Source organism: Perognathus longimembris, chromosome 18 (genome assembly GCF_023159225.1).
Source record: "Perognathus longimembris pacificus isolate PPM17 chromosome 18, ASM2315922v1, whole genome shotgun sequence".
Taxonomy (NCBI): domain Eukaryota; kingdom Metazoa; phylum Chordata; class Mammalia; order Rodentia; family Heteromyidae; genus Perognathus; species Perognathus longimembris.
Genome location: NC_063178.1, coordinates 15,223,315 through 15,367,493, shown reverse-complemented (window position 1 = coordinate 15,367,493; position 144,179 = coordinate 15,223,315). Strand labels below are relative to the sequence as shown.

Below are 144,179 nucleotides of genomic sequence, written 5' to 3'. Positions count from 1 at the left end.
TATCTTCATTGATTGTGTATAACAAACTAAATCAATCCAAGGTTTGTTAAGAAAACTGCTTTGTAAACTCTCAGAAAGAAATTCATGGGGTTGGAGGTATAGCTCAGTTGGTAGAATGCTATCCAATTAACAAAAGTGTCAGGTATTGAGTTTGAATCCCAGTCGGACCTAAAAGAAATTCATATGAGAGAATAAAAAAGAAATTATGTCTCAAAGAAGTGGGGATAAAGACAGAAATAAAATCTGTTTACCATAACTTTATAGTCACAAACAAATAATAGTTTTTATTGCCTTTGCATGCTTTGATTATATGGACTTTTCTAATAATCTATTATGTCTTTCTAAAATTATTATTATTATTATTTGTTTGGCCAGTCCTGGGGCTTGGACTCAGGGCCCGAGTACTGTCCCTGGCTTCTTCTTGCTCAAGGCTAGCGCTCTGCCACTTGAGCCACAGCGCCACTTCTGGCCATTTTCTGTATATGTGGTGCTGGGGAATTGAACCCAGGGCCTCATGTATACGAGGCAAGCACTCTTGCCACTAGGCCATATCCCCAGCCCCTCTAAAATTATTTTTGATAGGGAGGAATTAAGAGAGGATTTGTGTGTGTGTGTGTGCGCGCGCACGTGTGCACATGCTAGGGCTTGAAGTCAGAGCCTGGGTTTTGTCCCTGAGATATTTGTTCAAGGCTGCTGTTCTACCATTTAAGCCACAGTTCCAATTCTGGCTTTTTTGTTGGTTAAATGGAGATAAGAGACTCACAGACTTTCCTGTCCAGGTTGGCTTAGAACCATGATCCCCCAGATCTCAGCCTCCTGAATAGCTAGGATTACAGGTATGAGCCAACTGGCACCCAGTTCTTGGGAGCATTTTTTACAGCACATTTTCTCCTAGGGAGAGGGAACAGGAAGATAGCAAGTCTGAGACTAGCAATGGACAACATACATACACCCTGTCTAACAAAACAAAACTATTTTCCATCATCTCATTCAGAGCAAAAGATAATAAGGCAAAACCATATGGTAAAATTGTGGCTTACGGTTAAGCTTCTCCAGTGATCTGATGGTCTGTTGCAAAACCTACTTTGCTTAAATCTATTTAATTATTTGGGGGCAGTAAGAACTGAGTGTTACATTGTCCATTATTACAATTCTAGTGAAAAGATAATTACATTACAAGAAGTTTATTCCTAAGCCCAACAAGGATCTTTATTTGCATCCAGGCATTGTGATGCAGTCCTGTACTCCCAGCATGTGGAAGCTAAGATGTGAGAGTCACATGTTCAAGGCCAGCCTGGCTACATATTTGTTCAAAAGCAAACAAAAAATGTGTATGTGTGTTTTTCTGTAAGTAGTCTCTCCATTTCTTAATGAGCCCTATTTATAATTTTCAAGACATAGTCTACTATGTTAGCATGTTTGTATACATAATATCTTTAAATGATCTTAAATATCCCCAAAATGATCTTTAAAGTACAAATTGTCCCTATTCATGCTTTCTAGTATGGAAAGCTAAGGGATTTGCTCAAGACCACATGTCCAATAAGTAGAAGATTCCAGGACATCTTGTAAGCAATACAAATGATTTGCTAATGTGCAGAGCTGGTACAATGCATGAACATAACGCTGACCAGTTGTTATTTGATTTATGAATCTCATAGAACACTAGAAAAGTATACTTAGTGTGGCTGGGGATGTGGCTTAGTGATAGAATGCATGCCTAGCATGAGGCCCTAGGTTTGATTCCTTGGTACTACATAAACAAAAATAAATTAATTAATTAATTAAATTAAAAGAAACCATTAAAAATTAGTTTTTAGGGCTAAGAATGTGGCTTAGCAGTAGAGTGCTTGCCTAGCATTCATGATGCCCTGGGTTTGATTCCTCAGCACCACATAAACAGAAAAAGCCTAAAGTGGCACTGTGATTCAAGTAGTCGAGTGCCAGCCTTGAGCAAAAGAAGCCAGGAACAGTGCTCAGGGCCTGAGTCCAAGCCCCAGGACAGGCCAAAAAAATATTAGTTTTTAATAAAATGATATTTATACCTTCCACATGACTGAAATTTTATAGACTTGATTTGAAAATCTGCCTAAATTTAGACAATACTGCATGTATGTTATTTGATTAAATAATTTGAGATAGCAAAATTAACCTCAGAATAGAAAAACTACATTTAGATCTGTCTCTAATAACATGCAATCTGTTTTCTAACCTTGTTCTACCTTGGGACAGCTAAATTACGTAAGGGACTGGTGTCTGCCACAAAATACTAAGGATAATCTTTCCAATTTTCAGTACCCAATAATTTAAGAGTTAAATAGCTCTAACCTTGAATTTGCTCACAGATTCTGGTTATGCCCCGAACATAACATTTATGTTGTAATTTCCTATCATTTTGGTTCAAAGAAAAGAAATTTGTAAGGGCCATGGCTTACTGGAGCTACCATGGTCAAATATTTATTTAAAAGAACATATTGATTTACAGATTAAAACTGACTGCATATGAACTCTTCTTTCTAGTGACATTCTTATTTAAGATATTGATTAAAGACTTTTCATGCAGAAAGCATTTTTCTTGTCAGTTCACTTATGCTGGCTTTTGTAATAAGCTAATTTGATTTCCTTTTTTAACCTTTGTTTGATTAGGGGAACCGACATTTGCATTAAAATTCAGGAGAGATGAAGTCTATCATCGATCTTGACTTCCTTGTGGACCTCTTGTACTCGGCAAAAGATGATTTAGAGAATGTCAAGAGTCTTGGAAGAACCATAATGAGATTGGGGGGAAAAAATCACTTCAGACTTATAAACCAGTGAGGGCTTATTTGACAGAAAGGGCAATTGCGTTTGGTAAGATACATTTTAGAGAAATCAAATTCAGGAAGTTTAATTTTGTTCTTAGGCCAAGTCATTAAAAGATCTATTAGATAAGGTACCATTAATAAAAACACTTGCTAGTTAAACCCAAACTTTTCAAAACAGTTGAAGAGATTCAACAAAATATGTGCATTATTATCCATCAGAAAGCCTATTATTATAACAGACTAAAAGGTAAATACTAGTGTTTTTCACAAATATATTTCTACCAAAATAGTAACCTCAGACAAGTTTGTGATTTAATCCTTTATTGCTGTCTCTGAGAACTATGGGGGATAAGATCCATAGTGGCTCAAGTATTCCCCAAGGTGAAAAGAATTAATCATCATTTACAATAGAACTCAAAGCTATTTGCAAATCCTTATACTTGTCTTGACCTCGGTGCCCTTTTCTGAGAAAGAAACCACTGTCTCTTATGACCTCAATCACTTCAATCCCTTGCTCATTTTTATAATCATTCTCGAAGATCTTTATTTGTAGCCAGGCATTGTGGCACAAGACTGTAATCTCACCAGTGGCTAGGTTAAGACATGGAGATCATGTGTTTGAGGCCAGCCTGGCCTACACAGTGAGAACGTGTCTCAAAAGATGCCACAGAAAAACATCTGCAGCTGTATTTAAAACATAAACATGCCTAGGGAAAACATACATATATGTGTATGGATATATATTATATATATTATATATTATAGATATATATATAATTGTGGGCATTCTAGATATTCACCTTGTACATGCTAAGCAAGTACTCTGCCACTGAGCTTCATCTGGGATATTGCGGCGGGCGGCAACCCCGTCCAGTGAGGAAAGGCGACCACCACACGAGGATCCTTCCCAATCACACTTTATTGAGGAGCTGCTTGGTTGAGGGAGAGCTGAAGCGAGGGGCGCCAAAAGGCCAAAAACGCCTGCTTATATACCGTTGGGTGAGCATGGGTCGTTCCCTGATTGGTCTGTGACCGGTTGCTACTAGCAGCCGCCACGGGATTGGCTGGGACTAGAACTCACTTGCGCATGCGCGGGGTTCAGGCCGGTAAGTCCGTTAGGCTTTGCCGTTATTTACCAGTAAGGCTGCAAGGAAGTAGGCGCCATCTTGTAATGGCGTTGTTGCCGGCTTCCCGCAGGATATCATAAATAAATGAAATTATATATGTATGTAACCAGACACTGGTTGCGCATGCCTGTTACCCTATCTATTCAGGAGGCTGAGACCTGAGAATCTCAGTTCAAAGCCAGCTCTAGGTAGGACAGTCTGTGATACGCTTACCTCAAATTAACTACCAAGAAGCCAGAATTGAAGCTATGACTCAAGTGGTAGAATGCTAGCCTTGAGCAACAAAAGCATTCAGGGATAGTGCCTAGACCCTGAGTTCAAGCACCAAGACTGGCACAACGAAAAAGAATTATGTGTATTAACACATACCCACATACACACAAGCATACAGTGTGGTCAAAATCACACTGCAACTTGTTAAATAGACTTAAGACCTAGACGTAAAGATGAGCCATCTCTCTCAGAACAATGAATAATGGAAAGGTTACTTTTAGTAAAGATATTCCATGATATATCCAGAAAAAGAAAGACATTTGCAATGGCCTGCTGCTGCTTAGAATTCTTCCAAGTGACCTAGAACCATGAGAATTTATTCATTTGAGTTGAGAGAAATTGATCAATCGTCTTGGGAACCAGAAATTTCACAAACAATTATTTGGGAACATTTTACCAATGTTTCTTTTTGTCATCTTTTTTTTGTTTCTTACTACCACATGGTTCACCTGGAAAATATGCAGATAATTTTAACTAGAGGAATGCCTGGTTCCTCTGACATGTTGCCGATGTGTTCTGAACATTTAATGCATTGTGAGGTTGTTCATTTTAGGTGGCCAGGTCCTCTCGAATCAAAAATGGCCTTTCCAATGAGACTCCTTAGAAAATGGAAGAAGACACTACTTGAAGAAAAGATACAAAAATCATTTTGAGTTAAATACTCTGTTTATGTCAGCAGGTCTCCAGATAGAGCAATGTAAGTACAACAGCCAGGAGGTGTGGCTGAAGAATTTAAGAGAAGTATTTTCATGTGTCCCATATGGGAAAACCATTAGGTGTACTTTCACATCATGAGTCAGAAGTATCTGCAGTATATAAATCTACATAAAATACATCCAGAGAATAATAATGTATTTATGTATTTTTAATTGTTATTTTATTTAATTAATTTATTTATTTATTTTTTGCCAGTCCTGGGGCTTGGACTCAGGGCCTGAGCACTGTCCCTGGCTTCTTCCCGCTCAAGGCTAGCACTCTGCCACTTGAGCCACAGCACCCCTTCTGGCCATTTTCTGTATATGTGGTGCTGGGGAATCAAACCCAGGGCCTCATGTATATGAGGCAAGCACTCTTGCCACTAGGCTATATCCCCAGCCCCTATTTATGTATTTCTAAAGCAATTTTATCAGTTGAAACATTTATTTGATTTGTAATTTAACTTAGGAAATAATCTGCTAAGCTTCTCCTAGCATTGTTGCTCCAGTCTGGTGGCGAAATGAGCAGAGCAGGTCTATACCTGGGAAGTCCACCAGGTCTGCATCGCAGGCTTAGAAGTTAGACATGATTTCTTGTCTTCAATTGCCCTTCATAAACAGAATTCCTTATTGCACAGCATAAAGATTTAGCTAGACTATTTTATGAACACGTGGAAATGGAGCTGTTAAAGTGGTAGAATGCTAGCTTTGAGTTTAAAAAAGCTCAGGAACAACACTCGGGGCCTGAGATCAAGCCCCTCCCCAGCCCCAGACACACAAACCAGAAACTTTATGGCAGATAGACTTGAGGTTTAAAGACCCAGTTTTCCATGGTCTGCATTTTCCCCATGGATTCCAAAGTTCTGATTGGTAAGTACCTCGTGGCTGTTCCTGTCTCTACCACCTCTTCATTACTCAAAGCCAATAATAATTGCCAAATATGACTAATATCATGTGGAAGGTCACAAAATTCACTGTGAACCTTCATTCCAGCTCCAAATGTTTTCAAGGTTAATAGATTGATTTTGAGCCTAGATATGATGCATTTATAAAATGGAAGAAAAGAAAAAAATTGGCATCACCATTTTGTGGATAGTCTTAAATGATTTATTTGTTACATTTGGACTGGAGCCATGAAATTCATTAGCTATATATCACATAGTTATATTCTAACTCAGACCCTGGAAAATAAATTAATGGTACATTTTAACATTACACAATCCCTCCCTCTCCCTACCAGCCCCCTCCCCCCCACTTTCTCTCTGTGTCTCTCTCTGTCACTCTCTCTTTCTCTCTTCCTCTCCCTCCTCTTCCTCTTCCCCACTTCCTCCCCTCCCACCACCAAAATGAGGATTATGACCTTGTCACTTGTTGGCTCTTACAATTAATGAGTATCACCTTTGTAAAATGAGGCCTAGCTACTTCCAAACACTGAGGCATCACTAAAGTTCAGTTCAAACTACAGTCCTGGGAGACTTGGCTGCAGATCAAGCCCCCTGTCTTCATGCCTAAAGCCAGGGACAAATGAAATTCCTAGCCCAGGCCTCTTTGTTCCTTTCTTTCATTCTTACTTTCTTTTTTCTTGTTTTGTTGTTGCTATCATTGCTCATCCTAGGGCTTGGCTTGAACTCTGCACCTGGGTGCTAACCCTGAGCTTTTTGTGCACAAGGCTACTGCTCTACCACTTGTGCCACAGCTCTAATTCCAACCAGTTTTGGTGGCTAACTGAGTATCTCCAATTTAAAAAGTCTCATGGACTTTTCTGCCTGGGCTTCTGGCTTCAAACTGCCATCCTTAGGTCTCAGTCTCCTGAGTAGCTAGGATCACGGGCATAAGCCACTTGTGCGCAGCTTCTAGTCCCCTTGCAATAGACGTTTGATGTTCTGCTCTCCAGGTTTCAGACATTCCCCGTGCTCCACAGACCCTCAATTAGATATGAAGACGATTCTGGGGGTTGCAGAGAGCTGTACTCTTAGCATGTAGTCAGACCTTGCCCAATGCCTATTTGGGGTTTGGTGTCTCACTTTCAATTCCAGTTTGATAAGATTGGGACCTTAGACTTCTGAGGGCTTAATTAGAACTTAATCTATGGGTCTAATGAATCTGTCTTTAATTACAGCTTGGGCCAGATTTGCCAGAACCCGGTGTGCCAAATAGAAAAGTAGTATTTGCTGCATGAGTTCTCTAAGCCTCTCAAGGCTGGGGGCCTCTTAATAAGCAAGTCACCAGTACAACCCTCTTTATTACACATAACCTAGGTTGCTAACATTTCCCTGTCTACATTACCTTTATTTTCCTGCTCTTGTCATCTAACTTCCTAATTGATTAACCCAACCTGCATTATATGTCTTCTCCTGAGTTTCCCCAGAAACTTCCCCTGATATATAGATTTCTCTTTAAGACTGCTGCCTGTTTTTTGAGGTTTTCTATCTTTTGTACATTTTTTTGCATCATTAGTGACTTTACTGGAACATTTCCATAAAGCTTTCTTTGTTTTATTGCACATCATAAAAAACCAACTGCACTGTGTTTAAGATGAAGAGGTCATTTGCAGGCTGTGGAGGCCCAACCTTCCCTGTGTATTCCACACTGCTGCTGGTTGAGGCAGCTTTATCATATGTGAATGGAACCAGCTACCACATACCACATAGGGGCTTCAGACTTGAGCCCTGCCCCCTGTTGTACTTTCTGCCTGCCTGACCCTCCTCTTGTTCTTTCTCTCACAATTATCTAAGATAGTCCAAGGTACACAGCAAGGACTTGGGGTGTTGGGGATTCAGTTTCGGCCATGAAGGGGGAAGGGCACAGAGCTCCCAAGACACTGCCCTTCCCCGCCAGCTCTGGGGTAGGGTGGGAGGAAGTCCCTCCCACCTTCTGGTCTCAACCAGAAAAGAAAGCCTCCGCCCCTGGGAGGTGAACACGTGCGTGCCACCATGATGGGGTTGTCCCGCCCACAAAGGAAGTTTCGTGATATCACTTGATGGACATGGTCCTTAGCCTAAGACTGGCCCTTTGGCCAGCCCCCTTTCTTTCCCGCCATTACTTCTATATAAGTGCCTTTCCCTATTAAAGTTTTTGAGACGCATCCCACCATAGCAGTGTGTCCCTGATGCCTTCCTTTACTCTACTCAAATTCTACCAATACATTGTCTATTTCCAACTCCTCAAAGTTTGATTTGAGGGCTAGAGGCATGGCTTACATGGTAGAGTGCTTAAGCTAGCAAACACAAGGACCTAACTTCAAACACCAGTACACCAACAAAGACCACTGTAGTAGAGATGAATAGAAGCATAAAAAGTGGCCCACCCTTGATCATGTTCTACCTGATATTGTCTTCCAGTTTTTCAGCTGTGAAAGACTTGTTTCCCCAGCAATTACAAGTCCCAGGAGTATAAACTAGATTCTTACCCTTTGGTACAAATATTTGGCTATTTCTTAACCTCTCCTGCTTTTTAGGTTTAGTCCCTCTTGCCCTGAATACTTCAAGACGCATCCCCAGAGTTCTTTCACATGTCCTTTTCACTACCCAACATCTTCCAAGCTCTGCAATGCTTGGCAAAGATCTGGGCCACAGCTTCCTGCTGCCTGCACTGCGTATTTCTGCAGACACTGCTGCCAGGCTGCCAGGCTTGTCACCTCTGACACATCTGCTAAGCCTACTTGCTGCTTACCCTACAGGCTGCCATGCCCAGTAACAATCACTGCACTGGATAGGGATTCTAAGTCAAGTCTTGTTCCTTGTGTCCCTGGCCTCTTCTGAGAGCTTTAAAAAAAATCGGTCCTAAGGAGGAATACAGTTTTCCTGGGATACAAAAAAGGCAGTCAGGACCCCTCCCCAAAAAAGTGGGGTACTGGTGGCTTATGACTATAGTCATAACTACTCAGGAGGCTGGGATCTGAGGGTCCCAGTTTGAAACCCGCCCAGACAGACAAATCTCCAATTAACCAGCAAAAAGCCAGAAGTGCGGGTATGGTTCAAGTGGTAGTACACCAGCCTCGAGAAAGAAAAAAGGTAAAAACTAAGCAAGAGTGTAAGGTCCTGAATTAAGCTCTAGTTCTAGCATATGTTTGCACACATACCACTAAGAATGACAAATTCAAAATCTACAAAGTAAGGCTTTCTTGTCTTTACTGTTGGATTAAAATTGTAGGCTTAACCACTTCTTTCTTTGATCTGAGGTTGCTCTCAGAAGTTTCAAATTTCTCCAGCAAGCAGACATGGACTAAGCTTTCGATGAGGTCATCAGCCATGTTGTCTGTCCAGAACTGGCCTTAGCTCAGCAGTGAGCTATACCTCTGCCTCATGTCCTTTCACTTGTTGTAACATCTAGCACTCTTCTGAAGACACACAAAGAAATCAATTCAAGCCAATGGACCAGTGAGCAGCAGCTGCACCTATAATCCTAGCTACTCAAGAGGCTGAGAGTTCTGAGGATATCAGTTCGAAGCCAGCCCTGGCAGAAAAGTCAATAAGACTCTTATCTCCAAATAACCACCAAAAACAGCAAAGTAAAGCAGTGGCTCAAGTAGTAGAGAGAAAACCTTAAAAAGAAAGAGGTTAGGGACAGACACACACAGAGTAAAAATGACTAATAGTTATAAATAGTAGTATAAATCATTGCATCAAATTGAATCTGTATCATAAGCCTTGTTGTTGTTCTGGTCCTGGGACTTAAGCTCAACACCCTGGGTGCTTTCCTTGAACTTTTGTGCTCAAGGCTAGCACTCTACCACTTGAGCTACAGCTCAGTTTTTTGGTGATTAATTGGAGATAAGAGTCTCGGGGACTTTCCAGTATGGGCTGGACTAGGATTGCAATCCTCAGATCTCAACCCCCTGAGTAGCTAAGATTACAGACCACCAGTACTCAGCTGCAGGCCTGAGCACTGTCCCTGGCTTCTTCCCGCTCAAGGCTAGCACTCTGCCACTTGAGCCACAGCGCCGCTTCTGGCCGTTTTCTGTATATGTGGTGCTGGGGAATCGAACCTAGGGCCTCGTGTATCCGAGGCAGGCACTCTTGCCACTAGGCTATATCCCCAGCCCCCTGTCATCATGGAATTTTTGAACCCTGTTCTAACATTGTTTCTCTATTATTTGTCTCTCTACTACAAAACAGAACTGAGTGAAAATATCTATTACTTAAAATCCACATATAGAAGAATTAAGAGACCATATAAGTTTAAATGGCCAGCCTGGAGAAGATTATACTTTGTTAAACTGTAAGAAAAACAAGCAAACAAAAAGAATCTTGCATGTTGCAATTTAAACTACAAATATTGAAATGCTTCCAAACTCTAGATGGAGGAGGCAGCAGGAAAGAATCTAGCTCACAGTGGGTGTGGAGCTGCACACCTGTAATGCAGATATACAGGGGGCATAGGTAGGAGGACCATGGTCTGAAGCTAGCCTAAGGCAAATAGCAAGGTTTTATTTGGGAGAAGAAAAAAAGTCTGGAGGTGTGGCAGAAATGGTAGAGTGCCCACCTAGTCCTGAGTTAAATCCCCCACCCCCCCCAAAAAAAAAATCTAGCTCCTAATAAAGTCTGAAGGCCACAAGAAGTTTGGTGGCCTAAGAATCCACTGTTTCTGTGACTCCCTGCTGGGGATCCATCCTCCCCAAACTGTCCTGACCTGACCTGAGAAGATCCAACATCCTGGCAGCAGGACAAATCTGAACATGAAATGGAAGCAGAGATTGTGAAGGTCAAGTTGAAGGAGGAGAGGTTAGAGGAGGAGGAGAGGGTAGAGAAAAGTAAAAATAAAGGAAAAAGAGAAGACCACTGTGTTTTCAGACTTATCCTGTGGCTTGGTTTCCTCATGCATAATAACTTGAATTAGTTAAAGAGTTTGTATTTTTTTTAATCATAACACCTTACACAAACACACCCCCCATACAAAGGCTCCACACAGGTTCACACAGAGCTTCAAAATTGAAAATGTTACGACAAATCAAGAAGGCGTCCATTTCCCACGATTGCTATCTTCCAGTGGTATTGTGGGAGCCAGAACTCCACAGAACTCATTTCCCAGATCATGTGAGATATAGACTGCATAGACTGGAAGGCCAGCATTAGAACTGGCTGGGAAGATCAATTCTATTTCCTTACTTCACAGATGAAAAAACTGAAGCTGCAACACATGAAATCACTTGTCAAAGTCAAAGCGTTGCTTGGTGGTAAGCCTGGAATTAGACACCAGTCTCTAATGTAACTCGTCTTTCTACCCTGAGGAGCCCTCATTTGGCCACTGTGGGGACTTGAAGCTGAAATTGTCTTCTGACCTTGATGTGTTTAGCAGGTGACTAGCAAACAACCCACTTACTCAAGTGGAAGAATCACTTTTTGTGTAATATATTACTGCACAGTTGAATGATTTGAAAGGAAGTTAATTCATACTTTCCTTATTAACCAGAGCTCCACACACTTGCATTTTAGGTTCTCTATCTGACTGTACATCCCGACACACACACACCCATCCTTTGCTCTCAGTTTTTATCAAAGGATCATTTCAGCAGCTTAATGGTTTTGTAGCTTTAAGCTATCATCAGAAAGCACATGAAAAGCATTGGGGGAAAACCCCATTACCAGAATTCAAGTAAAAGTACAGCTTTGTGTCACTGTGGGCTAGTCCTGTTAAATTACATACCTGTTGCTTTCTGCTGTTTAATTTCATAAGATCATGCTTCTGTCACTCACCTTGGGCAGAAACTTATGGAGACAATGCAGAATCTTAGCAGAAACTGTTGCCAAGGGCTGGGGGGAAAATGGATGTAGCTGACAAATTACAGGGTTGCCTATTCAGTCATGAGAATGGAAACAAGTCCGTGAATCAATGTAGGAAAGGATATTTAATGGGATGGGAGAAGTCACTTTAACACATTTCTGCCACAGCCAAATGCATAGGTGCCAATCACTCACCGTCTTGATCCACTATCCAGGCAGAAAATGATCTCATCTCTTATTCTTTAAGGGTTAGAGCTGTAGAGCAGGGTCTATTTTTAACAGTCCTGGGAGCAATCACCATGACATTGACTGCTAGGAACATTTGTCTTAGAAGATCCCGCCCAAGGCACTGGGGAAATCAGAGCCAGGAGAGAGGGACCCAGAGTGATTGTGAGCTTGTATAACACAAACACCTGAAATAAAGAGGGCATACATTTTTTTTAAGTCTGTTAAAAAAAAAAAAAAGGTGAACTCTTTTCACTCTGAAAGCTACTAAGCTTAGAGTCATAAATGCCAAGCTATGAGGGAGAGACTCTGCCAATGATTTTTATTGCAATCCATTATGGGAATGGAAACACTTTCTTTTAAACTGTTAGCTGTCTGTGTTGACTTTGGGAAGGTGGAAACTCAGGCTCATTTATTGGGAAAGAAGTGCTCAGAGCTTAGAGCTCAGCACATTCCTGTGGAAAGACACTCTTTGTACATGGAAATGAAATGTTAACGATGTTTCTTTCTTCCTCCAACATCCAAAACCTTACAGTTCTTCAAAACAAATTGGTAAGGATTGAATTGGACCTCATTGTGCTCTGTTTTATCTTTTCCCATCCACTAAGTCTAGAAGGCATGGAGGAGAGGGCTCAGATAATACATTGTCATGACACTCATGGCCTCCTGGAAGGTGTTGCTTATACTTTCTTTTAACATTGACCTTTCTCCACTGAACCAACAAAAAAACCCGAAGTGGTCCTGAGACTCAATGGCAGAAAGTCAGCCTTGAGCAAAAAAGCTAAGGGAAGTACCCAGGCCATGAGGTCAAGCCCAAGTACCAGCACTAATTATAATAATTATTATATTGCATATAGTTACATAATATCTTATATTTTTACAATTTATATAATTATATAAATATAACAATTTTCTTGTAATAGTAAATGATAAATATAATTTTGAATAAAATATAAAACACGTAAAAATATATAGTATTTTATTTATAAAATTATAAATATATTTAGTTATATAATATTAAATATTTTAATTATAATTCTTATAGTTATAAAATACATAAAAATATTAAAATGTAATAATTTTATGAAATAAATATATGTTTATAAAACGTTTTAATATATTACAATATAATATATAATAATATATTATAATAATTATTCTATACTACAATCATTATATTATATAATTATTATTGTATTAGATAATCATTACTATATAATGATTATATAATCTGGTATTATTATAGCACCCTTAAGGACTCCTAAGTATCTATCTCAATCATCTCCCTCTTCCTTCCACTACCAGCATTTTACAGAACAAGGAAAGAGACATCTAGGAAAACTTCATAAAGAAAATGAGGAAAAGGAAAACAAATGAAAAAGATACACCACAGTGTTAGGGAAAAGGAAAGATTGGAAAGGAGAATGGAAGCAGACAGAAACACCAACCTCAACAGGTCAGATCAGCTTTAAAGGAAGTTGAACAAAGAGGCCAAGGTGACCTGAGGAGAGTCAGGAAACTCCAGTAATGGGGACAGGGGTTGAGGGACTAAGAAAGGTCATGAGTGGGGTCAGGGTTGCAGGCAGCTGGAGGGTTCAAGGGTTTCAGCAGTAGGATGGCCAGTCCAGCTCCAGGAAACTAGAACTTGTTTGAGCAAGTCTATTACTTCAAGGAACTCAGGTGCCTATCACCTGGGGGTTGGGGGTGGAAGAGGAGTGGTCTTTCCTATTTAGATTAAAATTCTGGGCTGGAAATTTTCCAGAAGGTCCTGGGAGGGAGGGGGTAGTAGTAAGGGGGCCAGTGGAGCAATAGTGAACTCTGAGAACAAAGCATATTCCCATCAGTGAGGGTCTCAGGAGCATAAAGAAGGTGGTAATGCGCTGAGCCTGAGGAGGAAGTTCAGGCAAAACCACACAGAGCAGAGACCTCTGTACTTGACCCTGCAGTAGAAGGGAAGGTGGGCGGTCAGTCAGGAAATGACATTTGCAAAGGCCCAAAGCTGTGAACCTATGTGACACAGTCAAAGAATCCACAGGCCTTCAATACAAACAGTGTGAGGTGCATTGGGTAAGCAGGGGAGTGAGCAGCAAGAACAGAAACTAGAAAGGTAGGTCAAGGCTGAACTGCGAAGGGCTCTTTGCTACAGGCCAAGAGCAAAGCCTAGAGATACAGCTTTAATGACTGTACTCTCTACCACATGCAGACGTCCCCTGTTTCTTACTTACAGGGGTTTTTGCCCCCAAAGGCCTTCTTAGCATGCTTTTCATACTCAGTCATGCTATTCCTGGATACTCAGGAAAACTACATTACATGGTTTCCAATTATGTGGAGCTTTGTGATTGTATTCTGCTCAATGAAATGTGGACAGGACAATAGGCTTTCAAGCTATCCAAAGTGACAGATGCTTTCAAGGCCCCAAAGTGACGGAATCTCTAAATGAGAGGGTCACGAAAATCACCACATGGGAGGCTGGTCACTACTACATGAGACTAACATGAGTGAGAAAAACCTTTCTGTGCCATCAAGCTAAGAACTTGCAGTTTCTTGTTAGAGTAGCTAACTTGTCAATGTGAACTTACTGCACAGATGGCACACCCCAACGTATGATCAAAAGCAGGGCCACCTGCTTGCCTTCTCAGAATGCCCAGGATGACATCCAATACCCCAGGTTCTCCCTAACTCATTGTCAGCCTGTGGTCTGTGGTTCAGTCATCGTCCCAGCCCTGTCTCGCCCCCATTCAGGCAGTAAGAACCAGGGGTATAAAGCCAGGTCTCCAGATAGAGTTTCTATGTGTCAAAAAAAACCAGATGGAATCCTGGCAAGTCAGGAGACTGAGATCCGGAGGACTGAGATTTGAAGCCAGCCCAAACAGAAAAATTCGATGAGGCTCCAAAAATAACCAGCAAAATCAGCATGCATACATACATACATACACACATAGATACATACATACATACACACACACATACATACGTACATACACAATTGAAATTTTTCCATAAATGGCCTTGGAGATTTCCTTCCAATATTCAGAATGGGGGGACAGGGTGGATATCTAGAAAGTAAGCTCACCTTTAATCCTAGTTACTTGGGAGGAAAACACAGGAAGATGCAGTTCAAGGCTAGCCCCTGCAAAACTCTATGTCAAAGGCAAACAGCAGCCAGGTGCTAGCGGCTCCCTCATAATCTTATCTACTCAGGAGACAGAGAGCTGAAAATAATGGTTCAAAATCCCCTCAGGCAGGTCAGTGAGACTCTTATCTCCAATTAATCACCGAAACAAAGCCATAAGTGGGTATGTAACTCAAATAGAGACTTAGGACAAAAGCTCAAAGATAGTGCCTAAGCCCTAAGTTCAAGCCCCAGGACTAGCACAAAAAATTAAAGAAATCAGGCTGAGTGTAGTGATACTTGCCTGTGGTTCCAGCTACTTAGGAGGTGGAGGTAGGAGGATGGTTTCAGGCCAATCAGGGAAGTTAGCAAATGACTCTGTCTGACAAACAAAAGCAGAAGAGATGTGGCTCAAGTAGTAGTGCTTACCTAGCAGACACAGGTCACTGAGTTCCAACTCTAGTACCACAAAACAAAGAAAGGAGGAGGAGGAGGAGGAGGAGGAGGAGGAGGAGGAGGAGGAGGAGGAGGAGGAGGAGGAGGAGGAGGAGGAGAAGGAGGGAGAAGGAGGAGGGGGAGGAGAAGGAGGAGGAGGAGGAGGAGGAGAAGAAGAAGAAGAAGAGGAGGAGGAGGAGGAGAAGGAGGAGGAGGAGGAGGAGGAGGAGAAGGAGGAGGAGGAGGAGGAGGAGGAGGAGGAGGAGGAGGAGGAGGAGGAGGGGGAGGAGGAGGAGGAAGAAAAAGCATGCCTATGGAGGGTAGACTTCACCAGGGCTACTATTGGATTTTCGCCCCTGGTGTGATGAGGTCTGGACTGTGCCAGAGGGGAGAGCCCCTGCTGAGGACCGAGGTCCGAGTGCCCAGCTTGTGGCCCAGCTCCCCCTAGCTCCTCCATCCCACACACAGGATGCATGATTCAAAGTGTAAGCTATGTTGGGCTACACTTTCCTCAGAGGTATTCTTGACTTCAGTTAAAGCTGATTGAGTCTATATGTAAATGCATTCACTTAGGGAGTATTTGTAAGCTGTAATGTCTAGTAGGTCTAAGCACTGTGTCTCATTGGAGAAAAACCTGAAGGCAACAGACAGAAAATTCTCCCTTCTGGAAAATCATACCTAGTCTTGCACCAAATGAGAGTCATAAAAAATTAAACAAATAAAAAGTCAGGAGTGAAAAGGAGACCTGGTTTGGTTTCCACCTTTGCCTGTGCTGGGCACATGCCAAGGGACATCACTAGCTGTTTTCCTGACTGACGTCTAACAAGAGCTGAGATTCTAGTGATCCAGAGACTTGGGCTGATAATGAAAACCCTAGGAGAAAATCTTAAGAATTTCCTGATCTGATATGAAATTCAGGAATCTGACCCTTTTCACAATCTGCTACGTGGGCTGTGAGAGCCTCTGGATCAGAGTGTTGCACAGTGATTCAGAGAAAGCTGGTGCTCTTTCTGAAAGGACCCATTTACAAAACAAGCCCTGGCTGGAACCTCTTCTGTTGTCTCTACAGCATTTCTGCCTTAACTGTGTCACTTCACTGATAACAACTGGCATTGCTTAAAGAAACTCATCACTCTATTTTACAAAGTTTTACCATTGCCACATTTCAGTCTTTTCCTACAGTTGAACTTGTTGACACTTTAGATGGGAGGACGGGGTAAGTCTATACAAATGCTCTGGAGGAATTACCTGAGAAATGACTCAATATTAAAGAGGCAGGCTCCTCACTTATGTAAGGTGACTGAAATAGAGACTAAGGAACTTCTTCAATCTTCTTTAGCCCTAGTATGACATCTTGGAAACTGCAAGGGCTATGTGTGTTTGGTATATATTTGAAATAACTGGACTGAAGAAGCACCGACTGAAGGGAATATTTTTGCCCAATAATAATGCTCTGCTAAAACAGGAGAGGTGTTACCTCACATGACAGAGTGTGAAAACCATGAGGAATTCTTTTTTTCTTTTTTGTCAACATGATGTACAGAGGGGTCACAGTTACATATGTAAGGTTATGAGTACATTTCTTGTCCAACTTGTTATCCCCTCCCTCATTTTTCTCCCACCTTCCAACCTCCCCCCCCCGAGGTGTACAGTTAGTTTACAACATATTGTCTTGTAAGTATTACTGTTGCATTGGTTCAACTTCTACCCTTTGTCTCACCATTTTAATGTTCCCCTTACCTTCCCCAATTCAGACAAACATATATAAAATATCCAGGGTACTATAGTCAAATACAGTGACAACAGGGGATAAATCATAGGGAAGATAAACAAAAGAAAAAAGAACTAATTTCACAGAGTACATTAAAAATAACACCAATGACAAACCACTTATTTCTATATTTTGGAGCTCACGAGTGACTTTTATTTAGCAGCATATACTCAGCAAAACTGAATCAGATTTAATTTCTAACCAAGGGACTAGTTGCTGGTGTACTTCAAGCTAACTAATTTTCTTTCTCTCTTTCTTCCTTTCTTCCTTTCTTTCTTTCCAGGAGATTTAACCCAGATCTTCATGTACAATAGGCAAGTACTTTGCGACTGAGTTACATCTCCAGCTCTATTGTTTTGTCTAATTTTGAATGTTTTTTAAGATAATTTGCTAATTTAATCACTGGCTCTGCCTATACAACACATGTATTATACACCATATATTCTACTAATATTTCCCAAATAAAACCCCCACTAGATTCACTTTTTTAAAAAAGATAATTTGCTTAAAAGGGCCTTAAAAGGAACTTAAAAGGGCCTTAGAAATAGCAGAAAGCTTATTTTAAGCTTTGGTAATGAGAAAAAGAGGGTAACAGGCAACAGTGACTCATGCCTGTAATCCTAGCGAAATCAGGAGGCCAACCTCTGAGGTTCATGGGTCTTCAAAGAAAGACTAGAAGTAAAAACCAAGACTCTTATTAGTATACAATTAACCAGGAAAAATGCCATAACCAGAGATGTGGCTAAAGTATAGAGACCCAGCTGTGACCAAAAATAGCCAAGGAGGAGCAGGAGGCCTTGAGTTCAAACACCAGTACTGGAACAACAAAAATGGATAATATAAATTGTGCAGAATTTATTTCAAGGTACGTTAAAAAGTGAAAATGAATCCTTGAAATATCCCCTTGAAAACAATGGGGTTACTAGAATGAGTAAGACTATTTCATAAGCTCTTATTCTGAAGCAAACTAAGATGGCATTAAGAACTAATGGAAGGATGGACATTGGCATTTGGGCTCAGAGAACAGAGGGCACCATCAAGGACATGGGGAGAGAGAGAAAAGCAGCAAGCTGTGATGGAAATAAACGAGAGTTGGAAAGGAACAGATAAATTTAGGTGCATATTAATGAGATACAGAATCAACTGAGGACTTGAATCTAAATTTGAAATGTCCCATCTTATTCTAAGGAAAAGCATTACATCAAGTCATGAGCACTGGGTCACATCCTGAGAAATCTGCCCCTGGGTATCAAAGTAAAGCAAGGGTTCTAAAGAATCCTTACAGAAACAACGCGATTCATAGCTGAGCATTGGTGGTTCATGCTTGGAATCCTAACTACTTGGGAGACTGAGAACAGAAGATCTCAGTTCAAAGCCTGCCTTAGAAAGAAAGTCGGGAGAGGGAAGATGGTGCCGTCATGATAGGGAGGCACCCCAACTCGCTCCAACGGAATAGTGGTCTGGGAACTCCAGCACCCAACACCCCATCAAGAATCCAGCAAACCCAACAACCAGAAGCAACAGAGAAACACAGGAAACGAAAAAGAACAACAACAACAAAAAGAGCCTATAAACTGCACGGAGCCGGAAAATCTCCAGGGTACCCCCCCAACCCGCCAACCCTGGCCCAAACAGGGCCAGGCTGGGATAGGGGACCCAGCGCCGGCAAACCAAGAGCCGAAAAGTCACACCAGGAGCGCAGAGGCCAGTCAGCAGGATTCCACGGACCCCAGGGGGAGCACAGACCGACCGAGACAGACGGTGGTGAGGGACCAGAGCTGCGGGACCGAACAGTGGGGATCAGATGTAAGCAGCTGGGGGACCCACGGTGCAGATGGGGAGAACCAGGGCCGCCACCACCAAACGACTGATCGCCAAACCCCAGCACCCCACCCCTGAAAAGCCCACAGCAGCATGGGACACACACACAACCCAGGACTAGTAAGTTCCCCATTACCCTCCCCAATGGGAGACCAGCTCTAGCAGAGACCCAAAACCTACAAAGAAGCTAGAGCTCCCTCCCTCCCCCTCCCTACTCCGAGGGAATAAACCAGCCCCATATCGGGCGGCTAAGACCTCTGGGAGGACACGGGAACTAACAGAGGTGGAGCAGTGCCAAGGCATCCCCCCAAAAGCCCCAGCTGGGGAGCCTGAACCTGGCTGCACCAGCCCTGCCCCCTCCCCAGCAGGGGCCCGGGGACTGGTAGGCATTGGAAGCCCCACCTGAGGCGCCTGGTCCTCCCACAGTCACAGGCTCACTGGTGTGCAACACGAGCACAGCAGGGACACCTGGGCCGAACACACACCCCCTTCACAGCGGAGGCACAGAAATCTGTGGGCACCAACCTGCGCCTGGACACTTGATCCTGCTGGGGTCCACGCATACCGCCCCCCACAGCAGACTCACGAGAGGGCACAAGCACCCTCCAACAACTCAGGGCAGCATGTCCCCAAAGGAAGCAATAGAGTGCACACGCACACGCCCCCAGAGGGCCAGTGTGGGCCAGCGTACTAGCCCCCCAGCAGGAGGATCTCCGGCCTAACCGGCGCGGAAGTGCACAAGCGGGCAAGCTGCAACACCCACTCTGACAGGCACTCCCTGCACAGGTGGGCGGCCTGCTCCTCAACAGCAACAACTGTTCCCACAGGAGCAATCCACACATGTGGGTGAGCCACCTCTCAGTGGCAAATCTCAATCTGAGAGGTGAGCTCCTCTGACCAAGATACCAAGTGGAAAAAAGAACCAGGAAGAGAAAAGCCTTCACGCCACGCTGAATCACCAACCCGCAAACCCCCACCAGGGACACGCTAGGGTCAGCACAACACAACGGTAGGACACAGTCCTGCAGAGAAAGACACAGAAACTACCCACCCCCAAGCGCAGAGAGGGTGATCACCCCGGCAACAACCAAGATGGTCACACACACCCATTGGGCAGTAAGGTTCAACAGCCAAACTCAAACCCAGAGCCAGGACACAAACAAATCTCCCAATGACGGACCAGCGGGAACCAGCACAAAACAAACCCAAGGAAGCAACCTACAGAGCTCCAGATGCGCAAATCACAAAGAAATATTACAAATTACATGAAAGGGCAAGCCAACTTGCCAGATCCAAAAAGCAGTACGACCAAAGAGGAGATGGAGAATAAAAAAGCAACTGAGGCTATGATAGCAGAAATGATGGAAAGCCTCAGGAACGAAATCAGAAAACAATTCCAGGAGTTTAGAATGGAAGTCTCAAAGGACCTCCAGGAAGCCAAGAAACAAATGGAAGCAAAAATGGATACAGTGCAAACCTCTGTTAAAGAAGACCTTAACATCCTGAGAAGTGAAATGCACAAAAAAAGAGATTTAAAATACAACTCTTTAAAGGAAGAAATTTTCATGATCAGAGCTGATTTGGCAACCATAAATAGCTACTTGACATCCATAAACTCCACACTTGAATCCACAGCACAAAGAATTGACCATATTGAATCCAGAATCTCTCTCTTGGATGATGATGCAGCTGAAAAGGACCAGAAAATTACCACACTCCGAGAAACTGTAAAGCTCCAGGGCAGACTAATCCAGGAACTAGTGGACAAAGACAAGAGATATAATCTGCGCATAATTGGAATAGAAGAAGGAGCCGAATACCAGAGCAGAGGGCTTCAACATATTTTCAATAAAGTGATTGCAGAAAACTTCCCCAATCTCACAAGGGACCTCACCCAGGTAACCAAAGCCTATAGGACGCCTGTCAGACCAGACCCTAGAAAATCCTCGCCCAGGCACATAATAATCAAGACTTCAGATCTCAAGAATAAAGAGCAAATTTTGAATGCAGCCAAAGCGAAGAAAGAAATTTATTACAACGGGAAAAGGATCTGAATAACAGTAGACCTCTACACACAAACCTATCACGCATGAAGAGAATGGAAGAACACCATCCAAGTCCTACAGGCCAACAATTGCCAACCCAGAATAAGATATCCAGCGAAGCTAGAATTCATATTCGAGGGGAAAACCAGATCTTTCCATAGCAAAGAGGATCTAAAGTAGTATGTAAATAAAAAACCAGCCCTACAGCGAATTCTAAGAAGGGAACCCCACCCAAGAGAAATCATACAGGACACACAGACAGAAACAGAAAGAAACTACAATAGCCAGAGCCCAACAGAAAGAACAGCTCACTAAAGACAAGAAAAAAAAAAGGAAAACAGCCTAGCAAGAAAATGGAAGGAGAATAAACACTCGTATCCTTGATCTCTTTGAATATAAACGGTATAAACTCTCCGATAAAGAGGAGCAGACTGGCAGGGTGGATCCGCAAACAAAAAGTTGCCATCTGTTGTCTACAAGAGACCCATCTTACAGCAAGGGATAAAAACAGGCTCCGAATGAAAGGATGGAGCAAGATCTACCAAGCAAATGCACCTACCAAAACGGCAGGAGTAGCCATTTTGATCTCAGACAAGCTGGACTTCTCATTAAAATCAACACAAAAAGACAAAGAAGGACACTACATTTTAATACAAGGAAAAATCCAGAATCAAGACATCACGGTGATAAATGTATACTCACCGAACAAAAGAGGCCCTACATATGTCAAGCAAATTCTCACAGAACTACAGAACAAGATAGACCCAAACACAATCATAGTGGGTGACTTTAATACCCCACTCTCTCCAAAAGACAGATTCAACACCCAGAGGATTAGCAAGGGAGCTGAGGACCTAAGTAACACCATATCCCAAATGGATCTGTCAGATCTATACAGAATCTTTCACCCTACAGAGACCCAATACACCTTCTTCTCAGCAGCCCATGGATCATACTCCAAAATAGACCATGTCATAGCCCACACAAAGAACCTCAGCAAATACAAAAGTATTGATGTCATCCCATGTATTATATCTGACCACAGTGGAATAAAAGTAACCCTCAATTACAACGGTTACCACAGAGGCTATACACATTCTTGGAGGCTAAGCCCCACACTGTTATCCAACACTTGGCCCACAGACCAAATTAAAGATGAAATCAACGAATTCATAAGCCACAATGACAATGAAAACACATCACAAAGAAACCTATGGGATACAGCTAAAGCAGTACTGAGGGGCAAGATCATTGCCCTCAGCACTCACATTGAAAGAATGGAAGCAGAGCAGGTAAATAACCTCACAATGAAACTAAAACAACTGGAGAAACAAGAAATGATCAAACCTAAAATGACTAGGAGGAGAGAGATCACAAAGACTAAAGAAGAGATAAATCTGATTGAAAATAGAAAGACCATTCAACAAATAAATAAGACTAAAAGCTTGTTCTATGAGAAAATAAATAAAATTGACAGACCCCTTGCATGACCTACAAAAAAAAGAAGAGAAGAGACTCATATACATAAAATCAGGGACTCTACAACAAGTACACACGATATTCAAACAATCATAAGGAGCTATTTCCAGAACCTCTACTCACTAAAAAACAATAATTTTACAGAACTGGATCAATTTTTAGAGAAGTATAAACTGCCCAAACTGAACCAAGAAGAAATAAATCAACTAAATAAACCAATAACATACAGCGAGATGCAGGGGGTAGTCAAGAGCCTCACAACAAAAAAAAAGCCGAGGCCCAGATGGATTCACCAATGAATTCTATAAAAGCTTTAGTGAGGAGCTAATACCAATACTCCTCAAACTCTTCCGCGAAATAGAAACACAGAGAGAAATCCCAAACTCATTCTACGAAGCTAATACTATACTCATCCCCAAACCAGGCAAAGACCCAACCAAAAAAGAGAACTACAGACCAATATCACTAATGAACACAGACGCAAAGCTCCTCAATAAAATATTAGCTAACAGGATCCAGAAACTGATCAAGAAAATGATACATCATGACCAAGTAGGCTTCATCCCACAGTCACAAGGATGGTTCAACATCCGTAAATCAATCAACGTAATCCACCACATCAACAGAACTAGAATCAAGAATCACATTGCTATCTCAGTCGATGCCCAAAAAGCCTTTGACAAAATACAACATCCATACTTATTAAAAGCTCTGGAGAGAACAGGAATAGATGGAACATTCCTCAAAACAATAAAAGCCATATACAACAGACCAATTGCTAACATCATATTAAATGGGGAGAAACTAAAATCATTCCCCCTAAACTCAGGAACAAGACAAGGATGCCCACTCTTCCCATTTCTTTTCAATATAGTGCTGGAATCCCTAGCCATAGCAATAAGACAAGAGGAGGACATCAAAGGGATCCACATCGGCAAGGAAGAAATCAAGCTATTCCTATTCGCAGATGACATGATCTTATACCTGAAGGACCCAAAAAACTCTGTACCCAAACTCCTACACCTAATAAACCATTTTGGCAAAGTAGCAGAATACAAAATCAATCCACAAAAGTCAGCAGCTTTTCTGTACACCAGCAATATACAAACAGAAAAGGAAATTATGGAAATAATTCCTTTTACAGTAGCCAAAAAAAAAGAATAAAGTACCTAGGGATCAACCTAACCAAAGACATGACGGACCTATTTAATGAGAACTATAAAAATCTAATAAGGGAAATCAAAGAAGACATAAGGAGATGGAAAGACCTCCCATGGTCATGGGTAAGCAGAATCAATATAGTGAAAATGGCCATATTGCCCAAATTGTTATACAAATTCAATGCAATCCCCATCAAATCCCAGCTACATTCTTCACTGAAATAGAGAAAGCAACCCATAAATTTATATGGAACAGCAAAAGACCTAGAATAGCCAAAGCAATTCTAGGCAAAAAAAAGCAGTGCAGGAGGTATCACAATACCAGACTTCAAGCTCTACTATAGAGCCATCATAACAAAAAAAAGCCTGGTATTGGTATAAAAACAGACCTGAAGACCAATGGATTAGAACTGAAGATCCAGAAATAAAACCACACTCTTACAGTCAGCTGATATTCGACAAAGGAGCTAAAGACATACAATGGAATAAACAGAGCATCTTCAACTACTGGTGCTGGGAGAACTGGGCAGCCATATGCAGAAAACTCAAGGTGGACCCTAGCCTATCACCATGCACCAAGATCAACTCAAAATGGATCAAGGACCCCAATATCAGACCTGAATCCTTGAAACTACTGAAGGACAGAGTAGGAAAGACGCTAGAACTTATAAGCACAGGAAGAAACTTCCTGAATAGAGTCTCAGGGGCACAACAGTTAGGGGAGATACTCAACAAATATGACTACTACAAATTAAAAAGTTTATGCACAGCTAAGGACATAGCCACCAAAATAGAAAGACAGCCAACCATATGGGAAAGGATCTTTACCAGCACAGCAACAGACAAAGGCCTGATATCGGTCATCTACAGAGAACTAAAAAAACTAAGCCCCTCCAAGCCCAATAAACCAATTATGAAATGGGCAAAGGAACTAAAGAGAGATTTCACAAGAGAAGAGATAAAAATGGCAAAGAAACATATGAGGAAATGTTCAACATCCCTGGCAGTAAAGGAAATGCAAATAAAAACAACCCTGAGATACCACCTCACTCCAGTCAGAATGGCCTATACTCTGAACTCAGGCAACAACAAATGCTGGAGGGGGTGCGGGGAAAGAGGAACCCTTCTCCATTGTTGGTGGGAGTGCAAATTAGTACAACCACTTTGGAGAACAGTATGGAGGTGTCTCAGAAAGCTCAACATAGACCTACCCTATGACCCAGCCATACCACTCCTAGGCATCTATCCTAAACAGCAAACCCCAAGATAACAAAAAGACATTTGTACTTCCATGTTTATCGCTGCAAAATTCACAATAGCCAAAATATGGAAACAACCCAGATGCCTCTCCACAGATGAATGGATCTAAAAATATGGTACCTATACACAATGGAATACTACATAGTAATTAGAAATGGTGAAATATTGGTATTCGCATGGAAATGGTCAGAACTTGAACAAATAATGTTGAGCGAGACAAGCCTAGAACACAGAAAACAAAGGGGCAAGATCTCCTTGATATATTACTGTTAAGGTGGGGGGAGGGGGAAACAGTAGAGACCAGGTCTGTGAAACCAAAACCTTCTTGTCAAATGGTATTTCCCACAGGTTTGGGTCAGCGACCCTACATTATGTAACTAAAACCAAACAACTACTCAACATATAAAGGTCAAAAATAGACCTCTCAGTGGATCACAATAGCTCAAAAGCTATGTATGTACATTCATATAAGAGTATTGTTCACATATTGTCTACTGTCGACATTACATTTAAAGCCCTAGGCGAATTTTCTTTGGCGTAGGCCACGTGGCTACTGTATATTTTCTTGGTACACTGGGTATTATATGTCTATCTGACCTAGGGAAGGGAAAGAAAAACAGGGTGTAAGATATCACAAGAAATGTACACACTGCCCTACTATGTAACTGTACCCCTTGTGCATAACACCTTGTCAAAAATTTTTGTTTGATTAATAAATAAATTAAAAAAAAAAAACAGAAGCGGGCTGGTGCTTAGCATGCACCAGGTCCTGGAAGGAAACAAAAAGGGATAGACAGACAGACAGAAACAAGGAAGAAGAGGGGAAGGAGAAGGAAAAGGAGCCACTAAACTTGCTATGTCCTTTTTCTAGCTAAGTCCATATGACAGAAGCATGAGCTCCCTTCTTCAGTGCATACAGTGCAATGCCATTTGAGTCATGGACGTTGGAGGCTTGTCCTACTTAGGCACTGATTCTGTATGATATTTTTAGTATTATCCATGTATTATACTTTCTTGTGTAGCGTTACAGAACAAAGAAGCATTCAGTGTTGGGGGCCAGTGGCTCACATCTGTAATCCTAGCTACTCAGGAGGCTGAGATCTGAGGATGGATTCTGAAGCCAGCTCAGGGAGGCAAAGTCTCTAGGAATGTCTACAAGACTCATATTGTCAATGACAGCAAAAAGCAGGAAGTGGTGTTGTAGCTCTAGTGGTAGAATGTCAGCCAAAGCGAAAAAGCTAAAGGACACAGCACCCAGACCCCAGTACCTGTACACACACCCACACCCCCCCCACATGCATGTGCACATACACACACGCATGCACGCATACACACATGCATGCACGCGTACACACATGCACGCTCGCATACACATGCACGCACACATACACATGCATGCACGCATACACACCCCCACACACATGCATGCGCACATACATACACATACACATACATACCCATGATCCTGCGAATGGGGTCCTCAGGACTGGCGACGGCTTGAATCTGGCCCTTGAGCACAGTCTCCTTGTCCGTGGATAAGGGGGAGAAGCTGCACAGGGACAGGCGGCTGCTCACCTCCAGGCACACCTTCTCCCCCATGGAGGAGAGGGCATCCTCCAGATGGAACGAGCTGGAGCAGAGAAGGAAAGCAGTCAGGGGTAGAAGATGCCATGTGTAAGTAACTTCAACCAGCTCCACCGGCCCTGCACTAAGGAGAGCCCCAGCTCCAAGTAGTGCATTGACTGCTTCAGGGGACCCCTGTCTCTCTTTCTTGCTCCCTGACCACTCAGCTGCACCACCTGACTGGGAAGGATTTCCACTCCACTCTCTACAGCAAGGACATGGGACGGGGCCCAGCCTGGACTAAGCCAGGGCTGCTGGCGCAAAGTGGAGCTCCTTCCAGTGCGTGTGTAATAAAGGAAAAGCTCTGGCATAAGAAAAAAGAAAGAAAGAAAGAAAGAAAGAAAGAAAGAAAGAAAGAAAGAAAGAAAGAAAGAAAGAAAGAAAGAAAGAAAGAAAGAAAGAAAGAAAGAAAGTCAATGAGACTCTTCTCTCCAATTATCCAGGAAAAAAAGAGCCAAGAATGAAGGTGTTACTCAAGTAGTAGAGCAATAGCTTTGAGTGAAAAGGCTGTATCAGAGCATAAGGCTCTTAGTTCAAGCCTCAGTATCAGTAAATTAAAGGAAGCGGGAGGAAGAAGAAAAAGAGAGAGAAGGAAGGAGGGAGGGAGAGAGGGAGGAGGAAAGGGAAAAGGAGGAAGGGAGGGAGGGGGGGGGAGGGAGGAAGGAAGGAAATGTAATAACAAGATTGAGAGGAAAGTGGGGTGGAAAGAGGAATGTCATAGAATCAGGAGATCTTAAAATCTAGATAACACTGCTGACTAATTTAATTAAATGTAAGAATTAAGACCAATGGTGAAGGTCAAACAAGATTGGGTAGTAGAAGGGAGTCTGAGAGTGTAAGGATAAATTACTCATTTCCACAATGATTACAGTAAGGAAGCAAGGAATGATAACCAAGGAGATAAAGATATTGTATAAAGCATACTACAGCCTGATGAAAAACTGACTTCTTTGTTAAGATCATTGTTACTTTGTAGCTTATTTTTCCTCCACTGTTTTTTATATAAGGTTTCTAGTACAAATTAACTGTTACATCATCATATTTGTTTATTTTTTTATTATCTTTAAGTGCATGTACAAAGGGGTTTCAAGTGAATACAATGCATCAGAAAAAGAAACCCCAGGTCATATACTAAAAGAGAATGCTCAGCCTTTGTGGTGCTCTGGTTAGACTATAGCAAGGTGTCTGAGAGCCAACAGCCCAGCCTGCGAGCACTTGTCACTATTCAACCCTTCCAACTGAATTCTGCTCCCTGTCAGAAGGAAGTCCTTCCAATGTCAGTGGAAATGAGAAGACATTTCTGCCTTTGTATGTAGTTGGTGAGACTTTCCAGCTTATCCCTTTCTGCTAACAGATGATAATATTTAGACTAGGCCTGGGGGAGGGTTCACACAAGACTATTTACTCACTGCGATCTTCTACAAAATGTTATTTCAAGCCCTAAGAACACAGTCACAACTGCCCAGAAAGAAAATGGAATTAGAAGGGCAGCCTCTCCCTTGAGAGTTGAATCTGGCCCTTAAATAACAGCAATTCAATCTTTTAAAAGGCACATCTCTGTTCTAATCAATCAAGTTTTCATTTCCAGTGGCGCTTGCCTTCCTGAGGCACTCAAGAAACTAGAAACTAAAGTTTTGTACATGAAAAGTCGATATAGTATTTTCTACCAAGATGACTTGTTCTTACAAAGCTACTCAAAATGTTTTCTCATCACGAAGTCAGAAGTTCATGATAGCAAAAGGTGGCAAAAATCTGTGTGTGTGTGTGTGTGTGTGTGTGTGTGTGTATGTATGTATGTATGTAAGAGAGAGAGAGAGAATGTATGTCTGTCCGAGGCTTGAACTCAGGGCCTTTTGCTTTATCTTGGCTTTTTTCACTCTAAGCTGGCACTCTACATTTGAGCCACACCTTCACTTCTGGTTTCTTCTTGGTTAATTGGAGATAAGAATCTCACAGACTTTCTTGGCTGGCTGACCTTGCACCTTGATCATCAGATCTCAGCCTTCTAAGTATGAGCCATCAGTGCCTTCTATTCTAGTTCTTTATCCTTCCTTTTATATTTTAACTGCTCATCCATAGGATGCTTTCATCTTGCTACAAAGCCAAGGCTCGGGTTCTAGCCAGGCACTATTGAACAAGTGCATGGGGGCGAGGCTCCTTTGGTGCTGGGCTGGTACTCCAGGACTTGCTCCTGGTGAGCTCTGCTACGTGCTCTACCATTGGCTGCAGCCAGCCCCCAGGTGCAATATTTCAATATTGTCATTCTGTGCAAAGGCATGAAGCAAACAATGCCAGATGGAAAATGTACCTGGAGGAAAAACCATCTAGGAATATATCTGACTCCTGACATTCCTTAACAGCTACTGTTAAAGCAGTTAAATAGTAGTGCCCCCCCCTTTTTTTTAACCTGCTCCTCACTTTCCCTGAGTCCCAGTGCCTCCAGGATATATCTCTAGAAGGCCAAAAGGGTGGGAGGTGGTTACATCCAGACCTGGTTTAAGGAGTAAACCGCCCAGTTATTTAATCAGAGGTCTATATACAAGAATGTCATATCTGCCAGAGCAACAGTTTGTGGTTTTCAAAAGGGACAAATGGGTGTGGGCTGAACATGTGGCAAAACCACCCAGAAAGAACTGAAATTGCCAAGCAGGCACCTAACCACACGCCCTGATTAGAATCTACTGCCTGGCCGTTCCCTTCAATATGAGCCTGCACCAACAAGCCAGGGTAAAAAATAAAGAAGCATTTGAGTGTGTCCTGTAATCAGTGCCAGGCTGGTGGCAGCAGAGTCCTGGGAAGTGTGCCTGGGGGCAGGAGAATCCGGTGTGCTAGCTGGCTCTGTGGCTGACATGGGCTCTAAACCTGGATATCCTTACTTGTAAAATCGGAATAACAACAGCAGGTCTGGAGTGAAGAACTGTGGGGCACCAGAGGGGTAGAGAAAAGTGACCACTGGGCATCTTACAGCATTCATGATGTTCCCAGAACATCTCTAGGGGACCTGAGCTGGGGTAGGAAACAGTATCTGGCCTGGAACATTTTACAATAGATCTGGGGTGAAATGAGACCAAAGCCTGAGGAATAACAGCCAACCAGTTGGAGAACACAATCTACAGTTTTTCTGCAATTAATTTTATGTTGCTACAGGCAAGAGTGGAGTGACATAAGGTGCTGATCCTAAAAGGTGAGGAGGAAAAAGGAAGACAGGCATTCTTCATGAAGTCCGGAAAGTAGCAGTTTGCAGTAGGGTTATTCAGTAAGTCACTGGCATAGCTCTCAAGAAGAGAAGGGAAGTCACATAGCGCACACGGGATGAGTCTTGATTAAAACAACAGCCTAGGGCCAGGTGCCGATGGCTCACCCTTGTAATCCTAGTGGGTCAGGGGGCTGAGATTTGAGGATCATGGTTCAACGCCAGCCTGGGCAGGATAGTCCACGAGACTTTTATCTCCAATTAACTACCAAAAAGCTGAAATGGAGTTGTGGGTCAAGTGGTAGAGTGCTAGCCTTAAGCAAAGTAGGTCAAGAACAGCAAGGGGGACCTTAGTTCAAGCCACAGATTAGCACGGAAATGAATAAACTGATTAATAAATAAGTAAAGAAAGCAACAGCTCAGCCAGATGGAGATATTTGGGAAGGAAGAGATAGTGGAACCATTGCTCAACTGGTAGAGCACAAGCCGTGAGCAAAAACACCAAGGGGGGCTGGGAATATGGCCTAGTGGCAAGAGCGCTTGCCTCCTACACATGAAGCTCTCCGTTCGATTCCCCAGCACCACATATATGGAAAATGGCCAGAAGGGGCGCTGTGGCTCAGGTGGCAGAGTGCTAGCCTTGAGCGGGAAGAAGCCAGGGACAGTGCTCAGGCCGAGTCCAAGGCCCAGGACTGGCCAAAAAATAAATAAATAAATAAATAAAATAAAACCACCAAGGGACAGTACCTAGAACCTGCATTCAAGTCTTGGGCTGGACATGGTGCTAACCCACATTTATCATCTCAGCTATAGCCGGGCCTTGTAAGATCCCTACCCTAAAAGTAACTAATGCAAAAGACTAGGGGTGTGGCTCATGATAAGACACTTACCTGAAAAACATGAGGCCCTCAGTTCAAACCCACATACTAATGAAAAGAAGGAAAAGAGAAACAGAAATAGAAAAAGAAAGTATTGGAATCTACTGTTTGAAAGAAATGAATACTTTTTTTGTTTGGGGCTTTGGTTTTGGTTCTTTCTGGGGGTGGGGAAGGTTGTTTGTTTTTTACTTAATTCTGTCCTCATGTTTCGCAAAGTATTCTGAACAGAGTGACATTTGCCCCCAGCATACAGAGTTCCTTGCCTGGTTCTGCAACTGGTTTTCATGCTTGATTCTGCATCTTGATTTAACATGAAATCTCCTGATCTCTAGTTTTGCAATACATTAAATTCAGTGTTGCATCTCTTTTTAAACCTGTAGAGTTCTGGAGCACAGAATGTAGGTTCATTTGTAGAATCTGTCCAGCCTTTTACACACAACTTTTAAATTTTTAGCCCTGGATCACAAGGATGAGATGTAATTCTACCTTCCGTCCACTAGATGGCAGATAACAACTGCTTTCTCTTAGGCCCTCAACCTAAAGCCATAACAGAAAAATTAAGTACTATGGATCATAAGTTTCTCTCTGTATTCTTGCCTCATAGGAGGAAACAAAAACTGTCATTCAAACACCTGCCTCACACTGAGAAAAAAACATAGAAGAGTTTCAGACTACTGAGACAGATGTATGCATATTTTTGCAGAATAAATTAGGGAAAATGAGGCCTAGTGAAGGCAATACAGAAACAAAGAATTTAGAAACAGAAGCACTATCTTTGCTTCTAAGAGAAACAACAAGATGGCTCCCTTATCTCAAAAATAAGCATCTGTCTTATGTCAAGAATTCATTCTTACCTGGAAGGATGGCCCAAAATGCCCAGGGACTCAGAAGTATAATACCAGGAGTGATTACAGCAAAGATAAAAGACCTGTCTTTACATAACTTTGACATCAGACCCTACCTTATTCTTAGAATTACTTCTGATGTAAAAGAGCTCTCTCTCTCTCTCTCTCTCTCTCTCTCTCTCTCTCTCTCTCTCTCTCTGTTTTCTGTAAGAATGTGCCTCTGCCTTTCTGCTGTGAGTCTGTCTTTTGCCGGCTTGTCTGCTAGCCTGCTTACTTATTCAATAAAGTTTTGCCAAGTTTCCTTATCATTATGATTTGTCCAAAAATTCTTATTCTGTGATTAAAGTCAAATGCCCTCAATGGAGAGTCCGTACTTTCAGAAGGAAACTTCACAAACCCTCACCGGCCTCCAGTGACAGGTGGAGTTGGTGGTGGCTTTTTTTTGCTTTATTTGTCATTTTCTGTCTGTTTGATTGACTATTTTACATGTTTCCTAAGTAAGAGATGCTGGAAGCAACAGGTAGTAAATATGGTCATAATGGAGTTATGAAATGAGACTACCTTGAGTATAATGCATTAACCACATCTTTTATCTTTGCTGGTAAGGCAAAGCAAAGTGGGATATACAGAAGGAAAGAACAGATGGAATGGAGGATGAAGAGGAGGTTCCCACACCTCTCTCACAAGTGTGGACTGCCCTCCTCTGCCTCCTGCCCCCCCCTACACACACAGGGCTAAAAACATGGCCATTCACCATTGCTTTCAGGAGAATTCTAAATTATTATGCTTCTGGATGAAAGAGCACTGAGGCCAGCTTAGCACCAAGAAGCTGTCTGTGGACTTCAAGTTTGACTCTAAGATGGAATTATTTGAGAACGTAAAAGAACATTGTTTTAGATTCTCTCCCTTGTCTACTCTGTTGTACACTTCACAGAGCCTGTCCTCGTTGTCCTGCCATCTCAATTTGTGAAACCTCTTTGGCCTGTTTGAAAGTATTCGAGCCTCATCCAAGGTTTCCCTTACCACTGGCTGTACCTGCAAAGCAACCCTCATCTTGCTTGACTCTGAAATCTGGCTGTGAACTCTACACTTCCTTTGGCCCAGCCTCTCATGGTTTCGGGTAACTCGTTTGAAGATTTCTTTTCTAACCAAAATAATCAGGAAGAAACTGCTATGTAAGGCTAACGCAGCCACCAGTGTTCATTGGCCTTACATCATCCTCACTTCCACACATCTCCTTAAGTCTCTGTGCGTCTGAATGTGTGCGTGAGAGAGAGAGACAGACAGAGAGACAGAGAGAGAGATCAGTGTCACCAGGAAAAAAAATCAGGCAATTAAATGTCCACCTCCCAGGAATGGTCGCTGCTTTCCCTGCCCTTGGATGGCTCCCAAGCCCTCCCCACACCGAAGGCGCAGCCTGTCTGGAAAGGACGCCGGGCCCGCCGCCCGGGCCGCCGAAGCCCCGCCCTGGCCAGACCGCGCAGGCGCACTGCCTCCAGCGCCGCGGCTCTCCCACCCGCCCCCCCGCCCCTGGGGGCGTGACGTCACTCCAGGAATGCGCGGGGACCGCCGGGTCACCCAGGGCTGCGTGCGCATGACGTCACCAGCCTTCCCCGGCGGCTGGCGGCTCGGGCGTCCGGGTGGATGACCATATATAGAGTGGAAAGCGCCGGGAGGACCCGGGGGGGGGGGCGGGGCGGGGAGCCCGGGAAGCTGAGGGACGGCTCCGGGAGGCCGCTCGGGCCCCCGGGCCTTGGGCCTGGCTACCGCGGGACTGACTCAGTCCGCCCCGCACTCCGCGGGGCTTGCCACTTGCCAGGCCGGCGCGGGCGGGGGGCCTGGCCCAGAGGGGGCGCGCTGCTTCCGGCGCACACGGGGGGGAGGGGCAGAGGGGGGCGCGCTGCTTCCGGCGCACACGGGTGGGGGAGGGGGCAGAGGGGGGGCGCGCTGCTTCGCTGGGGGGAGGGGGCAGAGGGGGGCGCGCTGCTTCCGGCGCACACTGGGGGGAAGGGGGCAGAGGGGGGCGCGCTGCTTCCGGCGCACACTGGGGGAGAGGGGGCAGAGGGGGCGCGCTGCTTCCGGCGCACACTGGGGGGGGGCAGAGGGGGCGCGCTGCTTCCTACGCACACTGGGGGGGCAGAGGGGGGCGCGCTGCTTCCAGCGCACACGGGGGGGGGGCAAGAAGCCCCCCCCGCCCGGGTCCAGGGTCTCCCCCCCTGGCCAGGGCCCCCGGCCGCCATCCTAGCCTCTGCGGAGTCTGCAATGGGAGTGTGGAGGTTCAAAGCCAGCCCCGGCAGGAAATCTGAGGCTTCTCTCCAGTCAACCAGAGAAAAGCTCCAAGCAGAGGAATGGTGCCGCGGGCCCTGCGTTCAGCCCCAGGACAAGCACAATAAAGTGTATAAATAACAACAACAACAATTCTGCCTTTGTTTCTACAGTTGGTTTAATTTTTAAATTAATTTTGTTAATTTTTTTGAACCCAGGGCCTCAGGCAGAAAGGGCAAACACTCTACCACTGACTTGCATTCTCAGGATTTCTCTATTTTTAAAAAGAAAAAGCCAGAAGTGGCGCTGTGGCTCAAGTGGCAGAGTGCTAGCCTTGAGCAAAAAGAAGCCAGGGACAGTGCTCAGGCCCTGAGTTCAAGCCCCAGGACTGGCAAAAAAAAAGCAAAATATTCTAAACAGAAGCGGAATAGTTTATGATCTAATATTGTGGTCTAAGACTTTAATGCCAAAAGACTATGACTTTAGTTAGACTAGACTAGTTTCATTTAGACTAAGACTTTAATTGCCAAACGTTGAAATAAAATGCAAACTCAGGTCATCCACAACAGACAACCTTGTGATCAGGTAAAAAACTTGGTATGTGTACAGTAATGTGTGATATAGTTGACTCCACCCCCTCCACGGTTGGGGGGGGGGGTGTTAGGAAAAGAACTATGACCAGTCATGAGCAAACAAATTTCAAGTTGAGGGAAAGGGCTTTGGGGGAATGCTTGGGAAAGGGTCAAAATTGTTGTAATATGGTGTAGCATTGCTACTTCACCAACTTAGGTATGGCTCACCCCATCTCACTTCTCCAGTTACTGCATCTGTCTCTCCGTCATCAATGTTTTCTATGACTATGCCTTTAAAGGTTTGAGAGGGGTTCTTATTCATTTACTTGTTTGTTTTCAGTGGTAGGAGGGTTTGAACTCAGGGTCTCCCACTTGTTCAGCAGGTTGTCTGCCACTGGAGCATACTGACAGCCCTGATTTCGCCAGTTTTTGAAGATGGAGTCAATCATAGGGACATTTTACTTGAGCTGGCTTCAAACCTCTATCCTCCAAATCTCAGCCTCCTGAGTAGCTAGGATTCATAGGTGTGAGCCACTTATGTCCGGTGTCTTTAAAGCCTTTTGAGCTTCCTGGCAAAAACACACTCCTAATTTTTTAATATATCTTTCATAGCATATTGTTATCTGATGATAAATTACTTCATGGAGTATATTATTTATTTTCTTACCCTATTTCATTTCTCTTGATTTATATTTTATTACACCATTTTTCATATATCTACATATAGGTAATATGAAAATAATTTCTTGTGTGTGTGGCACAGGGGCTTGAACTCAGGTCCTGTGATCAAAAAAGCTCTCCCTTAGCTTTTTTGCTCAAGGCTGATACTCCATCACTTGAGCCACACGTATGCTTCCAGCTTTTTGCTGGTTAAGTAGAGCTAAGAATCTCACAGACTTTCCTTCCCAGGATGGCTTCAAACCTCGATCCTCAGATCTTAGCCCCCCGAGTAACTAGAATTATAGGCATGAGCTACTAGTGTAAGGTCAATATACGTATTTTTGAGGTACTAGGGATTGAACTCAGGCCTTCATGTTTACTAGGGAAGTGCCCCACCACTTAAGCTACAGTCTGTTTTGCTTTTAGTTTGTTGGATAGGATTACCTGCTTTTTTTTTAAGTTTTTTTTTTTTAAGGGAACCCTACTACACTGTTGGTGGGAGTGTAAACTTGTCCCTGAACTTTTTGCTCAAAGCTACTTGAGCCACAGTGCCACTTCTGGCCTTTTCTGTTTATGTGGTACTGAAGAATCGAACCCAGGGCTTCATCATGCTAGGCAAGCACTCTACCACTAAGCCACATTCCCAGCTGGATTACCTGCTTTTGTAGGAAACTGCATTCACCTGCATATGCTGAAATTACAGGTATGCTGGGCCCGTGTGTGTGTGTGTGTGTGTGTGTGTGTGTGTGTAAACATTTCCTAGGGCTTGAACTCAGCCTAGGCACTGTTCTTATTTTCCTCAAGGCTAGCACTCTACCACTTGGACCACCGCTCCACTTTGGGCTTTGTTGGTGATTGATTAACAAATTCACAAAATTCCTTGCACGGGCAAGGAATATGCCCATGGCATCTAGCCATGATCTTCAGATCTCAGCCTCCTGAGTAGCTAGGATTACAGGTGTAGGCCACCAGCCCAGCCCTAGTATACTGTAAAAAACAGCAGCAACAAAAACCACTGATGGGACAATTTTGCATATTTTAATTTTTATTGTTATTTTTATATTACATCTTAACAACAAAAATATGAGCCCATGTAAACTGTTATCTCTATCCTCAAATTCTACCTGGAAGCTTTTGCTCTTGTCTTTCTTCTCCCTAGCTGTTGCTGAGTCATTTGCCTAATTTTCTATGTGCTTTAACCATTTTCTTACAATGTGCCTCTTATTTTTCAAGATGTTTTAAACTCCATAATACTTAACAAAATGTGTCTAAACTTAATTAAATGTTTAGTACTTACTGTTTCTTCCTTGTGTTCTTTTCTTCTGATAATTTTCTGTTTTATATTGACCTACAGGGGCTTTTTGTTAGTTACACAAAGAGAATAGAGATTGAAATGCTTTTACAAACCCTTGGGGAGACAGACGGTACTAGGACTTACACTCATGGCGCTGAAGCTGCTCTGCTCTGCCACTTGAGCCAACCATCCCAGCCCTGTCTGCTTTCCCTTTACTTTCTGTCTTTTCCTTTTTGAATCGATGTATATTAATTGTACATGGGAAGGAGTGTCACTGTGTACATCTGACATACATTGATCACTCATACTCACTCGTCCCTCCCTTGCTCCCTTTTATGTCTCTTTTTCTTTTCCATTCCATTTCCCTATTATTCTGGCTTCTACTTTCATGCCTCTCTTTTTAGTTCGATTCTTCCTCCCTGCTCCCACAAATGAGAAAAACACCTTACTTTGTTTTTGTGGCTACTTCCATCGAACAGTCATCACCAGCCCCGACGTGTCTCCAGCCAGCAACCTAATTTCACTCGGTACTGTGCCCTCTGCCCGACCTACCCCACGATATGTGTGTAAGGTGGGGGGTCAGATCTGGCCAACAGGAGGGGACCGAAGCTGACTCCATTCCCGCTATCTGAGCCCCCGGCTCAGAGGCCTGGGACACACCCCTAGACCACGAGTCAGAACGGCCATGGCCAATGAAAACCCTGCTCAGCAAGAAGGCGGGGCTCAGGGCCGCGTGGCCGCTGCCGGGGGCGGTGTGGGCCGGCGCGAGCTGAGTTGAACGACTGTGGCCCGGGCTCCGGATCGGTTTCTCGGTGGTTGGGGGAGGGGGGGTCGTCGGTCTGGCACATCTTGTGCGGTGTTTCATAGTTAGTTGTAAACGTATTTATTCAAAACGCCGGGTGGATGCTTCCTGAAGATGTTAGTCTACTATCGCTTTCTCAGGGTTTTAAGTACCTGAAGCAACAGCAACTCCCAGCCGGGCGCCCTGAACTTCACCCGGAAGCCTGGCGTCCGAGGATGGGGGTTCGAAGCCAGCCTGGGCAGACAAACCTAGGAACTCTGCTCTCCAGCTGACCAGCAAAAGGCTGGAAGTGGAGGCACGGCTCAAGTACTGAGCACCGGTGATGACCGAGACCAAGCCAGCCGCGGCACAGGGGCCCCGAGTGCACGCTCCAGCACGCGCGCACACGCGTGCACACGCGCAAATCCCGAAGCACATAACCTCATTCTTCATCGCTCAAGGGCTGTCTAGCCATTGCAATCAACAGTTAAGTGTTAAACAATGATTGCACTAAAAGCGCTGCAGGAACACGGAAACGGTGAGTGCACATAAACAAGGTGTCCGCACTTACGGGTCCCCTCTCCCCCCCCCCCCCCATAAAAACCTAGGTGTAAGGGCTGCACTCCGCAATTGGCGGAGGAGACGCGCCCCAGACAACCTGGCCCTCCACCCTAACCCTAACCCGACACCAAGGGGAAGTCCACACGGACGGCGAATCCCTGCTGGGGGCCGGGAAGGCCGCGCTGGGCGGCTGGGCCGACGCCGCCCGGGAGCTCCAGCGGCCCGGCCCCTTCCTCGCCGCGGCCCGAGCCGCAGGAAGGCAGCGCCCGCAGCCTGGCCTCGGGGACCGGCTTCGGCCGTCGTGGGCACCGGTGGTCACCGGAAGCACGTCACCTACTTCAGGTACTTCCGGCCCGGACTGCACTGGGAGCTGGGTGTGGGCTGGGGCATCTCGGGAGAGCAGCGTGACCGGTGCAGGGGGTCCGCAGGCCCCGCCCAGGCCGGCCCCGCCCCGCCTAGGCCTCCCGGCCCCGCCCAGGCCCCCCGGCCCCGCCCAGGCCTCCCGGCCCCGCCCCGCCTAGGCCCCCCCCCCTCCATGTTCAGATGAGAGTCTCACCTGCGAGAGCCTCCTAACCCTGCCTTCTGCTTCAGCTGGGACCATGACCGTGCACCACCGAGCTGCCTGGTTTTGGTTTGCAATAATAATATCTATATAGCTTTTTATTATCTTTAGCTGTACAAAGGGGTTTCCATTCAAAATGTCGTCTTGGGAGTACAATGGGTCTTGATCGGTATCACCCCTTCTACCTCCCCATATCTCCCACCACCACCCTTCAAACAACGAACGTACAGATTAACAAAATGAACACAAGGAAACTGGAAGCTCTGTTGTGGGGAGGGGTGGGTCAAGAAGAATGGAGAAGGGAAGGGTGGGCGTAGAGAGGGGAAGGGGAGGGCTCAGCAGCCATGGTTTTCTGTGAACATGGAATCAGGTGATGCCTGGTGCTTTTACATTCTGAATCTGAAAAGCTATGATTCTGAATTACAACCCTTTTCCTTATGAAACTTTTTCTAGGGTAAAGCCTCAGACCCGTCACACTTCTTGACATTAGAAACCGGCTTTTGGAAATGAATGTCACCATAAATTACTGAACTTTTCAAACTACCTTCTATTGTTTTCTTGGTCATTTTTGATGGCACACTTCTCGTAGTTGCACCTCTGGCTATAGTCTAACAATACTTCCAAGTCTTTTCTTTATAATGTTACCTACCTCTCATGGATGTGTTCCATCAATATCATTCAGCATTTGAAACTGTCTATGACAGTATTTCATAAGGCTATTTAGACTTTTACTTCAGGAATTGTAGTTTAATTTTTTTCCCAACAATTAACTTTGGTGGGTTGTTTTGTGTGTGTTTCTTTTCCAGAGTAGCCTTTTCTTTTCTTCATACAACATCCTCTCAAATCTCATTGTAACTGTGAATCTGAACGTTTGCTCTAAATTCTGGAATGAGTTTCTGTAATTCTTATAGATTCTAGGACTTCTCTAGAAGAACTGGGGTTTTGTTGTTTAAGGGAGCATGTTCACTTTAATGAACAGGCTTTATTCTTAGAAAGATTTAGGTAATACACAAAAATTGGGCATGGTAGTGGAGGCATGGCTCAAGTGGTAGAGCACCATCCTTGAGTGGAAAACGCCAAGCAAGAGTGTGAGGCCTTCAGTTCAAGCCTCAGTACCAATACAAAAAAAATGGACAAAAAGTGGAATGAATTGCCATGTGCTCCAATAACCCCCTACACAGCTTTCTCTATTATTAAGATTAGGATGTTATATCTGTTAGGGTTGATAACACAATATTGATATTATAGTTCAAGTTCCAGTTCATAACTGGCATTAAGTTTCATTCTTTGTGCTATGCATAGAATATGCAGCACCAAATTTTGCCAGGTGCATAATAGCATGCATCAATCATTAGCCTGTCATACAGAATAGGTTTAACACTGTGTGTTTTATTCTTATTTTTTATGCTGGTCCTGAAACTTGAACTGAAGCCCTTAGCTCTGTCTCTGAGCTTCTTTTGCTCAGTGCTAGTGCTCTACCACTGGAGCCACAACTCTACTTTCGGATTGTGGGGGGGGGGGGGAACATAGTGTATTGGAAATAAGTGTCTCAAGGACTGTCCTGTCCAGACTAGCTTTGAACCATGATCCACGGATCTCAGCCACCTAACTGGGATTAATAGGCATGAGCCACCAGCATCTGGCCAAGGTAGATATTTTTAAGAATAAATCATAGTATACCAACAAGAATGACATATAAGCAGAAAATAACAAACTGATGCAGATCTTTTCTGAATTTTTTTTTGACCAGTCCTGAAGCTTGACTCAGGGCCTGAGCACTGTCCCTGGCTTCTTCCTGCTCAAGGCTAGCACTCTGCCACTTGAGCCACAGTGCCGCTTCTGGCTGTTTTCTATATATGTGGTGCTGGGGAATCGAATCCAGAGCTTCACATATACGAGGCAAGCACTCTTGCCACTAGGCCATATTCCCAGCCCCTTTTCTGAATTTTTGTACATAGGTATTTGGACAAGTTTGATCTTAATTCTGTTTTTGAAAGGTTACTGCTGTTTGGACCTCAGGCTTTCAGCTGTGCATAGGATACTTGTTTCATGCTTTCTCCTTGCAGTCTAGAAGCTGTCTTGGGATACTGTATTCTTAGGGAAAAATTTCCAAAAACTCAAATTCAATCAACTATTTTCTTTGCTTTCATCCCCTCATCCAGTCAAGCCCGATGCTAGTCCACTCTATGTTCTGATTAATGTAAGATAGTAAACTTCCATTTTCACCTACGGTAAAACTAAACTCCATGGTGTGCATGAATGCATGTGTGTGTATGTGCATGTGTGTGTGTGAGTGTGCATGCACACATGCATGCCAATCCTGGAGTTGAACTTGGGACCTGGGCACTGCCCTTTTGCTTTTGCACTAGAGGCTGATACTCTACCACTTGAGTTATAGTTCCACTTCTAGCTATTTGACGGTTGGAGATAAGAGTCTCACAGACTAGCCAGGCACTGGTGGCTCATGCTGGTAATCCCAGCTTACTCAGGAGGCTGAGATCTGAGGATCATGGTTCAAAGCCAGCCTGGGCAAGAAAGTTTGTGAGACTCTTATCTCCAATTAACAACTAGAAAGCCAGATGTGGAGCTGTGGCTGAAAGTGGTAGAGTGTGAGCTTTGAGCAAAAGAGTTTAGGAACAGCAGCTGGGCACTGAGTTTGAGGCACAAGACCAACAACAAAATAAAAAAGGTCTCATAGACTTTCCTATCTGGGCTGGCTTAGAACCTCAATCCTCAGATCTCAGGGTCCTGAGTATCTAGGATATATAGGTGTGCCCAGTTTAAATTCTATTTCTTCACTACTAACATGCTATGGTTTTCACTGCCAGTGAGTTCATCTATGAGGGTAACTGTGTCTGCCTTTTTTTTTTTCCAGTCCTGGGCCTTGGACTCAGGATCTGAGCACTGTCCATGGCTTCTTTTTGCTCAAGGCTAGCACTCTACCTCTTGAGCCACAGCACCACTTCTGGCCGTTTTCTATATATGTGGTGCTGGGGAATCGAACCCAGGGCTTCATGTTATGAGGCAGGCATTCTTGCCACTAGGCCATATTACCAGCCCATGTGTGTCTGCTTTTCAATCACAGCTTCACTATGTGTGCTTTTCTGAGCTACAGTCCTACTCTGCAGAACGGAGAGGAAAATACTGGCTTTCCAGTTTCCTTCTATGCTGAAAGCAGCAGGCATGAATGAGACAATGGAATTTATGAAGAGGGTCCTTCAGACCCCTCAAACAAATCAGGAATGTTGGCTCTGAAGGCCCTGGCCCTCAGCTTTCCCAGCTCATTCTCTACATGCTCAATTTCATTCTACTAGAGGTAAACCATCACTTCTGCCACAAAATGCCTTGCTTGCCCATTTTACCTAGTGCGCCAACTTGTTTGCTTTTTGTAGTACTAGGAAGTATTAGAATTGTGTTTTGTCTAGTTTTGAAGCATACATGTCTACCATATAATATATATATATTACATATATTTAAATATATATAATAGGAAAGCTGGAAATCAGTAAAGCTTAAAGAATATAGCTAGGTGCCAGTGGTTCACACCTGTAATTCTGTCAACTCAGGAGGCTGAGATCTGAGAATTTCAGTTCTAAGCCAACTAGGAAAGTCTATGAGCCTCTCATCTCCAATTAACTTTAAAAAAGCTGGAAGTAGAGCTGTGGTTCAAGTGGTAGAGTATTAGCCTTGAGTGAAAATGCTTAGAACAGCTCCCAGGCCCTGAGTTCAAACTGAAAGGAGGGAAGGAAGGAAGGAAGGAAGGAAGAAGGAAGGAAAAGAGAAAGAAGGAAAGGGACTGGAAATTTGGCCTAGTGGTAGAGTGTTTGCCTAGCATGCATGAGGCCCTGGGTTCGATTCCTCAGCACCACATAAATAGAAAAAGCCAAAAGTAGCACTGTGGTTCAAGTGATAGAGTGCTAGCCTTGAGCAAAAAGAAGCCAGGGACAGTGCTCAGGCCCTGAGTCCAAGCCCTAGGACTGGCAAAAAGAAAGAAAGAAAAGAAAAAGAAGGAAGGAAAGAATATAAATAAGCAGGGGCTGGGGATATGGCCTAGTGGCAAGAGTGCTTGCCTCGTATACATGAGGCCCTGGGTTCGATTCCCCAGCACCACATATACAGAAAATGGCCACAAGTGGTGCTGTGGCTCAAGTGGCAGAGTGCTAGCCTTGAGCAAGAAGAAGCCAGGGACAGTGATCAGGCCCTGAGTCCAAGCCCAAGGACTGGCCAAAAAAAAAAAAAAAAAAAAAGAATATAAATAAACATAATAAAAGCACAAATCTGCCACCTCAGAGATAATTTTTCCTCTGTGTCACTTTCTCTCTCTTACTAAATTTATTATGCCTCACTAGTATGCCTTAAGTTGTAACTCAGAAAAAACCTGGACTCAATATTTAATTAGCTTAATGGGAAATAATTAAAATCCAGAAAAAAGGTGCGCGCGCGTGTGCTAAACAGCAAAGCTTGGGCTTTGCAAGAGTGGGCAAGCCCTACAAATGAGCCACATCACTAGCCCCAAGGTGACTTCTATAGCAGGACAATTCATCAAAATTCTGACATTAGACCAGATATGGTGATGCATAGCTGTGATTCTAGATACTCTGAAGGTGGAGATTTGGAAGATTACAGGTCCAGACCAGCATTTCCTGAGACTCCCATCTCAGCAGAGACCAGGCATGGTGGCACACACCTATGGCCTGGCTACATGGGAAGCATAGACAAGAGGATAGCAGTCCCAAAAGGCAGAGAGTCTATCCTAAAATAACAAGGACTGGTGAGTGAGAAGTGGCTCTCGTGGGAGAGGGCTTGCCTAGCAAGGGTGAGTTCAAACCCCATTACAGCCAAAAAATAAGTTTGCAGTTATATCCACAGGGGACTGGGTGAGAGGCGATTTTACTATTTTTCAGATGCTGTTGTAATGACAAAGTGACAAGCTGGGGTTCAGTGGCACCTGCCTGTCTTCCTAGCTACTCAGGAAGCTAAGGTCTGAGGATTGAAGTTCAAATCCAACCAAGGAAGAAAAGTCCAAGAGTCTCTTATGTCCAGTTAACCACCAAAAAAGCCAAGTGATCACCCTGGGCAAAGAAGCTAAAGGACAACATTCAGGCCCTGTGTTCAATCCCCAGTATTGGCGCACACATACACACACACACAAAAGATAAAATAAGAAACTGTAAGCCTGGCACTGGTGGCTCACACCTGTAATCCTAGCTACTCAGAAGGCAGCCAGGGCAGGAAGAGCCATGAGACTCATATCTCTAACCACCGGAAAACCGGAAGTGGTAGAGAGCTAGCCTTGAATGGCAAAGTTCAAGGACAGGGCCCGGGCCCTGAGTTCAAGCCCCACAACGGGAGGGAGGGAGGGAGGGAAGGAGGGAGGGAGGGAGGAAGGAAGGAAGGAAGGAAGGAAGGAAGGAAGGAAGGAAGGAAGGAAGGGGCACTCCAACAGTAAATGACCCAGGCGGGGGCGGGGGGGGGGGAAGCCTGATGAATTGATTTTTCCCCCACTGGCCTGCAGCCGGTGTCTACACTAACAGCCCCATATCAGAAGGTGATCCAGGGTCTGTATTCTTCCAGCAGGTCAGAGCAGCCCCAGGCCTAGCATCACAGGACTTGCATGGGGTGGAATATTTTTGCCCACTTCCCAAAGAAAGCAGGGCCTGCGTTCCCTATGATTCTGAAAGACCGGAACATTGACCTCCACAAGCACGGCCACTGCCGGCCGGCCTCACCGCCTGCGTGAATCAGGCTCAGGCCTCAGCTTGCCCGCCAGGACGAGGCCTCCGCCGCAGCCCCGGGGCAGGGCCTGCTGCCCCCCCACCAGACACAGTTGCGTTGGGAAGGAAGAGGGAAGTGGGTGTGGACAGGAAACCCATGTCTCTGCCTCCTTGGCTTTCTGAATTAGCATATATAAATTCCCTCAGCTCAGCAGTTTTTGAAACTATGATTTTTAACTGCCAATGAAATGTATTTATCCCATTTTGAGGCATTTAGAGCAATTCCATTTGTCTGAATCATAAATCACTCAGTGTTTTGTCCTAAAACTGCCAAGTTAATGTTTAGAAAGCCAGGGCTTGAGTAATGCTACTCTTTTTTTTTTTTGAAGTTTTAGCAAGGATGTGACTATAGCAGGGCTAAGGTAGGGAGAAAGCAAAAGAAATGGTTCTTACTCCCCAAGCAGGAAATGAGAGTTTAAAGAGTCCAATGATTAAATAAATGTTATCATTATGGTTAAAGATGACTTAATCATCATTTTAACTGTTGTTTTTGCTTACAGGTCATTTTCAAGAAATGCTTTACTTGTAATGCATGTGTACATTATGTCTGTTTATTTAGAGACTCGGTCATGCTCTATAAGCCCCATTGGCCTCAAATTCACGATCCTCCTGCCTTAGCTCCTGTTATAGATATGGCCCACCATGACTGGCTACACATACACATGTGGTGCTAGTCCTGGGGCTCAAACTCAGGGCCTGGGGATGGTCCCTGAGCTTTTTTCTCAATGATAGTGCTCCATCACTTAAGCCACAGAAGTTCCACTTCTGGCTTTTTTGGTGGTTTATAGAAATAAAGAATGTCACAGACTTTCCTGCCCAGGCTGGCTTCAAACTGCAATCCTCAGATTTCAGCCTCCTGAGTAGCTAGGACTACAGGTGTGAGCCATTAGCACCTAGCCATATATACTTTTATAAACCTAATATTCCCAAGCCACCACCAACTACAAGAACCCTTGCACTCATTTCAAAGCATATTTACTGTCAATATTTTCAGGCCTTATAGTGACCTCGTCTTTCCTTTCTGAGCTTAGTAGGTTTTCCTTACCTAACTCTCAGCAAATGAAGCTTTAGATGACCAGAACTGTCCCAGGCAGACATTTGTTCGACCTTTACTGAGCATCCATGTGTGAGGCTCTAATCTGTTTGGTTGTTTTTTCTTTTTTGGGGACTGGGGATTGAACTCAGGATGATGCACTTGCTGGGCAAGTGTTTTGCCACTGAGCTACCTCCCAGCCCATGAGGCTCTAATCTGAAACACAGAGTGCAGTGCATTCCTGGAACCTGGTCTTCAGTCTGAGAAAGGAGCCCCATGGATCCTTCAAAGTGGTTTTTTTCACCTTCTGTTCCCAAGCCCATTGTCACTTAGAACGGAAACATCTGGTCTCCCTTCCCTTTTCTAACATTTTTTTGAGATAATTAACACACATTCTCACAACTTGTCATTAATGTCACAGATATTGGGCCTATTTATACAAGAGATTAGACTAGGTCAGAAAATTAATTTTACAGACTTTATTTCCTGATGCAGTCTGTAGCTCGCAAAAAAGGCAGGAAGTGCTGCTCACCTTGACTTGGCCCGCTGATATGAATGACACTGAAACATTCACATACTGCTGAGCCGGCTTCCACTAAGCCCTCACCAGGGTCACCGAGCACTGGGCTCTGCATTAGGACTGGATTAAATTTGGAAATTTTCAATAGAATTTGAACACAAACGGTCCTAAACTTTCCCAGGTAAAATTGGCACACACACACACACACACACACACACACACACACACACACACACACACACGGGAGTTCTTTTACTGAAAATAAAATTATAAGAATCATTCTACCATTTTTGTCCAAGAGTACTACGATTGGTATTTCCTTCCTCAGCTTAAAGGGATTGGGCTAGAAGAAAAATACCTAGTTTATGTAACTGTAACCCCTCTGTACATTACTATTAGAATAACAATTAGAATATATATATATTATATATATATTAATACAGCAGAGGAGCCCATCGGCTACATCAGACATTGATGAAAGTGAACTAAGCAACTCATGGGCAGTGATGGAAAGGAGAGAATGAGAAAGAGGGAACAGATGTTACTAAAAAAAGGAAAGAAATGTACATATCATCCCATCTAGAAGAAATGGTTTTACTGTTAAGTTCATAGAGTTCATAAGCTTTGTAGAGAGGAATGATTCTTTTCATCATTGTGAAAGTTAAAATGTGTACTGTGAAATATATGTAGTAACAAACTTAATTTTATATATATGTGAGATACATATATATATATTTTTTTTTTTTAAGGCAGAAATTAGTGGAGGCCAGCCTCAGGCTAGCTGTGAGGTCAGAATGAGACTCTTCTGTCTTAAATCTCCCCCCATAGAGGGCTCAGGAGAGTAAAGGGCTTGTATATGGCACAAAGAGGTTACAGTCAGACAGTAGGCAGGAATCCTTCTGGTGGGAGAGGAGGAGTCTTTCTCTCCAGAAGCCATGTCCTTATCCTCTTCTTCAAAAATTATCTGGAGAGGGCTGGGAATATGGCCTAGTGGTAGAGTGCTCGCCTTGTATACATGAAGCCCTGGGTTCGATTCCCCAGCACCACATGTATAGAAAATGGTCAGAAGTGGCGCTGTGGCTCAAGTGGCAGAGTGCTATCCTTGAGCAAAAAGAAGCCAGGGACAGTGCTCAGGCCCTGAGTTCAAGGCCCAGGACTGGCAAATAAATAAATAAATTCAGTTTAAAAAAATTATCTGGAGATAGGAATATGGCCTAGTGGTAGAGTGCTTGCCTTGCATGCATGAAGCCCTGGGTTCAATTTCTCAGTATCATGTATACACACAAAAAAGCTGGAAGTGGTGCTGTGGCTCAAGAGGTAGAGTGCTATCCTTGAGCAAAAAGAAGCCAGGGACAGTGCTCAGTCCCTGAGACCCAGTCCCCAGGACTGGCAAAAAATAAATAAATAAAATTATCTGGTCCTTGAACCTCAATCTCTAGGAACCAGCAGCTACATTTTCTTTTCAGAGAAACTATGTTTTTTGAAAAATCAACTCATAAGAGCCAAATAGAGGGAGCAGGAGTGGGTATAATGTCCTCTCTAGGATGTAGAACACCACTGGAAAGGGGCGGCACTTAAAAGTTGAAAAAGAGCAGTCTATAATCCCAGCACTGGTGAATCTTAAATTGGAGACCAGCCTAGAAAATAGAGCCAGATTCTGTGTCAAGAAAGAAAGGAAGTGAAGGGAAGGGAGCCACAAAGGAAAGAGAGAGGAAGGAGGGAAGGAAGGAAGGAAGGAAGGAAGGAAGGAAGGAAGGAAGGAAGGAAGGAGAAAAGAGACAGAAGGAAAGAAAGAAAGTAAAAGAGAGGAGAAAGCAGGGGAAAGGGAAGGGAGAGAGGAAGGAATAAAAAAAGAAGGAAAGAAGAAGAGTCAGAGGTGGACAGAGAAAGAAAGAAGGAAAGAAAGAAAAAAGGAAGGAAGGAGAAAGAAGGAAAGAAGGAAAGAGAAAGAAAGGTGAAGGAAGAAAAGAAGGAAGGAATGAAAGAAAGTGAAAAAAGAGAAATAAAGAGAGTGAGAAAAAGAGAAAGAATGAAGGAAGATAAGAAGGAAAGAAAGAAAGCAAAAAAGAAAGAGAAAGGAAGGAAGAAAGGAAGGAAGAAAAGAGAATGCTACTTCCTCAGGTGGCTGAGAACTGAGGATCACAATTCAAGGCCAGCCCATGCAGGTAAGTCTGTGAGACTCCTATCTCCAATTAACAGCCAAAAAAGCCAGAAGCAGAGTTGTGGCTCAAGTGGTAGAGCTCTATCCTTGAGCCAAAATGCTCAGGGATAATGTCCAAGCCCCAAGTTCAAGTCCCAGGACCAACACACAAAAAAATAACACAATAATAAGCAGAACTCCTTAAACTTATAATTTTGAGTGTATTATTGTATTTATGACTGTGCATTAGGATTGTAAAATGAAAATTTTAGTATAATTTACAGGTTACTGTCAAAATCCACAAGCAACTGTACTCTACTTGTTTCACTCAAATGTTAACCTAAAACCTACTGATTTGTAATGTTGATATTTCCAGTAGTTATAATTTATTAAGCACCATGCCAGTCCTGGGGCTTGAACTCAGGGCCTAGGCTGTCCCTGCACTTCTTTTTTTTTTTTTTTTGGCCAGTCCTGGGGCTTGGACTCAGGGCCTGAGCACTGTCCCTGGCTTCTTCTTGCTCAAGGCTAGCACTCTGCCACTTGAGCCACAGCGCCACTTGTGGCCATTTTCTGTATATGTGGTGCTGGGGAATCGAACCCAGGGCCTCATGTATATGAGGCAGGCACTCTTGCCACTAGGCCATATCCCCAGCCCCCCCCCCCCCCCGCACTTCTTTTGCTCAAGGCTAGTGCTCTACCACTTGAGTCACAGTACCACTTCCAGCCTTTTCTGTTGATGAGGCACCAAGGAATTGAACCCAGGGCTTCATGCATGCTAGACAAGCACTCTACCTCTGAGCCACATTCTCAGCCCTAATATTCATTTTTAAAATGCATTCTCACGGTAAGCTTTGAGGAAGGTCTTCTCTCCATTGTATAAATGCGATCCAGGGCAGCAGGGTGAAGTAGCATGATCACAAACACACAGTTTGAGAGTGAAATCCATGGCTAGTTTTCCAGTCACCAAGCCACTGATGTCCTGCTGTGGACTCAGCTCTGCTTGCAGGGGTGACACACAGAGCACACAGGCCGAGTGGCGTGGGCTTGGGGACATGTGGACTTGAATTGCACCAGCCAAATACTGTCTTTTTGGTTGAGCTATCCTGGGGAAAATGTGTGTTAAAGTAGTGGGACAATTCATGGGTCCCAGCTCTTAATTCATATTAGCTGTGAAATTGGTGGTGCCGGTGTTTCTTGTGGCATAGGCAACAAGCTTTGGTGTAAGCTTCCTCTTTCAACAGCCCCAATTCTCAAGTATGAGTTTCTCAGTCTCCCAAGAATGATACATTGTCATCTGGGTCCTATGAGTGTCTTTATTCAGTCAACATGGCTATTGTCAAACAAGAAGGCAATTAGAGTGTCATAGTAAAGAGTTTGGAAACCAGACAAGGGGATATATCTCTTTCAGATGCTAAAGTGATGTGTTATAAGGGACTTTTCAACCATTTCATCTGTGTTCCTCAGCCTGTCAATGGTGAAGGATCATGGCTTGTTGCTTTCCTCTCTCTACCTCTCTTCTTTTTTTAAAATTAATTAATTAATTAATTTATTAATTGAACACAGATTTTTATGACAAGGTGTTGTGCAAAAAGGGTACAGTTACATAGTAGGGCAGTGTGTACATTTCTTGTGATATCTTACGCCCTGTTATTCTATCCCTTCTCTAGGTCAGGTAGACATATATACAATATACAGTGTATCAAGAACATATACAGTAGCCACGTGGCGACGCCCAAGAAAGTTCGCCTAGGGCTTTAAATGTAATGTCAATATTAGACCATATGTCGACAGTAGTCTTATATGAATGCACATACATAGCTTTTGAGCTATTGTGTTCCCCTGAGGTCAATTTTTTTTTTTTTTTGGCCAGTCCTGGGCCTTGGACTGAGGGCCTGAGCACTGTCCCTGGCTTCCTTTTTGCTCAAGGCTAGCACTCTGCCACTTGAGCCACAGCGCCACTTCTGGCCGTTTTCTGTATATGTGGTGCTGGGGAATCGAACCCAGGGCCTCATGTATACGAGGCAAGCTCTCTCGCCACTAAGCCATATCCCCAGCCACCTGAGGTCAATTTTTGACCTTTATATGTTGAGTAATTGTTTGGTTTTAGTTACATACTGTTGGGTCACTGCCGCAATCCCGTGGGGAATACTATTTGACAAGCAGTTTTTGGTTTCACAGACTTGGTCTCTACTGTCTCTCCATCTCCCTTTGTTAACAGTCATATATCAGGGAGATCATGCCCCTTTGTTTTCTGTGTTCTAGGCTTGTCTCGCTCAACATTATTTGTTGGAGTTCTGACCATTTCCCTGCGAATAACAATATTTCACCATTCCTAATCTCTATGTAGTATTCCATTGTGTATAAGTACCATATTTTTTAGATCCATTCGTCTGTGGAGGGGCATCAGGGTTGTTTCTATATTTTGGCTATTGTGAATTGTGCCACGATAAACATGGACGTACAAATGTCTTTTTGTTATCTTGGGGTTTGCTGTTTAGGATAGATGCCTAGGAGTGGTATGGCTGGGTCATGGGGTAGGTCTATATTGAGCTTTTTGAGAAACCTCCATACTGTTCACCAAAGTGGTTGTACTAATTTTCACCCCCGCTTTCCCCCACTTTCCCCGCACCCCCTCCAGCATTTGTTGTTTCCTGAGTTCAGAGTATAGGCCATTCTAACTGGAGTGAGGTGGTATCTCAGGGTTGTTTTTATTTGCATTTCCTTTACTACCAGGGATGTTGAACATTTCCTCACGTGTTTTTTTGCCATTTTTATATCTTCTCTTGTGAAGTCTCTCTTTAGCTCCTTTGCCCATTTCCTAATAGGTTTATTGGGCTTGGAGGGGATTAGTTTTTTGAGTTCTCTGTAGATGACAGATATCAGGCCTTTGTCAGTTGCTGTGCTGGTAAATATCCTTTCCCATATCGTTGGCTGTGTTCCTATTTTGGTGGCTATATCCTTAGCTGTGCAGAAACTTTTTCATTTGTAGTAGTCCCATTTGTTGAGTCTTTCCCCTATTTGTTGTGCCCTGGGACTATATTAAGGAAGTTTCTTCCTGTGCCTATAAGTTCTAGCGTCTTTCCTACTCTGTCCTTCAGTAGTTTCAAGGATTCAGGTCTGATATTGAGGTCCTTCATCCATTTTGAGTTGATCTTGGTGCATGGTGATAGGCTTGGGTCTACTTTGAGTTTTCTGCATATGGCTGCACAGTTCTCCCAGCACCAGTAGTTGAAGAGGCTATGTTTATTTCATTGTATGTCTTTAGCTCCTTTGTCGAATATCAGCTGGCTGTAAGAGTGCGGTTTTATTTCTGGGTCTTCAATTCTAATCCACTGGTCTTCAGATCTGTTTTTATACCAATACCATGCTGTTTTTGTTATGATGGCCTTGTAGTAGAGCTTGAAGTCTGGTATTGTGATACCTCCTGCACTGCTTTTTTTGCCTAGAATTGCTTCGGCTATTCTAGGTTTTTTGCTGTTCCATATGAATTTATGGATTGGTTTCTCTATTTCAGTGAAGAATGTGGCTGGGATTTTGATAGGGATTGCATTGAATTTGTATAACAATTTGGGCAATATGGCCATTTTCACTATATTGGTTCTGCCTACCCATGACCATGGGAGGTCTTTCCATCTCCTTGTGTCTTCTTTGATTTCCCTTATTAGATTTTCATAGTTTTCATTAAATAGGTCCATCACGTCCTTGGTTAAGTTGATCCCTAGGTACTTTATTCTTTTTTTGGCTACTGTAAATGGAATTGTTTCCATAATTTCCTTTTCTGTTTGTCTATTGCTGGTGTACAGAAAGGCTGCTGACTTTTGTGGATTGATCCTGCTACTTTGCAAAATTGGTTTATTAGGTGTAGGAGTTTGGGGACTGAGTTTTTTGGATCCTTCAGATATAAGATCATGTCGTCTGCGAATAGGGATAACTTGATTTCTTCCTTGCCGATGTGGATCCCTTTGATGTCCTCCTCTTGTCTTATTGCTATGGCTAGGGATTCCAGCACTATGTTGAACAGAAGTGGGGAGAGTGGGCATCCTTGTGTTGTTCCTGAGTTTAGGGGAATGATTTAAGTTTCTCTCCATTTAATATGATATTAGCAGTTGGTCTGTTGTATATGGCTTTTATTGTTTTGAGGAATGTTCCATCTATTCCTGTTCTCTTCAAAGCTATTAATAGGTATGGATGTTGTATTTTGTCAAAGGCTTTTTGGGCATCGACTGAGATAACAATGTAATTCTTAATTTTAGATCTGTTTATGTGGTGAATTACGTTGATTGATTTACGGATGTTGAACCATCCTTGTGACTGTGGGATGAAGCCTACTTGGTCATGATGTATAATTTTCTTGATCAGTTTCTGGATCCTGTTAGCTAATATTATTGAGGAGCTTTGCGTCTGTGTTCATTAGTGATATTGGTCTGTAGTTCTCTTTTTTTGTTGGGTCTTTGCCTGGTTTGGGAATGAGTATGATATTAGCTTCGTAGAATGAGTTTGGGATTTCTCTCTGTGTTTCTATTTCACGGAAGAGTTTGAGGAGTATTGGTATTAGCTCCTCACTAAATGTTTTGTAGAATTCGTTGGTGAATCCATCTGGGGCTGGGCTTTTCTTTGTTGGGAGGTTCTTGATTACCTCCTGTATCTCACTGTAAGTTCTTGGTTTATTTAGTTGATTTATTTCTTCTTGGCTCAGTTTGGGCAGTTTGTACTTCTCTAAGAATTGATCTATTTCTGTAAAATTATTGTTTTTTGCTGAGTAGAGGTTCTGGCCATAGCTCCTTATGATTGTTTGAATATCGTGTGTACTTGTTGTAATTTTTCCGGTGGAGTCCTTGATTTTACGTATATGAGTGTCTTCTCTTCTTTTTTTTGTAAGTCTTGCGAGGGGTCTGTCAATTTTATTCATTTTCTCAAATAACCAGCTTGTAGTCTTATTTATTTGTTGAATGGTCTTTCTATAATCAATCAGATTTATCTCTTCTTTAATCTTTGTGATCTCTCCCCTCCTAGTCATTTTAGATTCTGTCATTTCTTGTTTCTCCAGTTGTTTTAGTTTCATCGTGAGGTTATTCACCTGCTCTGCTTCCATTCTTTTAATGTGGGTGCTGAGGGCAATGATCTTGCCCCTCAGTACTGCCTTAGCTGTGTCCCATAGGTTTCTTTGTGATGTGTTTTCATTGTCATTGTGGCTTATGAATTCGTTGATTTCATCTTTAATTTGGTCTGTGGCCCAAGTGTTGGATAGCCGTGTGGGGTTTAGCCTCCAAGAGCGTGTATAGCCTCTGTGGTAACCGTTGTTGTTGAGGGTTACTTTTAATCCACTGTGGTCAGATATAATACATGGGATGACGTCAATACTTTTGTATTTGCTGAGGTTCTTTGTGTTGGCTATGATGTGGTCTATTTTGGAATACGATCCATGGGCTGCTGAAAAGAAGGTGTATTGGGTCTCTGTAGGGTGGAAGATTCTGTATAGGTCTGTCAGATCCATTTGGGATATGGTGTTACTTAGGTCCTCAGCTCCCTTGCTAATCCTCTGGGTGTTGGATCTGTCTCTTGGAGAGAGTGGAGTATTAAGGTCACCCACTATGATTGTGTTTGCGTCTCTCTTGTTCTGTAATTCTGTGAGAATTTGCTTGACATAGGTAGGGCCTCTTTTGTTCGGTGAGTATACATTTATCACCGTGATGTCTTGATTCTGGATTTTTCCTTGTATTAATATGCAGTTTCCTTCTTTGTCTTTTTGAATTGATTTTAATGAGAAGTCCAGCTTGTCTGAGATCAGGATGGCTACACCTGCTGTTTTGGTAGGTGCATTTGCTTGGTAGATCTTGCTCCATCCTTTCATTCCGAGCCTGTTCTTGTCTCTTGCTGTAAGGTGGGTCTCTTGTAGGCAGCAGATGTCAACTTTTTGTTTGCAGATCCATCCTGCTAGTCTGCTCCTCTTTATCGGAGAGTTTAAACCATTTATATTTAAAGAGATCAAGGATAAGGGTGTTTTTTCTCCTCCCATTTTCTTGTTGGGCTGTTTTTTCCTTTTTTTTTTTTCTTGTCTTTAGTGAACTGTTCTTTCTGTTGGACTTTGGCTGTTGTAGTTTCTTTCTGATTCTGTCTGTGTGTCTACCAGAGCAGGTGCTGCCGCTGTGGCCCTGCCCACCTGTGCAGGGTACGCCTTCCAGAGTGACTCTGTCGCTGGGGGCTCCGCCCACCTGTGGGCTGTGCATCTGCTACAACAGGCGTTGGTGCTGTGGCCCCACCCACTTTAGCCGGGTACGCCTCCCCAAGCGAGCCCCGGGTTGTTGGGTTGTGTTTGCGCCCTCCCGTGAGTCCGTTTGGGGGGGGCAGTATGAGTGGGGCCCAGTGGGATCGACTGTCCGGGCGTGGATTAGCACCCTCAGACCTCACCTCCGCTGCAAGGGGGGGACATGATCAGGCCCAGGTGTCCCTGCTGTGCTGGTATTGCCCTCCAGCACCTGTGATTTTAGTTGTAAGAGTCTGTGAGGTCCAGGCGCCTCGGGTGGGGCTTGCACTGCCAGCCGTCCCCCGGTCCCTGTTGGGAAGGGGGCAGGGCTGATTCGCCCAGATCTGGATCCTGTGTGGCCTTGGGGCTACTCCACCCTTCCCCTCCTAAACTGACTTCCCAGCGCCTGATGGGAGCTTCCCACCTGATTTGGGGGTTCTTTGTTCCCTCGGGGTAGGGAGGGGGAGGGAGGGAGATCTAGCTTCTTTGTAGGGTTTGGGTCTCTGATAGCTGGTCTCCCGTTAGGGGAGGGGATAATGGGGGACTCACTGATCTTGGATTGTGTGTGTGTCCCGCGCAGCTGTTGGTCCTTCAGGGGGTGGCGAAGTGTCGTGGTGGTGTCCCCGGTTCCCTCCTTCTGCCGCACTGGGTTCCCCAGGCGCTGTCCATCCGAACCCGGTGTGGACCCGAACTTCTTGTCACTGCCATCGTGTGTCTTGGTCCGCACCCTCCCTAGTGACCGTGGGGTGTCCTGCTGTCTGAATTCTGCGCTGCCGATCGCCGGGTTCCCCTTTCCCAGCCTGGCCTTGTTTGGGCCAGGGTTGGCTGGTGGGGGGAGGGTGCCCCAGAGATTCTCCGGCTCCGTGTAGGTTTTCGGTTCTTCTTTTTTACTCCTTTTTGTTTTCCTGCGTATCTCCACTGCTTGTGGCTGCTGGTTTTGCTGGGTTCTTGATGTGGTGTTGGGTGTTGGAGTTCCCAGCTCGCTATTCAGTTGGAGCGAGTCGGGGTGCCTCCCTACTGTGTCAGCGCCATCTTTCTCCTCCTCTCTACCTCTCTTCTTACCTCTTCCTTTCTATCCTCCCTTTCCTCTCCCTCCTTTCCTTTCTTCCTCCCTCCTACCTACATCCTTCCTTTCCTCTCTCTTCCTCTTTCTTTTCTTCTATCCCTTCCTCTCTCCCTTTCTTCTTTCCTTTCCTTTCCTTTCTTTTCACCTTCCCTCCCTCCTTCCATCATTCCTTTCCTTCATTCCTTCTTCCCTTTCGATTTCCAACCTATTGTGAGCCAATACTTTTGCAAATTAAAGTAAAAATACAGTAGCAATGGCAAATTTCTATAAATGATACTCTTTCTTTAAAGATATCCAGGCTGGTTTCAAGCTATAAAGCTCCTTGCCTCTGCTGCCAGGTTGCTGAGATTACGGGGGTCCACCTGGCTGCTATACATATTCTCCAATGCCCACTGTCAGTTTCTGTTGTGACTTCATTGAGGATGAGCAACATTTCATGGGCACACTTTGTGTGGTGCCACTCTAAGCTTTTGTCTCATAACCCATAAAATGGGCTCCTAATACACGGATCACACAGGCTGGAATTTAAAAAACTCTATAGATGCTGGGCACTGGTGGTTTACACCTGTAATCCTAGCTACTCAGGAGATTGAGATCTGAGGATTGTGGTTCAAAGCCAGCCCAGGCAGGAAAGTCCATGAGACTCTGATCTCCAACTAACCACCAGAAAACCAGAAATGGCACTGCGGCTCAAGTGGTAGAGCTCGGGGACAGCGCCTAGGCCCAGAGTTCAAGCCCCACAACTGACTAAAAAAATTCTAGAGCTATAACATAGCTAGGGTGTTTAGTGTATTAGCATAGTGTGAATAAGGAAGACTTTGAAGCTTGTCGGAGGGCAACACCAGAAACAGGGATGAAGACACAGAGTCGTAAGACAGACATCTCAAGTATTCACACACGAGCCTCATCCAGGTGAGTATTTCTCCCCATGGTCATGATACTGCCACACTGCTCAGCTCACTTGTTCTCCAGGACACATTGCAGAAATACAGTTTATTGATGATGTCTTAAAAGCAGTAAGTGCCTAGCCCAGAAAAGCTCTGAGTCATGCCCAAAGCCTGTTCTTTCTTGATGCTCTGCCTCCTGTTCTATTTTGCCCTGCAGAAGAGTAACACTGGAACATCACTGAAAATAAGCAATATAGACAATCACCTGCTGACTAAAAGTGAGTATCTTATGACAGCATTTCCACGGTGACTCAGGTCTGTAACTCCCCCTGTAATGCTCATATTCAGTTGAGAAAGCTTATCTAGCCTGTTTAATAACTGTGTTATTGCTCTGAGTGAGTATTATCCATTTGTCTTCTGGAGTGTGATGAATGGAAGTCTCCAGGTGCCGTCCTGCCCTGAGGCCCGCAGGGTGGCGATTCATACCTATGCAGTGACCCCGAGTGTCTAAAGCACAACGAGTCTCTGCACAGCCAAGGGTTTGGCTGTGGTGCAGATACAAATAGGAAGGTCCTCCTCTCCTCTCGTTTTGCTCTCTATGTCTTGGTGGAAGCACCAAGAGAATATAAAAAGGGAAGGTGAAGCTGGCCACAGATGGCTCACACCTGTATAGCTACTCAAGGGGCTGAGACCTGAAGATTACAGTTCGAAACCAGATAGGGCAGGAAAAGTTTGTGAGACTTTTCTCTCCAATGAACCACAAAAAGCCAGAAGTGATGTTGTATCTCTAGTGCTAGAGCATGCTAACCTTGAGCAGAAGAGCTCAGGGACAGCTCCCAGGCCTGGAGTTGAAGCTCCTGTTCTGGCACAACAACAAAAAAGGGGAAGACAAGGTAAGTCTGGGATTTGTCTCCTCTGATTTCAGCCTGGAGTGATAGCCTCAGACTGTTGAAGGAAAGTGATCTGAGGAGCCTAGGATGACAGTTGGCATAGGCGTTCAGGGCAAAAGCCCTCAGAACCAGATTTACATCACTTCAGAGTTTTATACCAAACCCTTATCCAACATCAAATACTGAGAACACTTTTCACTCCCAGAACCACAACAGATAAACAAACACTACTTTTCAAGTTGGGTGTGATAGTGGACACCTGTAAGTCCAATACTCTGGAGGCAGAGACAGGATAATTGCTATCTAAATCTAGCCTGTACTACACAGTGAGATGCAGTCTCAACAATCAAAACTAAACCAGCAAAGAAAAGAAAGTAAGAGCCAGGAGTTAGTTATTTGTGTCTGTAACCCTAGCTACCCTGGAGGCTGAGATCTCCGCATCATGATTCAATGCCAGTCCAGAAAAAGTCTCTTCGATTCCTATCTCCAATTAACCAACAGAAAGCCCAAAGTGGAGGTATGGCTCAAGTGGTAGAGCACTAGCCCTGAGAGGAAAAGCTAAGGGACAGTGTCCAGACCCTGAGTTCTAGAGAACACCAAAATAAAATAAAAATAAATAGAAAGAAAGAGAAGGAAAGGGAATGAAAGAAGGAGAGAGAGAGAGAGAAAGAAAGAAAGAAAAGAAAGAAAGAAAGAAAGAAAGAAAGAAAGAAAGAAAGAAAGAAAGAAAGAAAGAAAGAGAGAGAGAAAGGAAAGAAAGAGAAAGCCAGTTGTTGACTCAGGGCTAGTGTACCCAATGTTAAGTCAGCCAGTCCACTAGACTATGAACTTTGTCTTACAGGTAATGATAATGAAGTACATTTCTACATCTGGATAGCTCTATTAAAAGGCAAATCTTATTATAAGAGGAAAGTGGAAATAAATTTGGCAAACTCAGTAGAGGCCTTTCTGATTTTATTTCATTTGTAAACTGGAATGAAATAAATACTCTAAAGGGCTAATGTCATATGAGGTAATAAAATCCTTTAGGACTTCAATTATTTATTTGGTAATGGTCCAAGTTCTTACTATGATGATGCTGTATTCCCGAACAGCGCATATATATAAATATATGTAAGTATGTATATGTATATATATATATATATATTTCTGCAGGCTTACTAAAAAATGGAAAGGAGCTAGTGTTATAGATCATATGAATTAAGAAGATAATAGCCACCAGTATATTGGGTTAGTTCAGGCTGGAGTAGCTATCTATATCTTCAATCTATGATTTGAGATATTATTTTATTCCCTCCCTCCCTCCCTCCCTCTCTCCCTCCCTCCCTTCCTTCCTTCATTTCTTCCCTGCTTCCTTCCTTCCTTCCTTCTCCTGGTATACCAGGGTTTACTCTGATCCTTGCTGTCCTCAGTGTGTTTTCTAGGCTGGTATTCTTATCACTTGAGTAATGCCTCCAGTCTGAATTTTTGCTGGTTATTTTGAAATCTTGTAGATTTTCTATCCAGGCTGGCTTTGAACACTTTCCCAAACCCCGATCTCAGCCTCCTGAACACTTATGATTATAGGACTGAGCCATGTGTGCCGAGCTGAGCAACCATTTCTAATATATGCATATGTGTATGTGTGTGTGCGCATAAGTTAAACAGTAAAAGGAGATAGTTGAAACACAGACATTAGATATTAAAGGGAGGCCCTACTCTTATTGGTATAATGATAGTACTACAACTGTATAAGGAAATCCTTACTGTAGAATGTATTAGTATAAAACCAGTTCTCATTGGCTGAACCTTTGTTTCCAAATCCTTCAAAATAGTTTTGAGGCAGAGATGCCAAAGCCCGAGAGCTGTCAGGTCTACTGAGAGTCACATGGGCTTTGCTATATATTTCTCTCTTCTATATTTGATATTTTAAAGGATAACAGACAAAATTACTTAAATATCACTTGATTTTTGTGTCAGTGACTCTTGGATATGAAAACTCAGTTTAGTGGCCACATTTGTAATCCTAACAACTCAGGAGGTAGAGATCTGAAGATCTTGGTTCAAATTCAGTCCAGGCAGAAAAGTTTATAAGGCTTTTTATCTCCATTTAACCAGCAAAAAGCTAAAACTGGAACCATGGCTCACGTGGTAGAATGCTAACTTTGAATGGAAAAAGACAATGCAGAGCTCAGGGCTTTGAGTTCAAGCTCCAGTACTGGCATTGAAAACAAACAAATAAAAGCCCTCAATTTAGTCATGTATCTGTCTTCTTCCTCCAGAAATTAGACCACATCATGATTCTACATGCCATGAGAAGAAATGTGATGTCATAATTTGAAACTTACAGTTTGAACTTTCCAAAGAATACTTTGAAAGCTCTGATAGTAACTTACATTACAATCAGGACAAAGCAGCTCTTTCTGGACAATAAAGTAATAAAAGGGTAAATATTTATTGCATATATCTACTCTGCTAAGCCATGCTGTATGTGGGTTATACCACAGAGAAATGGCATGAGAGTCCTAATGTTATCATGGAGGTCCACAGAGGCAGGAGATAATGAATACAGCAACTGAAATGAGTACAGGAAACATAAGGAAGTTTCTTTTTTAAAAAAATCAAAACAATACAAATGTTCAACTTCGATGGGTAGTTTAGGAAAATAATTGTACAACCATTTGCACAAAATACCATATAGCCAAGAAAAATGAATGGGCATATCTGATACACTCTTTTTTATGTAGTTTTTTTTTTTTAAATAGGCTTTCCTGGTTCACACACTGGCCTTGAACTTCTGGGCTGAAGTATTCCTCCAACCTCAGTCTTGCAAGTACTTGGGATTATAGGCTTGTGCAGTTGTGCTTTGGCTATTAATGCTTAATGGCACATATTTTATAGAAAAACAGATTGAAAACTGGTTTTATTCAACTTAATTACAATTTTCCTCATGAAATTGAGTATTTATATTCATCTACAAGTCTTATTTTTCCTTTATAAATACTTACTGAATTGCTCAGTAAAAACAAAGCACAATAATTTTAAAATTAAAGAACAAGCTGGAGAGATTTTTTCACCTGTAGTCAAGGCCATCCCTCCAAGTGGGAAATAGTCTCAAAGCATCCTAAGTGAGGCCAAGGTCTTTGATGAGTGTTTTTTTGTTTTGTTTCGAGTCCCTACTACTAGAAGATAGAAGGGAAGGGGAGAGGGAAAACAGAGGAAAAGAAAAATCCTATTATCTTTCAAGACTCTCTCAAATATCTCCTCCAGTGACAGGAATAGTTGTTCACTCTTGTACTTCTAGCTATTCAGAAAACAGAGCTTCAGAAGATGCAGTTAGATACCAACTCAGTCAAAAATTGGCCAAGGATGGGAATGTGGCTTAGTGGTAGGGAGCTTGCCTAGAATGCATGAAACTCTGGGTTTGATTCCTCAGCACCACATAAACAGAAACCAGAAGTGGTGCTGTGGCTCAGGTGGTAGAATGCTAGCCTTGAGCAAAAGAAGCTCAGGGACAGTGCCCAGGCCTTGAGTTCAAGCCTTAGAACTAGCACACACACAAAAAAAAATTGGCCAAGGGCTGGGGATATAGCCTAGTGGCAAGAGTGCCTGCCTCATATACACGAGGCCCTAGGTTCGATTCCCCAGCACCACATATACAGAAAACGGCCAGAAGCGGCGCTGTGGCTCAAGTGGCAGAGTGCTAGCCTTGAGCGGGAAGAAGCCAGGGACAGTTCTCAGGCCCTGAGTCCAAGGCCCAGGACTGGCAAAAAAAAAAAAAAAAAAATTGGCCAAGATCTCATTATTTGTTTCTTGTTTTTTTGTTAGTTTCTGTCTAAGAGGGGGGACTTAAAGTCTGTACCTATGCTTTCGCTCATTGCCTGGCATGCCTCCAATCCCCAAGATCACATCTTTAAAACAAAAAGCTGGGTGTGGTAGAGTGTACCTATCATCCCAGCTGCATCATCCCAGTTGCCTAGAGACAAGGAGGATTGAAGGCCAGACCCCAGGCAGTATCAAAAGATTCTTACTTGCCCAGCACTGGTGGCTCAGTCCTATAACTCTAGCTACCCAGGAGGCTAAGATTTGAAAATACTGGTTCAAAGCCAGCCTGGCCAAATGAATCCTCCAGATTCTTAGCTTCGATTAACCAGCAAAGAATCAGAAATGGAGACATGACTCAAGTGGTAGAATGCCAGCCATGAGAAAGAAAACTGAATAAAAGAATAAGACTGTGAATTCAAGTCCCTGTAATGACAGGAAAAAAAAAGAAAACAAAAAAACCCCTCTCTCTTGCAGGCAAGAATTTATTGTGTCTACCACAAAATTGAGGACAGATAAGGGAAGGAGACAGGAAGGGACAGACAGGAAGGAGGATAAAGATGCTGAAATGATGAAACAGAACATGATACGTTGTATACATAACCTGCTTTGTGAAATGGCAAAACAATTCAATACGTAACCTAAAAAATTAAGAAATGCGAGGAAAGGGATGCAACCCTTGAAAGGGTTGACACTGGTCAAGATGCACTGTCTTCACAAACTGCTTTGTTGAATGGCAACTCTTTTCTGTAATTACTCAAAGATAATAAAAATATCCTTTTAAAAAAATCCCTCTGTCTTGGGCTGGGAATATAGCCTAGTGGCAAGAGTGCTTGCTTCTTATACATGAAGCCCTGGGTTCGATTCCCCAGCACCACATATATAGAAAATGGCCACAAGTGGCGCTGTGGCTCAAGTGGCAGAGTGCTAGCCTTGAGCAAAAAGAAGCCAGGGACAGTGCTCAGGCCCTGAGTCCAAGGCCCAGGACTGGCCAAAAAAAAAAAAAAAAAAGATTAAAAAAATATCCCTCTGTCTTAATAAGCCAAAGAAAAGCAAAGGCAGCAGGTTGTTGGTGGTTCATACCTATAATCCTAACTACTCAGGAGGCTGAGATCTGAGGATCATGGTTCAAAGCCAGCCCAGGCAGGACAGTCCATGTGATTCTTATCTCCAATAAACTACTCAGAAAAATCCAGAAGTGGGGCTGTGGCTCAAGTGAGCCTGAGCACAGAGAGGCTCAGGGACAGAGCCCAGGCCCTGAGTTCGAGCCACAGGATAAGTAAGGGGTGGGAAGGGGGGAAGGAAAAGGCACTATTTCGTCATGTCAGAACAGGAGGGGCAACAAATCATTTAGTATAATTCTTGGTCTTCAACTTTCAATCAGCTGAATGACTTCAGGGCATATAATTATAACCTGTTTGTAAATATGGCCAGAGGTGATTTTTGAGCAACCAATTCCTTCCCAAAGATCCTTTTTCTTCAACCAGAATCCTAGGGCTATGTTTATCCTAATTTCCTCCACCTGGACCCCACCTGGGATAGGTACACGTAGTAACAGCGTCACTTTCCCAGGGCACATGTCTTGAGGTGGTCTGTTTCCATGTAATTTTCTGCAGTGTCAGAAACTTGTGTGCACATTCTCAAAGCTTTACCTGTCCACCTGTCACTTGAGCAATTTCACCAAAGACCTTACGTGACCTGCCTTGCCTGTGGAGCCGCCTCCAACCACAGCTTAACAATTTTCCATTCTGACATTCAATCTACACTTCCCTTTTCATTATTGCGAGCTCCAAAAGTCAATTTATTTTCTTCCTAGATGTGGAAGATTTTTCATGTGAAGATGCTTTTTCTTTTTTTTCCTTTCCTTTAATCTGACTTACTGTTTTCCTGCTCAGATGTCTTGTGGCTGCTGACAGTTCCTGACTCTGAGCACTCAGGACTCTAATCACTCCAGTTTCCACTGTAGTTGCTCAACACTCAAGAGAAACTGTAAATATTATCCTGAGAAATGCTAGCCAGCAGCCAGACAGCTCTCTCAAGTCAAATTTCCTCACAACCCAGCCAGCTTACACAGCAGACACGTAACCTCTCATTTGAGGAGCTCCTCTCTTCTTTCTCTTCTCTCTTATCTTGGGTGTCTTGATTATATTGACGTAAGGACTCTCTAACATTCTCTTCCATGCCAATTTTGGTTAGTAGGGTGTGGATCTCCAGGTGGATTTTTTGGTTTCCTTCGAGTTCTAGAGTGGAAATGGTTGTGTGGCCCTGCTTCATACAGTCCAGAGGCACCGTGAGGCTCTGAGTGCTCCCTTACTCCATCCAGTTCAACAATCCTATCTTCTATGTCTTCTCCGCTCTTTGATCTCTGAGCTTTCATCAAGCTGAACTGGTTCCACTGCTTTGAAGCCATCTGTAGTCTGCGGAGCACCCCTAAAGGCTCCAACCAACTGGGTCACAAAGCAAAGAGAAAAAAGATGAAAACCTCCTGAGTGTACAGGGTACTGAACAAGGCCCCAGCCAGGAGAAGTTGCTTCCTGTCTTCTGTGCATGGAAATTATCCCCAAATGGTTTTCTCTTCCTTGCTTGCTTCTTTTCATCCTCCCTCCCTCCCTCCTGCCCTCCCTTCCTCCCTTCCTTTTCTTTTCTTTCTTTCTCTTTCTTTTTCTCTTTTTGTGCCAAAAACAGGAACTTGAACTCAGGGTCTGGAGGTCTCAATTAGTGTTTTTTTCCCCTCAAGGCTGGTACTCTTTCACCTGAGCAACAGCTTCAATTCTGGCTTTTTTCAGATTATTTAGGAATAAGAGTTCCACAGACTTTTCCTGTCCCAGTGGCTTAATTCTGCAGTCCTGAAATTTCAGCCTACTGAGTGGGTAGGATTCTATGCATAAGCTACAGACACCCAGCTTCAAGATGTTTTAAGGAAAAGGACCTAGCATGCCTTCTAGTACTACCATTCTCATTTTACACATGGTATCTCAGTAAATTTTCATTTCAGTTACTAACCAAAAGAACTCTGAAAAACAAGTCATTTTATGTCCATTGAACAAACGTAAAAGCTAAGGGTCAGAAGGCACTAAGAACCAGTCAGCTGGGTGCTGGGGGCTCATTCCCCGCAATTCTAGCTATTCAGGAAGCTAAGATCTGAGGATCATGGTTCTAAGCTAGCCTGGACAGGAAAGTCTGTGAGCCTCTTATCTCCAGCTAACCACCAAAAAAGCCAGAAGTGAAACTGTGGCTCAAATGGTAGAGCACTAGCCTTGAGCAAAAACTCAGGAACAGAAACAAGGCTCTGAGTTCAAGCCCCAGGACCAGCTCGCGCGCGCACACAAACACACACACCCTCTCTAAATTCCTCCCTGTCAAAAATAATTTTAGAGGAAGTGGAGCTGTAGCTCGAAGTGGTAGAGTGCTAGCCTTGAGCAGCACTCAGAGCTCAGAGGCAGCACCCAGGCCCCATGACTAAAAATAAATAAATAAAATAAAAAATAATTTTAGAAAGACATATAGTTTATTACAGAAGTCCATGTAATCAAAACATGTAAAGGCAATAAGAACTATTATTTCATGATATGTAACTATATATTATACGTATCATATATAACTATATATGTATATATATATATCTTGTATTATATAACATAGAATTATATTGGTTATATTAATATAGAATATATAATATACATGATTAAATTGCTTATTTGCTTAGTTTTACATTTAAAATAAACCACTATACCTCTTGGTATTTGACATCTTGATATTAAGCCATAATCCATGAAGATAGTTGCTATTAAAACAAAACAAAGTAACACCCCCGCCCCAACCATAAGAAGTACTGATGAGGGTGTAGAGAAATTGGAGTCTTTGAAACTGTTGGTAGGAAAACATTAAGATGGTTTCTCAGATAATTGTGCCTAGAGCCATGATTCGACAATTCCACTTGGTTATGTTCCTGGTAGAATTGAAAGCAGATGTTTCAGGAGATATTTGTTCATCCATGTTCCTAGCAGCAATGCTTGTATGTTATTGTATATTATCCAGAGAGTAGAAGCAACCCAAGTGTGCATTGAAGGATAAATGGCTCAACCATTCATTGCAATAGCATTCCATCTTAGAGGGAATGAAGTTCTGACACATGCTACACATGAGGAGTGAAGCTGAGGATATGGTGGTATGTAAACAGGCTAGTCACAAGAAGGAGAAATACTGGCCACTTCATTTACATATGGTGCTGGAGTAGAACATTCATGGAGACAGGAAATCGTGATGCTGCAAATGGGCGGAGGATGACGAAGAACTTGCAATCATTGCTTAATGTGTACAAACTGTCAGTTTTGAAAGAAGGAAAGCGTGCTGAAGATGGGTTGAATGCAAATACACATAGCACAACTGAATTTTACACTGGTTTATAAACATATGTTTCAGTTTAGTCTACTGAAAAGCCATAAATAATGATAGCCCAGAAGCAACAAGCATATCCAGTGTTGAAATGGTGATGGTGCTTGGAAATATCACTCCAGACAGCTAGATGCTTGGAAAATGACTGACTCCAACCTAAAACAGGAAATGTACTAGTGGACTGACACATGTATGTACACACACACACACACAGTATGTATGTATATACATGTGTGTTTTGTGCTGTTCAGCATAAAACCCAAGCCTCTGAAGGTGATAGGCAAAAACTATGCTAAAGAGCCACACCTGACTCGGATATCCATCCTTCCTTCCTTCCTTCCTTCCTTCCTTCCTTCCTTCCTTCCTTCCTTCCTTCCTTCCTTCCTTCCTCCCTTCCTTCCTTCCTTCTTTCCTCCCTCCCTCCCTCCCTTCCTTCCTCCCTCCCTCCCTCCCTTCCTTCCTCCCTCCCTCCCTCCCTTCCTTCCTCCCTCCCTCCCTCCCACTTTCCCTCCCTCTTTCTTTTTTCTCTTCCTGCCTTCTTTCCTTCCTTCCTTTCCTCTCCCTCCCTCTTTCTCTTTCTCATTCCTTCTTTCCTTCCTTTCTTTCTTCGTTCCTTCCTCCTTTCCCTTCCCTTCCCTTCCACTCCATTGTTTTTACTTTTTACTGTGATTTTTTTAACTTTTTTTTTTTGCTGGTCCTGGGGCTTCAAACTTTTTTAATAATGTTTTTTTCTTAATTTTATTTCTTTTATTTATTTTTTTGTCTATATGGTACTGAGATGTTGAACGCAGAGTTTCATGGATGTTAAGTAAGCACTGTTCTACTAAGCCACATGCCCAGATCCTGTTGTTAATGCATTTTTAGTGCCAGTACTGGGGCTTGAATTCAGCGACTCATGCTGCTCTTGCTTACCCTTTTCTGTTCAAGGCTAGCACTCTACCAGTTGAGTTACATTTCCACTTGTGGTTTGTTTCCTTTTTTTCTTTTCTCCTTAGGCTGGTTAATTGGAGACAAGAAGGTCTTGGACTTGTCTGCTCAGGGTGGCTTTGAACCACCATCCTCAGATTTCAGTCTCCCGAGTAGCTAAGATTATAGCAGTGACTTACCATTGATTGCCCAATGTTGTGGGTTATGTTTGTTTTTTGAGACAAGGTAGACATTATGTAACTCAGGCCAGTCTCAAACTGTAATCCTCCTGCCTCAGATAAAGAAATTGAGTTCTCCCTACTTTGTAGGATCTAGATGTTGCTCATGACAAGTTACTTGGTGAATTTTTGCTCAAGGTATATCATTTCCACACTCAATATTCAGATGTAAGAGAAAAACAGATTAGTTGGCATTTGGGGTATGAAGAAGTCCGTGAGTAAAGGGCTTGGGAAAGGAGAAAGAGAGCTGAATGTTTAGTATAACTAGAATCAGCCAAGCCAAAACATAAAAAAGCTAAACAAAGCTATCAAAATGATTCAGCTGTCTACAACATACATTCTTTTGGTTTTAAAAATTACCCAACAAGCAGCCCCCAGCAATTCACAGTAGGGGTTCTTGCCATGATAAAGCGGAAAGTCTGTGACATCATTCAACCTCTCAGGGAGAAGTCTTAGAGGTAAAGTATTATACTTGCTTTTCTAAATGCTGCATGAAAATATTGTCAGGACCTAGAATTCAACTTTATTTAGACTTGTTTTCAATCCAATTAAAAATTCACAATTATCAGGTGCTGGTGGCTCAGGCCTATAATCCTAGCTACACAGGAGGCTGAGATCTGAGGATGGCAGTTCAAAGCCAGCCTGAGCAGGAAAGTCCACGAGACTCTTCTTTCCAATTAACGTCCAGATTATCAGAAATGACCCTGTGGCTCAAAGTGGTAGAGCATTGGTCTAGAGCACAGAGAGAAAGTGCTCAGACCTTCAGTTCAAGCTCCACAACTGACAAAAAAATAAGTGACAATTGTTCTTTAATCAGAGTGATTTTTAGATATAACAAAAGACATTCTAGTATACACTGAATTTATTTTTAACTCTCAGGATTGAACCAAAGGCCTTTGTACTCTGCCATTTGAGCTAAGTGCCAGTCCCTAAACTGGATAAAAATATTACAGTTTTTCTTTGAAGCTTTTTCTTTTTAACTTTGTAAAGTTTTATTTTAAAGCCACTCTTCAGTTTGTGCTCTGGTCAATTTTTCTGTTGAAATAAAATGTAAATGAAAATCTTTGTTTTTTTTCTTTCTGGTGGCAGTGAGGTTTGAACACAGGACTTCATACTTGCAAGGCAGGCACTCTACCTTGAGTCGCCCTTTTTGATCTGGTTATTTTTTGGCATAGAATTACATTTTATCCAAGCTATCCTGGAATTTGATCTTCTGACTTGAGCTTTCCTTTGTTGTTGGGATGATAGGTGCAGGAGACCATGTCCAGTCTTTTCTGCTGAGAAATAGGTTCCCTCAAACTTCTTGGCTAGAGTAGACTGGAATCATGATCCTTCTAATGTTAGCCTCCGACTCTCTGGCACGTACCAGCGTGCCCAGTCGAGATGGGGGTCTGGTGGACTTTCTGCTTTAGCTGATGTCAAACCATGATTCTCCCTTTCTTGACCTTCCAAGTAGTAAGGATTGCAGGTCAGAACCACTGGGCCTGGCTATAGTGAATTTTTGGGTTTTTTTTTTGTGTGTGTGGTTTTTGTGCTTGTACTGGGTCTTGAAGTCCGGCCTTTGCATTCTTGCTTAGCTTTGTCTTTACTCAGAGCTGGCACTCTACCAGTTGACCCATGCCTTCAGTTTTGGCTTTTTTTTGTTACTTGGAGATTAGAATCTCAAGATTTTGTCTGCCAATGCTATCTTTTGAACCTTGATCTTCAGATATCTGTCTTCTGAGTAGCTAGAATTACTAGTGTGATCCATGGTTGCCCTGCATTGCAATGACAATCTTGTAAAAGAAAATATTTCAAAGTATTAGCTAAGGTTTTGAAAACTGATGCAGGTAAAACTAATCAATGTAATACTCAAAATTCCAAGGCAAAACCAAAAATATATGTTTAGGCTTCTAGTCTATGAGAAGGACTGACCACATAGGATTTTTTTAAATTAAATTTTATTGACAAGGTGATGTACAGAGGAGGTAAGTTACATAATAAGGTAGTGAGTATCTATTTCTTGTCATATTTGTTACACTCTCCCTCATTTTTCTTTCCCTTCCCTAGTTCATGTAAGCATATATACAATATCCAGTGTACCAAAATCATATACATAACCACGTGACCACATAGGATCTTAGGGATTTCTTACATCTTGGGGCTAAAATCCCATTAAAATCAGAAAAAAATAGACAAATATCTAGATGAAATGTTCAAGGGAACAAAGGGAGCATTTGGTGAAGCAAGAATCCTACAGAGCCAGGTGTTGTGGCTCACACCTTTAATCCTAGCTCCTTAGGAGGATGAGATCTCAGGATGGCTGCTCAAAGGCAGCTGGAGCAGGAAGAGCCAATGAATCCTATCTCCAATTAATCACAGAGAAAGTGAGAAGCAGTGCTGTAGCTGTAGCAGTAGAGTGCTAGCCTTGAGCAAGAGGAGCTGGGAGCGGTACCCAGCATTCCACGCCCAGGACTGGCAAAAAAAAAAAAAGTCCTACTGAATGTTGTTAATTTGGGGGTTGAATATGAGGACTTTCTTTGACTTACACAAATTATTTATTTATTTTCTTTTTTAGAGAGGAACTTATACTTCCTACTCTCTAGGGAATCTGCAGTCAAGCTGTTCTGAAAATTGCAAACTATTAACTCTTCTCGGGATACTCAAAAGTAGTTGAGATTAGGACAGAAATAATGTTTCGTAGTCACCAGCCATCGCCAGTTAACTCTCATTTCCTGTACCGAATGACCCTGGTTCCCAAAATAACTCTAGTGCTATCTCACTGCGTATATTTGGCATAGTCTGTATTCTTATTTGGGAAAGCACATTCCCTTTTGCAGCTGAAGGAACTCAGGGTCTGAAGAGAGCTACCATCAAACACTGAAGGCCCCGTAGGTCTTCAAAATGTTCAGCATGTGAGAGCTGGCAGGGAACACTCCCACCCTGTGGAGACACCACTGTGAGGACTGGACTTGCAGAGACATTGGGAATGGGAAGGAGAGACATTGGCAGCAGCCTCCTTCCTATGTGACTCATACCAGTCATGAGCCAGCCACTTCCAACCTAGAAAAAGAAAAGACCTAATGCCTCCTCTATGCTATAAAGGATTCATTGCAAATCAGGTCAGGATGTTCTGACATTTTCCACTTTTTCTTTTCTTGTCTGATTTACTTATTTTTGCACCAGTGCTTTGGTTTGAACTCTGTGCCTGGGCACTGTACTTGAGCTTTTTTTGTTCAAGGGTAGTGCTATACCACACAGCTCCACTGGTGACTTATTGGTGATTAATTGGCAATAAAGTCTCTCAGACTTTCCTGCCTGTACTAGGATTCGAACTGAGATCCTAAGATCTCAGCCTTCTGCATAGCTAGGATTCCTTGTGTGAGTCTCTGGTGGCTAGGACCACTTTTGCTTTTAAATAAACAAAGAAACCAAGCCCTGGTTACCATCTTAAGACAGGCTAGTCAAAATCAAATGCACACTACATTCTCAGTTGATAGCTGCTTTGTTGAACACTTAACACTCCATAGTCAGAGTACTTCAGAGTGTCACTAAACAGAAGCCCCCTCAGTCAAAACAAAGCTGCAAAATAAAAAGCTTCCAGTTTCTCTATATGACTATTAGTATGCTATTTACATATTTGGAGACAGAAAAAGGAGGAACTACAAGGTCTGTCTCACCCTTTCTTGTTTTCCAGCATGTCAGTAAATTCCCAGGGCTGCTTCTTGCTGAAACACACACAGTTCTATGTGTTTCTTTGTGTGTTAGAGTGCTAGGCATGAAACATAGGGGCTCAAACATAGAGCTATGCCTTATCCCCACATTAACACTAGATTTGCATTTATAAAAGGGCTTTTAGTTTGATGTTATCAGTTATTTCTTTTATTGTCCCTTTCCTCCCTCCCTCCCTTCTTCCCTTCCTTCCTCCCTTCCATCCACCCCCCACCCCCACCCCCATTTAAAGGAGATACACTGTAAGCAACTGCAGGTGACAAATGAGAAAATTCATCTACATTACTCTGTAGAAACAGTTCTTGGAAAAGTCACCAAAGACTTACCCAGCCTTTATCAATCAGTTTGCATCGGAAGTCATCACACATAAACTTAGAACATATGTAATACCCAACTCTTAAAATCTAAGTACTGTTGATGAGCTATTTTTGAGACATTTTTCCTTAATTAAATCTTCTAGTAGAACTTTTTCATCACACAAAAACTACCTAATTATGCACATTTTCTTTACTTTATAAATGTTGGAATCGGATCAAATCTAAAAATCCCCAATCGGATTTGTAATGCATCCCTATGAATCTCCTATGAATTTCTAAAGTTTCTCCTTAATCCTCATTTATTTATATGGTGAACATATAAATTATCCAAACCAGGACATAATTTTTTTTGTGTGTATGTGCCAGTCCTGGGGCTTGAATTCAGCCTGGTTGCTGTCCCTGAAGCTTTTGTGCTCAAGGCTAGCACTCTACCACTTGAGCCCCAGCTCTACATCCAGCCTTTTTGGTAGTTAACTAGAGATATGTCTCATGAACTTTATTCCCAAAGCTGGCTTCAAACCACCATCCTTGGATCTCAGCCTCCTGAGTGTCTAGAATTACAAGCATGAGCCATTGAACCTGGCTCAAACCTGGTCATAATTTGAGAACCACAGGCTAGTCAAAATCAAATACACACTACATTCTCAGTTGATAGTACTCTGACTTTGGAGTGTTAAATGTTCAACCACAGACATATTATGGCTATTTTGGGACATCAGAACCCCAGTTCATGCTGCTTGTTTTTATGGGTTGTACCAGTTAAGGGGAAAACTTGGTATTAGGTATACATCTGTTCTTACAGTACAGGTATTTATCCTTAGTTTTATCCCCTTGGGGTCTTGTCCTCTGATAGTTAATATTCTTGAATAATTTTTTTTATAAATGAATGTGTAAACTGCATGCTCCCAAAAAGTTTGTTATTTCCATTTAAAAGATTGAAAAACCAAATCACCATGGGATGATGTGTGGTTTTCTAAATGGGCCAATATTTGACAGCCTAAGTTCCACGCGTGCTCAGGCCAGAAGTGACACACAGCTAGCCATTCCTGAAGGCAGCATTGACTCAGCTCACTCTCAATCCTATCTTCCACAATCATGAGATTAAATTTAATTCATCAGTTCTAAGTCAGTCATCAACTGTCATCCTGTTTGCAAGAGAACATCAGGTTCCTATTTAAGCTCTTAGCCTCTTTTGTATCTGATTAAATATTAATAGTTCTCAATAAAAAAAATAAATTAGTTAAGATCCAGGGTGCTCCTCTTCCCCCAGCATCTTGAGCTTACAGGCGAAAACTGGATACAGAAGAGACACTGTTTGGAAAACCTTGTCTCTGCTCTTTCCCTAGCCTCTTCCAGTCCTGATAACCTTCTCCTGATGCTGGGGGGAGGGTTTGTAGAAGGGACCTAATTGGGAATTAACAACCACTCAAAATGTTGCAGGACCCTAATTATAATAGGGACAACCCATAGAAGCACAACTCAGGGTATAAGAACCCCTAGATTGAGACCCACAAGAGAGGGCTGGTAATATGGCCTAGTGGCAAGAGTGCTTGCCTCATGTACATGAAACCCTGGGTTTGATTCCTTAGCGCCACATATATAGAAAAGGCCAGAAATGGCGCTGTGGCTCAAGTGGTAGAGTGCTAGCCTTGAGCAAAAAGAAGCCAGGGACAGTGCTCAGGCCCTGAGTGCAAGCCCCAGGACTGGCAAAAAAAAAAAAAGAACCACAAGAGAGCAGAACATGGAGATAATTAGAGATAGAGACAGGTACCTGAAGAAGAGAAGATGACTGTTCTACAGTAAATTATCGGAGAAGCCACATATTGAAGGATCGAATCTTGGAGTTTATATTAGAGCACTAGCAGTCTGCAGGCAGCCAGTTGTTACAAAGGCCTGCAGCCCATAAATACCCTTAACACTGTCAGGAAACAGGCAAGAACAAAAACAAAATCAACAAATCAGTTCAGCTCCAATGGAGAGCTAACTTGGACACCATGGTGACCAGAGACAAGCCAGGAGACAGGACACAGAACATGAACATGGAGACATGTAGCATGGCACAATGGTGTCTGAGCTGACCTGACCACAGGGTCAGGCCAGGGGACTGGGTCACAGGAAACTCCCAGGCCCAGGCATTTAACTGACAGGGACAGTAACCTATAGGCCAAGTGCCCACCCCTGTCTCTAGGGATTCAGGAACACCCATCACCTGGGGATGGGTCTTCCCTTCCTCTAGGAATTCAGGCACATACATCAAGACAAGATGCCAGGTAGTACAATTTGCCATGTGGCCAATGATGGCACGGGCCAGATCTGACCTCCACACTACAGGACAAATGGTAAAGGGGTGGCAATGGCCTTCCAACTATTCTGAAAGAAATTCTTCACATCTGTAAGCCCAGCTATGCAGGAGGCTGAATTCTAAGGATCATGGTTGAAAGCCAGGGGAGACTCTTATCTCCAATTAGGCACCAAAAAAAGAAAAAAAAAGTGGGAAGTGGAGCTGTAGCTCAAGTGGCAGAGCACTAGCCTTGGGCCAAAAGGCTCAGGAAGAGCTCCTAGGACCTAAGTTCAAGCCCTAGGACTGGCACAGAAAAAAATTATTCACACTCATCTTCCTTTGTCTGGGACTCGATTCCTGAGACACTAACCCAAGGATGCTGCTGCTGAGCCAAAACATTATGTGGTTCTTCCTATCCAGAGCAGCTGCAGAGAATTCCGAGTCATTTCCATTTGTGGAAAACCTTTTATAATTACACATAGAGATTAAAAGCTAATTGAGACAATCTGAGGCAGCCGATGACCTCTTTGCGGCGAGCAACTATGCAACTTAACTTTGGAAAATAGGAGGTTTGAAGAGTCTTCTACGTTTTGAAGAGCAAGCAGTAATATTGTGCAAAATACAAAAGGAAAGGCTCACTTTATTTGACATGATGACTTGTGAGCCAGAAGATAATAATTGGGAGCTAGTGTAGGCAAGATATGGATTTATTTTGGATTCAAGATAAGAACACCTGTTCTCTCATGATGCTTTAGCAATGTAGCCTGTATTATTTCGGCCTATTTACTAAGATTTCTCATTGAGCATGGTAAGGCTGGCCAAATCGAGTATTTATCAATTATATAATTAGGTAAATGTCTACATATTAATATTTGTATGAAATGACAAGTCAACCATACTGCTCACACACAACTTTTCTCAGGGAATATGTTAATTTCTTTTCCACACCCCCAGAAAATGTTCTAGCCTAGTTTTAGAGAAGGAAGAGGACTCATTTACCAAGTTTTAGCTGAGTCCTTATTACGTGCTTTGGTAAGGTGCTTGCTACTGTTGTTAAAAACATTATTCAATGGTTTCAAACTCATTTTAGTTTAAAATTGGGTAAATCTGAACCTAGTTAAGGTTCTTATGGCAAAGACTGTTGGTGGCTCCCCAAGTGACAAACAGGGAGAGAGATGGAGTACAAATCAAACTCGGATAAATCGTGTTTTATCTTTTTAATTTATGCTGTTTCATGTGAAGTCATTGGGCTAATTCTGAACAACTCTACCAATGACTTTAAAGTCAAATGACTGCCTAAGCTTGGTCCTCAGATAGCCTGGAAAATAACGTTCATTTCCTAAGAAATGAACTTGGTTCATGGAGAGGTTTGATTTTGCTAGACTAGAGCAATGTGCAAACTTTCCATAGATGGTATTAAATTCTTTTCTCTTGGATTTGTTTAAGATTGACCATCAAAGGGGAATCCCAGTCACTAGACCGCCGACAGAAACATTACTTCTCAGGTTGATAAATCTGGAAATTGGAGCTGTCTTCCTGAGTGGGTGATACAATTCATTTCCTGGTAACTGGAAGGCACACTGCCAGCCACGTGTGTGCTGCATTTCTGGGTTTCATTTTGATGTGGTCTAGGGTCGATTTCAAGCCTCTAATCCAAACGTGCCCAACCAATCTCATAATGAATAGTCCCCATTTCTTGTAAATGTTCTTTATACGGCCCTCAAGTCCACCTTACAAAAAAAGAAAAGAGAAAAAGTGAACTCCTTACTTGTCATCCACAAATGGACTTCCACGTAAGTTGATCAAAAGCAGCTCCCCAAGAAACTTGTTTTCCCCCTAAACCTTCCCCATTCCCCACCTTTCCTAAGCCTTCGCCTTTCTCAAACCCAGGACAAGCACAAGATTTATCCGATTTCCTCCCCGAGGGGCGGCGAGGGCCTCGGCCCGGGAAGGCGTGCGTGGTGGGGGACCAGTCCTCTCCACTCGGGGCAAACCTGGCTTCCAGGGCCCACGGCGCCACGGGACGCTCGGGGACCGGAGCCCGCGGGAGCCCGAGGCTGGCGAAGCCGGGAGCCCGGAGCCCGGCCGCCCCGCCCCGCTCCGCCCCGCCCCGCCCCGCGGGCTCCTTTGTCTCAGTCCCGCTCTTCCGCGCGCCCCGCGCCCCGCCTCCCGGCTCCTCCGCGGCGCCCCGGGCGCGGCTGACGCGGCCCGGGAGGAATGCGTTTCCGGAGGGAGAGGGCGGCGGCGGCCGGCTCGGGAGCGGGATCTGCCGCGAGGGGGAGGCGGTGCGCCGGGGCCGTTTCCTGCCGGGAGGCGACTCGGGCAGCCGGGTCTCCTCGTCCCGCCCCGAGGAGGAGGAGCCGCCGCCAGCCGCGCCCGGGGCCCGGAGGCCGCACCAGCCTGCGGAGGGGCCGAGAGCGCGGCGGAGCAGTCGGCGCCGCCGGAGAAGGTAGGGGCGGCCGGGGGCGTCCGCCGGCCGGGCGGGAGGTGGGGTTCGGGGCCCCCGTCCTCGATGGCAGGCGGGGCGGCCGCCCTCCCTCCGCTTCCCTCCGCCGACCCACCGCCCTTCCCGGTGCCGCGGCCTCGGGGCTCAGAGCCCTCGCCGGCCCGGCCCCGGTGGGAGGCTCGCCGGCCTGGGCGCCGTCAGGTCCGGCTGGGTGGCGGGGTCCGCGGCCTGCGCTCCGGGCGGCCCGCGCGGCGGGCAGGCGCGTGCGGAGCCGGCCGAGGGGGCCGCGGCCCGGGGCGGTCCCGGCGGCTCGCAGCCTCGCCCCGCCGCGGCACGGCCGGGCCGAGCCCGGGACCGCCGTCCTGAGCCGGGCGCACGCGAGCCGGGGCCCGGCCGCTGGCAGCCCGAGAAGCAGGCCCGGGGCCGGCTGGTCCCTCCCATCGGCCCCTTTCCTAGGCTTCGACGTAACCGCCCCGGCGGGTGAGAGAGCGGGGTGTAATGCCTTCAGAGTTTTGACCTAACCAGATCTGCGTCTTTGATTCAGAAGCTGACAGTAGGTTGTCAAGTGTTCCCGCAGCTTACACCGTTTACTTTCTCCCCGCCGTCCAGTAGGAACGAGCGCCCGCACGGGGAATCAGCTACGAGGTGTCTGTGCACACGGCGTGCGAGCGGACACCGGACCGTGCGGGGGCCCCGCGCCCGGCGCGCGTGCACACACGCCTCACCTCGGCTTCACTCTGGAGCTGGCTCACTGGAGGTGTAGGAACTTTTTTTTTAAATCCCCGTTTCACAAATGAGGACACTGAGGTGGAAGGATTATAAGTAATTTGCCTGTGGTGGAAGATTTCCTGTGGTCAAGCTAGCTTCAGAGCCCACATTTAAGTAACTTTCCTAATTGCAGTATAGTTTGAAAATTAATTGTGAAGCCGGGCGTGGAAGTGCACAAAAAAGTGTAAAACACTTACTTTACAGTAGATGCTCAGTACTGGCTCATTTTCACCAATTGTTGGCATATGGAAGGATAGTGTATATTTTGGTTGAAGGGTTTTTTTGAGTCGGCATTCCCTTCTGATATTTAAGTGGGCCACTTGGTTATTTTGTTGCTGTTTTCCACCTATAAAAATAAATGCTACTTGAATTTGGATCTCACTTGCTCACTCGCTGTGTGTGTGTGTGTGTGTGTGTGTGTGTGTACTGAGCTTGAATTCAAGAGCTGTGCTGTGTTTGATCTGGGCTTTTTCTGCTCATTGATGACTGTCTGCCTCTTGAGACAAGCCTACAGTTGGGTTTTTTTGGCCGGTCAGTTGGAGATGTTGCTCCTTATTGTGGTTTTCAGATCTCTGACTCCCTTCTTTAACACTTTATAGTCGTTTGTATGTATTAGACAACTTTTAGAGGAAATAGGACTGATGGGACTCCCACTGGTATTTATATTTTAATTTTGGCTCTTTGGTCAGTATTAAATAAATGAAGGTGAAGTGTGAGAGCGGTTAACATCAGTATTTTATTTGGGGAGATCTTATTAGAATGCTAGCTAAAAAGGCTGTTTCAGGGCTGGGAATATGGCTTAGTGGTAAAGTGTTGCCTAGCATGCATGAAGCCCTGGGTTTGATTCCTCACATAAACAGAAAAAGCCAGAAGTGGTGCTGTGGCTCAAGTGGTAAAGTGCTAGGTAGCATTGAGCAAAAGAAGCTTAGGGGCAGTGCCCAGGTCCTGAGTTAAAGCCCCAGGATTGGCAAAAAAAAAAAAAAAAAAAAAAGACTTTAATACTGATGTAAACAGAAAGCAAATAAATTCCATCTTAAAAAATGGAAATTACCCAAGGTCTAACCTATGAAACTGTAACCTCTCCGTACATCACTTTGACAATAAATAAGAAAAAAAATGGTTGGCTTTACACAACTACAATTTAATTATCTGATTTTTTTCCTCTTTTTCTAAGAGTGAAGCTTTACAAAAATCTTAAGACAACTAACTTAGAGTCTTCTGTGTAGCTCAGGGGGCTTTTTAAATACCTCCACACACACACAAAAAGAATGTTTTTCAATCCTTAGCATTCTACACATGAGATGTATGGAATGAAACCATTTTGAAAGAAATCACTGGATTTAGTAATATTGATGTTAATGAAATTAACTTTATCATTTCCTGGTCAACATAATTAAAATCTATCCCAAATTAACATCACTGAGTAAAAATCTAGTTTTTTATTGAAGTTGATGAAGCACCTTAACTCTAAGAGACACTGTCTTCTCCTGACATAGTGTATATCAAGTGTTCGTGAGAGTGCCTGCTGCCTAATGCAGTAGCCTTATTGTCTGGTTTCTGGGGACAAGAATTGTGGTTTCCAGGTGGAGGAGAAGTATTAGTATTTCCCACTAAGACTGTGTGTGTGCCATGCCAGTATACAGAATTGAACCAGGGCCTCGAGCTCTCTCGTGGATTTCTTCTGCACTTATAGCTGGCTCTGTACCAACTTGACCCCCATCTCCAGTCTGGCATGTTGCTGGTTAAGTGGAGATGGAGTCCACAGACTTTCCTGCTTGGGGGCTGGGTTTGAATTAAAATTCCCCTACATCTCACCTTCCTGTGTAGCTAGGATTACAGGGCTGAGCCACAGGCACCAGCCCTGCTTATATATCCTTTTTAAGTGAACTGCCTTGCTCTTAACTATGCTGCTCTGGTGAGCTAAAATAAACATGTTGTAACTGGTAAGAACTTCTGAGTCCTGAGAATTTAAATTTAAATTTCTGATGTGTAACAAGCCAAATTTATCTGTGAAGATTCATTGTGGGTGTATTCCAGAGGACTGTATTGTGTAAATATGTGAAAATCTGTATTACTAAGTTAGTAGTATTATTCATCCTGACTTTGGTTATGTTTTGTTGCAATGTTGAAAGGGGAGAGAAGGTAGGAAGAGAGTAAGATAGTCCTCTGCGCTGACAGTAGCAGGATCTATAGTTGCCGGTTATATATAGCCACCAAGGTCAGAGTAGGGGTGCTCCATAAAACTCAATACCTGCAGTTTCAGAGTAGTTCAGTAGCTAACTAAAAACTATATATCTCACTTGTTTGGATTCATATATAAACAGTGTCAAGTTATACTTCATCTATCTCTCACTTGTTTAAAAATGACCTTTTACTGATTTAGGTTTTATTTCTAAAATAATGTGGGTTTTTCAGAAGTCAAGTGACTTTAAAGTTTATCTTTGGTTTGTGGCTTTAAAAGATAAGGTTAAATATTTTTGGTATTATGCTTGGTGTACACACACCAGGAAATGTGTATGAGAAAGGAACAGCATCAGATACGCATAAACATGTATATGTAAACATTCATATATATATATATATGTGTGTGTGTATTCTCACACACTCTTCCTACTCACAGGGCCACATTCAGTATACAGGCCACCAAAACTCAGGTATCTGACACCAAGGTGGTGGGGGGTGTAAAACATAGTTTACACTGCTTTGTGATAGTTGTTTTTAGATACACCACAGTAGGAATTTGATTGTAGTAAAAGGTTCTTGATTAGGAGGTCTTGCCACTGAATTTCAGTGTGGCTTTTGTCAAAACTCACTCGACTTGGTTTTCAGATCTACCCTGTAAAGTGGTCTCTATCTTTCCCTCATTCTGTCATTTGATGACTTGAGAGATAGCCACTGTTTGATGTAGGTACTCTTTCTATCATGAGTAACCACAGAAGCCAGAATAGTGTCCCCAGTACCAATCAGTAAGATCTTGCCTTGTGGTCTGGATGTAGCTCACCTGTACCTTACATTTTAATCTATCAGTATTATTACTTGCCTAAAAAGTCAAGACGTTGGCATAGACTTTGATCTTGAGTCTATTGTCTAATTGGCACAAGTTGTGTTTACCTCAGGAAAATGTATAAGAAATGCTAAAGAAAATCCTACACAATGTACTGGTGATACTCCTTAATAGTTTTTGAGAAAAAGGACAATGAGCATTATATGTTTCCTTAGCAGGTATTATAGCTCACTGGAGTGCTAAGGGGAATATTTACATTTAAGTCAGGTATGTACTATTTGAAGTCTGGAAGGCTCATTTCAGTATATGTGTTCATTGAATATATATATATATATATGCACACACACATTGAATTATAGTATTTCCATTGCATCCAGTATTTTATGGCTGCTGTATGGTTTATTTTCTATTTTGATTTTCTGAAGAGTAGCAGTTCTAGAGTAGGGGTTCTATTTGGTTATTGGGATGGCAGAGGTTTACAGCACATTTAGTATTTCATTTAGAAAATGTAACAAAATTATAGTAGGGAGCAAGTTACACTTATTAGGAAGAATGGCTTACAAAAGATTGCAGTTTCTAGTTGTAGCTCAGTGGTAGAACCTTAGAAGTCTGTGCTTAGCACGCTGGAGGCTCTCTCTGGGCTTAGTCCCTGGGACAGGTGTTTGTGTGTGCATGTGTGCATGCCTCACACACCTCAAATGAGGGACCACTTGTTAAACACTCAGGTTCTTATTCTAGAAGTGCATGACCAGCGAATCGCTTGGTGTTAAAATATGAAAATCCCGTCATCAGGTAAATTGTGAATTGTAGATCCCAGTAAAAGTAATGGTTTCTGAGAACCTTTATGTCTTAATGTCATATTTTATCCTTCCAACTAAATGAGAGGCCATTTCCAGTTTACTGATAGAAATGCAGTGGTTTATCCCGTGTTTAATATGGTTTTAAAATGTTATCTATGAAGGTGAGGGGCAGAGAGAAGAGAGTCAGGATGGTAGTCAAATTAGTCAGAATCTGAAATAATGTATTTCTAAAGTGTGGGTATAATTATTCACTCCTTAGGAGTGAGTGGATACTTTCTCTACTTGTGAGTTAATCTCCAGCCTGGTTTTTGGATCATTATAGCCATCTAGCTTTTCTTTTTAAATTTAATTGTATTAGTCAAGGTGATGTGCAGAGGAATTAGTTACATGTGTAAGGCAGTGAGTAGTACATTTCTTGTTGAACTTGTTACCCCCCTCATTTTTCTCCTTCCCACTTTCCTTCCCCTCACACCTAGTTTTTCTAAATTTGAGGCGTGTGATGAATTCTATGTATTTTCTTGTATTTTTTAGATAAAAAAATTTCACTGACATTCTTTTTTTTTTTTTTTTTTTACCCTGTTGGTATTTTTCCTAGGTGTTGCTTTGCACACATGGGAGCTTATATGTTCTTTATCTTTTCCCTTGTAGTAAGTAGTACACTGGTCAGTGATGAAAGGATTTCTCTATTTTAGTCTCACTTTTCTGGGGGTTGGGGGTAGAGTATTCTTTAGTGATAAATTTAACTTCATCCTGTTATTATGTAACTTTCTTAAAGTATCTAAGCTGAGTTGTAAACTGTTTCCAAATTTCAAAGTGTTTCCTAAGCCTATAGCTTTGGATCAGAGAAGTCTGTTGTTGGGGTTTAGTAGCCTCAGGCTAATATTATCTTGTGTTTACTTTCCTCTGCAGGCTGGTTGTTGTTGTGTTCTTTCTAGGTAAGTGCAGTCAGTTTGGTTAGGTGGTTTTCTAGTTCCCTGTATCCCTCTGAGTGTGTTTGGAGGGGGAAGGGAGGAGGCTAAGGGAAGGAGGTGATTGAAATTAGCTGTTAGATACATTTTCACCTTGGGTTAGCTTTTTTTCCCTGTACCTTTTTATAGTTTTCCTTCTCCTTTCTGCTAATTTTTAAAAATCATTCCATCTTGCTTGTTATTTGGGTCATCAATACTCCCTGGTCACCACTACTACACCTCTTCCTTCAGGTAGAAGGAAAAAAATGTTGAGTTTTCATTTTTCTTCCTGGAAGGTAAAGGTATCCTGCTCTATGTGGCTTGATGCCTGCATCTCCCCTTCAGTGTCATGGATCTCAGCACAGTCTCCTTCTCCCATTCCTCTTCTCTCCTTGTATTACTCTTTGTGGGGGACATGTTGATCATGGAGACTTCAGTTTCACGTTTTCTTTTTCTGGAATACGCTGATTTTTTTAAATAGTAAAATCTCTTATTGGCCTACTCATTTTTTCCTTTGAAATTCATATACAAGAAATGCTAATTGAAGAGATTTGGGACAGATTCAACTTTACTACATTTTTGGGAGTCAGTGTTACTCTTTAATGTATGTATCAGAATCTCCTGTCATCAAGACAAAAATATTTTAAGATGTTGTGACAGAGAAAATGAAGTATTTGAGTGATGAGAATGTTTAGTCTTTCATATAGAAACCTAATTGAAAACCTGGGGCCCAGGGGCTGGGGATATAGCCTAGTGGCAAGAGTGCCTGCCTCGGATACACGAGGCCCTAGGTTCGATTCCCCAGCACCACATATACAGAAAACGGCCAGAAGCGGCGCTGTGGCTCAAGTGGCGGAGTGCTAGCCTTGAGCGGGAAGAAGCCAGGGACAGTGCTCAGGCCCTGAGTCCAAGGCCCAGGACTGGCCAAAAAAAAAAAAAAAAAACCTGGGGCCTTGAACACAATTGTCACTTACATGTCTTGCATGTGGTAAGTATGCCGTAAATATTTGTTTACTCAAGGCTAGTGCTCTACCACTTTGAGCCATAGCTCCACTTCCTGCAGTAAATATTTGTTAACTTGAACTTAATAAATGTACTCTTGCCCAAAGACCTTGTAGGAAAAACCAAGCAACTTTGGGGTGGCTCACACTTCTAATCCTTGCTACCTAAAAGGATGAGTAACTCTAACGTTGGCAGTTCCAGGGCAGTCTGGGCAGACAAATCTGCAAGACTCTTATCTCTAACTAACCAGCAAAAAACTAAAACTAGAGTTGTGGCTCAAGTGAGAGAGAGCCACCATTGAGTGCAAGCCGTCCTACCCCCTAAGTACATATACCCTGTCCCCCAAATTTTTTTTATTTGTTGGTCATGGGGCTTGAACTCAGGGCCTGGGTTCTGTCCCTGAGCTCTTTCATTCAAGGCTAGCACTTTACTACTTTGAGCCACAGCACCACTTCTGATTTTCTGAGAGTTAATTGGAGTCTCATAGACTTTCCTGCCCAGGCTGGCTTTGAACCACAATCCCCATGTCTCAGCCTCCTGAGTAGCTAGGATTATAGGCATGAGCCACTGGCATCCAGCTGCAAAAATTGTTTTCTAGAAAGAAATGTGGTAGATACTTCTTATGTGAATTGAATTGGAGGTACCATTTTAAAGCTGATTTAAGTTACTGTTTTTTAAAAAAGTAATTGGTTTTCTAAATGTGTAATTGGCTTCTAGAAAGATAGTATAGATTGAGAGCATCCATGATCTGAACCATTATATATATATATATATGTATATACATATATATATTTTTTTCAAAAGCCTTTAATGTGGAGTGTCCATGTGCTGTCATCAGTTGAGCCATCTTGCACTTGGCCTCATGGGTCACAGTCATTTACAGATGCACTCTCATCACTTCAAAATACATAACCTTTTGTTCATGTGTATTTGTGAATGTTTAGATATGTGTTCCATGCCAAAGTTACCTCATTATATATGTGTATATATTCTAAAATTTAAAAATCTAAAGCAAGTATGCTCTCAAGTAAAGAGTAAAGATTACTCTTTACATCATAAGTTTTTGGAGTTTTCATCTGTAAATGCAAAAGGAAATGCCACATGGGTTGTTTGTAACCTTGTTTAAAAATATAACAATTATGTGTATTTGAAAGTTTGGACAGGATATAACACCATACTTAATATTTACGAGTAAAGATGAGTTTACTGTGTTCAAACAACTGCAATTTTTGACCATGAGAAAGTGCAAATGCACTTGAGTTATTATCAACTAAAATGATATTATTTTTCTCAGAATGAATTATGAATCCTTCGATAAAATGTAAAAATGGTCTTAATGTGAAATATTTTTGTAGGAATAAGCTACAAATCTTGTGTCTCTACTTATACACCATGACAACATAACTTGTTGATAAAATATGCCAGAGTAACAGCTTTTTGGCTTCTATGCACTCTGAATGCCTAATAACTAAACCCAGAGGGTTATAAGCCTTTTCTATTTCAGTACTGTGAGGCAATACTAACATTAGATGTGTGTTATTCCTTTAAAAGTAGTGTAGGCCTTCAGACTTAAGTAGACGTTCAAAATTAGTTCTTCAGGCACAAAGTCAGATCATAGCTTCTGAGTTCAGTTGCCACGTTATACTTGCTTACACTTGATAACTTCTTTTTTCTTCTTGTTCAATTATTTGACTTCTCCTTAGTTTTCCTCAGCTGTAAAATATCATTTCTTACCAGAGTCTTTGGAGGATACCTCCTCCTCCTCCCCCTCCCCCTCCCCTTCCCCCTCCCCCTCCTCCTCCTCCTCCCCCTCCCCCCTCCCCCCTCCCCCTCCCCCCATCATCATTAGTGTGCTGGTACTGAGGTTTGAACTCAGGAGCTTGCATTCTTTCTTGGCTTTTTTTTCTTTACAACTTGAGCCACATCTCCACTTTTGACCTTTTGCTGATTAATTGGAGGTAAGAGTCGCCATACACTTTTCTGCCTTGGCTGGCTTCCAACCTTGATCCTCAGATGTCAGTCTCCTGAGTAGCTAGGATTAGACATGAGCCACCAGCACCCATCTAAGATGTTATTATTTTTGTCTTTATAATGACTCAGTGGTATTGAAATAAAAGTCTAATTTCCCCTCAGGGCCTCATACCTCTAAGTAAAGCACTGTACCACTAAGCCATATCCTCAACCCCAAAGGTTTTCTTTTTTGCCCTTTCATATAGTACATGAAATGACTTTTTGTTGTAAATTCTCTTAAGTCATCAAAATTCAGTGTAGTGTAGCATTCTTGTCTCGATCTTCTACATGCTCATCTGACCTTCTCAGGGAATGAGTAGGTTTTTCTTTTTTCAGTGGTCCACAGCGAGGCAGTCCTTGAATGAAATTAAGCTAGTAATTTTGTTTGAAACCTAACATTGAACTTTTTGATTCAAGCCCCTACTAGTGAAGTGTCTGTTCATGGGGGTTTCCCTCTCTTAGTCTCTTTGAAATTTGCTTCCCCTTGACCTAAGATTTAGTCCTTCCTTATTTCTGTTCTCATTAGCTATGTTATCCACCACCCAACACGATTGTGGTTTTGTTTTATTTTGTTTTGTTTTCCTTTTGAGGTGATCTAGGTACTTTTACTAATGTGATGCGGAACAGTAATATTTTGCTGTTCTATTATTATGGACAAATTACTGGGATCTTAATTATTAGCAAGCACATTAAATAACCAGTGTAATAGAGAGGAAAAAGATGTTGGAGGTAGTTACATGGAGAACAGGGTTACAAACATGCTTTTATAAGTTAGAGTATCCAGTGTGTGCTGGGTCCTCAGCTTTGCTGTATAATCATGGCTTCCTTCCTGTCCCCTAACCCTGCCTCTGACTTCCTATGTCAGAAGGAACTGTCTGTCAGGCACACATAAGCTCTTCCAGCTTTCCTACTCCCAGCTCTGCTATAGAGAAGAGTGGCTGCCCCAGATGTAGGAAATACATCCATGTCTTCCCTCCTTCCTCCAGGGAGGCCTAGCTCCCTTCCATTTTCATTTGTCTTCCTCTCGGTGTATTCACTCACCTGTTTAAGACTGCTGTCAGCTCTTCTTTCTTCCTGTATGTGAGTGTTTTGGTGTCAGTCCTGGGGTTTGAACTCAGGGCCTAAGTGCTGTCACTGAGTTTTGTTGTTCATTCTACCACTGGAGCCACACCTCCACTTCTGGCTTTTTGCTGGTTAATTGGAGAGAAGAGTTTCAAGGAATTTCCTGCCCAAGCTGGCATCTAACTACAATCTCAGCTTCCCGAGTAGCTAGGATTACAGGTGCGAGCCACTAGTGCCTGGCTACTTGTTGAATATTCTTTTTCTTCACAATTTTATTTGCTTTCATAATTTCAGTTACCACCTAGATAATGTCATTTTTGAAATCCAGACCAATGGGTCTTCTCCTGTGGTGGACGTCTCTCCTAGACTTGCTAAGCAGGCATTTTACATTTCTAACATGAAGCATATGTATCACCATTCCATCTTAGGACTCTTTTGGAGAACCCTAGGAATGACACACACTCCAGCACACACTAGTCAAGTGGCCTCCTGAGTTATATCCCCCCACCCTGTGGTTATTCTAGATGTTTTTTCCCACCCTTCCTCATCCAAGCACGTATATAAGGCCAGGTACCTAACCCCCAATCACTCACAAGTTTGTTGTCTTTATTTATTTATTTTTGTAATTTATTTATTAATTAAACAAAATTTTTTGACAAGGTGTTGTGCACAAGGGGTACAGTTACATAGTAGGGCAGTGTGTACATTTCTTGTGATATCTTAAACCCTGGTTTTCTTTCCCTTCCCTAGGTCAGGTAGACATATATATATATATATATATATATATATATATATATAAAATGTACCAAGAACATATACAGTAGCCACGTGGCCTACACCAAAGAAAATATGCCTAGGGGTTTAAATGTAATGTCGACAATAGACAATATGTTGACAGTAGTCTTATATGAACGTACATACATAGCTTTTGAGCTATTGTGATCCACTGAGAGGTCTATTTTTGACCTTTATATGTTGAGTAGTTGTTTGGTTTTAGTTATATAATGTAGGGTCGCTGACCCAAACCTGTGGGAAATACCATTTGACAAGAAGTTTTTGGTTTCACAGACCTGGTCTCTAGTCTCCCCCTCCCCCCACCTTAACAGTCATATACCTTAACAGTCATATATCAAGGAGATCATGCCCCTTTGTTTTCTGTGTTCTAGGCTTGTCTCGCTCAACATTACTTGTTCAAGTTCTGACCATTTCCCTGCGAATACAAATATTTCACCATTTAAGTTTGTCGTCTTTGAATTGGCATGGGTGCTGACATGTCACTTGTCACCCCCTCTCCCCCTTGTTACAGGATTTGAGCTCAGAGCTTCAGTTGGTGCTCTACCACTTGAGCCATTCCTCTAGCCTGAGTTTTGCTGGGTTTTGTACATGGGAATTTCATAGATTTTTCTGCATAGGTTACCTTTAAACTGCAAACCCCTGGATCCTGGCCTTCTGAGCAGCCTGGATTATAGGCATGAGCACTGGAGCTTGGTGATTGCTTACCCCCACTTCCTTTCCTTTCCTTTCCTTTCCTTTCCTTTCCTTTCCTTTCCTTTCCTTTCCTTTCCTTTCCTTTCCTTTCCCTTCCTTTCCTCTCTCCCTCCCTCCCTTCCTCCCTCCCTCCCTCCCTCCTTCCCTCCCTCTCCTCCTTCCTTCTCTTTTTCTTCTTTACCTCCCGCCTTCCCCCTTCCTTACTTTCTTCTCTCTTTTTTTGAGATAGTCTTGTCCAGGCTGACTTGGAATGAATGATCTACCCAAGTGTGATGATTAGAGATTATCATTTTTGTAGTAAATTCCATGTTTGTCTTCTAAGCTCTCATCTTCCCCTCTTATTTTTATTTTATTTTTGCTAATGCTCTACCATTTGAGCCACAGCACCATGTCAGCTTTTTCTGAGGAGTTTATTGGAGATCAGAGTCTCATGGTCTTTTCTGCCTGGGCTGGCTTTGAACCATAGTCCTCAGGTCTCAGTCTTCTGAGTAGTTAGGATTACAGGTGTGAGCCATTGGCACCCCGCTCTATTAAATTTCTTATTATGTGCGTGTGCCATCTTACTATCCTGACCCAATTTTCCTTAAAATTCCTTCCTTAAAATTTACAGGCTAGTATTTGAATTCCTTACACACACAGAGCACCTGTAACTCTGTAATCTGGCCTCTCCTGCCTGCCTCCTCTTGACTCCATTATTTCCAGCTCATTATTTAATTCTTTTTTTTTTTTTTTTTGCCAGTCCTGGGCCTTGAACTCAGGGCCTGAGCACTGTCCCTGGCTTCTTTTTGCTCAGGGCTAACACTCTGCCACTTGAGCCACAGCGCCACCTCTGGCCATTTTCTATATATGTGGTGCTGGGGAATCGAACCCAGGGCTTCATGTATATGAGTCAAGCACTCTTGCCACTAGGCCATATTCCTAGCCCCTTATTATTTAATTCTCAGAAGTAACTTAAGATAATTTTTGACCGTTTTACTGATTTAAAATAATGTGTATTTATAGTAGAAATTTATTAGGATGAAATGACTCATCTCACCACCAACATACATCTACAAAACATAGTTTTCCTTCTTGTGTTTTTCTCTGAAAAGAGAGGAAACAACTGGAGAGGCGGAGGATGCACCCAGACATGTATATTTAGATGCAGGATTAGGAAGAAGTTATTATAACTTCCCTCAGTGTTCCATGGTTTGCATGTCTAAGCCTAGACCTGGAGTGTCTTCTCTTATTGCCTTCCTGCCCGTCTCCATTTCTGGCTGGAATTTCACTGTCTTTGAGAAGCTCTTGACTGCCCTGATTTTTCACGGTCTGTCTTCATTACAGAAACTTTCACATCAGATTGTAATTGTAAGCTAACTACATCATAATCTGTTTCTTTTATTTTTCTATTTTTGTGCCGATACTAGGGCTTGACCTCAGGTCCTGAGCTCTGTTCCCTGAGTTTTGTTTTTTGTTTTTGTTTTCTTCTCAAGGCTAGTGCTTTATCAGTTAAGCCACAGCTCCACTTGCAGTTTCTTTTTGGGAAGTTCATTGGAGATAAGAGTCTTTCAGACTTTCCTGCCTAGGCTGACTTTGAGCTGTGATGTTTAGATCTCAGCATCCTGAATAGATAGAATTACAGATGTGAGCCACTGGCCTAGGCCTAGCTCCTTCAAGCCGTGGCCTTTGTATTTGCCAATAAGGCACAAGTTGTGACTTTGCTACCTGGATGAAGCTCCACAGACAGGGTGTGAAGTCCAGGGTTGGAAAAAGGCCTTAGGAAGAGTGGATTGTGTTAAATGTTGCTTTTGTAAATTCTTTGGTGAAAAAGATTCCCTCAAGATGCACTGCATTCCATTCATAAACTGCTTTGTTAAATGGCAGCTCCTTTTTACAACTGTGTAACTATGTAAAAAACACCATAAAAGAATCCCTGAGGGCTGGGAATGTGACCTACTGGTAGAGTGCTTGCCTAGCATGCATGAAGTCCTGGGTTCGATTCCTCAGCACCACATATACAGAAAAGGCCAGAAGTGGCACTGTGGCTCAAGTAGTAAAGTGCTAGCCTTGAGCAAAAAGAAGCCAGGGACAGTGCTCAGGCCCTGAGTTCAAGCCCCAGGACTGGCAAAAAAAAAAAAAAAAAGAACCCCTGAGAGCTGGAAATGTGGCTTAGCAGTAGAGTGCTTGCCTGGGATGCAGGAAGCCCTGGGTTCGATTCAACTGGAAGTGGCTGCTTTGGCTCAAGTGGTAGAGGACTAGCCTTGAGCCAAATAAGTAGCCAGGGACTATGCTCAGACCCTGAATTCAAGCCCCAGGTCTTGCAAAAACAAGCAAACAAACAAAAAACCCAAATCAGAATCCCTGAAGGACCTATTATGTCAAATGAATGAATACAACTAAGGCTAATGACATTGACCCTTTCCAATGACATTGTAACTTCTTAGTCCCTTTTCTTTTCAGAATAGAAATCACTTGTAAACAGATCGAGTGCCCCAAGCTCCTGAACCTGCCAGTGGACAAGCGCTGCTTGAAGAGGTTGCAGGCTGTGAGACAGCCTTTTCACATCCCCTCTTTTAAACACAAGCCATCCAGAACATTCTATAGACTCAAGCAGGAAAGACCAGGTTGGGAGTTTCTGTTCCTTTATCACCCATCTCTGGTGGGTACTGTCCTGTTGTTGTCTTTTCCAAACCTTCCCTTCCCTTCCCTTCTTTGTTGCTTCCTTTCCACCCATTTCTGCTCTGCGTCTTGGACTTGGCCTCCTGCTTACCAGATAGGTGCTTTACCATTTGAGCCGTACTTGTAGCTCTTGTTTTGCTTTAGATGTTTTTCAGGTAGGGTCTCAACCTTTTTTTCCCTGTGAGACAGTATTGGAAATTCAGCTTAGGGCCTTGTGCTCTCTCTCCGCAGGTTCACAACCACTGTCACGCCCACAGCTTCTTTTGAAGTAGGCTCTGTGGATTCTGATCCTCTTTTAACTTGTGTTTTCCTGTGTTGTGAGGAGGACAGCATTCACCACTGGGCCCAGTCATACTTCTCTTATAGCTGGGACTTCAGGTGCAGACCAACATCCCTGAGCCCAGCCATTAGTTGAGATGCAATCTTGTGGATTTCTTTTTGCCTAGGCTGTCCTTAAGCTGTGATCTTCTGTCTCTATGTCCCAAGTAGCTAGGACTACTGGCTCAAGCACCCTCTTTATTCTTAGCCATGGTCATTTTTACTATCCCTTGATCTCTTCTTTTTTTCCAGTCCTGGGGCTTGAGCTCAGGGCCTGAGCACTCTCCCTGGCTTCTTTCTGCTCAAGGCTAACACTCTACCACTTGAGCCAAAGCACCACTTCCAGCCTTTTCTGTTTATTTGGTGCTGAGGAATCAACCCAGGGCTTCGTGCATGCTAGGCAGGCACTCTAACACTAAGCCACATTCTCATTTCGTAACTGCTGTCTTTTTCTGTTGCTTCTTCATATCCCTGAAACCTGGCCATTTGCTACAAACATTACAGCCCTCTTTGTTACCAGTGTGCTGGAGAGTTGAGGTCTGTCCTTAAGCTGTTTCCAGAACCATCCCTGTGCTTTCAGCTGTTCTTTAACACTGGAGCCTTGTTTTGCTTGTTCCTGGGCTTGGCCCTCTCCCAGAGGAGAAGGGTTTCAGAAGGTTGTCCTTTGCCTTGTTGAGATCTATAGAAGGAAGAAGACTGTCCATCGCACTTACTTGATGCTTTATATTCAGGTAGCCTCCAAATACATGGAAAACATTTTGTTACCTGGTAGCTTTTTCCTCAATTAGATGATTTGGAAGATTGCTCAAGGCCTTCCAGTGGTTACTAAAGTAGCCCGAAGAAACAAGTACCAGTCCTTATATGGGACAAATATTCATGCCATTCACTTTGGAAGCATTCCAGAAGCTCCACTCTTCGCAGTGAGGAGTTTTATTTCCTCAGGAGCTGTATGTTTTACCTCGCTTTAGTCATAACCTTCAGAGCCAAATACATTATTTGAGTTGCTGAGAACTATACCCTCTGGATTTACCGCATTAACTCTTTTAGGTAGGCCTTGAAAGGTGAATTGTTAAAGACACCACTGGGCAACAGGCAATGTAAACTGTAGCAAAACTGTCAGCTTCAGGCATGGCAGAACTGGTGAGAGCCCAGTGGATGACTGCGCAGGTTATTCTTAGCCTTGGTCTCTGGGAAGCCAGCATTGAGCAGCAGAAGCTCAGGATCCCAGGGGGTACTTGACAGAATTTAAGGCGCTCTGCCTGACCAACCGAATAGCTTCTTAGGGTGGACACCCCTGGAGGTGGAGATTTTTAGAAGAAATTCTCAGTGTTACTCTGGAGATTGTAGGTACTGATCCAGGATAGGAAGTAGTTAAGGGGTGGGCTTAGCAGCCTGTTGTCATGGTAATCTATGAGCAAATCTGGTAAGGTATGAATTGTAAAACCCTGAAAACATGGATTCTGAGAAAATAGCTACATATTTAATATTTGGAAGTTGGAGTAATCTGTTTTAACATATAGAGCGTTAATTTTTTCTGTAGAGATTTTGAAAGACACTCAGCAGAGTCTCATTTTATTTATTTGAACTTGGTGGGTATTAAACTCAGACACATACTCTCCTATTGAGCTTTCCCCCACCCCACCCCACCCCTTACCGAGTCCTTTTGCTTTTTAGTTCATTTTTCAGATAAAGTCTTGGTAATACTCCTTTCTCTTCCAGGTAGCAGGGACCACAGACATGGACTTGAAAGCTTGAATTGGGTTTGGAGATAGCTTTCTTGTGTTAGGAAGTACTTGTTAGGGACATTCTTTTGGAGCACTTTTGACATGTTATTATATATGAAAACCATTTGATTTTGAGGATGGCAGGAATGGATTTTGAGGGTCTGGCTTGGAGCTTATTTGAGTGAAAGAGATAGCCAACTGGGGAAGAACAGCAAGTGACATTTGTACAAAAATGGTTTGAGACGCATTACATTTATAATATCAACAGGAAGTAAAAAGGGTAGAATCTCTTAATGTATTTTCCTTACTTTATTTCCTTATAATGATGCACATTTTCTGTTTCAGATGAATTTACAATTGGTTGTTTGGATTGGACTGATCGGTTCAGCTTGCTATGTGTTTGGCCAAGCAGGTAAAAAGGAATATTTTCCCAATTTCTCTTTCCTTTTTTTTTTCTTCAGTATCTTATGTCACTCTTGGTTCAGTTAGATTCTCGGTAAATCAGCTGTTTTTGCTTCCTCTGAAAGCCCTCAGTACCACTGTCTGGTGCCAGGTGGTGAGTGTGGTCCTTCCTAGAGGATACAGGAATCTGTGCCCTGGCTCTCACCATCCTGTCTGAAACAAGGATAGTGAAAGGCCAAGGGATTGGTGTACACAAAGACTGTACACAAAGATTTGAGAATGGAAAAGAGTTGAAGTGAGCAGAGAGAAGGTAAAAGCATGAAATACGTTCACTGGTGACTAAAGTAAATGTGAAATTATGGATTATGAATTGTTTTTGCATAAGTACACACCCAGGAGCAATTGATTTTTTTAGAAGATGTTCTTGCTCTTTAATAAAAAGCTCTTGCAAATTGTTGGCATATGTAGAAGAACAATGAGAATAAAGCCAAAGATCTACTTACTCCTCTGTAAACTATGGTGTATCCTCATGTGGAATCATGGGTACTCCGCTCTTTTCACATCTCAAAAAGTACACTTAATTAGAATTATGTGCACTGAGCATGGGGGTGGGGGGAGGTTAGATTAATACATGCAAAAGTGAAGGAAGAACTGTAAATGGAACAGTGTTGATATATTTGAACAACCCACTATCAGTATCAGTACATCACAAAACAAGGTATGAAACTATTCAGAGTATAACTTTTGTTTTTTTTTTTTTTTGGCCAGTCCTGGCCTTGGACTCAGGGCCTGAGCACTGTCCCTGGCTTCTTTTTGCTCAAGGCTAGCACTCTGCCACTTGAGCCACAGCGCCACTTCTGGCCGTTTTCCATATATGTGGTGCTGGGGAATCGAACCCAGGGCTTCATGTATAAGAAGCAAGCACTCTTGCCACTAGGCTATATTCCCAGCCCCAAGTATAACTTTTTAATATGTGCAGAAATCTAATATAAACCAAGATAGACATGGTATCATTAGTCATGCAAAAAGAAACAGTATGGGGCTGGGAATATGGCCTAGTGGCAAGAGTGCTTGCCTCCTACACATGAAGCTCTCGGTTCGATTCCCCAGCACCACATATATGGAAAACGGCCAGAAGGGGCGTTGTGGCTCAGGTGGTAGAGTGCTAGCCTTGAGTGGGAAGAAGCCAGGGGCGGTGCTTAGGCCCTGAGTCCAAGGCCCAGGACTGGCCAAAAAATAAAAAGAAAAGAAACAGTACTTTACTCAGTGGTACTTAAACTCATGGCATGTATAACCTTTTGGAATAATAGATTGTGACATTGTACCTTTGATAAATACTGGATCAAATATGTACCAGTTGTACCCAGTCTTTTATATAAAAGACAGGATAATTATCCCTTTGTAACTTTTCAAGGTGATTCAAAATCAAGGTGATTTGAAACCATCAAGGTCCCTGTGCAGTAGGGCTACTTTAGCTTGATAACTAGGTCAGGATGTTCATATTTAGCTTACATGTATTATTTACCAATGTGATCCCAATTTTTTAATTTTTTGTGAAACTTTAAGTGATCTTTCTTCTTTCTAACAGATAAAAATAGATGTTTAAAAGCAAATGCCAAATCGTGTGGAGAATGTATACAAGCAGGGCCAAATTGTGGATGGTGCACAAATTCAGTAAGTAAGATTGCTTGCCTTGCATCCTTTCTGTTCTCTAATTATTGAATGTGGCCCATTGCTGTAGGAAGTATTAGATACAGAGTTTTACTTAAATCAGTGTTTGTTTATTGGCCAATATACTCCATTCTAGAACTATGCTGTTAGTCACAGTGGCCAGCAGGTATTTATCTGGCTGTTGAACCCTTGAAATATGGGTGTTAGAAATTAAGGACTTCCTAAGTCTCAAATAGATGAAGATTTTGAAAACTTAAATATTAAAACAAAGTGCTCAGTAATAGTAAATTTATATACTTTGTAAATATTGATATTTTCTGTTTTTGTTTTAATTTAGAAATGGGGTTTTGCTACATAGGGATCTTTCCTGCCTTAGCTTCCTAAGTTCTAAGATTTGTACAGCTTTATACCTTCCAACTTTCTTCCCTCCTATATCTTTTCTTCTTCCCTTCTTGTAGTTCTGTAGTGCTAGAGATCAAACCCAGGGCCTTCCATGTGCCTAGGTCCTGGCCCTCCTCTTCCTTCCCCTCCTAGCATGGTTGTTAGGCCATTATAAACTACCTATATTTGTGGCTCACCTGATTTCTAAGGAAAACTAGATCTTTAGTTTATTTTATATTTTTCCCACTCTTTTTGATGGGGGAGATATTAAATTAACTTTTAAAATTACACACATATATTAAGCTTGCAGAGTTGACTTGTATTCCAGTAAAAACCCATGGAAGTCAGGGTTCCAATTTTACTCTCATTTAAGTTTGTTTTTTTTTTTTTTTAGAATAGAACTTCTATACTTGGCCTATCATGATCTATAATAGACTAAATTTTTAATGAGTAGATGTGCGAATACTCAGAACAGGAACTGAGTTACTTTGATGTCATAATTAATTCGCAAACTAGTGTCAGAAGCTCAAAGGTTTATTGAATATATCTTCACTCAGGCATGTGGACCCATACCGCATGTGCCTAATTTTAAGTATAAGTGAGGAGGTAGCAGATGGTTGGACCATCTGAAAGATAAAATTGAGAGCATTTTATTTCAGAATTTTTCTCATGATCCATTCTGTTCTCCAAAAAATGGTATGTTGGATTTAAGTTGGAAGCGGTCGAGGGGATAGGAGTGCTGTGGATTTATCTTGGGCTATTTTTATGTTTTGGGGGCTATTCATTATATTTTTTTGTTTGATCTGTTTTGATTACAGTTGGTGAACTTTAGTAAGGCAGTTTCATGCAGAAGGTTCTAAATATGTGGTAGCTGTTCTTATCAACACCCGTTTTATGGTGGCTAGTGTTTATCTGTAGTTGAAGGCTCTTTTGGCCAATTTCTTTTAAAGTAATTGAGGGTTTTGAGCTTTGCGACCTAATTTCTTCATTATTACAGGGTCTTTTGGAATATGTTCACATTTTTCTTTCTTGTTCTTCTTTCCTGTTTGTGTGTTTTGGTATGGGTTTGAACTCACGGTTTTGAGCACTCTTGTCTTTTTCACTCAAACTGGTATTGTGCCACTAGAGACACACATCTAGCCTTGGTTCTTTGCATGAAATCTTTTGCTTTTGTCTGACCAGGCTGCGGTCAGACTGTGATGATCACATCTCAGCTTTCTTGGGTAGCTGGGATTATAGGCATGAGCCACCAGTGTCCAACTGCTCTGGATGTTCTGAAGTTTCCTAGATTGGCCAATATTTGGGAATGTATAATGTGGTAGAATCTTAGGCTTTGGTAGGATTTATAGCTTTGATGTTAAATGGAAGTAGTGCAGTTTTTGTCCATTGGGCCCTTTGTATGTTTTTCTAGTTGTTTCTCTAATTTACAAATGCTCACATAACTACTACATTTGCCTTAGAAAATAACTTATAAAAGACTTGTGTATTCTTTTGATACTCTCATCATTATATAGTACCAAGAAATTGCTAATAAACAATATTACTGTGTTTTTTGTGTAATCCCACATCTCAGGAACTCTTTTATTTAAGATTTTTACATCTGTTAGCAGTAGTGATTTTTGTCTTTCCTATGATCAGTTGTGTATAATTTTTATTTCTAGAGTGTTTGAAGTATATAAAACACTTTACAAATTTATGTCATTACGAGAATTCTATGCACAAGTATGTACTAAGATACTGAAAAATTTAAGATAAAAATTTAAAAACCTTTTTTACAATAGTAGCAAATATTTACATTTTTTGTGTGTGTGCTAGATTTTTCTGGTAGGCACTTAAAAAATGCCACCAATTAATTGAGGTGGATTTAGTATAATATGCTTTTCCTAGACATTGGTATGTTCAAAATTTTATGCAAGGGAGTGTGCTTTATAGGCAAAGAAGGCTTTTCCCAAAGATTTATGTATTTATAGTACCAATGCGTGAGCTTGTGCTTGCTAGTAGGCAGATGCTTTACCACTTGGGCCACACTCCCAGCCTTTTAAGAATTTTTCTGAGGACAACTTTTAGAAAACAATCATATGGTATTTGGGCAGGTATATTGCTACTTATCGTTAAAGATTAGATAACTCTGAACTTGAATGTGAGATATTTAAAATATATATTTAGGACAGTTCTGGGAAAGGTATTCTTTCTTATTTTTAAATAAGAGCATGTATTACAGTAAGAGCACATATTACAGTTTTAATAAATGGAACATTATGTTTGAAAGCCAAAGACGGAATACCTTAAAATTGTTAATTATATCAGATTAATTTGACTTTTGTAATTAGTGTGTTTGCAGTTATGATTATGTAAAAATTTGATTTTTCACTTTATGATCCTGGTATTTTATGTATCATTTAGACATTTTTACAAGAAGGAATGCCTACCTCTGCACGATGTGATGATTTAGAAGCCTTAAAAAAGAAAGGATGCCATCCAGATGATATAGAAAACCCCAGAGGTTCCAAAAATATAAAGAAAAATAAAAATGTCACCAATCGGAGCAAAGGAACAGCAGAGAAGCTCCAGCCAGAAGACATTACGCAGATCCAGCCACAGCAGTTGGATCTGCATTTACGATCAGGTATAGAAATGCACCCAGATTTCCTACGTCCTTGCCCAGGCTTGTTTTGATCCTCAGATCTCAACCTCTTAGTAGCTAGATTACAGGTGTGAGAAATTAATGCTGGGTTTCTTGATCCTTTTTTTCCCAGTTCCCTTTACGCATTCTTGTTTCTTGTGGTTTGCCTAAAAGTTGGTTTTCATGTCATGTGTGCGGCAACCACAGATGCTTGGACTTTATACTTACTTCTCCATCTGCCCACTAGAAATCTACACAGTGAAAATCTACATGTTAAAAATTAATTTTTCATCCATACAAATCTTCATTTTCCTCCTTTTTTTTTTGGCCAGTCCTGGGCTTGGACTCAGGGCCTGAGCACTGTCCCTGGCTTCTTTTTGCTCAAGGCTAGCACTCTGCCACTTGAGCCACAGCACCACTTCTGGCCTTTTCTATATATGTGGTGCTGGGGAATCGAATCCAGGGCTTCATGTATACGAGTCAAGCACTCTTGCCACTAGGCCATGTTCTCAAACCCCCACCCCCCCTTTTTTTTTATTTAAAAAAAAATTCATTCTGAGCCGGGTGCTAGTGGCTCACACCTATAATCTTAGCTACTTAGGAGGCTGAGATCTTGAGGATCGTGGTTCAAAGCCAACCCAGGCAGGAAAGCCCACGAGACTCTTATCTCCAAGAATTCACCAGAAAACCAGAAGTGGCGGGCACAGAGTTCAAATCTCATGACTGACAAAAAAAAAAATCATTCTCTTTCATAATATTGGAGATCAAACAGTGTGTGTGCTCTGCCATAGGGTTCAACTTCAATCCCCATGCAAGGTTTTGCTGGTTTCTAAAGCAAAAATATGGTTCAGTTATTTATTCGCCTCTAGCAGTATCCTTTTACACAGAGAACATATTTCTCACTTATAATTTTAATCTCTGAAATGTCAGTTTCTGCCCTGTAATATGACCAGTCTTGTTTCCATCAATTTATGGCATTGTATGTATGTATGTATGTATGTATGCAGGTATATATGTATATGTCTATCTACCTCTCATTTATTTATCATCTTATCTATCTATCTTACTCATAGTTCCTATTTTGTGTTATTGTTCCATTACTGTAACAACTGCTAGAAATAATCACCTTATAAAGAGAAAAAATTTACTTTGGCTCACAGTTTTGGAAGTTTCAATCCAGGATTGAGTGGCCTCTGTTGACTTGGGCCATAACTGGTGGCACATCATCATCAAAGGACTTGATGGGATACGTTGTGCACCTCACATTTGGGAAATGAGAGGGGAAGAGACCTTGTAGAGGTCATGACCAAGTAACCTGAAACATAACTATAAGGCTCCATCTCGTGATTTCCTAGTAGTGCCAACCAAGGGACCTAGGCTTTAACACGGGTACTTTTGGGACATTTTCCAGATCCAGACCGTAGCAGAATTCATTTTATGTCTTTTCTTGTTGGTTCGGAATACTAGCCTTATCCTCTTTGTTTTCTTAAGGGCTGGTGTTAGAAGATTTTTCTTTTTTAATTCAGTTGAAGGCATACCTGAGTTATTTACAGAATTCTCAGTGCATGTTGTACAAAACATATACACAAGATGTGCTTCATTTTGTTATTTACCATGTATTCATTTGCTGGCAAACTAATTTCATTTGCTAATTTGTTTAATTAGGGGAGCCACAGACGTTTACATTAAAATTCAAGAGGGCTGAAGACTACCCCATTGATCTCTACTACCTTATGGACCTTTCTTACTCCATGAAAGATGACCTGGAGAATGTGAAAAGTCTTGGAACAGATCTGATGAATGAAATGCGGAGGATCACTTCAGACTTCCGGATTGGTAGGACTGTTTTCTGCTTGCTGCTGCTTTGGCCCTCTAAAATATTGGAGAGATTTCATAGACTCGTGTAGGCTTTTCAAAAATTTGCTGTGTTTTGGCCAGGTTTTACACCTGTAGTCTTAGCTCCTTGGGAGGCTGAAATCCACAAAATCAATGTTTAAAGTCAGCCTGGGTAGAAAAGTTTATGAAACCCCTTCTCCAAAATAACCAGCAAAAAACAGGGCTGGAGGCGTGGCTCAGGTGGTACAGTGCCAGCTAAACAAGCCAGACAAACATGAGTCCCTCAGTTTAAACCAGAGTCCTGGCAAGAAAAGAAAACAAATAGCCATATTTTAAATAACTCTTGCTTAAAATATTCTTTTATTTAGGAACATAATTGACTTTGGAAATAGGAAGCTCTAAGTTGTTTTTGGAGCTTGAACTTAGACTTGAGCCATGATTCTAGCCTTAGTCTCTTTTGAAGTAGTCAGAAAACTAGAATGTGTATCGTTTCATTCTGCCATTGTTGAGAACTTCTATGCTAAGAAAATGAGGTTGAGTTATTTTAAAGTGGGTAGGTTCACACTGGGTGTGGATGGCCAATACCTGTAATCTCAGCAGTCAGGAGGCCGAAGCAGGAGAATCTTCGCTTGTGGCCATCCTGGATTAAATAGTCAAGTCCTGTCTCAAAAACATAGTATGTATTTGCGTATAAATGTTGGGTAGCTTTTTTTGGCTCTTATAATACTGTAAACAGGTAGCTTACATAAATAGAAATTTATTGGTGACTACTCTAAAAGCTGAGAAATTTTAGGATGGAGATTCATTCTCAGCCAAAGGCCTGCCTTTTGTTCCATTGATGATCCCTTCTAGCTGTGTCCTCACGTGGTAGAGAGAAAACCGAGGTTGCAGAGCCCTGATGCTTTTCTAATCATGATCTCACTTCTTCCCAGTTGCTTTATTTCCTGATACCATCTGATTGTGGGTCAAGTGTTTAGCATATGCGTTTTTGGGGAGGTAGTGATAGAGACATTAAGTACATTGCCAGTAATGTCATAGATTTTTTTTAAGTGAGTTTTATCTGTACATTGATCTATCCTTATGCTTTCTTCTTGCCAGGTTTTGGCTCATTTGTGGAGAAAACTGTTATGCCTTATATTAGTACAACACCAGCAAAGCTTAGGAATCCTTGCACAAGTGAACAGAACTGCACCAGCCCATTTAGCTATAAAAACGTCCTCAATCTCACTGATAGAGGAGAGGTATTCAACAGGCTTGTTGGTCAGCAGCGCATATCTGGAAACTTGGACTCTCCTGAGGGTGGATTTGATGCCATCATGCAAGTTGCTGTGTGTGGAGTAAGTGAATTCAGTTTCTGCATTTTTGTGGATTGTAAATGTGATTTAATTAAGAGTTAGTAAAAACAAAATGGCAGTAGATGTGGTAGTTAAGAATTTTCCTATTCTTCTTGATCCTAGGCAATTGATTTAGCATCTCTATGGTTGTTTTTGAAAGGATGATAATATATTACTCAGGGTTATTGTGAACTTCCAGTTCAGTAGTCTGTATAACGTACTAAGCATAAAGCAAATACTATCTTTTATTTTTGAATGTTCATTATGTAGTGATTGCAATTTCAGATTTCAGCTTTTAAGCTGAAGAAGGACTAGAATTCAAGGTAGTGCCTCAGCCGATACCTCTCTGATCACTGTGGGAACAACACTCTCTGGCTGCCTCTGTCCAGGCCTTATTCTATGTGATCAAACCACATCTAGGACTTGTGGTCATGCCTGTCTTTCTGTTTGTCATGGTTTACTTCCCTAGAGCTGACAAAGATAGATGCCCCAGTTTTGAAAGGCCATTAGTCTTGGTAATAAACCTAATTTACATAATTTAATATTAGGAGGAAATAAACAGGTGAATTAAAGCAATTTATAATTGTGTAAATTCTTCTATAAATTCAATTACACAAACACATAATAACTAAAAGTCTTGGTTAATAGGTTAGAAAGGGTTGATATATGCTTGGATAAATCTTTGATGGTATTTTCTATTGCAAAAATGTGCAGAGCACCAGTGGCTCATGCCTGGAGGCTGAGATCTGAGGATCATAGTTTTAAAGCCAGTCCAGGGAGGATATAATTGAGTGACTCTTACCTCTAATTAACCAGCAAAATGCTAAAAATGGAGATACATCTCCAGTCTCCAGTAATAGAGTGCCATTGTTGAGCAAAAGAGGGAAGCAAGAGCTTGTGGGTGGTGGGTGGTGGGGAACAAGATCCAGAAACAGAGTGAAGGAAGGTACAAACTTGAGATGCTTTTATTTACCCAATGAAGGCAGGCACTGTGGTTTCCCTTGCTGAGTAAAACCAGAAAAACAACTTTCAGAAGGAGCTGAGGTGTCCATGTGGACAACTAGGAAGAAAGCCAGGCAATGGAATAGAGCAGCTTCAGTCTGTGGGGTTGTTGTGTAAAGAAAAGATAAAGAGAAGAATCAGGTGAAACATACAATGATAGCTTGTATGGAAAGTTCACAGGTGATGTTGTTATTGGGAGTAGCATTTTAAAATTGAAATCCTTTCTCTTGAAGTCCCTGATTGGCTGGAGGAATGTCACTCGGCTGCTGGTGTTTTCCACGGACGCTGGCTTTCACTTTGCTGGCGATGGGAAACTTGGTGGCATTGTTTTACCAAACGATGGACGGTGTCATCTGGAAAATAATGTCTATACAATGAGCCATTACTATGTAAGTGCTTAAGGTCTTACTGAGTGAGTAGGTTATGTTGGAATTTGAATCTGTGTTTTCCCCTAAGGGGCTATGTGAGTGTTTCAGGGTTTGGGGTTTTGTTGTATTAGCAGGTATGGTCCATAACCCAGTATCTTGTTGCTGTTTGTAAAAGTGTGTATACTCCTTACCCTTGACAGAGGCTTACCTGGCTGCAAGGGTTGCTTCTCACCGTTAGAGGGGGGAATCTCTGCCTCTGGGAGGTACTTCTCACACTTAGACAAGTGCTTTGTTGGGAATAGGGAGCCCCTTCACTCCTGAATCCGTTTAGCAGACTCTTCCCTTCATGCAGCTTTTCATAGTCACATTGGTGTTATTTTTCTTAACAATTTATCTAGGTTTGCACACTGATATTTTATATCACTTTAAAAAGTAGACAGGGGCTGGGAACATGGCCTAGTGGTAAAGTACTCACCTTGTGTACATGAAGGCCTGGTTTCGATTCCTTAGCACCACATATATAGAAAAAAGCCGGAAGTGGCGCTGTGGCTCAAGTGGTAGAGTGCTAGCCTTGAGCAAAAAGAAGCCAGGGACAGTGCTCAGGCCCTAAGTTCAAGCCCCAGGACTGGCAAAAAACAAAACAGGCAAAAAAAAAAAAGTAGACATTATGTCTTCATTGAAAATAAAGCATGGAAGTTAATCAAGGTCTAGAACAATTATAAATCATTTTATCTCCTAAAGTGATAGATAATAGAACTTTTAATTATGAGCAATTCTCTAATTTTATTGTCCTTACATATAAAGTCCATAGATTATATTACTATTTAAACCTATTAACATGGATATTTGTGTGTATATACATACTTATATGTGCATATATACGTTTATAAAAAGAGGATTTGAAATGCAAATACACACCACCTACCTTAGCTCTTGTTTGCTTTTGATATTCTTATTTGAAGGCCGTCTTGTATTACTTACATATTTATGTAAGTCATTATAGTTTAAAAAATACTGAAAAATCAATATACCGGTGACAGGAGGATTACAAGTTATAGCCAGCCTGGTTTGCATAGTAAGACTGTCTCACAGTAACAAGCTGGGCAACAGTGGCTCACACTTTTAATCCTAGCTACTCTACTCAGGAGGGCAAGGTCTGAGGACTGTGGTTTGAAGCCAGCCTGGGCAGGAAAGTCTGTGAGATTCTTATTTCCAATAAATTGCCACAAAGCCAGAAATGTAGCTGTGGCTCAAATGGTAAGAGCTCTAGCCTTGAGCAAAATAGCTTGGTGCATACATGCACGTGCATACAGACAAACAGAAGAAAGAGTGAAATATATATATGTAATATTTTTACATACTAAAACATATTTCTTCTCCCCTTAGGATTATCCCTCTATTGCTCACCTTGTCCAGAAACTCAGTGAAAATAATATTCAGACAATTTTTGCAGTTACTGAAGAATTTCAACCTGTTTACAAGGTAAATCCAGTTAAGATAAAAAGTCCTTTTGTCTTTGTTTGTTCATATTGTGTAGCCATTTGAGGCAAAATTATGTCTTCATTGAAGACCACATTGTAGGCAGACTGAATTTTACAAAAGGGATTTATTGTAATTCTAATCAAAACCTATGGAGCTAGTTAACTTTTTCAAGATTTGATACTTGAAGCAATTTAAGAAATGAGAGAGGGAAATGTTATTCCAAGATAAATATTATTTGCTTAATAGATTTTTTAAATAGTTTTAAAATAAACAATACTGATATTTTGCATGTTTTATCTTTCCATTATAGGAACTAAGAAATTTGATCCCTAAGTCAGCAGTGGGAACATTATCTGGTAATTCTAGCAATGTAATTCAGTTGATCATTGATGCCTACAATGTGAGTAAATTTTAAGTAAGATCAACTTTCAATAATACCCCACTAAGGATACTTTGCTCTAGGAAAGTAAATGCTCACTTATACATAATTTTCCAAGCTAAGAGGGCAATAGCAAAAAAGAAAACATAAAACTTGAGTTCTGTGTCTGGGGGAAAATGTTTCTGTTGTCTTCCAAAATTATTGTCTAAGCAAAGGAAAAAATAACCATAAAAGAATGTGTGGAACTTTCTGAACATCTGTTTATATGTCATTAAGCAGAGATTTCCTCATTGCAAGCAAGTATAAAATTTGTATTTAGATAAATAGTTATTCCTTCATTCTTTTTTATTTTCCCTAAGTATCCTTAATGGATTTATCTTTTTCTATTTTCAGTAAGTATGCAGACACACTCAGATGTGAACATGTGAATGTACCATTAAGATATATTTTATAGCACTATATATATAGCAATATGCATATATGTATAAATTTTAAAATGCTATATATACCTGCTTTATAAAGAGGCCTGGGATTGTATTTTCTTTATATATGGAAAAGAGGTATAGCTGAGGTAATATTTTATTTGACCATTAATGATACTCATTAAACATTAGCCCAAAATAAATTTGTACATATCTGAAGACAATTAGTATTATGACAACTATTGTGTGCTATATATATCACTCTCCCAGACTCTTCCCCAGACTCTCCCCAATTCTGTGGTTGCACTTTAGATATTTTTTAACTCATACTATGGGGGTCCTAGAGATGCCTGGTATTTTAAGTAAGGACTGCCTTCCAGCCTCTTAGGGTAGTCTCTGTTTTTGTTTGGTTTGGTGGGCTTGAGGGCAGTACTGACAGTGAAACCCAGAACTCACGCATGTGAGGCAAGTGCTCTACCACTGAGCTACCTGCACCTATCTCTCAGAAGCCACTTAAGGTTTACATTTTTCTGCTAAGACTACACTCATTCTAATAAATTTGTTCTCAGCCAGTCTGTAGAGTAGATCATTTATGGTGCTTCTAAGTTAGCTTGAAGAGGAAAGATCGCTAGCTTTTCATCAGAGGGGAAAGAAAACATCTGTTCTCTGTTTCTCATAATTAATGTTAGGCCTCTGTGCTGTATAATCACTAATATTCTAATTGAATTAAAAACACTCCTGGTGCATACATTATTTTGAAGATTAGACTCTTAATTAGAACTTAGTACTCTCGAGTTTTCTAATCCTTCAGATAGACCTGGTTTTAGTTTTTGTTGTTGTTGTTACAGTTGATTGTACTCATTTGGTTTTATGTTCAGGTAGTATTTTATTTGACTTCCCTATTGACTATCAACTTACCTTTTAGTCCCTTTCCTCAGAAGTCATTTTGGAAAACAGCAAATTGCCAGAAGGAGTAACCATAAATTACAAATCCTACTGCAAGAATGGGGTGAATGGAACAGGGGAAAATGGAAGAAAGTGCTCCAATATCTCCATAGGAGATGAGGTATGTCTTGTATGCATTTTTTATAGAAAAGAAAACAAATGCTCATTTGTAAATGTATTTATAAAAAAAATTAGCTTTATTGATAGCTGAATTTAATTCCCTTTTCTTCTTCCAGGTTCAATTTGAAATAAGCATAACTGCAAATAAATGTCCAGAAAAAGTTTCTGGAAACAGTAAGAATTCTGAAACCATTAAAATTAAGCCTCTGGGCTTTACTGAAGAAGTAGAGATTATTCTTCACTTCATTTGCGAATGTGAATGCCAAAATGAAGGCATTCCTGAAAGTCCCAAGTGCCATGAAGGGAACGGAACATTTGAGTGTGGAGCTTGTAGGTAAGCTGGGCCTGGAAGGACAGCATAGTGCTTTGGAAAATTGTAGGCAGGGTCGTATGTTGTTATACCCGTATGAAACCTCAGTTTGGACAAATAATTTGTTCCATTCGCCATTGCTTATTACCCCAGGACGAATTTAAGAATCTTCCCTGCCTGTTTTTCTTAAGAAATGCTCATGTCTATAAACCTTTTAGGGTTATGTAAGTAGTACATATTCAGCAGTGTTAAGGTAGCATTTGGTCCCCCTCCCCCCAATTGTGATAGTATTGTTTCCTTTTAAAAAAAAGTACAGACTTTTTATTAGCAGGGGTTTCATTGTGACATTTGAATACATGCATACAGTGAGTCCTGATAAAATTCAGCCCCTTCTATCAATTTCTCCTTTTTTAAAGCAATTTCAACAGGTTCTATTATTCTATTTTCATAAATACAATTATGGTATTCACCCTTATTTACCCTGTTTTCTCTTTCCCTCCTACTGATACTTTTTTTTTTTTGCCAGTCTTGGGCCTTGGACTCAGGGCCTGAGCACTGTCCCTGGCTTCTTTTTTTGGCTCAAGGCTAGGACTCTGCCATTTGAGCCACAGCCCCACTTCTGGCCATTTTCTCTATATGCAGTGCTGGGAAGTTGAACCCTAGGGCTTCATGTATTCAAGGCAAGCACTCTTGCCACTAGGCCATATCCCCAGCCCTCCTACTGATACTTGTCTACAAATATAGCCTATTTTGCTTTCCTGTCGTTTACTTTTTAATGGATATTAATTGTAGCTAGAATTTTCATAGTATTATTTTACATGTATGTATATCATATTTTAGTCAGATTAGCCCTTTCTACTAGTCTTTTTTTAACTTCTCCAAACCCCTATTGATCCACAGTTTTCAGTGAGACTCTATATGTCATCTTCATAGATGCAGTGTATGTACATATTATTCATACTTAGTCATTATGTTTCCCTCTCTCCCTTTTCCATTTTTCTCCAAATAGTTCCATAGTTACAAACATGTTCTCTGTGTAATGTTTATATATACATATCAATCTTTACATATCTCTATGTATCATTTAAGTCTAGAGTTCACAAATGAGCAAGAACATATTTTTCTTTTTGAGATAGTTGTATCTTGTTCAACATGATATTCTTCAATTCTATTTTCATGCAATTCTGTTGTCATACATTTCATTTGTTATGGAGTGTTCTAGTCTATAGGATGTGTAGTACATTTTCTTTATCCTGCTACTACCTGTTTCCACCAGTAGTCTCACACCCTCACCAGCATTTATTGTTTTCTTGATTATTGCCATTCTGACTGGGGTACAATGTAATCTTTATGTACTTTTGACTTGCATTTTGTTTATGGCTAGGAATGTCAGGACAGTTCTTCATGCATCCATTTGCCATTTTCATTTCTTTGAAAAACTGCCCAGGTCATTTGCCCATTTTTAAATTAGGTTATTTGCTCTTCTGCTGTATTTTCTTTTTATATTCTGCATTTTAACTCTTTATATATTGGATAGCTGTTGAAGATTTCCTCCCACTTTGTGGGTTTTCTCTTGGTTCTTGTGATTCTTTTGCTGTGTAGAAACTTTTTTTTTTTTTTGGCCAGTCCTGGGGCTTGGACTCAGGGCCTGAGCACTGTCCCTGGCTTCTTTTTGCTCAAGGCTAGCACTCTACCACTTTCATGAGCCACAGCGCCACTTCTGGCCATTTTCTGTATATGTGGTGCTGGGGAATCGAACCCAGGGCCTCATGTATATGAGGCAGGCACTCTTGCCATAAGGCCATATCCCCAGCCCCGTGTAGAAACTTCTAATTTGATGTAGTCCCATTCATCCATTCTTGCTCTATTTTTGTTTGGCAATAGGATTGTATTCAGAAATCCATCTTGTGACTATAGTTTCTGGAGTTTTCCCTCTAGCTGTTTCAAAGGTGCAGAGTTTACATTTGGATCTTTCATCCAATTGTTGATTTCTGTAGAGTAAGAATGCTCTGGTATCAAACTCCTGCATGTAGATAATCAATTTCTTAGCAGTGTTTTTTTTTGTTGTTGTTTATTTTGTTTTTTGGAAGAGGTTGTCTTTTCCCCAATGTGTTTTTAGGTCCTTTGTCAAAGATTAGATGGATCTAGTTCTGTGGTTATATTTCTGGCTTTTGCTATTTGATTGGAGATAAAGACTCTAAAATCTATTTGACTTGTGTTGACCTAGAACCACAGTCATCAGATCCCACAGCTCCCGAGTGACTAGAATTACAGGCTTGAGCCACTGGTGCCTGGCTGAAATAGTCTTTTGAGTGGAGAGTAAATACCATTAGCATTCAGGCCTCATATTGATTTGTTTCATATTTCCTGTCATTTTGTTTTATAAATACTTTTTCCTATTTTGCCAATCTCATTAAAATATGATTTATTCTTTCCTGTGTTTTTCTGTTTTCACTTGCCTTTCTGTAGGTGGTATTCCTTTAATTTTCTGCAGTGCTAGTTTAGTGGTCATGAATTTATTGCGCTTTTGTGTACATGGAGGATTTTTATTTTTTCCTCAACTATGAGGGAGAATTATGTAATGAGAAATTAAGAGGGTAATATTGTCCTTCCATATCCTTGAATTTAGAGTTTGCATTGAGAAATTTGTTTTCCTACTGAACTTCCTTTTTATGATATTTTGTCTCTTTCTTTGAGGCTTTCAATATCCTTTCTTTGTTTTATGTATTTAATATGTCAATTGTCAAGGGGTTTTGGTTTCTTTCTGTTAAGTCTTCTGTAAGTATTCTGTACATTGATTACTCTTTCTCAAGCTTGGGCAAATTTTCTGTTAGATAAAATCCTATGTCTTTAGTTTGTATTTTTCTCCTTCTTATACCTGTGATTGATAAATTTCTGTTCCAGGGTCTTGAATGTCTTGTACTTATTTAGTGTTTTTTTTTTTTCTTCAGTATCTGGGATTGGTCTGGTTCCTCTACTTTTATTTTCAATCTTTTTTTTCATTTCTTTATTGTCAAAATGATGTACAGAGGGTTACAGTACATTTCTTATCCACCTTGTTACCTCCTCCCTCATCCCCCCCTCCCCACCTTCCCTCTCCCTATTTCCCTCCCTTCCTTGATTTGTACAGTCGGTTTACACCGTATAATTTTGTACACGTTACTTTTGCATTGATTTTTGTTTTTATTCTTTTTTCCTTTTCCTTTTTTTATTAATTTAATTTATTTATTAATTGAACACAATTTTTTTTGACAAGGTGTTGTGCAAAAAGGGTACAGTTACATAGTAGGACAGTGTGTACATTTCTTGTGATATCTTATGCCCTGTTATTCTATCCCTTCTCTAGGTCAGGTAGACATATATACAATATACAATGTATCAAGAACATATACAGTAGCCACATGGCCACGCCCAAGAAAGTTCGCCTAGGGCTTTAAATGTAATGTCGATATTAGACAATATGTCGACAGTAGTCTTACATGAATGTACATACATCACTTTTGAGCTATTGTATTCCCCTGAGAGGTCAATTTTTGACCTTTATATGTTGAGTGTCTGTTTGGTTTTAGTTACATACTGTTGGATCGCTGCCCCAATCCTGTGGGGAATACTATTTGACAAGCAGTATTTGGTTTCCCAGACTTGGTCTCTACTGTCTCTCCATCTCCCTTTCTTAACAGTCATATATCAGGGACATCATGCCCCTTTGTTTTCTGTGTTCTAGGCTTGTCTCGCTCAACATTATTTGTTCGAGTTGTGACCATTTCCCTGCAAATAACAATATTTCACCATTCCTAATCGCTATGTAGTATTCCATTGTGTATTAGTACCATATTTTTTGGATCCATTCGTCTGTGGAGGGGCATCTGGGTTGTTTCCATATTTTGGCTATTGTGAATTGTGCAGTGATAAACATGGAAGTACAAATGTCTTTTTGTTATATCGGGGTTTGCTGTTTAGGATAGATTTCTAGGAGTGGTATGGCTGGGTCATAGGGTAGGTCTACATTGAGATTTTTGAGAAACCTCCATACTTTTCTCCAAAGTGGTTGTACTAATTTGCACTCCCACCAACAATGGAGAAGGGTTCTTCTTTCCCCACACCCCCTCCGGCATTTGTTGTTGCCTGAGTTCAGAGTATAGGCCATTCTAACTGGGGTGAGGTGGTATCTCAGGGTTGTTTTTATTTGCATTTCCTTTACTACCAGGGATGTTGAACTATTCCTCATGTGTTTCTTTGCCATTTTTATATCTTCTCTTGTGAAATCTCTCTTTAGCTCCTTTGCCCATTTCTTAATAGGTTTATTGGGCTTGGAGGGGCTTAGTTTTTTGAGTTCTCTGTAGATGACAGATATCAGGCCTTTGTTGCTGTGCTGGTAAAGATCCTTTCCCATATGGTTGGCTGTCTTCCTATTTGGGTGGCTATGTCCTTAGCTGTGCAGAAACTTTTTAATTTGTAGTAGTCCCTTTTGTCGAGTCTTTCCCCTATTTGTTGTCCCCCTGGGACTCTATTCAGGAAGTTCCTTCCTGTGCCTATAAGTTCTAGCATCTTTCCTACTCTGTCCTTCAGTAGTTTCAAGGATTCAGGTCTGATATTGAGGTCCTTGATCCATTTTGAGTTGATCTTGGTGCATGGTGATAGGCTTGGGTCTACTTTGAGTTTTCTGCATATGGCTGCCCAGTTCTCCCAGCACCAGTAGTTGAAGAGGCTCTGTTTATTCCATTGTATTCTTTGGGTCCTTTGTCGAATATCAGTTGGCTGTAAGAGTGCGGTTTTATTTCTGGCTCTTCAATTCTAATCCATTGGTCTTCCAATCTGTTTTTATACCAATACCAGGCTGTTTTTGTTATGATGGCCTTGTAGTAGAGCTTGAAGTCTGGTATTGTGATACCTCCTGCACTGCTTTTTTTTGCCTAGAATTGCTTTGGCTATTCTAGGTCTTTTGCTGTTCCATATGAATTTATGGATTGGTTTCTCTATTTCAGTGAATAATGTAACTGGGATTTTGATAGGGATTGCATTGAATTTGTATAACAATTTGGGCAATATGGCCATTTTCACCATATTGATTCTGCCTACCCATGGGCATGGGAGGTCTTTCCATCTCCTTGTGTCTTCTTTAATTTCCCTTATTAGATTTTTATAGTTTTCATTAAATAGGTCTGTCATGTCCTTGGTTAAGTTGATTCCCTAGGTACTTTATTCTTTTTCTGGCTATTGTAAATGGAATTGTTTCCATAATTTCCTTTTCTGTTTGTATATTGCTGGTGTACAGAAAGGCTGCTGACTTTTGTGGATTGATTTTGTATCCTGCTACTTTGCAAAATTGGTTTATTAGGTGTAGGAGTTTGGGTACAGAGTTTTTTGGGTCCTTCAGATATAAGATCATGTCGTCTGCAAATAGGGATAACTTGATTTCTTCCTTGCCGATGTGGATCCCTTTGATGTCCTCCTCTTGCCTTATTGCTATGGCTAGGGATTCCAGCACTATGTTGAAAAGAAGTGGGGAGAGTGGGCATCCTTGTGTTGTTCCTGAGTTTAGGGGAATGATTAAGTTTCTCTCCATTTAATATGATATTAGCAGTTGGTCTGTTGTATATGGCTTTTATTGTTTTGAGGAATGTTCCATCTATTCCTGTTCTCTCCAGAGCTTTTAATAGGTATGGATGTTGTATTTTGTCAAAGGCTTTTTGGGCATCGACTGAGATAACAATGTAATTCTTAATTTTAGATCTGTTTATGTGGTGAATTATGTTGATTGATTTACGGATGTTGAACCATCCTTGTGATTGTGGGATGAAGCCTACTTGGTCATGATGTATGATTTTCTTGATCAGTTTCTGGATCCTGTTAGCTAATATTTTATTGAGGAGCTTTGTGTCTGTGTTCATTAGTGATATTGGTCTGTAGTTCTCTTTTTTTGTTGGGTCTTTGCCTGGTTTGGGAATGAGTATGATATTAGCTTCGTAGAATGAGTTTGGGATTTCTCTCTGTGTTTCTATTTCGCGGAAGAGTTTGAGGAGTATTGGTATTAGCTCCTCACTAAAGGTTTTGTAGAATTCGTTGGTGAATCCATCTGGGCCTGGGCTTTTCTTAGTAGGGAGGTTCTTGATTACCTCCTGTATCTCACTATAAGTTCTTTTTTTTTTTTTTTGCCAGTCCTGGGGCTTGGACTCAGGGCCTGAGCACTGTCCCTGGCTTCTTTTTGCTCAAGGCTAGCACTCTGCCACTTGAGCCACAGCGCCACTTCTGGCCGTTTTCTGTATATGTGGTGCTGGGGAATTGAACCCAGGGCCTCATGTGTATGAGGCAGGCACTCTTGCCACTAGGCCATATCCCCAGCCCCTCACTATAAGTTCTTGGTTTATTTAGTTGATTTATTTCTTCTTGGTTCAGTTTGGGCAGTTTGTACTTCTGTAAGAATTGATCCATTTCTGTAAAATTTCTGTTTTTTAGTGAGTAGAGGTTCCGGAAATAGCTCCTTATGATTGTTTGAATATCGTGTGTACTTGTTGTAATTTTTCCGGTGGAGTCCTTGATTTTACGTATATGAGTGTCTTCTCTTCTTTTTTTTGTAAGTCTTGCGAGGGGTCTGTCAATTTTATTTATTTTCTCAAAGAACCAGCTTTTATTCTTATTTATTTGTTGAATGGTCTTTCTATTTTCAATCAGATTTGTCTCTTCTTTAATCTTTGTGATCTCTCCCTAGTCGTTTTAGATTCTGTCATTTCTTGTTTCTCCAGTTGTCTTAGTTTCATCGTGAGGTTATTCACCTGCTCTGCTTCCATTCTTTTAATGTGAGTGCTGAGGGCAATGATCTTGCCCCTCAGTACTGCCTTAGCTGTGTCCCATAGGTTTCTTTGTGATGTGTTTTCATTGTTACTGTGGCTTATGAATTCGTTGATTTCATCTTTAATTTGGTCTGTGGTCCAAGTGTTGGATAGCCTCCAAGAGTGTGTATAGCCTCTGTGGTATCCTTTGTTATTGAGGGTTACCTTTAATCCACTGTGGTCAGATATAATACATGGGATGACATCAATACTTTTGTAATTGCTGAGGTTCTTTGTGTGGGCTATGACGTGGTCTATTTTGGAGTGTGATCCATGGGCTGCTGAGAAGAAGGTGTTTTGGGTCTCTAGCCCCAGGTTGTTGGGTTGTGTTTGTGCCCTCCCGCGAGTCCGTTGTGGGGGGGCAGAATATGTGGGGCCCAGTGGGATCAACTTTCCGGGTGCGGGTTAGCGCCCTCATACTGCGCCTCTGCTGTGAGGGGGGGTGGGCGTGATCAGGCCCAGGTGTCCCTGCTGTGCTGTGCCCACCAGCGCCTGTGATTTTAGTTGTAAGAGTCCGTGACGTCTAGGCGCCTCGGGTGGGGCTTGCACTGCCGGCCATCCCCCGGTCCTGATCCTGGATTGTGTGTGTGTCCCGCGCAGCCATTGGTCCTTTAGGGGGTGGCGAAGTGTCGTGGTGGCGTTCCAGGCTTCCTCCTTCTGCCGCGCTGGGTTCCCCAGCCGCTGCCCGTTGGATCCTGTTGTGGACCCGAACTTCTCACCACTGTCGCTCTATGTCTTGGTCCGCACTCTCCCTAGAGTTTGTGGGGGTCCTGTCTGGACTCTGTGCTCCCGGCAGCCTGTCTGCCAATCGCCGGGTTCCCCTTTCCCAGCCTGGCCTTGTTTGGGCCAGGGTTGGCTGGTGGGGGGAGGGTGCCCCGGAGATTCTCCGGCTCCGTGTAGGTTTTCGGCTCTTCTTTTTTACTCCTTTGTGTTTTCCTGCGTACCTCCACTGCTTCTGGCTGCTGGTTTTGCTGGGTTCTTGATGGGGTGTTGGGTGTTGGAGTTCCCAGCTCGCTATTCAGTTTCAGTGAGTTGGGGTGCCTCCCTACTGTGACGGCGCTATCTTCCTGGGTCTTGTTTTTATTCTTTGTCTCTCAATTTTGGTATTCCCTTTCCCTTCCCTAGTTCCAATACATGCATATACAATATCCAGGGTACTAAAGTCAGTTACAGTGATATCAGTGGTAAAACTACAGGGAAGAAATAGAAAAGAAAAAGGGCATAATTTCACATGGCATATTGAAAATAACAACAACAATGATATACCACTTGATTCCGTAACTTGGAGTTCATTTCGCTTAGCATCATTTTATGTGTTCATATGGATATATGAGCTATTGTGATTATTCTGCTAGGAGTATCCTAGACATGTACTACTTATTCCCAATGAGAGAAACCATGTGTTTCTTTGGGTCTGGCTCACTTCACTTAGGGGAATGTAAACTTATTCAACCACTCTGGAAAGCAATACGGTGGTTCCTCAGAAGGCTAAAATACTGCTTCCCTACGACCCTGCAGTCCCACTTTTGGGCATCCACCCAAAAGATTACATGCAAGATCACACCAAAGCCACTAGCATAACTATGTTCATCACAGCACAATTTGTTATTGCTAAACTATGGAACCAACCCAGATGCCCCTTAGTAGTTGAGTGGGTCAAGAAAAGTGGTACATATACACAATGGAATTCTATGCTTCTCTGTCAGAAAGAATGACATCTCCCCGTTTGTAAGGAAATGGAAGGTCTTGGAACAAATTATCTTCAATCTCTGATACTCTATTTTCAACTTGTATTCACTTAGCAAGACTCTCACTTGAGCTTTCTGTTTGAGTTTCTGAGTTTCGCATTTCTAGAATTGTTACTTGGTTTTTTTTTTCAGGAATTCCGTTTCTTTATTGAGTTCTTATTTCATATCCTGTACAGTCTTCCTTGTTTCACTTATCTATTGGAATTTTCTTTTGACTTTAATCGGTTTTATTTGTCTTTCTTTTTTTTTTTTTCCCCTCAAGGCTAGCACTCTACCACTTGAGCCACAGAGCCACTTCCCACTTTTTCTATATATGTGGTGCTGAGGAATTGAACCCAGAGCTTCATGTATACAAGGCAACCACTTTACCACTAGGCCATATTCCCAGCCCTCAGTCTTCTTCTTCTTTTTTTTTTTTTTTAATTAATTAAATTTTTTTGACAAGGTGTTGTGCAAAAGGGGTACAGTTACATAGTAAGGCAGTGAGTACATTTCTTGTGATTATCTTACACCCTCGCTTTTCTTTCCCTTCCTTAGATCAGGTAGGCATATATACAATACCCAGTGTACCAAAATCATATACAGTCTTTCATTTGTGTCACTTATATTTTGAGTTCATTGTTAGATATTATCTTCTCTGCTTTTGTTCGTGCTTTTTTGTGGGATTTGTTGGCCTTCATCTTATTTGTAGTTTTACATTGGGATTTACCCATCTGAGTGCAAGTTTGGTTGGAAGATGTGATGTGCTATGACCTTTCAGTTGTAGACTTCCCAGTGTTTAGGTACAACTGGGTGGTGGCAAGATTGTGGTGACGTTTTTCTTGTAAGAGGGGTATGGTTAGTACTTAAAACACTATGTGCACTGGCCTGTTCCCCCCCCCCCCCAAGACAGGAAGCTTAGCTGCAGCAGCAATCACAGATGATATCCATCCACCTTGATCAATATTGCAGCAAGACTACCCGATAACCACCACAGCTCCAGTATCTTGTGAATATTAAAGGATCTTGATACTTGGTGTGAAATGAGGAGGGTGCTATCATACATGGATACATGGTGGAAATGAGATGGAGATAGAGATAAAAGGCTGATGAGTATTATTTCAAGGTACCTGCTGTTACAATGTGAAAAGGGGTGATGGCTATGGTTAATAGAACACATTAATGAAAATGAAGTGTTGATAGGTAAAAAAGAGCTCATTAATAACATTGAGCAAGAAAGTGAAGAATAGATTAATAGGTAAAAAGACTAATAAAACTGATAAACTAAAAATGATGTTATAATCTAGTTACCTATTCAGTGCTTAGATAAAGGTAGATGAAGATAGGAGCTAGAGAACCATTCTGTTTATAGACAGAGTGAAAGCATTTATGGAGGATGGTGGATGGTGATTGGAGAGGAAAGAAGATACCGTTTAAGGTTTGAATATTAAAAGAGGGCATCTTGTCCCATGTATTGTGACTGAAACAAGGAAGGAAAAGGGCTAACAATTATAAGGTGAGAAAGAATTAACAGACATACCTAAAACAACCATACAAGATGACAAAAAGTTAATATAGAAATTAAAATGTGTTTTAAAAATTCTAGGTGAAAAAATAAAACCAAAATCAACTAAGGAGAGAGCCTTTTTCCTCCCCGTTTTTTAACCTTTTTGTTGTTGTATTCTATCCAGCAGGTGGCAGCATAGTTTCAGTTCCCACTCAATGTAATGGCTGGCTGGTGCCCAGCAGCCGGCAGCAGAGAAGAAATTAAAGATCTGACTGATCTCACTTGCCATTTAACTTGAGGCTTTCCTGTGTCCTGCATTGTGTAAACTCAGTTTGTTGTGATCAGCCATTTCCCCGTCCAGCAGCTGCTGTCCACTTTGCTGTGTACTTTCCTCTGGAGCTAAGACTGAAAGCTCTGCGCATCCACACTTCAGTGCTCCATGTTTTGTCTTCCTGGGGTCTCTGGGATCCCATGCTGTGAGAGTTAACTTACAGTTAGCCTACAGAGTCTACTGCAGCTTCTTTCTGTATGAATTTCAGGTCCCTGAGGACAGCCCCACACACTTGAATTCAGATCACTGCTTTACCCCTCTAATTTCCTTAGCTACTCTTTCTCAGAAGCAGTTGTATAGGTCTCCCATCCTCTACCCCTACATTTATGCTGAGTATTTGGGAAGGGATGCCACTTCTTTTTTTTCTTTTAACAACAAAGCATTTTATTTGTGATCAGTGTCTGAGACTATACATCCTTCACAAATTTAATTTTTAATAATTTGATACTCTCTTAAAACTTAAATTTTGAACTGCTAGACTTACTTCCCTAAAACAGAAGGGCTGGTATAAATTATTTTCCAGAAATGAGGTACTGTTTCACAGAACTGGTTTCTTTTGGTTTTCAAGTTTTAGAGAACTAAATTTGTATTTGTTAAAATCAAAAAGTAGGAAAGATGTTCTTTACAAATAATTTTGATCAAGTATGTGTTCAATGAAAGCAGGATAAAAAGGCTTTTTCAATCTAACATTCTGCATTGTACTGTATAGTTATTCAATAGGAATGAGCTTCTGTCATTTGATAAAAGAATGAGTAGTGGGGAACAGCATGTGTTGGGAATTTCATAACGGGTACCAGAACCATAGGCAGGGGAGCTGTGCTGTTAATAAGGTGTTCCATAGATTGGAGCGCTATAGCCAGTAGCAAGGGCTGCCACTTCTAAATTGCCATCTTTATTCCTGAAATTTTCAGCTCTAAGGCCCTACAATATATGTATGTATAGAACAGTGTTTTGGGAAATATATCAAACTGGTGATGGTGATTTTTTTTTCTCTTGAAGATAAGAATCTCATGGGCTTTCCTCCCTGGGCTGGCTTTAAACTGCAATCCTTATATGTCATCCTTCTGAGTAGCCAGGATTACAAGTGTGAGAAATCATACCTGTATTGCCTGCCCTAGCAATAATGGTGATTTTATCTGAAAAATAGAATTAAGTAAAAAGGAATGTTTATTCTATACTTCACTAAGTTTGGATTTCTGCAATAATTTTTCAGCAAACGATGAACATGTTATAAAATTAAAAAGAGGAAATGGTTTGATTCATAGAATATAGAGCCCAGCTTAAATACAGCTAATTTTCCCTTTTGTTATTGGAATTTTAACTCAAGGTCTCTTACTTCTTTTTTTTTTTTTTTTTGCCAGTCCTGGGCCTTGGACTCAGGGCCTGAGCACTGTCCCTGGCTTCTTTTTGCTCAAGGCTAGCACTCTGCCACTTGAGCCACAACACCACTTCTGGCCATTTTCTGTATATGTGGTGCTGGGGAATGGAACCAAGGGCTTCATGTATACGAGGCAAGCGCTCTTGCCACTAGGCCATATCCCCAGCCCAAGGTCTCTTACTTCTACCACTATTGTGCTACCACTTGAACTATTCCTCCAGCCTTACAATGATTTAACTTTTCTAGCAAGCACAACACCCAAAGATTAAAGTCCTCATACTAGGGCTAGGAATATGGCCTAGCAGTAGAGTGCTTGCCTTGCATGCATGAAGCTCTGGGTTTTGTTTCCTCAGCACCACATACACAGAAAAAGCCAGAAGTGGCTCTGTAGCTCAAGTGGTAGAGTACTAGCCTTGAGTACAAATAAATAGGCTCAGGGACAGTGCTTAGGCCCTGAGTCCAAGTCCCAGGACTGGCCAAAAAAAAAAAAAAAAAATTCCTCATACTGCAAAAATAATTTATAACTAAATGAACTATGTTTATTTTTTGTATTGTTGTATTGATGAGTATTGTGAACATTCCCATGTACTGTGTTGGCAGTTGAAGAGATTGTGCGGTTCATTTCTTCATGACTCTGTGTTATTCAACTTGAAATGTTCTTTTAGGTGTAACGAGGGCCGCGTGGGCCGGCACTGTGAATGTAGCACAGATGAAGTTAACAGCGAAGACATGGATGCCTACTGCAGGAAAGAGAACAGCTCAGAAATCTGTAGTAACAATGGAGAGTGTGTCTGTGGACAGTGTGTGTGTCGGAAGCGAGATAATACAAATGAAATTTATTCTGGCAAATTCTGCGAGTGTGATAATTTCAACTGTGATAGATCCAATGGCTTAATCTGTGGAGGTAAGAAAAAGCATTATACGTTGTTATGGACTCTGATTCCTCCAGTGTGGTAAAAATCAAGAATAACTTGATAGACCAGTAGCAAAGGGGGAGCATTTGGGGTTAGTCCATCCTTAGATATGCTTTCTTGTGTTTTGTTGAATACTTTTACTTTTTAAGTCAATGCTGTGATTTTATATTGTTATTACTATTTTGAGAAACAATCTTTACAATTGCAGGAAATGGCGTTTGTAGGTGTCGTGTGTGTGAGTGCTACCCTAACTACACTGGGAGTGCTTGTGACTGCTCTTTGGATACTGATCCGTGCATGGCAGGAAATGGACAAATCTGCAATGGCCGGGGCATCTGTGAGTGTGGTGTCTGCAAGTGTACAGACCCGAAGTTTCAAGGTCAAACTTGTGAGACGTGTCAGACCTGCCTGGGTGTTTGTGCTGAGCATAAGTAAGCATTTCCTAATTGTTTGAAATAATTGTATTTATCTGTGCTCACCTAAGTATGTATTAGAGTTATTACTAGAGCCAGGGCAAGTGCCAGTATGTATGTTCTACTATAAATAAATGCTCCAAAGAAGGTCACTGTTTATGTATTACTTGTCAGCTAGTGTGTATTTGTCATCATAGGAATGTGTTATTTTTATATGAAATGGCTATGTAATTGAATCTGTGTGATTACTTTTGTTAAACTGGCATTGCTACCATAGTTTTTAAATAGTGCTGGGGATTAAATCAGGCAAGGGCCTTGTGTTCTACTACTGAGGAATAGCTCTGGCCCAGTTACCATGTTAACTCAGCAAAATTAAAGGTTTACCCTTGGTTGATTATCATTGTACCAATCACACTTTTAAAGTTGTGGTTTATGCTATCATAGCTAATATATTATAGACCTTACTTTATGATCTACTTTTTCATTGAAACTTTAAATTCTATTAAAATGTCATTTGTGGAACTGGTTGTTTTTTTTTTTCTAGAAACAAGCAGTTTACTGGTGAAAAATATCTAATTGCTGGCATTGTCTAACAAAATTGATTAGTATTGGTATTAAAATTTAGCTTATTTTTTCTGTGCCAGTAAGGGGTCTAGAACTCCAGTTTTTATCGCTTGAGCCATCCCCCCATGTCTGGCTTCTGGAAATAAGAATCTCTTAAGATTAGTCTGCCCTGGTTGGTTCAGAACCAAAATATTAGATCTCAGGCTGATTTTGAGGAGGTGAAAGGTACCGTACTGTGAAGTGCAGGTTCTTTCACACACATACAACCCCCCCCACCCCCCGCAACGTGGACAGCATCAGCAGCTTGTTTGCCTAAATCAACTTGGTTGGAGGCAGGGTGCAGGGCAGCCTCCTCATGCTCCCCTCAGCTCAGCAGCTTTGCCAGCCGCCTTGGCATTGACCTTAGCTATATCCATGCAGAGTGTATTGCCGGAAGCTAGAATCCACATTTCCCATCCAAAATGTACCATGCCTCTGCATTTATTCAAATCCCCTTCATTGCTCTTGGTTCATTAATGTCATGCGGTTAGCACACAAAATAACACTTCAGGCAAAATGTTTCTTAAGTAGTGGATTTAAACACACTCGCTTTGTTTTGACAGAGAATGTGTTCAGTGCAGAGCCTTCAATAAAGGAGAGAAGAAAGACACGTGTGCACAGGAATGTTCACATTTCAATCTGACCAAGGTAGAAAATCGGGACAAGTTGCCCCAGCCTGTCCAGGTTGACCCCATGACCCACTGTAAGGAGAAGGATGTGGACGACTGCTGGTTCTACTTCACCTACTCGGTGAACGGGAACAACGAGGCCATTGTTCATGTTGTAGAGACTCCAGGTAGAATCCAATAATTACATATATTCACTTTTCTCTTATGTGTTGTTTTGACTCTGCACTTATTGTCAGATTCCTTAATATCCAGAAACAAACTCCATCTCTGTTATTTAAGGTACAAGTTAGGAAATCATTTTTTCTAAAAGCTTAAATCACTTTTAACCATGGAATAAGGAATCAGGAGTCAAGTTTCAAGTTTTCTGATAGGAATACTTAGATATAGTAGTCTGTTCAAGGCATTTACAATCAAACCAGACATTTAGTGCTCAATTGATGATATTTAAATTTGAACTTGGTTTAAAATTAAGGCTCCTGGGGAACATAATTTGTTAGAGAATATTGTTTTGTTTTTCAAAATCTTAAAATTTTTATTATGATAAGACTCCTTACCAGGTCCTGTTTACTTCTCAATTTTTTGCCTAATCCCTTTTTAAATTTTTATATATTTATTGTAAAGATGATGAACAGGGGGTTAGAATTACGTAAGGTAATGTGTACATTTATTTCATTTTCAACAGTTACCCCCTGAGGGTATTGTTAGGTATAAAATTGGTCCCAATTTCTCAAGAAGTGAAACATTTTTATATCTTGGTTTATTAGTAGCTTTTTCTAGTACATTCTTTGAAAGTTTTTACATTATCATGTAGGTTTTATGTGAGCATATTGGAAAAGGTGATAAACTAAATTTATGGGAAATTGTTGAACTTCTTAAAAGTCCAATTTTCTTAGTACTTTCTTTTGACCATCACAAGTGATAGGATTGGTTTTTTTAGTACCAGTATTGAAACCAGGTCTATGGGAATGGCAGTCAGTCATACTACCCCTGAATTACCCTACCCAGCCTGGGACATTTTAATTTTGATAAAAGTACAGGTTGCTAATTTTTCTTTATGGATCTTGCTTGTCATTAAGGACTTCATTTCCTAACTGGAGCTTGTAAAGGATTAAAGTTTGATATTTCCTGGTTTATAGTTTAGGTCTGTAAGCTATGTGAGTTCATCTCTGAATGTGGAGTAAGGTTCAGTTGTTTTGCATATGGTTGACTAATATTTTCAACACCACTTGTCTGATCTTTTTTCTGTTTTTATGTAAATTGAGTGACCTTGTAAATAGAGGCCTATTTCTTAACTACTCTATCATTTAAATAATTTCTTAAATGATAACAGAAAAATTTGTACAGATTAATGAGGTAATGTGATGTTTTGATGTATGTACACATTTTATAACGTTTAAATCATGTTCAGTAAGGCTACTCAAACTTCTCCTTAGTGAAAACTTTCAGTATACTTTTTCCTATTTTTGTGGGGCTAGGGTTTGAAAGTAAGGCTTGCACTTGCTAGGCAGGCACCGCCTCTTGACCTACACCCCCAGTGTTCTCTTTTGTTATACTTTTTGGGTAGCATTTCACATTTTCTCGGTCTAGGGCCAAACCTCAGACTGATCCTCCCAGCTACCTTTCCTATAGCTGGGATGACACATGGAGATGGTGTGTCAACTATTTGCCAGGGTTGGCTTTGAACTGCTATTGCCCATCATCCATTCCCCTACTTCCCTACTCCTCTGTGTCCTGTGGTACCCACTATTCTAGTACAGCTTACTTGCTGTTGAGGCTTTTAATTTAATCCCATCTGTCTAATTTTGCTTTTATTTCCTGTGTTTTTTGGTCTTTCCCAAAAAGTCCTTGCCCATTACAGTGTCCTGAATTATGGCCCCTATATTTTCTTCTGGAAGTTCCATAATTTCAGATCTTACTTTTAAGTCTTTAGTTCACACAGAGTTGATTTTTATTTTTGGTGAAAGGTAACTAGTTTTGTTATTCTGCATGTAGATGTCTGATTTTTCCCAGCACCATTTAGGAAGACTGTTATTTCTTCAATGTGTGTTCTTAGCACTGTTTAAACTCAGTTGGCTGTAGATGTAGGTTCTATCAGCCCATCTGTTTCTAGGCCAACATTGACCCATCTCTCCACCTTCCATATATATTTTAGAAATGACTTGTTGATTCCTACAAAATCCCTTCCAGCATTTTGAGTGGGACTGCTTTGAGTTCCAAAATGAGGACAACTGACGTTGTGAAAGCAAGATATCTTCTAACTTATGAACATGGAGCAATCTCCATATTCCAGATCATTTTGAATTGTTTTACATTTGTTCAAGAGTTGTTAATGGAAAATCTTGATATTTTGTTAGGGTTATACGTAAATTCTTGAGGACTTTGACATGGTTTTAAGTGATATTTTTAAAATCTAAATTTTCAGTCTTCTTCAAATACATGTTCACATGTATTAGGAAATACCTGGGGTTTGTTGTTGTTGGTTGTGGGGCTTGAGCTCTGGGCATTGTCCCTGAGCTCTTCAGCTTAAGACTAGTGCTCTACTACTTGAGCCACAGCACCACTTCCAGTTTTATAGTGGTTAATTGGAGATGAGTTTCATGGTCTTTCCTACCTGGGCTGGTTTTGAACCGTGGTCCTCAGATCTCAGTCTCCTGAGTAACTAGGATTACAGGCCTGAGCCACCATTGCCTGGCATAACTGGTTTTACTGACCGTTTGTTGGTGGCATGTGCCTGTTACTCCAGCTGGAGCACAAAATGTAAATAGCAAGATGATAATCTAGGCCTTAAAAAGTAAGATGGTGTGTCACAAAACAGCAAAAAGGGCTGGAGACCTGGTTCAAGTAGTAGAGAGCCTGCCTAGCCAAGTGTAAACCCTGTGTTTAAATCCTAGTACTGCAAAAACAAAATTCAAACAAACAAGCACAATCCCCATGATTTTTATTGATCATGTATCCTACAATCTTGTGGCTCATTTGTTAGCTTCTTAATAGTGTAAGGTAGTATATTCTCACTTACTTTGAATTTTAAGTGCTATTTATTTTATAAGACTGCACCCAGCTCTTTGGGGTTATGATTGGACTTCACACTTAGCACAGCCTTTCATGCTTATCAACCTTCTTCTCTCCCAGACTGCCCCACTGGTCCAGACATCATTCCAATTGTAGCCGGTGTGGTTGCTGGAATTGTGCTGATTGGTCTTGCCTTACTGCTTATTTGGAAGCTTTTAATGATAATTCACGACAGACGGGAATTTGCTAAATTTGAAAAGGAGAAAATGAATGCTAAATGGGACACGGTAAGTTGCAAAACATCTAAAAGTTAAGGTGCTTAAAAAGTAAATGTTACCTCTTATTGCTAAGGCTATGTATTAAAACCCTTCTTTAAATATTTCATTCCCTAAAGAATGTGAGTTGGAAAATTTTTAATAGATTTGAAAGTAAATCTGCTGAAGTAGTACTCTTTTAATGTAGAATGGAATCTCAGATCTCATTACCAGTGTAGCAAATAATTCAGTGAATCCCCACCCCCAACCTTACAGAGGGAGTAACCATATTTAAAAGCTACATATAGTTGGGTACCAGTGACTCTCACCTGTAATCCTGGCTACTCAGGAGGTTGAGAGCTGGAGAATCATAATGAGAAAGAAACCAGCCTCGCCCCAGAGTCTGTTAGACTCCACTTCCAGAATAATGCACAAAAAACAAGTCAGGTCAAGGGTTGCTTGGGCAGGAGGGGCAAAGGACTGAACAGAGAAGAAGATGCCAGAATTTTCTTGACATGATCTCTACCATATCTGACTATGCATTTGAAAACTCATGGTGCTCTGAACTTATGGGGTATAATGTATTTTATGCACATTAAATATCAATAAACATTGCTGTTAGAAAACAGTTTACGGAATTTGACGGGAAGGTTTAGATTCTGGTATGGATTCAGAATTGGGTATATCTGGCCCTCCTGTATTCATCTTTTGATACAAGAAGGCATGGAGAATCCTCAGTCACCTTTAGCCTAGGTGCTAAACACTGAACTTACAACGTTGTGTGTAATTATTTTAACAACCACAAGCCTATAGACTACAGAGATAGGTCATATTTGCATTTCAGGAATTGTAGAAATAATAAAACGTTCTCTTTTTGGTGTTTAAACACTGTCAATTTTCTTTCTGATGAAATCATTAGAAACTATTTCTTTTACTTTAGCAAGAAAATCCGATTTACAAGAGTCCTATAAATAATTTCAAGAATCCAAACTATGGACGTAAAGCTGGTCTCTAAGTTGCCGTTCGTATTTCTTTTCCCTTTATGCCTTTGCATGTTAACTTTTTTATCTTTTCCTTACTGCACTGTGTGTCTCTCTTATCACTGTTGCTACTTCTTAAAAAGCTGTCTGGATTATATTGCTACCTTGTGGCTTTTCTTATTGCTTGTTGACTTGGTGCTTAGAATGACTGCAAATAAATGAGTAGATATAAAAGCAGCAGCTCTGTCTTAGTGCTTGTGGTCTGATATGCAGACCCAGGGTAATTAATATTCCACTTACCTCCCTGAGTTTCAGTTCCCACACCTGCATCATCAGGATTGGGTGGCTATAATATTCCCAAAAGTACTAGATAATCTTATCCTTATATCATGAATGATTTGCTACATTTTAGGGTTGAATCCTAAAAATGAGGGATGAAATTGACTTAGAAAATAGAAAAATATCATACTATAACATCTGTGACTACCATTATCATTGTTACTGGTTTTAGAAAGATTATGAGTTGTTGTTTTTTCTTTTTAGTTCTCAATCATGACTTGAAATTCAGCTGCTGGGGAGTGCAGATAAGGGGATCTCATTTCCAGACCAGTCTGGGAAAAATTAGCTTGAGAACCTATTCCTCCCAAAATGAACCAAAAGTTAGATTAGGAGCCTGGCTCATAGCACCAGGCCTTGAGGTCAATGGTGTTCCTACACACACTTGGAAGAACAGTCCAAAGGCTGTGGTGTGTGTGTGTGTGTGTGTGTGTGTGTTAAACTTCAGTTGAATGATTCTGATTGTCAAATCTATGATTGGAATTTTTTAGAAAATAATTTGTCACTATAGGAATTTTAACTTAGGGCATTATGCTTGCTAGGCTTGCACTTTTAATCAGTTGAGCAATGATTCCAGTCCTCTATTTGCTGATTAATTTTGGAAATGGAGTCTTAACAAACTTTTCTGCCTAGTCTGACTTTGAACTTCTAGAACTTAGCTTCATGACTAGCAAGGATTCTAGGTGTATCACTGGTGCTTGGCTAAAACAAAGATTTGAAAGAGAAACATCACATTCTTAGCTCACAGTTCCGCTGCTCTTTTTAAGTGGGGTGGTACACTCCTGTTATCCTAGTATTTAGGAATCTGGAAGGAAAGATCACAAGTTCTAGGATAGCCTAGGAGGCCTAGTGAATCATTATCTCAAGAAAAAAATAATTCCACATTTACATCCTGTTTTCCAAGCTTAGATGGCTGATGTGATGTTTTTCTTCTATAGGTAGTGGGCAACATTCTTCCTTACATAGTTTCAAACTGCTTATATGTGAAATTTTGTGAAGTGCTTTCTAAAACTCATAAAAATATGAACTGTACTTAGAACCAAATTCTCCAAACTAGTGGCAGAGCCCTGCTTATGTCTTCTGGCTGATTTCACTGTGGTAGAGCTGCGAAGGACTCGGCTTTCCTCATCAGCAACTTACTTTGTAGAACACGGTAGGGTTTGTAGTACTGTTTATGGTAATAATAGCTAATATTGCTGGGTGCTGGTGGCTCATGCCTGGCATCCTAGCTACTCAGGACGTTGAGACCTGAGGATCATGGTTCAAAGCTAGCCTGGACAGGAAAGTCCATGACATTCTTTATTTCCAATTAATCACAGAAAAAGGTAGACATGGAGCTGTGGCCCAAGTGTAGAGAACTTAGCTTTGAGCAGAAAAGTGCTCAAGGACTTGTCCAGCCCAGGCCCTGAGTTCAAGCCCCAGGACTGGCAACAACTTAAAAAAAATAATCGCTAGGGGCTAAGAATATGGCCTAGTGGCAAGAGTGCTTGCCTCTTATACATGAAGCCCTAGGTTCGATACCTCAGCACCATATATATAGAAAAGGCCAGAAGTGGCGCTGTGGCTCAAGTGGCAGAGTGCTAGCCTTGAGCGGGAAGAAGCCAGGGACAGTGCTCAGGCCCTCAGTTCAAGCCCCAAGACTGGCTGGAAAAAAAAAATAGCTAATACTTGTTTACATGACATTCTTAGTGAAAATAAGAGCCACTTTTATTCGTGCCTCACACATAGAAAGTGGGCATAAAAGGATGAGCTGTCTGGACCAAGTTCACATAGCTGGGCAGTGGGAACATTAAGACTCACATCCAGGCAGATGCATTCCAGGGCTCCCAAGCTCTTCAGTGCACATGTCAGGAGTCTCATATATTGAAGCTGCCATATCTTGGTTAGGAAAAGGTCGATCATCACTCTTTGTATTGCACACAGTTGCTGGTTCTGGCCATTTGTTGTAACTCAGGGAAACAGTTACTGATGTGGCAGAAGAAGGCGTGAGGAGTCGTCGCGTTTCACTTTGTTCCATGGAAAACTGTGTTATATGGAACTTGATGCTGCAGCTGTGTTGTTGGGAGTTCACTTATAAAACAGTACTGACAGGGACTGAGGATAGAGCTCAGCAGTGAAACTGATGAACTAGAGATGAACAAAGCTCTGGGTTTGATACCCGGCACCAAAAAACAGTCAGAAATCAAGAGGAGGGGGAGGGGAGGAAGGAAGGATTAGATAAAAGCCAAAAATGTGTTTGATATTTTACAGAATAAAGGAGTCCTAATTTGCCATATCTTATTTTTTATTACTAAGCAACCATAAAACTTCACTGAGAAAATTATCATTTATTCATGTATGGATAGATGGGTACATTTTTATATGTTTGAGACTTATCTAGTTGGTACTTTGTAGAAAGTCCTATTTAGAGGTAAACTGGTTACTGGGATTTTTTTTCTTTTGTCAGAAGCAGTTAAATGGTAACAGTGTCATAAGATATTTCTCACAAGAAAAATATTTGCTTGAGTAGTTTGCAGGAAATCATCAAATTATTATTATTCATACCTGGTAGTCATATCATTCCCTTAGGTTTTGGCCAGAGTATTCCTTTTCTCATCTACAATAAGCATCCTATAACTTAGGCAGCAAATGTTTGCTAAAAATTTTGTTATGCATTATTGTATAACAAAATTTGATGTAAGTTTATGGCTACCTATCTCAGGTTATCTTTTGTCAAAACCACTAAGTAGAAATTAAGAAATACAACTGGGGGCTGGGAATATGGCCTAGTGGCAAGAGAGCTCGCCTCGTATACATGAAGCCCTGGGTTCGATTCTCCAGCACCACATATCTAGAAAATGGCCAGAAGTGGCGCTGTGGCTCAAGTGGCAGAGTGCTAGCCTTGAGCAAAAAGGAAGCCAGGGACAGTGCTCAGGCCCTGAGTCCAAGCCCCAGGACTGGCCAAAAAAAAGAAAGAAATACAACTGGACGCTGGTGTTTACACCTGTAATCTAGAGATGTTCTCGAGGCTACGGTATGGGAGATCATAGACTGAGGTTATCTTGGGCAAAAAGTTCACTGGACTTCATCCACAAAATTAACTAGCTAAAAGCCGGGTTGGAGATGGACATCTGTATCACGTTGTAGAGTGCTGGCATAGCAAGTGTGAGAGACCTGAGTTCAAACTCCAGGTTTCCCCCGAATAATGAGAGGTTAGGAGAACATTCTAACTTATAAAAAGCACTTTTCTAATGTAGACCAAAGTTTCCCAGTCATTGATAGGCACTGCATATGAGACTGTCATGCAGGACCATTGGGAAAATTACCTAGTCTTTTACCTCTTGCTGCTGCACAAATTTAAAAATAGATCTTAAGTCTCACATAGTTTGCATTGTGAATAGAAAGTAAGAGAGTAGAAATGGTTTACACTGTTGAGAATGTCCTTACCTGAGAATACAACCCTGCCCTCCAGATTTGAATACTTTCTTTCTGTGGGGTGGGATTGCATTCTGAATGATGGAAACTAATCTAAATTAGTTTACCTCCATTTAAACTGCTGCCTAATACAGATAGTATAATTTTACCTCTAACCTTGCATGTTAAACTTTTGTTTGGATGGACTTTGAAATAATACATATAAGTTTTTGTGTATGGCAAACCAAAGTTCTTCAAAGGTAAGCTTTTGCATATAAAATCATATTTTGTACTCATACTGGGTTCTTCTTTATGTTTTGCCTTATTTTTCGTACCTTCTTTAAAATTAAGCACAAAAATGAGGATATAGCTGGGTACTGCTGTAATTCTAGCTACTCAGGAGGCTGAGATTTGAAGATTATGGTTTGAAGCCAGCCCAGGTAGGAAAGTCCGTTAGATTTTTATTTTCATTTAACTAGCCAAAAGCCAGAGGTGGTGGATCTGTGGCTCAAATGGTAGAGCTCCAGCCTTGAGTGAAAAAGGTAAGGGCCAGTGCTTGGGCCCTTTGTTCAAGCCCTATTACCAAGGAGAGAGGAGGTAGACAAGGAGAGGCCAAAAATACTTGTGCAATGCATTTCTGAAAGAAGCTTACTTAAGTGGTAATTTATGGATCCCATCATTTCAAGAAATAACAGTAGTTTCAGGTGCAAGTAGGAGGATGGAAATAATGAGTCTATTGAATGTACACTCTGATTTTCTAAAAAGTTGTTTGGATCCAGTTTGTTGACTCTTAAAATGTCTACAAAGTGTGGATGAGCTTCAGTTGAGGTTTGAGTTTAAAATGACATTCTGATGACTTTTGTCATCTAGATGACAGATTGTTTTTCTGAGGGTTTCCTACGTCTTTCATGGTGAGAAACCACCAGTTAGTTTTGAGGAGTGAAGGGCTGGAGGCTCCGGCAAGGGGGAGAGTCTTGGTCTCAGTGGTATTCACACGGCTGCTGAGGTGAAACCACCGTGGCTCTTTCGGTGCCTCGCAGGATGGGGCCTTGGCTGCTGCGCACACCGAGTTGGCACTGTCCTTCTTGGTGGTCTCTTCATTCCAGACACTTTGGAACATTCCCCTTCCTCTCCCCACGTACTGCACATACTTCAGATTCTGAATTTCATGAATTTCTCCATTGATGTGCTGTTTATCGGTGTGCTGTTCTTGTCCCTTATTTTGACTTTGTGTATATTACTACTTATCTGTACTCAATTTCACTATGAAAATATACCTAATCTTATTATTAATCCCATGTTTTACTTTACCTGTTTCATGTCTGTCATCCATCACACTTTGCTCTCTATGAGGGCAGAAATGAGCATCGCTGTCAGCGCGTTTTTGGTTCTTGAAATACTCTAGTGTATATGGCTTGGAGTTCCCTATGGGCCTCCAGTTCTCCTTCTTTAAATGTAATATGATGCTAAAACACACCCTGCTCTTCTTAATTTGAAGAATAACATTCTCAGCAGTTTGGAAATTGGTGGAGGCCCGTGCACTGTGGCTGAGTGTGCTGAGCGGAGCTCCCTATCAGCACCTCTGTCCTCTGCACACGAGTGCAGGAGTTGCCTCTTCCCGAGCAGGCCTGGGATTCTAGTTTTGTCTAGCATCTTACTTGCAGACTGAGGGGATTTGTGTTAGGTAGAGATAATGCATCTCTAACCCAGGCATGCATGGGGGTCATGCCTGTCACCTCAGCTACTTGGGAGGTGATTACACAATGCCCTCAGCCTGAGACTAGGCTAAACAAAAAAATGTGAGGCCCTAATTTGAAAGGAAAAAGCAAAATGAAACCAAAAAGCACAACGGGACAAGAGTGTTGGTTCAGGTGGTGAGAATGCTTTCCTAGCAAGCAAGTACCCCCAAGTGCAATCCCCCGGGAAGCAAAATACAAAACCAGCAAACAAAGGATTGGCATTAAAATTTGTGCAAAGCAGGATCTATGATGGCAGCAGTGTCTTATTGTCTATAGAGGACAACCTTAGAACAACCTTTCAGTGGGGGAAAGAGCCAAGAAAGAAGCAGTGTCAGATACAGGGTTGGCATCCGTGACCAGAGCTTTTATATCCTCTTTCTATGAGCCATTAGTAATGTCTTCTAGAAATCATTAAGAATTAAGAAATAACTTCTTTAAATGACTTCAATAAATGACTAATGTTTAACTTTGTTTTATGATGTAATTCTATATGATTTTAATAGGGTAAATGATTAAGCTTGTTTTGTTTGTTTGTTTTTTTAGGGTGAAAATCCTATTTACAAGAGTGCTGTGACAACTGTGGTCAATCCAAAGTATGAGGGAAAATGAGTCCCACCTGTCAGATTTCAGAACACTGAATGCAAAGTAGCAATTTTCATAGTCACAGTAAGGTAGCTTTAGGGCACTATTGCCAGGGTTTTATTCATATGCAGGTTTTGAAAATGTATAATATGTATAATTTTAATTTTTTTAATTTTGAAAATGATTTGTTAAATCCATGCCAGGGACTGACAAAGACTTGAGACAGGATTGTTATCCTTGTCAGCTAAGGTCACAGTGTGCCTTTTTGACCTCTTCTTCCTAGATGGTGAAATCCAGCTCTCATTGAATTACTGACATTTCTAGGGTGATGGAAAGGGCAAGAGTTGAAGGAGCACAATACGTTTCTGCTAATAGCACGTATAACTGATTTTCATCTTTTCAGATAAGCCAGTTTTCAGTTGCACCAAATTGGAAGTATAAGTCCTGTTAGCTAGTGCTGTCTTGTTGCCGTCTTGTTTCCAGCCTATTCCACTAGCTGCCTATTTGGATATGACTGATTGACATACCTGAAAGACGATGTATATGTTGTGGGTTTCTGGTAAAATAACTGTAACAGTTGATGTACTCAAGCCATGGGAAGAATTCAGAGAGTTAGGAAGGAAAAGCAGATAGCTTTAAAACCTGTGTGCCATCTTAAGAGTTACTTAATCTTGGTAACTTTTATGCCTTCTTTTTTTATAAATTTAAACCATGGATACAAATCCTGGTAACTTTTCCGCTAAGGAGTACTTGATTTAGCACTATTTACATTAAGGCCATAACTTATATAGCATTTGCTGACTGGGGACCTTTTAGATTTTGTTATTTTTTAGTTTAATCTGGTGCTTTTAACCACCTCTCCTAATCTTTTAATGTATCTGCAAGTTTGGGGTAAGCCTTTTATTTTTTTTTAACCAGTACTCTCTCTGAAGTTTTAGCTGTAGTTTTTCATTTTCATGATGTGAAGGTGTGAAGTTGAACACAATATGCTGTTTACCCAGCAGCACTCACTTGGGCAAGTCTCACTTCAGCTGTGCTGTAGCAGGCTGCCACGCTTCCTGCTCACTCTTCCACTTGCTAGTCTGTTTCTTATCATTCATGTTCTTGTTTTAAATGCCTTTTAATTTTAACAACTCACTTTTTACAATGCTATTTACTGAAGTTATTTATTAAATAAAAATGGCTAAAATGCTTCACTGGATGTCTTGGCTCTTCAATGTATTTCATCAGACTGTGGACTTGAAAGGGATATGAATTAAAGGCGTTGATAAAAGCCATTGGTGGCTCACATCTGTAACCCTACCTTCCCAGAGGCTGAGAAAAACGTTTACCTAATGATAGAAATCCATTTGTTGGAAGCTGAAGGAAATGAATTAATTTCCTAATGCTGTCTATCATATTGCTGACATGTGAATGAATATATTTAGGATTGAAATTGGCAATTTCAAAACACAGAGATAAAATAAATGTACACCCACACCCATAGTGAGGTTCTTTGAAGACACATTGAAGTAAGAGTACACTGAAAGTTCCCTGGTCTCTTAAGATTACAGTAGCTCAATAGCTATGTACACATGATCATATAAGACGAGGATAAGCAAAAACAAGAGAAGGACACAAGAGGATTCTATTGTTGACACTACATTTAAAGTTCTAGGAGAAAATAAATTTTTTTCTGTTCTTTCACTGTTATTACAGATTCCCTTCATAAAGATGTCTCCATAAAACCTTGAGCCCCAAGACAGTTCACTATTTACAAACTCATTAGTGGATATTATAACAGGATGATTGACATTTTTCCTCCCCATTGTCTAGTTGTTGTTCAGAGATACTTTTCAGTAAAGGCCATTTGCCAGAGGCTCAAAGCTTTAAATATTTCCAAAGCTAGTACCCTCAAAGATATTCAGAAGAGCATCCCCAGGGCTCTTGGGTTCCTATTTCTAGATTTCTTCTGAAAATTCAGGGAGAAGTAGAAGAGGCTTCTGAGTGATTAATGGGAACAAATATTCACACTGAATTTCAAAGAAGATTGAATAGCTCATCAGTCTATTGCAGAGAGGGTGATACAGTATCTAAACTAGAACATTGGGGGGTACAGGAACATTAAAAGGAAGGTTAAGACAAGAGTCAGTCCTGTTTGGTCAAAGGTTCATACATGTGACACCAAAAAAAAAAAAGCAAATGGATATGTTGGACTTCATCAAAATTGAGAAAGTTTGCCAGGCTCTTCTCAAGAGAGACAACAAGGTACAGAATAGGAGAACATATTTATTTGGTAAGGGATTTATACCTAGAGTATATGAAGAATTACAACTTAACAAAGAGATGAGTGAATAGTCCAGTTAAAAAGAACTATCTGAATAGACATTTCTGCAAAAAGTTGGCCAACAAGCACATGAAAAGAGGCCCGCCCTCATTTGTTCCCAGGAAGTGCAGATTAAGATGATAATGAGATACCACTTCATACCCACTAGGTTATTTATCATTGTTTAAAAGGTGGGAGGTAATTGGTGAATATGTAGGGAAATTGGAACTCTTATGCATTAATGATAGGAATGTAAAACAATGTAGACATTGTTCCTCCAGAGGTAAACAATGTTTGTAGGACTCAGCATATATATAAAAGAATTAAAAGCAGAGACTTAAAATCATTTTATGTCAGTACTCATTTCAGGGTCACTGACAGTACCCCCAAGTGGAAGTAGTCCATTGACAAATGTATGTATCCAGACAGTGGAATAGCCAGGCACTGCTGGCTCACGCCTGTAATCCTACCTACTCGGGAGGCTGAGACCTGAGGATTACAGTTAAAAGCCAGCCAGGGCAGGAGAGGTCTGTGAGACTCGTCTCCAATTAGCCACTAGAAAATAGGAAGTGGTGCTGTGGCTCAAATGGTAGAGTGTAGCCTTGAGCACAAAGAGGCTCAGGGACAGTGCACAGAGTTCAAGCCCTGTAACTGACAAAAAAAAGAAAATGTGGAATATCCCTTAACTGTTAAGCAAATCATGTTCTGAGACGGGTTATGTTCACCATGAGTGACCTGTGGCTATGCTGTGCTAAGTTAGATAAGCTAGATACAAAAGGACTAATATGGAATGACTGCTTACATGAAATAAAATTCCTAGATGCAAAGCCAACTAGAATATTTGCGGAGAGATACAAGTGGGAAGTTGGGCTAATGGCCAGAGTTCTGTTTAGGATAATCTGTTTGGAAATAGTGGTAGTGGCACTTAAAAATGATGATAGCAGCAAAAACCAAAACCTCAGAAGACATTTTCAAGCCATTCACCTGGTCAAGGTCTTTATCCAGAATGCATAAAGAGCACTTCAAAATAAGAAGACCATAAATTAAATTGGGCAAGTAATTTGATATTTCACCAAAGGAAATAGATGGATAAAAAGCCAAATGTAAGATCAAATCAGATGAAATTTTAGCATGGCCAAAATTATAAGTGGCTGAAAAATACTAAATGTTGATGGATGTGGAACAGCTGGAGCTCTAAGAATGTGAAAAACAAGTTGGCAATTCTTAAATGGTTGACAACATAAGACTCAGCAGTTCTTTTAGGCATCTTCCCAAGAGATAAAGATTAATGTGCACTTAAAGAATTATTACGCTAGTGTAAATAGCCTTTACCAGGGAATTGTTGAATACACTTCAGGATGCTCGAGTGTCCCATAGCAACTCGAAAGGAACTCGGCAAGGCAACATTTACTTCAACAGAAGGGTGCACCATCACCCCAAATCTGGCAAGCAAGCACACAGAGAAGGCAAGCTGTTCCTCTGATTCCTAACCTGATCAGAAAGAACAAAGCTAATCAGTGACAGCACCTGGGATCAGATGTGGTTGTACAGAATATTAGCACAAAGAAACTGTGATAGATGTATTCCGATATTGATTTAGTTAGTATTTACATACTACATGTTTGTTAAAACATTTTAAAAACATTTTCAGATTATTGTATTGGCTATAAACTAACAAAAACCAACAGAAGAAAAGGTTGCCTTACATCTGACTCATCACTTTATTTTCTTTTTCTTTTTTTGCCAGACCCAGAGCATGAATTTAGGGCCTGGGTGCTATCCCTGAGCCTCTTTGTGCTCAAAGCTAGCACTATACCACTTGAGCCACAGTGCCATTTCCATTTCCACCTTTTTCTGAGTAGTTTATTGGAGATGAGTCTCACGCACTTTCCTTCCAGGCCAGGCTTTGAACCGTAATCCTCAGATCTCAGCCTCCTGAGTAGCTAGGATTACAGGTGTGAGCCACCAGCAACCAGCTTCCTTTCTCACCACTATTTTTTTTTTTTTTTTGCCATCCCTGGAGCTTGCCTCAGGGCCTGAGCACTATCCCTGGCTTCTTTTTACTCAAGGCTAGCACTCTGCCACTTGAGCCACAGCACCACTTCTGGCCGTTTTCTATATATGTGGTGCTGGGGAATCGAACCCAGGTCTTCATGTATACAAGGCAAGCACTCCTGCCACTAGGCCATATTCCCAGCCTCTCACCACTTTTGAACTTATTTGAAATCCCTGACACCCTACTCTAATTGTTTTCTAAAGTTATATATCTATATGTTAATTTCCAATGGAAAAGTTTGTTTTACCTCAATGGAAAATACATTTTGTTTACTCAACACCATTTAATCTATTTGATGACTGTCTTTGAAATACTTTATTGACTTGAGTCAAGAACATACTTTCCTGGTTTCCTTTCACATTACACATTGATCTTCCTAAATCTCTTGACTTAGTATAAGGCCATACCACCATGAACACACTGATCTTGTCTAAATCTCTGTATCTCTAATCTGAAGGTGGTAGACAGAGTGAGCTCTGTGTTTTGGATTACCTCCAGTTAATCTAACTTCCTTAGCAATCTGCTTTGGTATCCTTTCTCTAAGCTGAAAATCCTCCAATTAATATTCCAGCTGAGATCTCAATTTAAAATCCACATTAACTCAGTGCCTATTTAGACAGCAGGGTGTGTGTAGACTCTGATGTTAATGGTAGTAACAAGATTTAGAAAAACACGGGGCTGGGGATATGGCCTAGTGGCTAGAGAGCTTGCCTCGTATACATGAGGCCCTGGGTTCGATTCCCCAGCACCACATATACAGAAAACAGCCAGAAGTGGCGCTTTGGCTCAAGTGGCAGAGTGCTAGCCTTGAGCAAAAAGGAAGCCAGGGACAGTGCTCAGGCCCTGAATCCAAGGCCCAGGACTGGCCAAAAAAAAAAAAAAAAAAAAAAAAACAGTCCTAAGTAAATATGACTTTGTGGGAGAGATGAGACACCAGGTTTCCATGTTTCAAAAGAATTTACTGTCAGCACTTCCTGGAGGAGGGAGTAAGTATGGATACAGAACCACATTTTCCATCTGGGATGAAAGAAGACTTAAGAGCCAACCAAATTAAGTCATTGTAAGGTTAGACACTTTGGGCAGGGAGCTAGAGAACCCAATGGATGGACACTGAAAAACTAACACTAATACTGGGCTTGGCTTAAAAAAAAAAAAAAGGCTGGGGATATGGCCTAGTGGCAAGAGTGCTTGTCTCGTATACATGAGGCCCTGGGTTCAATTCCCCAGCACCACATATACAGTAAACGGCCAGAAGTGGCGCTATGGCTCAAGTGGCGGAGTGCTAGCCTTGAGCAAGAAGAAGCCAGGGACAGTGTTAGGCCCTGAGTCCAAGCCCCAGGACTGGCCAAAAAAAAAGGTCAAGTATGTTCACCAGTTCTGGTCATTAAAAACTATAACATATGTCTCAACACTCAGAAATTTTACTTTTTCCTATTGTAGTAAAATACACTGTGGCTAATCATAGCCTGATGATCTGGTGGAATGCTGTAACTTCACTGTTGAATAAAGAAAATAACTGATTAAAAATGGAGCTGGGCATTGGTGGCTCATGCCTTCTTCCTAGCTCGTCAGGAGGCTGAAATCTGAGGATTGTGGTTCAAAGCTAGCTCAGTCAGTGGTTATCTCCTATGTACCACCATTGTCCTTGATTTCTACCATATTCAAGCAGATTCTTTCTCTTCTCCCTCTATCTATATCTAATCCATCTGTCTTTAATAATTGAATATGAGCATTACAAAGAGGACATGTACTCCCATTGATAGACTCAGTTCCTGGAGAACTTGAATGGTCCAAATTATCTTTAACCCAGCTCTTTGCTCCCTTACTAAGAGCTGGCTCCCAGAGACAAGGATTTCTGGTCATTCCTAAAAAAGGATGGGGTACAGAACCCACTGTTAGCTCCTGTTTTTTGTTTTGTTTTGTTTTTCCAGTCCTGGGCCTTGGACTGAGGGCCTGAGCACTGTCCCTGGCTTCTTTTTGCTCAAGGCTAGCACTCTGCCACTTGAACCACAGCGCCACTTGTGGCCATTTTCTATATATGTGGTGCTGAGGAATCAAACCCAGGGCTTCATGTATGCGAGGCAAGTACTCTTGCCACTAGGCCATATTCCCAGCCCCCCACTGTTAGCTCCTGTTAATGCTGACATCCATCTGGAAGATTCTGCAAATAGTATTCTGAAAAAGGGGAGAGGGTCCCTCATTTGCATATTCCATCTGCAACATGCGCACTGGCCCCTCCTCCAAAGTAGCTTTGCCATTCTATTGTAGCCATCTCTGAAATACCCATAGCTGTGTCTCCTCAATTCCTACAGGCCCCAGCTTTGACCTACGGGGGCATGGAGTGGGAATAGACTGTGGGATAGGAAAGTTTAGAGAGAATTTAGGGGTGTTTTCTTGGTAACTGTTCCTTAAGCATCCAAAAATTCCACACTACTTGAAATCCAGTCATATTTAACCCCTGCTTTCCCACAGTCTGCCATTATAATGCTCTGACTACTCATCCAGTTCCCATTCACTTTAGACATTTGAAAGGAAGGCGTTGCATTCTTGCCCTTGAGCTGGGAATCTTTTGTCAGGCCTAGTCTGACTATGCACATTGAAGGCCCTCCCACGCGGTGCTGTCAGCCTGCCGTAAGCTGTCTGGGCACCTGTGCATAGTCACAGAGGCACAGATTGATATTTGAGAGGTTGCTTGGCAATGAGTACCTGATGCTGGGCACTAACTGAACTGCTGAGTTGCCCTGTTGGGAAGCCATGGAGAGATTTAATTGCGTCACCCGTAGGCACCTGTTCCGAGTCCTGGAGCCGAGCTGGAGTGCCTGAGAACCATCCTCCTCAGAGAAGTTGGGCTTTGGGAGTGAACCCGGTTCTCGTGCCAGCATGAAGAGTGCTGCAAAAAAAGATCTGCTTTGCTGGCACCAGGGCAATGCAGCCCAAATTCAGCAGCTCCTCCTGTCCCCAGAAATCAGAAAGCTGAGAGACAAGTACCCCTGAAGAGTCAAATAGTGAAGGACCAGAGTAACTCCATATTTTACTAAGACCCCATTCTGTACCTGACTGACCTTACTGTAAGCCCTACTTCCCACCCCTTGCTTTCCAGTAAAGACCATAAAACGCCCTGGGACAGAGAGTTCTCAGAAAAACTATAAACACCCATAAGAGTGACTGGCAGAGAAGAAAAACAAGTTATGGAGTTACTCCAGAACTCCCCCACCCAGGTGTGGTTTCCAGTATCTAACTAAAACCCTGCAGCTGTGCACATAGCCCCCTTGCTACACCCCTATGGCTTAACCAATCAATTTTAAATGCATGGGTCCCTTGATCTGACCAATGACCCTTTCCAGATTCCTTCCCGCCACCAAATGCACCAAACTGTGGGACACGGGCTTGCAGCTTTAAGAGGTGGTTCTAAATGGCCTGCCTAATTTCCCAGCCCTGGAGCCTGTGGCTGTTAGCCCCGCCTGCCTTCTGGGTCCGGAACTGGAAAGGCGGCTCTAACCAGCCCCACCTCCCAGCCTCGGGCTGCGTGTGAGCCGCTGGTGGTGAACCCAGAGGCGGTCCTGTGGGCCGAGACATAGATTTATGCGGTCCTTAGGGTAGGTCCCTTCGCTCCCCCACCCTTGATGGCCATCCCAGGCAGCCAATCACAGCGCCTAGCTAGGTACGCTACACCCCTCCTCTTCCTGCCGCCATTTGGCCTTTATAAATGTGGTTCCTCCTTATTAAAACTGGAAAAAATGTATGACATTCCCCTGAATCGTCTGAGTGTCCTTCTTGGGCTGGGAGCGGAAGTTTCGCGACTCTACCTCATCTTGGCTCATACTGCAGAGTACACTCCCCGCCTCTCCCGCTGGCCAGGAGAACAATGAGGGCAAAGGACTCCAACATCTGGCTCCCAACACCTTGAAAGCATAGGTTTAGAAACTCTACTGGCGAGCCGAGCAAGCCGGTCCCGGAGGTAAGAGTATCCCTGAAAGGAATGGGGCAATCTCAAAGTCAGTGGAGTGATCCACCCTTCAGGGTGCTGAGATTTACGCTCCAAAATACTGGACTGGACATTTCAGACTCCCAGGTTGTAAAGATTTGGGAGATGCTGACCCATGATGTCCCTTGGCTGGCCGAAGCCGATCCACTCTCCTGGGGGATGTGGAATTGGCTAGAGTGGGAAGTGGAAAACAGGGGATCCGACTTAGGAGAGGAGCTCCCTCTCATAGTCTTCCAAATGCTCTGGGCCCTTAAGGCCTGCTTTTCTCCAAACCCATTAAAGGAGAACATCTGGGCCTGGGAAAGGGCTGCGGGCGAGTGTCTTGGAGGGGAGGGAGATGGCCCTCCCACTGCCCAGGAAGAGAAGGGCTCAATGCCCCACTCCAATGGGCCCACAGACGAGTCTCGGCCTGGTCCCCCGGGTCCAGAGTTAAACACTGCGGTCCCGAGACAGGTGGCGGACGAGCGAGGTGGGGGGCAGCCTCTGCCGTCTCGTCACCCTTCCCCCACCGGATGCTCCTCTCTGCCTTGTGCGGACCTGAGAAGGCCCGCCGAGCCGCCGCTCCGCAGCCGCAGCTCTTACTCACCGTGCATGGGCTCCCCAGCAGATGTTGACCCGGGACGCATCCCAACCCGGTGGCATTCCTGGGAAGCCCAGGATTTTAGAGAACTTAGAAAGGTAGTTACTGAGGAGGGACCTAATTCTCCCTGGGCCGAGACCCTCCTCCGTGGCCTGGCTCATCGACTTTGTACCACCCAAGATTGGAGGAGTTTAGCTGAAACCATACTTCCCAGACCACTCTACATAAACTGGTGTGCTTTTTTTAGAGATGCATGCTATGCTCAGGCTGAGAGAAATCAAGCTGCCGATCCCCCAGTCCCCATAGCTTTTGAAATGTTGTTAGGGTCCACTGATCCATACTCTACAAGCCTCCAACAGGCTGCTCTTCCTGCCCCCTATCAAGAGCAGGCGTAGGCCCTGAGATTGGCAGCGTGGAAAAGGTTGGGGGGGGGGGTTCCTCGGAGCCTCCGGTACCAGGAATTAAAGGGCTATGGAGGACCTTGGCACCTTTATCGACAGGGTGGAAAGGAGTCTCCAGGGGAAGGTCCATCCTGGGCCCCCGCTGGACCAGCTTGTCAAGGCCCTGGTGTGGGACAAAATGACTGCAGACCACAAGCTATCCTGTACAGGAATGAAGGATAGATTTATGAAAAGCTGGGTAATTGCTAGCAAGGATGCCAGTGCTCAGGCCCGCCAGACACAGTTGCTGACTGCTTCACTTACCGAGGCATCCGCCCTTGCCTCTGCCTGAGGGGCAAACAAGGGGTTCTGTTATGGGTGTGGCCACCAGGTATAGGGGATGGCTATGCCTTTAAGACCTGGGGTGGCTCTAGCCACTCCCACCTTCTTCCGGGTTCAACCGGAAGAGAAGCCAGACCAGCCCCCGCCTCTCGGTGGAGAGCACGTGTGTCAGGATGGCGTCGGCTGAGCCAGAGGCAGAGCCAAGAGGTTCTGTGACATCACTGTGATGGACACGCTCATTAGCCTATCGTTGGCACCTGGCCAGTCCCTCTCCTTCACGTGTCACTGCTGGTATAAGTGTATTTGGATCCCCTCCATTCCTTGGGATCTGATTTTTATTGTAATAGACATCAAGGACTGCTTCTTTTCCATTCCTCTTGACCCACAGGACTGTGAGAAGTTTGCCTTCCCCGTCCCCTTGGTTAACTACCAGGGGCCAGACCAAAGATATGAGTGGGTAGTTCTACCTCAGGCATGGCTAACAGTCCAGCCTTCTGTCAACATTATGTGTCACAGGTCCTCCAACCTCTTCAGAGCCAATCAGATATTATTTTATATGACTACATGGATGACATCATTATTGGGGCGGCAGACACCCAAGTGTTGGGCGCCACCTATAGGAGGCTACGGACACTCCTACAAAGGGGAGGATTGCACATATCCAATGACAAGTTTCAGACCATATATTCCTTTAAGGTCTTGGGGGCCGAGCTTAGGCTAGACTCTGTTTGCCCCCTTAAGCCCCAGTGATCCTTCCAGTCATCCTATACCTTGGTGGAGTTGCAAAAACTGTTAGGTGAGATTAATTGGATAAGGCCTTGGCTTCACCTGCCTACAGAAGGGCTGCTTCCGCTTTTTGACTCTCTAAAGGATAAAGCCCCCACTGATGTTTATTACAATAACTCCATCACTTCAAGTAGTATTTAAAAAAATTCAGACGGCACAATTGGCTCATTATAGGCCCAAATGCCCCCTTTGTCTTTGGATCCTTCCCAGCTCAGAGCTTTCCTCAGCCATTATTACCCAGTCAGGTGAGTCTATCCAATGGGTGCATGCATTGGTAGGAGGGGCTCCCAGGGTTTATTTCCAGCTAGACCAGCTAGCTGACCTGGTAACTAAGGGCAGGGATACTTCCCTGAGACATTATGGGTGGGATCCTGGTGTGCTAGTTATTCCCTACTGGCTGTCAGATTTTGAGTGGGTTAAAAGAAACCATAACCGGGTGTCTAGTGCTTTAGAGTGTTTCATGGGAAGTTGGACTGCCATTATGGCACTTCAAGATGGGTGACCTCATTTTCGAGGCTACAGTGGACTCCCCCCATACTTTTCTCTACCAGACCTCTTATTAAAGCTGTAAATGTTTTTACAGATGGAAAAAAAGTGGGGTCTGCTGCGGTGGTATACTCCACCTCCTCCCCTGCCAATAGGAAAGAAAACACCCACTACTTTGAGCCAGTTACAGGGTCTACACAGTTTAAGGAACTGTATGCAGTTGCCCTGACACTAACCCATGTTCAGCAGCCAATGAATCTGTTTTCTGACAGTTTGTATGTAGTTAATTTGTTACCAACCCTAGTGTCTTCATATATTAAATTAGATAGAAATTCAATTACTCCCCTGATGATCCAAGTCAGGCCTTTACTAAAGGAACGGGCTGAGCCTATTTTCTTGCAGCACCTTCGTGGACACCAAGAACTACCTGGAAACCTGGCACAAAGTAACCAAATGGCCGATCATCTGGCCACTAATGGGACTATTATAGCTACAGCCACTACACAGCCTCAAAATCTTCAAATGGCTCAAGGAGGGATGGGAATATGCCCTAGTGGCAAGAGTGTTTGCCTTGTATACATGAAGCCCTGGGTTCGATTCCCCAGCACCACATATAGAAAATGGCCAGAGGTGGCGCTGTGGCTCAACTGGCAGAGTGCTTGAGCAAAAAAGCCAGGGGCAGTGCTCAGGCCCTGAGTCCATGGTCCAGGACTGGCAAAAAAAAAAAAAGTCAAATGGCTCAAGGACTCTGTGAGCGTACACATTTAAATTGGAGAGGGTTACATCAAAGGTTTCCCCCTAGATCCCATAAAGGACTTAAAAAAGATCATAAGGACATGCAGATCATGTATGCCGTTTCTGCAGGTCCTGCCTCTGCAATCTCCTGGAGTTAACCCCAGAGGCCTTAAGCTTAATGTTATCTGGCAAACTGATGTGACCCACTATGCTCCCTTCGGAAAATTAAAATATATTTTTATGTCCATAGACACCCATTCACATGCCTACTGGGCAACAGCTCATTCAGCTAAGAGGGCCCGGCATGTTGAAAGCCATTTTCTGCAATGTTTTGCTATCTTGGGGCTCCCCCTACAGGTAAAAACAGATAATGGACCTTGCTTTATAAGCAAACCATTACAGACATTTTTTCAAATATGGAATATTAAACACCCCACTGGAATACCGTACAATCCAAGGGATCAAGCCATAATTGAGAGGCATAATAAGACCCTAAAGGACCAATAATTGAAACAAAAGGGGGGAAGCAGCCCCCATGATCAGATAAGGACAGCCATGCTTACATTAAATATTTTAAAATTCTCCAAAGACCAACCTCTGATGGCTTTTCAGAGGCATTAGTCAAATCAGACACCTTATTTAAAGGTGGAAGTCCGATGGAAGGACCCTCTTACTGGATCATGGCGAGGTTCTGACCCACTTATCAGCGTGGGAAGGGGCTTTGCATGTGTCTTCCCGATTGGGGAACCAAGCCCAATTTGGATACCAGCTAGAGACTTAAAGCAGTTGCTCTTGAGGAATGTCTTCTCCTCATTCTCTCTAGGAAAAAATAAAGACCGTGGTGGATTTCTTCCTGCTCCTCCCTGGAAATATGGGAAGCCTGCCTGCGTGCATTGGTGGTGGACAGCAATGGAGACAGCCAGCCTCCTTTCCTTCCAGTGTCTGGCCCTGATTGCTTCCTGGACTCTACCTTGGTGTCTTTCATGGCACAATGTTTTGCTGTGGCAATATTGCTTGCAGCTTTGCCAAAGAACTGGAATGGAGTATTGCACTGTTGTTTCCCTTTTGCCTTTCCCCTGCTGCTGATCTTAGGGGTTCCTGTTAGGGGTGAAATAGGCGTTGAGGGTTTTGGCACCTTGCTTCAATGTTTATGATAAAATGTTTACTAACCACATGCATTAAGTTACTAGCACCTTGGCTGCCTTGGACCTCCAGAGTCGCCAGAGCCTGAACCTGCTTCTACCTCACCGCCAGAGAAGGGGAATGTTGCCTGCGTTATCTTTGAACTGTATTTTGAGGAGTTTTAGTCAAAAGCCTTTTTATATTCAATTAGCAACGATGAAAGCAACAGAAATAGCCCATCTGTAATTGGTTGAGAACTGACCAAAAACCACTTGTCAAGGTTTTTGTTGTAACACTTAGAGAACATAAGATCTTTGTGCCATCAATCTGAATCATACCATTTGATCTTACCGGCAGGTGGAAAAGAACACAGATAAATGACAATTGAGGGCAAAGGGTTAGCAGTGTGAAAGTCTCAGCTTTAGCAGTGGATGCGTCTTCCATCCCAAATTAGCAGGCTTCATGTTATGTGTGATGGAGTCAGGCAGAAGAGATCTGGGCAAGGCTGTAGTAAGATCTCAGAGACACCTCCTGTAAGATTGCTGCAAAATTCTGCATGGACTGGTTAAAAACATGAAAATCACTCTGCCTCTGGCTCAGCCATCGCCACCATGAGACACGTGCTGGCTGCCGAGAGGCGGGGTCTGCTTTGGCTTCTCTTCCAGCAGAACCCGGAAGGAGATGGGAGTGGCTAGAGCCACCCCAGGTCTTAAAGACATAGCTGTCCCCTACAGGGAAAGGAGAGAAACACACCAGAAGCTCCACAGAGGCTGACAGCAATGCTCCTAGGAGAGACCTGCAGCTAGGGAAGCACCTGGGAAAGCAACACCAGGACTCCCTCCACAGGAAAGAAGGCTGAACCGCCCCCCCCCCCCCCATTTTATCCCCTGATCCAGCATTGCTGATGGGAACAGCTGCATACAGCTGCAGTCCCAAATTACAACTTGAAGCTGAGGATCTTCCTGTAAAGGATCCTGACTCAGGCCATTCCCATAGAAACTGCAATAAAGAATGGCCCTGACCTGGGACACACTTGAGCATGAGCAGAGAGCTTTACTTTCTCTCTCTCTTTTCCCCCTTTTTATCTCCCTCACGTTTTAGAGAATGCAAATCTCCAAATTCAATACTCTGGGTCTACTGATGTGATTAGGTATATATTTACACAATTTATAATCTATTGTTTGTAATATATACACATCCTAATCTTCCTTCGATCACCTTTCTGTCTTCAAAAGTAATGCAGTAATTCGACAGCAGTTACTTTAGATGTTTTAGAGAAGGCAGCATTTGGGTTCAGGGAGCTTAATCCAATTTCTCTTTGACTCCTTCTTCAATACAGAATACAAGGGTTTGTTTTTGTTTTTTCTTTATTGTTATTTTTCCTCTCCTCCTTCTTTTCCCTCATTTATATCCTCTACTACACTCATTCCCTGTCCTTTTATCCTTCTTTTCTCCTCTAACTCCCCCAAAACTTGTACTCATCTTACTCACCTCACAAGCTCAATACTTTCAGCTGATAGTTAGATTTTAACAGTACAATTCCACAGCACAACTGAATCCTGCATCTCCCGTCAACATTCCCTACCAGCCCTACAAACCCTGAACTTAAAGAGGGACTTCTCAGAGGAAGAAAAGAGAATGGCCAATAGACACATGAAGGCATGTTGAATGTCTCTGGCCATAAAAGAAATGCAAGCTAAAACAACATTGAGATTCCACCTCACTCCAGTTAGAATGGCCATTACGGGGTAATCAACAATAATATATACAACCAAATAATACAACCAAAGGGGAACTCTATTACACTGTTGGTGGGAATGTAAACTTGTTCAAGTACTCTGAAAAGCAGTATGGTGGTTTCTTAAAAGACAAATGACCCAGAAGTTCCACTTCTGGGCATTTACCCAATGGACCACAAAACAGGCCTCACTAAAGTCACCAGCACAATCATGCTCATTGAAGCATTCCAAGATATGGAATCAACTGAGCTGTCCCTCAGTGGATGAATGGATCAAGACAATGTGATCTATATATGCAATAGAATTCTACGCTTCCATCAGAAAGTTTGATATTGTGATATTCATAAGGAAATGGAAAGACTTGGGAATAAATATATTAAGCAAAGTAAGCCAGAGCCAAAGAAACATGGTTTCCCTCATTTGTGGTAACTAGAATGTGCTTATATAAATCTACAAGTAAACACATTTAATAATTAAAAATGCATGCATGTGCACATGTGTGCTTATACACACACACAGTGGGATATGATAAATTATACAGTCATTCACATACTGAGGCCAAAGGAAGATATTCACAGAAGTGGTGGATGAAGGCTTAATGGCTATGTGCAGATGATCACATAAAATAATATTCTATTAAATGAACTCTGAGAAAAGGAAATAAGCAACACATTTGAGATGCAATTGTTGCTGGGTTTTTTTTTTTTTTTTGCTTCCTCTTCCTTTTGTCTTGTATGTTTGTTTGTACTTGGGAAGGTAAGGGAGAACACAGAAAAGGTGGCACACATGCAACAGTGGTGCTCACTGCACACTATGTGGGAAATGAACTGGATATATCTTGTGGGCGGGAACAGGAGGAAAAAATCGGGGGACAGCAATGGAGAGACAGGGTTCAAGAACAGTTCTATTCATTGCTCATTACGTGATTCATGTAACTATAACCCTCTGAAAATCAACTCTGCAACCACAGAGCCCAGCAGTAGTAATCCAGCTTTGCCAACACCTCCAGCAAGTCTGCGCAGCTGAAACACAGGACTCTGAAGTCTAAATGGCCATTCTCCCTTCCTCTCCAATCAAGACTCCGCGGAACGTGCGTTACAAACCATCTCTGATCCCAAGGCAACCTGAGGCGCGGGCCTCAGCTGCGGACCACAAACACGCACCCGTGA

General features: G+C 42.1%; 1 protein-coding gene and 1 long non-coding RNA gene across 2 annotated transcripts; one reads left to right on the top strand and one right to left on the bottom strand.

The window, feature by feature from the left end:
- Positions 1 to 74,666: 74,666 nt before the first annotated feature.
- On the top strand, positions 74,667 to 129,690 carry Itgb1 (integrin subunit beta 1). Its single transcript, XM_048367415.1, has 16 exons — positions 74,667 to 74,816; positions 90,940 to 91,006; positions 92,585 to 92,670; positions 95,452 to 95,674; positions 97,337 to 97,507; positions 98,606 to 98,844; positions 100,077 to 100,232; positions 101,598 to 101,693; positions 102,004 to 102,093; positions 103,420 to 103,560; positions 103,676 to 103,893; positions 116,308 to 116,546; positions 116,765 to 116,987; positions 118,136 to 118,368; positions 121,331 to 121,497; positions 128,456 to 129,690. The coding sequence occupies exons 2-16, from the start codon at positions 90,940 to 90,942 to the stop codon at positions 128,519 to 128,521; spliced, it is 2,415 nt and encodes an 804-aa protein (XP_048223372.1). The 5' UTR covers positions 74,667 to 74,816; the 3' UTR covers positions 128,522 to 129,690.
- On the bottom strand, positions 113,097 to 124,910 carry LOC125366728. Its single transcript, XR_007213962.1, has 3 exons — positions 124,901 to 124,910; positions 119,804 to 119,808; positions 113,097 to 113,702 (listed from the first exon to the last, which is right to left on the bottom strand). It is a non-coding gene; the product is annotated as an uncharacterized LOC125366728 (long non-coding RNA).
- Positions 129,691 to 144,179: the final 14,489 nt, after the last annotated feature.

Coding starts and splice junctions, on each gene's coding strand:
- Itgb1 (XM_048367415.1), top strand. CDS start 90,940: ATGAATTTACAATTGGTTGTTTGGATTGGACTGATCGGTTCAGCTTGC. Junction 97,508..98,605: donor CACTTCAGACTTCCGGATTG/GTAGGACTGTTT, acceptor TCTTCTTGCCAG/GTTTTGGCTCATTTGTGGAG. Junction 100,233..101,597: donor ATACAATGAGCCATTACTAT/GTAAGTGCTTAA, acceptor TTCTCCCCTTAG/GATTATCCCTCTATTGCTCA.